Source organism: Nothobranchius furzeri, chromosome 7 (assembly GCF_043380555.1).
Source record: "Nothobranchius furzeri strain GRZ-AD chromosome 7, NfurGRZ-RIMD1, whole genome shotgun sequence".
NCBI lineage: Eukaryota > Metazoa > Chordata > Actinopteri > Cyprinodontiformes > Nothobranchiidae > Nothobranchius > Nothobranchius furzeri.
The window spans coordinates 12,398,738-12,542,916 of NC_091747.1; positions in this window are offsets into that span (position 1 = coordinate 12,398,738).

The window sequence follows — 144,179 nt, forward strand, 5'->3', positions numbered from 1 at the left end:
TGTCCCAAAGGTCACTGGATCGGTGTCAATTTAAAGAACTAGTCCAGTTACACATTTGTGGGCTTATAACTTGGCTTCTGAATGTCCTAGAGAGATCAGGTTTGTTTTAGTGTACTCCAATCAACAGCCCCTACAACCACAAAAAGGAATGGAGTCATTAACACTTATGGTTTGTAAATGGCACCCAGAATTATGTTGCACGAAGCACAATTTCACATCATTCTGGGTCCATTTGTGTGAATACAAGGTCCAATCAGGCTGAAACGTTACAAGAAGGAAGAATCTATTGAGTTGTAAGTGATCTGAATGTTTCATGATCATCGCACATTCCTATATGGGGTCAAACCATGTCCCAAAGGTCACCGGGCCTGGTGTCACGTTAAAGAAGTAGTCCAGTTACACCTTTGTGGGCTTGTAACTTGGCTTCTGAATATCCTAAAGAGGTCAGGTTTGTTTTAGAGTACTCCAATTAACAGCCCCCATTCCCCAAAAAGGAATGGAGTCATTAGCACTTATGGTTTTTAAATGGCACCCAGAATTATGTTGCACAAAGCACATTTTCACATCATTCTGGGTTCATTTGTGTGAAAACAAGGTCCAATCAGGCTGAAACGTCACAGGAAGGTAGAATCTATTGAGTTGTAAGTGATCTGAACGTTTCATGATGATAGCACTTTCTTAAGGGGGTCAAACCATGTCCTAAAGGTCACCGGATCTTGTGTCACTTTAAAGAAGTAGTCCAGTTACACATTTGTGGGCTTATAACTTGGCTTCTGAATATCCTAGAGAGGTCAGGTTTGTTTTAGAGTACTCCAAATAACAGCCCCTATTACCTCAAAAAGGAATGGAGTCATTAGCACTTATGGTTTTTAAATGGCACCCAGAATTATGTTGCACGAAGCACAATTTCACATCATTCTGGGTCAATTTGTGTGAAAACAAGGTCCAATCAGGCTGAAACGTTACAAGAAGGTAGAATCTATTGAGTTGTAAGTGATCTGAACGTTTCATGATGATCGCACATTGCTATAGGGGGTCAAACCATGTCCCAAAGGTCACCGGGCCTGGTGTCACTTTAAAGAAGTAGTCCAGTTACACCTTTGTGGGCTTATAACTTGGCTTCTGAATGTCCTAGAGAGATCAGGTTTGTTTTAGTGTACTCCAATCAACAGCCCCTACAACCACAAAAAGGAATGGAGTCATTAGCACTTATGGTTTGTAAATGGCACCCAGAATTATGTTGCACGAAGCACAATTTCACATCATTCTGGGTCCATTTGTGTGAAAACAAGGTCCAATCAGGCTGAAACGTAACAAGAAGGTAGAATCTATTGAGTTGTAAGTGATCTGAACGTTTCATGATGATCGCACATTCCTAAGGGGGTCAAACCATGTCCCAAATTTCACCGGGCCTGGTGTCACTTTAAGAAGTAGTCCAGTTACACCTTTGTGGGCTTATAACTTGGCTTCTGAATGTCCTAGAGAGATCAGGTTTGTTTTAGTGTACTCCAATCAACAGCCCCTACATTCACAAAAAGGAATGGAGTCATTAGCACTTATGGTTTGTAAATGGCACCCAGAATTATGTTGCACGAAGCACAATTTCACATCATTCTGGGTCCATTTGTGTGAAAACAAGGTCCAATCAGGCTGAAACGTTACAAGAAGGTAGAATCAATTGAGTTTTAAGTGATATGAACGTTTCATGATGATCGCACATTCCTATAGGGGGTCAAACCATGTCCCAAAGGTCACCGGGCCTGGTGTCACTTTAAAGAAGTAGTCCAGTTACACCTTTGTGGGCTTATAACTTGGCTTCTGAATGTCCTAGAGAGATCAGGTTTGTTTTAGTGTACTCCAATCAACAGCCCCTACAACCACAAAAAGGAATGGAGTCATTATGGTTTGTAAATGGCACCCAGATTTATGTTGCATGAAGCACAATTTCACATCATTCTGGGTCCATTTGTGTGAAAACAAGGTCCAATCAGGCTGAAACGTTACAAGAAGGTAGAATCAATTGAGTTTTAAGTGATATGAACGTTTCATGATGATCGCACATTCCTATAGGGGGTCAAACCATGTCCCAAAGGTCACCGGGCCTGGTGTCACTTTAAAGAAGTAGTCCAGTTACACATTTGTGGGCTTATAACTTGGCTTCTGAATGTCCTAGAGAGATCAGGTTTGTTTTAGTGTACTCCAATCAACAGCCCCTACAACCACAAAAAGGAATGGAGTCATTAGCACTTATGGTTTGTAAATGGCACCAAGAATTATGTGGCACGAAGCACAATTTCACATCATTCTGGGTCCATTTGTGTGAAAACAAGGTCCAATCAGGCTGAAACGTTACAAGAAGGTAGAATCTATTGAGTTGTAAGTGATCTGAACGTTTCATGATGATCGCACATTCCTACAGGGGGTCAAACCATGTCCCAAAGGTCACCGGGCCTGGTGTCACTTTAAAGAAGTAGTCCAGTTACACCTTTGTGGGCTTATAACTTGGCTTCTGAATATCCTAAAGAGGTCAGGTTTGTTTTAGAGTACTCCAATTAACAGCCCCCATTACCCCAAAAAGGAATGGAGTCATTAGCACTTATGGTTTTTAAATGGCACCCAGAATTATGTTGCACGAAGCACAATTTCACATCATTCTGGGTCCATTTGGGTGAAAACAAGGTCCAATCAGGCTGAAACGTTACAAGAAGGTAGAATCTATTGAGTTGTAAGTGATCTGAACGTTTCATGATGATCGCACATTCCTAAGTGGGTCAAACCATGTCCCAAAGGTCACCGGATCTGGTGTCACTTTAAAGAAGTAGTCCAGTTACACATTTGTGGGCTTATAACTTGGCTTCTGAATGTCCTAGAGAGATCAGGTTTGTTTTAGTGTACTCCAATCAACAGCCCCTACAACCTCAAAAAAGAATGGAGTCATTAGAACTTAAGGTTTGTAAATGGCACCCAGAATTATGTTGCACGAAGCACAATTTCACATCATTCTGGGTCCATTTGTGTGAAAACAAGGTCCAATCAGGCTGAAACGTTACAAGAAGGTAGAATATATTGAGTTGTAAGTGATATGAACGTTTCATGATGATCGCACATTCCTATAGGGGGTCAAATCATGTCCCAAAGGTCAACGGGCCTGGTGTCAATGTAAAGAAGTAGTCCAGTTACACATTTGTGGGCTTATAACTTGGCTTCTGAATGTCCTAGAGTGATCAGGTTTGTTTCAGAGTACTACAATCAACAGCCCCTACAACCACAAAAAGGAATGGAGTCATTAGCACTTATGGTTTGTAAATGGCACCCAGAATTATGATGCACGAAGCACAATTTCACATCATTCTGGGTCCATTTGTGTGAAAACAAGGTCCAATCAGGCTGAAACGTTACAAGAAGGAAGAATCTATTGAGTTGTAAGTGATCTGAATGTTTCATGATCATCGCACATTCCTATATGGGGTCAAACCATGTCCCAAAGGTCACCGGGCCTGGTGTCACGTTAAAGAAGTAGTCCAGTTACACCTTTGTGGGCTTGTAACTTGGCTTCTGAATATCCTAAAGAGGTCAGGTTTGTTTTAGAGTACTCCAATTAACAGCCCCCATTCCCCAAAAAGGAATGGAGTCATTAGCACTTATGGTTTGTAAATGGCACCCAGAATTATGTGGCACGAAGCACAATTTCACATCATTCTGGGTCCATTTGTGTGAAAACAAGGTCCAATCAGGCTGAAACGTTAAAAGAAGGTAGAATCTATTGAGTTGTAAGTGATCTGAACGTTTCATGATGATCGCACATTCCTACAGGGGGTCAAACCATGTCCCAAAGGTCACCGGGCCTGATGTCACTTTAAAGAAGTAGTCCAGTTACACCTTTGTGGGCTTATAACTTGGCTTCTGAATATCCTAAAGAGGTCAGGTTTGTTTTAGAGTACTCCAATTAACAGCCCCCATTACCCCAAAAAGGAATGGAGTCATTAGCACTTATGGTTTTTAAATGGCACCCAGAATTATGTTGCACGAAGCACAATTTCACATCATTCTGGGTCCATTTGGGTGAAAACAAGGTCCAATCAGGCTGAAACGTTACAAGAAGGTAGAATCTATTGAGTTGTAAGTGATCTGAACGTTTCATGATGATCACACATTCCTAAGTGGGTCAAACCATGTCCCAAAGGTCACCGGATCTGGTGTCACTTTAAAGAAGTAGTCCAGTTACACATTTGTGGGCTTATAACTTGGCTTCTGAATGTCCTAGAGAGATCAGGTTTGTTTTAGTGTACTCCAATCAACAGCCCCTACAACCTCAAAAAAGAATGGAGTCATTAGAACTTAAGGTTTGTAAATGGCACCCAGAATTATGTTGCACGAAGCACAATTTCACATCATTCTGGGTCAATTTGTGTGAAAACAAGGTCCAATCAGGCTGAAACGTTACAAGAAGGTAGAATATATTGAGTTGTAAGTGATATGAACGTTTCATGATGATCGCACATTCCTATAGGGGGTCAAATCATGTCCCAAAGGTCAACGGGCCTGGTGTCAATGTAAAGAAGTAGTCCAGTTACACATTTGTGGGCTTATAACTTGGCTTCTGAATGTCCTAGAGTGATCAGGTTTGTTTCAGAGTACTACAATCAACAGCCCCTACAACCACAAAAAGGAATGGAGTCATTAGCACTTATGGTTTGTAAATGGCACCCAGAATTATGATGCACGAAGCACAATTTCACATCATTCTGGGTCCATTTGTGTGAAAACAAGGTCCATTCAGGCTGAAACGTTACAAGAAGGTAGAGTCTATTGAGTTGTAAGTGATCTGAACTTTTCATTATGATCGCACATTCCTATAGGGGGTCAAACCATGTCCCAAAGGTCACCGGGCCTGGTGTCACTTTAAATAAGTAGTCCAGTTACACCTTTGTGGGCTTATAACTTGGCTTCTGAATGTCCTAGAGAGGTCAGGCTTGTTTTAGTGTACTCCAATAAACAGCCCCTACAGCCACAAAAAGGAATGGAGTCATTAGCACTTATGGTTTGTAAATGGCGCCCAGAATTATGTTGCACGAAGCACAATTTCACATCATTCTGGGTCCATTTGTGTGAAAACAAGGTCCAATCAGGCTGAAACGTTACAAGAAGGTAGAATCTATTGAGTTGTAAGTGATCTGAACGTTTCATGATGATCGCACATTCCTAAGGGGGTCAAACCATTTCCCAAAGGTCACCGGGCCTGGTGTCACTTTAAAGAAGTAGTCCAGTTACACCTTTGTGGGCTTATAACTTGGCTTCTGAATGTCCTACAGGGGTCAGGTTTAATTTAGAGTACTCCAATTAACAGCCCCCATTACCCCAAAAAGGAATGGAGTCATTAGCACTTATGGGTTGTAAATGGCACCCAGAATTATGTGGCACGAAGCAAAATTTCACATCATTCTGGGTTCATTTGTGTGAAAACAAGGTCCAATCAGGCTGAAACGTTACAGGAAGGTAGAATCTATTGAGTTGTAAGTGATCTGAAAGTTTCATGATGATAGCACTTTCCTAAGGAGGTAAAACCATGTCCCAAAGGTCACCGGATCGGTGTCAATTTAAAAAAGTAGTCCAGTTACACATTTGTGGGCTTATAACTTGGCATCTGAATGTCCTAGAGAGATCAGGTTTGTTTTAGTGTGCTCCAATCAACAGCCCCTACAACCACAAAAAGGAATGGAGTCATTAGCACTTATGGTTTTTAAATGGCACCCAGAATTATGTTGCACGAAGCACAATTTCACATCATTCTGGGTTCATTTGTGTGAAAACAAGGTCCAATCAGGCTGAAACGTTACAGGAAGGTAGAATCTATTGAGTTGTAAGTGATCTGAACGTTTCATGATGATAGCACATTCCTAAGGGGGTCAAACCATGTCCCAAAGGTCACCGGGCCTGGTGCCACTTTAAAGAAGTAGTCCAGTTACACCTTTGTGGGCTTATAACTTGGCTTCTGAATGTCCTAGAGAAGTCAGGCTTGTTTTAGTGTACTTCTTCAATAAACAGCCCCTACAACCACAAAAAGGAATGGAGTCATTAGCACTTATGGTTTTTAAATGGCACCCAGAATTATGTTGCACATGGTTTTTAAATGGCACCCAGAATTATGTTGCACAAAGCACAATTTCACATCATTCTGGGTTCATTTGTGTGAAAACAAGGTCCAATCAGGCTGAAACGTTACAAGAAGGTAGAATCTGTTGAGTTGTAAGTGATCTGAACGTTTCATGATGATTGCACTTTCCTAAGGGGGTCAAACCATGTCCCAGAGGTCACCGGATCTGGTGTCAATTTAAAGAAGTAGTCCAGTTACACATTTGTGGGCTTATAACTTGGCTTCTAAATGTCCTAGAGAGATCAGGTTTGTTTTAGTGTACTCCAATCAACAGCCCCTACAACCTCAAAAAAGAATGGAGTCATTAGAACTTAAGGTTTGTAAATGGCACCCAGAATTATGTTGCACGAAGCACAATTTCACATCATTCTGGGTCCATTTGTGTGAAAACAAGGTCCAATCAGGCTGAAACGTTACAAGAAGGTAGAATATATTGAGTTGTAAGTGATATGAACGTTTCATGATGATCGCACATTCCTATAGGGGGTCAAATCATGTCCCAAAGGTCAACGGGCCTGGTGTCAATGTAAAGAAGTAGTCCAGTTACACATTTGTGGGCTTATAACTTGGCTTCTGAATGTCCTAGAGTGATCAGGTTTGTTTCAGAGTACTACAATCAACAGCCCCTACAACCACAAAAAGGAATGGAGTCATTAGCACTTATGGTTTGTAAATGGCACCCAGAATTATGATGCACGAAGCACAATTTCACATCATTCTGGGTCCATTTGTGTGAAAACAAGGTCCAATCAGGCTGAAACGTTACAAGAAGGAAGAATCTATTGAGTTGTAAGTGATCTGAATGTTTCATGATCATCGCACATTCCTATATGGGGTCAAACCATGTCCCAAAGGTCACCGGGCCTGGTGTCACGTTAAAGAAGTAGTCCAGTTACACCTTTGTGGGCTTGTAACTTGGCTTCTGAATATCCTAAAGAGGTCAGGTTTGTTTTAGAGTACTCCAATTAACAGCCCCCATTCCCCAAAAAGGAATGGAGTCATTAGCACTTATGGTTTGTAAATGGCACCCAGAATTATGTGGCACGAAGCACAATTTCACATCATTCTGGGTCCATTTGTGTGAAAACAAGGTCCAATCAGGCTGAAACGTTAAAAGAAGGTAGAATCTATTGAGTTGTAAGTGATCTGAACGTTTCATGATGATCGCACATTCCTACAGGGGGTCAAACCATGTCCCAAAGGTCACCGGGCCTGATGTCACTTTAAAGAAGTAGTCCAGTTACACCTTTGTGGGCTTATAACTTGGCTTCTGAATATCCTAAAGAGGTCAGGTTTGTTTTAGAGTACTCCAATTAACAGCCCCCATTACCCCAAAAAGGAATGGAGTCATTAGCACTTATGGTTTTTAAATGGCACCCAGAATTATGTTGCACGAAGCACAATTTCACATCATTCTGGGTCCATTTGGGTGAAAACAAGGTCCAATCAGGCTGAAACGTTACAAGAAGGTAGAATCTATTGAGTTGTAAGTGATCTGAACGTTTCATGATGATCACACATTCCTAAGTGGGTCAAACCATGTCCCAAAGGTCACCGGATCTGGTGTCACTTTAAAGAAGTAGTCCAGTTACACATTTGTGGGCTTATAACTTGGCTTCTGAATGTCCTAGAGAGATCAGGTTTGTTTTAGTGTACTCCAATCAACAGCCCCTACAACCTCAAAAAAGAATGGAGTCATTAGAACTTAAGGTTTGTAAATGGCACCCAGAATTATGTTGCACGAAGCACAATTTCACATCATTCTGGGTCAATTTGTGTGAAAACAAGGTCCAATCAGGCTGAAACGTTACAAGAAGGTAGAATATATTGAGTTGTAAGTGATATGAACGTTTCATGATGATCGCACATTCCTATAGGGGGTCAAATCATGTCCCAAAGGTCAACGGGCCTGGTGTCAATGTAAAGAAGTAGTCCAGTTACACATTTGTGGGCTTATAACTTGGCTTCTGAATGTCCTAGAGTGATCAGGTTTGTTTCAGAGTACTACAATCAACAGCCCCTACAACCACAAAAAGGAATGGAGTCATTAGCACTTATGGTTTGTAAATGGCACCCAGAATTATGATGCACGAAGCACAATTTCACATCATTCTGGGTCCATTTGTGTGAAAACAAGGTCCATTCAGGCTGAAACGTTACAAGAAGGTAGAGTCTATTGAGTTGTAAGTGATCTGAACTTTTCATTATGATCGCACATTCCTATAGGGGGTCAAACCATGTCCCAAAGGTCACCGGGCCTGGTGTCACTTTAAATAAGTAGTCCAGTTACACCTTTGTGGGCTTATAACTTGGCTTCTGAATGTCCTAGAGAGGTCAGGCTTGTTTTAGTGTACTCCAATAAACAGCCCCTACAGCCACAAAAAGGAATGGAGTCATTAGCACTTATGGTTTGTAAATGGCGCCCAGAATTATGTTGCACGAAGCACAATTTCACATCATTCTGGGTCCATTTGTGTGAAAACAAGGTCCAATCAGGCTGAAACGTTACAAGAAGGTAGAATCTATTGAGTTGTAAGTGATCTGAACGTTTCATGATGATCGCACATTCCTAAGGGGGTCAAACCATTTCCCAAAGGTCACCGGGCCTGGTGTCACTTTAAAGAAGTAGTCCAGTTACACCTTTGTGGGCTTATAACTTGGCTTCTGAATGTCCTAGAGGGGTCAGGTTTAATTTAGAGTACTCCAATTAACAGCCCCCATTACCCCAAAAAGGAATGGAGTCATTAGCACTTATGGGTTGTAAATGGCACCCAGAATTATGTGGCACGAAGCAAAATTTCACATCATTCTGGGTTCATTTGTGTGAAAACAAGGTCCAATCAGGCTGAAACGTTACAGGAAGGTAGAATCTATTGAGTTGTAAGTGATCTGAAAGTTTCATGATGATAGCACTTTCCTAAGGAGGTAAAACCATGTCCCAAAGGTCACCGGATCGGTGTCAATTTAAAAAAGTAGTCCAGTTACACATTTGTGGGCTTATAACTTGGCATCTGAATGTCCTAGAGAGATCAGGTTTGTTTTAGTGTGCTCCAATCAACAGCCCCTACAACCACAAAAAGGAATGGAGTCATTAGCACTTATGGTTTTTAAATGGCACCCAGAATTATGTTGCACGAAGCACAATTTCACATCATTCTGGGTTCATTTGTGTGAAAACAAGGTCCAATCAGGCTGAAACGTTACAGGAAGGTAGAATCTATTGAGTTGTAAGTGATCTGAACGTTTCATGATGATAGCACATTCCTAAGGGGGTCAAACCATGTCCCAAAGGTCACCGGGCCTGGTGCCACTTTAAAGAAGTAGTCCAGTTACACCTTTGTGGGCTTATAACTTGGCTTCTGAATGTCCTAGAGAAGTCAGGCTTGTTTTAGTGTACTTCTTCAATAAACAGCCCCTACAACCACAAAAAGGAATGGAGTCATTAGCACTTATGGTTTTTAAATGGCACCCAGAATTATGTTGCACATGGTTTTTAAATGGCACCCAGAATTATGTTGCACAAAGCACAATTTCACATCATTCTGGGTTCATTTGTGTGAAAACAAGGTCCAATCAGGCTGAAACGTTACAAGAAGGTAGAATCTGTTGAGTTGTAAGTGATCTGAACGTTTCATGATGATTGCACTTTCCTAAGGGGGTCAAACCATGTCCCAGAGGTCACCGGATCTGGTGTCAATTTAAAGAAGTAGTCCAGTTACACATTTGTGGGCTTATAACTTGGCTTCTAAATGTCCTAGAGAGATCAGGTTTGTTTTAGTGTACTCCAATCAACAGCCCCTACAACCACAAAAAGGAATGGAGTCATTAGCACTTATGGCTTTTAAATGGCACCCAGAATTATGTTGCACGAAGCACAATTTCACATCATTCTGGGTCCATTTGTGTGAAAACAAGGTCCAGTCAGGCTGAAACGTTACAAGAAGGTAGAATCTGTTGAGTTGTAAGTGATCTGAAAGTTTCATGATGATCGCACATTCCTATAGGGGGTCAAACCATGTCCCAAAGGTCACCGGGCCTGGTGTCACTTTAAAGAAGTAGTCCAGTTACACCTTTGTGGGCTTATAACTTGGCTTCTGAATATCCTACAGAGGTCAGGTTTGTTTTAGAGTACTCCAATTAACAGCCCCCATTACCCCAAAAAGGAATGGAGTCATTAGCACTTATGGTTTTTAAATGGCACCCAGAATTATGTTGCACAAAGCACAATTTCACATCATTCTGGGTTCATTTGTGTGAAAACAAGGTCCAATCAGGCTGAAACGTTACAAGAAGGTAGAATCAATTGAGTTGTAAGTGATCTGAAAGTTTCATGATGATCGCACATTCCTATAGGGGGTCAAACCATGTCCCAAAGGTCACCGGGCCTGGTGTCACTTTAAAGAAGTAGTCCAGTTACACCTTTGTGGGCTTATAACTTGGCTTCTGAATGTCCTAGAGAGATCAGGTTTGTTTTAGTGTACTCCAATCAACAGCCCCTACAACCACTAAAAGGAATGGAGTCATTATGGTTTGTAAATGGCACCCAGAATTATGTTGCATGAAGCACAATTTCACATCATTCTGGGTCCATTTGTGTGAAAACAAGGTCCAATCAGGCTGAAACGTTACAAGAAGGTAGAATCTATTGAGTTGTAAGTGATCTGAACATTTCATGATGATCGCACATTCCTATAGGGGGTCAAACCATGTCCCAAAGGTCACCGGGCCTGGTGTCACTTTAAAGAAGTAGTCCAGATACACCTTTGTGGGCTTATAACTTGGCTTCTGAATATCCTAGAGAGGTCAGGTTTAATTTAGAGTACTCCAATTAACAGCCCCCATTACCCCAAAAAGGAATGGAGTCATTAGAACTTATGGTTTTTAAATGGCACCCAGAATTATGTTGCACGAAGCACAATTTCACATCATTCTGGGTTCATTTGTGTGAAAACAAGGTCCAATCAGGCTGAAACGTTACAGGAAGGTAGAATCTATTGAGTTGTAAGTGATCTGAACGTTTCATGATGATAGCACTTTCCCATAGGGGGTCAAACCATGTCCCAAAGGTCACTGGATCGGTGTCAATTTAAAGAAGTAGTCCAGTTACACATTTGTGGGCATATAACTTGGCTTCTGAATGTCCTAGAGAGATCAGGTTTGTTTTAGTGTACTCCAATCAACAGCCCCTACAACCACAAAAAGGAATGGAGTCATTAGCACTTATGGTTTGTAAATGGCACCCAGAATTATGTGGCACGAAGCACAATTTCACATCATTCTGGGTCCATTTGTGTGAAAACAAGGTCCAATCAGGCTGAAACATTACAAGAAGGTAGAATCTATTGAGTTGTAAGTGATCTGAACGTTTCATGATGATCTCACATTCCTACAGGTGGTCAAACCATGTCCCAAAGGTCACCGGGCCTGGTGTCACTTTAAAGAAGTAGTCCAGTTACACCTTTGTGGGCTTATAACTTTGCTTCTGAATATCCTAAAGAGGTCAGGTTTGTGTTAGAGTACTCCAATTAACAGCCCCCATTACCCCAAAAAGGAATGGAGTCATTAGCACTTATGATTTTAAATGGCACCCAGAATTATGTTGCACAAAGCACAATTTCACATCATTCTGGGTTCATTTGTGTGAAAACAAGGTCCAATCAGGCTGAAACGTTACAGGAAGGTAGAATCTATTGAGTTGTAAGTGATCTGAACGTTTCCTGATGATAGCAGTTTCCTAAGGGTGTCAATCCATGTCCTAGAGGTCACCGGATCTGGTGTCACTTTAAAGAAGTAGTCCAGTTACACATTTGTGGGCTTATAACTTGGCTTCTGAATATCCTAGAGAGGTCAGGTTTGTTTTAGAGTACTCCAATTAACAGCCCCTATTACCTCAAAAAGGAATGGAGTCATTAGCACTTATGGTTTTTAAATGGCACCCAGAATTATGTTGCACGAAGCACAATTTCACATCATTCTGGGTCCATTTGGGTGAAAACAAGGTCCAATCAGGCTGAAACGTTACAAGAAGGTAGAATCTATTGAGTTGTAAGTGATCTGAACGTTTCATGATGATCGCACATTCCTAAGGGGGTCAAACCATGTACCAAAGGTCACCGGATCTGGTGTCACTTTAAAGAAGTAGTCCAGTTACACATTTGTGGGCTTATAACTTGGCTTCTGAATGTCCTAGAGAGATCAGGTTAGTTTTAGTGTACTCCAATCAACAGCCCCTACAACCACAAAAAAGAATGGAGTCATTAGAACTTATGGTTTGTAAATGGCACCCAGAATTATGTTGCACGAAGCACAATTTCACATCATTCTGGGTCCATTTGTGTGAAAACAAGGTCCAATCAGGCTGAAACGTTACAAGAAGGTAGAATCTATTGAGTTGTAAGTGATATGAACGTTTCATGATGATCGCACATTCCTATAGGGGGTCAAACCATGTCCCAAAGGTCAACGGGCCTGGTGTCAATGTAAATAAGTTGTCCAGTTACACATTTGTGGGCTTATAACTTGGCTTCTGAATGTCCCAGAGTGATCAGGTTTGTTTCAGAGTACTACAATCAACAGCCCCTACAACCACAAAAAGGAATGGAGTCATTAGCACTTATGGTTTGTAAATGGCACCCAGATTTATGATGCACGAAGCACAATTTCACATCATTCTGGGTCCATTTGTGTGAAAACAAGGTCCATTCAGGTTGAAACGTTACAAGAAGGTAGAATCTATTGAGTTGTAAGTGATCTGAACGTTTCATGATGATCGCACATTCCTATAGGGGGTCAAACCATGTCCCAAAGGTCACCGGGCCTGGTGTCACTTTAAATAAGTAGTCCAGTTACACCTTTGTGGGCTTATAACTTGGCTTCTGAATGTCCTAGAGAGGTCAGGCTTGTTTTAGTGTACTCCAATAAACAGCCCCTACAGCCACAAAAAGGAATGGAGTCATTAGCACTTATGGTTTGTAAATGGCGCCCAGAATTATGTTGCACGAAGCACAATTTCACATCATTCTGGGTCCATTTGTGTGAAAACAAGGTCCAATCAGGCTGAAACGTTACAAGAAGGTAGAATCTATTGAGTTGTAAGTGATCTGAACGTTTCATGATGATCGCACATTCCTAAGGAGGTCAAACCATGTCCCAAAGGTCACCGGGCCTGGTGTCACTTTAAAGAAGTAGTCCAGTTACACCTTTGTGGGCTTATAACTCTTCTTCTGAATATCCTAGAGAGGTCAGGTTTAATTTAGAGTACTCCAATTAACAGCCCCCATTACCCCAAAAAGGAATGGAGTCATTAGCACTTATGGGTTGTAAATGGCACCCAGAATTATGTGGCACGAAGCACAATTTCACATCATTCTGGGTCCATTTGTGTGAAAACAAGGTCCAGTCAGGCTGAAACGTTACAAGAAGGTAGAATCTATTGAGTTGTAAGTGATCTGAACGTTTCATGATGATAGCACTTTCCTAAGGAGGTAAAACCATGTCCCAAAGGTCACCGGATCGGTGTCAATTTAAAAAAGTAGTCCAGTTACACATTTGTGGGCTTATAACTTGGCTTCTGAATGTCCTAGAGAGATCAGGTTTGTTTTAGTGTACTCCAATCAACAGCCCCTACAACCACAAAAAGGAATGGAGTCATTAGCACTTATGGTTTTTAAATGGCACCCAGAATTATGTTGCACGAAGCACAATTTCACATCATTCTGGGTTCATTTGTGTGAAAACACGTCTTGCTTGGGCTTCTCACCTGGAGGCGCTCAGTCAGACCCAGTGTTGACATGTCGCAAGACGCTCCTCGGGGCGCGTCTTGCTTGGGCCTCTCTCCTGGGGCGGCGATCAGTCAGACCCAGTGTTGACATGTGTCAAGACGCTCCTCGGGCGTTTCTTGCTTGGGCCTCTCTCATGGAGGCCTTCTGTCAGACCCAGTGTTGACATGTGTCAAGACGCTCCTCGGGGCGCATCTTGCTTTGGCCTCTCTCCTGGAGGCGCTCAGTCAGACCGAGTGCTGACATGTGGCAAGAAGCTCCTCGGGGCGCGTCTTCCTTGGGCTTCTCTCCTGGAGGCCCTCAGTCAGACCCATTGTTGACATGTGGCAAGACGCTCCTCGGGGCGCGTATTGCTTGGGCCTCTCTCCTGGATGCCCTCTGTCAGACCCAGTGTTGACATGTGGCAAGACTCTCCTCGGGGCGCGTCTTGCTTGGGCTTCTCACATGGAGGCCCTCAGTCAGACCCAGTGTTGACATGTGTCAAGACGCTCCTCGGGGCGTGTCTTGCTTGGGCCTCTCTCCTGGAGGCGCTCAGTCAGACCCAGTGTTGACATGTGGCAAGACGCTCCTCGGGGCGCTTCTTGCTTGGGCTTCTCTACTGGAGGCCCTCAGTCAGACCCATTGTTGACATGTGACAAGACGCTCCTCGGGGCACGTCTTGCTTGGGCCTCTCTCCTGGAGCCGCTCAGTCAGACCGAGTAGTGACATGTGACAAGACGCTCCTCGGGGCGCGTGTTGCTTGGACCTCTCTCCTGGAGGCGCTCAGTCAGACCCAGTGTTGACATGTGTCAAGACGCTCCTCGGGCGTTTCTTGCTTGGGCCTCTCTCCTGGAGGCGCTCAGTCAGACCGAGGGCTGACATGTGGCAAGACGCTCCTCGGGGCGCGTCTTGCTTGGGCCTCTCTCCAGAAGGCTCTCAATCAGACCCAGTGTTGACACGTGGCAAGACGCTCCTCGGGGCGCTTCTTGCTTGGGCCTCTCTCCTGGAGGCGCTCAGTCAGACCCAGTGGTGACATGTGGCAAGACGCTCCTCGGGGCGCGTATTGCTTGGGCCTCTCTCCTGGATGCCCTCTGTCAGACCCAGTGTTGACATGTGGCAAGACGCTCCTCGGGGCGAGTCTTGCTTGGGCCTCTCTCCAGAAGGCCCTCAATCAGACCCAGTGTTGACACGTGGCAAGACGCTCCTCGGGGCGCTTCTTGCTTGGGCCTCTCTCCTGGAGGCGCTCAGTCAGACCCAGTGGTGACATGTGGCAAGACGCTCCTCGGGGCACGTCTTGCTTGGGCCTCTCTCGTGGAGGCGCTCAGTCAGACCGAGTAGTGACATGTGACAAGACGCTCCTCGGGGCGCGTCTTGCTTGGGCCTCTCTCCTGGAGGAGCTCAGTCAGACCCAGTGTTGACATGTGGCAAGACGCTCCTCAGGGCGCGTCTTGCTTGGGCCTCTCTCCTGGAGGTTCTCAGTCAGACCCAGTGTTGACATGTGGCAAGATGCTCCTCGGGGCGCGTCTTGCTTGGGCCTCTCTCCTGGAGGAGCTCAGTCAGACCCAGTGTTCACATGTGGCAAGACGCTCCTCGGGGCGCATCTTGCTTGGGCGTCTCTCCTGGAGGCGCTCAGTCAGACCCATTGTTGACATGTGGCAAGACGCTCCTCGGGGCACGTCTTGCTTGGGCCTCTCTCCTGGAGGCGCTCAGTCAGACCGAGTTCTGACATGTGGCAAGACGCTCCTCGAGGCGCGTCTTGCTTGGGCTTCTCTCCTGGAGGCCCTCAGTCAGACCCATTGTTGACATGTGGCAAGACGCTCCTCGGGGCGCGTCTTATTTGGGCCTCTCTCCTGGAGGCGCTCAGTAAGACCGAGTGCTGACATGTGGCAAGACGCTCCTCGGGGCGCTTCTTGCTTGGGCTTCTCTCCTGGAGGCCCTCAGTCAGACCCATTGTTGACATGTGGCAAGATGCTCCTCGGGGTGCATCTTGCTTGGGCCTCTCTCCTTGAGGCCCTCTGTCAGACCCAGTGTTGACATGTGGCAAAACGCTCCTCCGGGCGCGTCTTGCTTGGGCCTCTCTCCTGGAGGCGCTCAGTCAGACCCAGTGTTCACATGTGGCAAGACGCTCCTTGGGGCGCGTCTTGCTTGGGCCTCTCTCCTGGAGGCGCTCAGTCAGACCGAGTGCTGACATGTGGCAAGACGCTACCGACGCGGTCTTTAGCGTTTGCGTATATAAAGAAGGTCGATGACATTTACAGACCCGGCGGCGTGGGCACCACAGTAGAACAACAAGGTGCTCTCAAGCGCACACAGATACTGAACGCATTGTCACTCGTGATGTCTATACTGACATGCCCGATTCTAATTTCTATGTATATTAAATTATGACAAGAGCTACTTTAGGTGGTTACAATTACACTCTGACCACGTGCATTAGTTTCTGCTAGTGCCCTTTAAATACATTTGCCCACTTGCTCTAACTGCCATTAAACCCACACGTACAACATCCAAGAAAAACAATGATCTCGCTGTCTGTACTGGGTGTATTCTCAGTAGTCGCAGTTGCTCAGGCCATGGTGGTACTCTCACATAACGCCTCTGAGATACGTCCCATCACACCACCTCCTAGACTACTCGCGAAAGAGTATTCAACACCCCCCTTGTACGAAGACAACCATTATAACGAGCACAGCACAACGCTTGCCGCACACAAAGACAACTTGCAGGAGACAACGCTACCACCTGTTATGAGAACAACGGATTCGAGTGACAACGATCGCGACTATGACGAGCACATTACAGCACCCTCTGTGCACGAAGACCAGGTGCAGGAGACAATGCTACCACCTGTCATGAGAAACAAGAGTTTGGTTAACAATGATCATCGTCGTGTCCCATTGAAAACGGGCGCACCATCGCACACATCGTACATGTGTGTTAACCCACCTGCGACAGACTTTGTGTGTTGCATCTCATCGAGATGTATTGACGTCTGTGTCAATACAGGAGTCTATAAGCTGGGAGCTGGATGCTAACGACCCGTGCATGCGCCACACAAAAGGTAACTCGACTAACTACAAAACGCATATTGTGATGTAGAAAGTTGGCTCAACTGTTTGAATCAGCTGCAGCTGCGGTTTACTCACGACGTGAATTGCACGCTTGTTAGAAGTACATTCGGAGCACTTAAAAAATACATCGCTCTCATCGAGTTCCGTCTCAGTGTTCACCGGCTGATGTGCAAGAGCGTGACATGGGATCGCCAGGAACTTACTTAAGGACTATCATCTCATTTGGCATTTACTCACGGACCCAAGAAACCAGTTCCGAAAAATGGTCGAGAATTATAACTTGTCTAATAGCAACTGGAAGATATGTTGCGTCATAAGCCTCTGATGGTTCACAAGGTGCACGGTCCACTCGAAATCCTAATGCTGTATTTGTAGTACATACACTAAGTCTTCTCTGTTGATGTCAGACTAGAGTTTTATTAGAGTTTTACTTTGCAACAATGGTCGTCGTCGTCGTCTTCCTCCGCTTATCCGGGTCCGGGTCGCGGGGGCAGCATCCCAACTAGGGAGCTCCAGGCCGTCCTCTCCCCGGCCTTGTCCACCAGCTCCTCCGGCAGGACCCCAAGGCGTTCCCGGACCAGATTGGAGATGTAACTTCTCCAACGTGTCCTGGGTCGACCCGGGGGCCTTCTGCCGGCAGGACATGCCCGAAACACCTCCCCGGGGAGGCGTCCAGGAGGCATCCTGACCAGATGCCCAAACCACCTCAACTGGCTCCTTTCGATCCGGAGGAGCAGCGGTTCTACTCCGAGTCCCTCCCGAATGTCCGAGCTCCTCACCCTATCTCTAAGGCTGAGCCCGGCCACCCTACGGAGGAAACTCATTTCGGCCGCCTGTATCCGCGATCTCGTTCTTTCGGTCATTACCCAAAGCTCATGACCATAGGTGAGGATTGGGACGTAGATCGACCGGTAAATCGAGAGCCTGGCTTTCTGGCTCAGCTCCCTCTTCCCCACGACAGATCGGCTCAGCGTCCGCATCACTGCAGACGCCGAACCAATCCGCCTGTCGATCTCCCGATCCCTCCTACCCTCACTCGTGAACAAGACCCCGAGATACTTAAACTCCTCCACTTGAGGTAGGACCTCTCCCCCGACCCGGAGGTGGCAAGCCACCCTTTTCCGGTCGAGAACCATGGTCTCAGATTTGGAGGTGCTGATCCTCATCCCAGCCGCTTCACATTCGGCCGCGAACCTACCCAGCAAGAGCTGAAGGTCAGAGCTGGATGAAGCTAGGAGGACCACATCATCCGCAAAAAGCAGAGACGAGATTCTCCTGCCACCAAACTCGACACACTCCACACCACGGCTGCGTCTAGAAATTCTGTCCATAAAAGTGATGAACAGAACCGGTGACAAAGGGCAGCCCTGGCGGAGTCCAACCCTCACTGGGAACAGGTCCGACTTACTACCGGCTATGCGGACCAAACTCACGCTCCTCTGGTAAAGGGACTGAATGGCCCTTAACAGAAAGCCACCCACCCCATACTCCTGGAGCGTCCCCCACAGGGTGCCCCTGGGGACACGGTCATAAGCCTTCTCCAAATCCACAAAGCACATGTGGATTGGTTGGGCAAACTCCCATGCCCCCTCCATCACCCTTGCAAGGGTATAGAGCTGGTCCACAGTTCCACGGCCAGGACGAAAACCACATTGCTCCTCCTCTATCTGAGATTCAACTATCGATCGGACCCTCCTCTCCAGTACCTTGGCGTAGACCTTTCCAGGGAGGCTGAGGAGTGTGATCCCCCTATAGTTGGAACACACCCTCAGGTCACCCTTCTTAAAGATGGGGACCACCACCCCGGTCTGCCACTCCCTAGGAACTGCCCCCGATGACCACGCAATGTTGTAGAGACGTGTCAACCATGACAGCCCTACAACATCCATAGCCTTGAGATACCCAGGACGAACCTCATCCGCCCCCGGGGCTCCGCCGCTGTGTAGTTGTTTGACTACCTCAGCAACTTCTGCCCCCGAGATCGGACAGTCCATCCCCAGGCCTCCCAGCTCTGGTTCCTCCTCGGAATGCGCATTGGTGGGATTGAGGAGCTCCTCAAAGTATTCCTTCCACCGTCCGACTATAGCCTCAGTTGACGTCAGCAGCTCCCCATCCCCACTGTAAACAGTGTGAGCGAGTTGCTGCCTTCCTCTCCTGAGGCGCCGGACAGTTTGCCAGAACCTCTTTGGAGCCGATCGATAGTCTTTCTCCATGGCCTCACCAAACTCCTCCCACGCCCGAGATTTTGCCTCGGCAACTGCCACTGCTGCACCCCGCTTGGCTATCCGGTACCTGTCTGCTGCCTCCGGAGACCCACAGACCAGCCACGCCCTGTAGGCCTCCTTCTTCAGCCTGACGGCTCCCCGAACCTCTGGCGTCCACCAGCGGGTACGGGGGTTGCCACCACGACTGGCACCGGCCACCTTACGACCACAGCTAGCAACAGCCGCCTCGACAATCGCAGAGTGGAACAAGGCCCACTCGGACTCAATGTCCCCCACTGCTCTCGGGACGTGGTCAAAGCTCTGCCGGAGGTGGGAGTTGAAGACCGTCTTGACAGGTTCTTCTGCCAGGCGTTCCCAGCAGACCCTCACTATGCGTTTGGGTCTGCCAGGTCTACGCGGCATGTTCCCTTGCCATCTGATCCAACTCACCACCAGGTGGTGATCAGTTGACAGCTCCGCCCCTCTCTTCACTCGGGTGTCCAAAACATACGGCCGCAGGTCAGATGATACGACTACAAAATCTATCATCGACCTGTGACCTAGGCTGCCCTGGTACCAAGTGTACCGGTGGGCATCCTTATGTTCGAACATGGTGTTCGTTATGGCCAAACTGCGGCTTGCACAGAAGTCCAATAACAAAACACCGCTCGAGTTCTGATCAGGTGGGCCGTTCCTCCCAATCACACCCCTCCAGGTCAAGCTGTCATTGCCCACGTGAGCATTGAAGTCCCCCAGCAGGACAATGGAGTCCCCTGATGGAGCACTATCTAGCACTCGTCCCAGGGACTCCAAAAAGGGTGGGTACTCTGAACTGATATTTGGCCCATAAGCACAAACAACAGTCAGGACCCGTTCCCCGACCCGAAGGCGCAAGGAAGCTACCCTCTTGTCCCCCGGGGTAAACCCCAACACACAGGCAGAGAGTCTCGGGGCTAACAAAAAGCCAACCCCAGCCCTCCGCCTCTCACCCGGAGCAACTCCAGCAAAGTAGAGTGTCCAACCCCTCTCCAGGTCTCGGGTTCCAGAGCCAATGCAATGTGTCGAGGTGAGTCCGACTATATCTAGCCGGTACCGCTCAACCTCTGCCACAAGCTCCGGCTCCTTCCCCGCCAGCGAGGTGACGTTCCATGTCCCAAAAACTAGTTTTCTTGTCCGGGGATTGGACCGCCAAGGCTCCCGCCTTGGTCTGCCACCCGATTCACATTGCACCGGACCCTTCATGTTCCTCCTGCGGGTGGTGGGTCCACAGTTGGACGAGCCCCTGTATCCGGTTCGGGCTGGGCCCGGCCGGGCCCCATGGGCGAAAGCCCGGCCACCAGGCGCTCGCTCACGGGCCCCAACCCCAGGCCTGGCTCCAGGGTGGGACCCCGGTAACCCTCCGGGCCGGGTACTCCGACTCTTCGTTTTCACCGCCATGAAAGATCCTTCGAACCGTTCTTTGTCTCACCCTTCACCTAAGACCAATTTGTCATGGGAGACCCTACCAGGGGCACTAAGTGCCCCAGACAACATAGCTCCTAGGATCATTAGGGCACTCAAACTCCTCCACCACGATAAGGTGACGGTTCAAGGAGGACTTTGCAACAATGGGATTCGAGCAATTGATGTGTATATTTTTAATAGTGCACAATGCTACTATTCCTAGGCTGAATGTATGACATGGCTCTTATGTATCATTATGTATCGTTTCCATTAAGTACTAATTTAAATAAAGTCCCTCTGTCCTCAGTGCTAGGTTGTGGGTTTAATACACATTATTATGATCAACCTGTTGAATAGTATAATAACAATATTCCTGTAAAAGTCATTTAGTAATGAACAACCTCAGTTCTGTGAAAGAACATCATGTCTCTGATGTGTACACTGCAGGCCTGACCGGGGTTTGCACGCAAGGGCCTGTGTGTGTGTGTGTGTGTGTGTGTGTGTGTGTGTGTGTGTGCGTGTGTGCGTGCGTGCGTGTGTGTGTGTGTGTGTGTGTGAAACAAATAAAGATAAATATAGCGAGTGCGGCCACGAGCGGTCGTGCAGGGTAGAGGCTGCGCGAAAACGCCTCTAAAACAAGCGCGTGCCCACGCCCGATCCGTGGAAGCACGTAGAACTAGCCAACGTACTAGCAGAAATCAATGATCGCACACGGGTCATTGAGTGTGTACAGGGTTCGTCTGCGTGTGTGGCATTGGGCAATCTAGCGGCAACCGAGTGGCCTGAAGGCGGAACCGGCCAACCCGTCGCCCTCACCATCGTTGCTCTTCGAGATGAACTATTGCTAAAGATGATCGTCCTCATCAACCACGGCGCTACCAGAGTATATCGTAACGAAGACCCTCTCCGCGACCTCACGGCCAGTGTGCGCAGTGTACAGCAAATGACAAACGATGTTGCGAGCGATATATCGGAAAAACTTTGCACTGACGCGAAGGTCGCCACTGCAGGTTGTGTGAGTCTCGCGCAAAGTGCCATATCAAACGTGCGCAAGCTAGTGACAAGCAACTTCACCAGATCCGTAGATTCTGCATACGCTCGGATACCAATGAAAGTATCGAGAGATAACACCGACACGAGTTGCGCGACGGCGCTGGCTGCAGTCGCTACAACACTGGATTTATTAATCAACGTAATTGTGATCTTAATGGCTTATCGAGTGTGAACCAGAAACTACAACCAGTACTACAGAAAACTGGCATGAGGGTCGCGGTCTAACGTTATGTTGGTGTCTCGCATCGACCGTCGACGGCCGTTTGCCAGCGGCTGAAAATGGCACAGTTGACGAAATGGAAACGCCGACCGTCGATAGTGCACTCTCGCAAGTTCCAACCGCACCATCTCAGGAGACAGACCACAGAGTCATATTAGCGGAGGGTAGATAGAAAATGCGCAAACCGCCGCAACCGCCCATATACATACTATACGAGTTCAACATAGAGTGGAGTAAGAAGTTACTACCGATTGTATTTCCAACGTGCAAGCAGCTGGTGTGTGACGCTTTACTTGAGTATTACAGAGGTTGCGATGTCCTGTGTTCCACGAGCGCATGGAAACAAGTGAACGAACTTCTACGGACCGTACTGTTGGGGTATGAGCGAGCTGTAAAATCAATACACGCTAGACACGCGGACTTTGCCGCGTTACTGGACACGCATATCGCCACAACAAAACCGGGTCAAGTGTTCGGGGCGTCACCGCGCTCGACTATACACGTCTTGGCCTACCGCGAGTACATGAGCCCACAGATCCTAAGCGAGGTCGAAGCCGTTGTGTCTACCCAACGCAAATTCAGCACAGCCGTGCGCGCTAAGACAAGTCCCTCTAGACTGCTGGAAACTTTGGAAACGTGGAAGGCTGGCGTGTACGCGCTTTCTACACATCTCAACGGTATGATCGCGATACTCTCAGCCGCACAACAACTAATGGTCATGTGTTCGGAAGGTCTGATCAGGTCTGACATGACCGGTTGTCAATCCACGTCGAGCGTGCACTCACACACGGATATCCTGGCGTACAGTAAAGCGACGGCGACCTCTACGCTCACGTTGATCGCCGATGTTTAGAAGGGCAATTGAGTGTGTTGGCTGACAAAAGCTATGGTGACCGACGGTCGCGTCGACTACAATGTGCCTCACTGCGACTGGAGAGGCGTATGTGATCCTTTGCAAATCGACAACACCACCGCAGTCGAGTGCGAAGTCACGGTCGGCGGCGTGTTGTCCTTACTGTGCCCCATACAATGTGACGGTCCGTGTCACGGACCGGTGTGTTACGACCCGACTAACGAAACGTACCAGGTGATAACATTCCATCCGCCCATTACAGCGGAGCGAGCGTTTCGCCACACTCCCAAACCAAGGTTAATAGTTGTAGCGCACGCCCTTTCAGACCTCGGTGCACGCGAAACACTGGCGTACGCTCACAACATCACGCTCGAGACAGCTCAAGCGTTACGCGAAACAAAGGACGTGTTCAAATCCATAGAGAATATACGGTCTTTAGCGTATGCGTATATAAAGAAGGTCGATGACATTTGCAGACCCGGCGGCGTGGGCACCACAGTAGAACAACAAGGTGCTCTCAAGCGCACACAGTTACTGGCCGCATTATCACTCGCGATGTCTATCCTGACATGCCCGTTTCTGATTTCTATGTATATTAAATTATGACAAGAGCTACGGTGGTTACGATTACACTCTGACCACGTGCCTTAGTTTCTGCTAGTGACCTATAAATACATTTGCCCACTTGCTCCCACTGCCATTAAAGCGGCTGTACCCACACAAACAACACCCAAGAAAAAAAATGATCTTGCTGTCTGTACTGGGTGTACTCTCAGTAGTCGCAGTTGCTCAGGCCATGGTGGTACGCTCACATAACGCCTCTGAGATACGTCCCATCACACCACCTCCTAGACTACTCGCGAAGGAGTATTCAACACCCCCTTTGTACGAAGACAACCATTATAACGAGCACAGCAAAACGCTTGCCGCACGCGAAGACAACATGCAGGAGACAACGCTACCACCTGTCGTGAGAACAACGGATTCGAGTGACAACGATCGCGACTATGACGAGCACATTACAGCACCCTCTGTGCACGAAGACCAGGTGCAGGAGACAACGCTACCACCTGTCGTGAGAAACAAGAGTTTGGTTAACAATGATCATCGTCGTGTCCCATTGTAAACGGGCGCGCCATCGCACACATCGTACATGTGTGTTAACCCACCTGTATGCAACAGACTTTGTGTGTTGCATGACATCGAGATGTATTGACGTCTGTGTCAATACAGGACTCTCTAAGCTGGGAGCTGGACGCTAACGACCCGTGCATGCGCCACACAAAAGGTAACTCGACTAACTACAAAACGCATATTGTGATGTAGAAAGTTGGCTCGACTGTTTGAATCAGCTGCAGCTGCGGTTTACTCACGAAGTGAATCGCACGCTTGTTAGAAGTACATTCGGAGCACTTAAAAAATACATCGCTCTCATCGAGTTCCGTCTCAGCGTTCACCGGCTGATGGGCAAGAGCGTGACATGGGATCGCCAGGAACTTACTTAAGGACTATCATCTCATTTGGCATTTACTCACGGACCCAAGAAACCAGTTCCGAAAAATGGTCGAGAATTATAACTTGTCTAATAGCAACTGGAAGATATGTTGCGTCATAAGCCTCTGATGGTTCACAAGGTGCACGGTCCACTCGAAATCCTAATGCTGTATTTGTAGTACATACACTAAGTCTTCTCTGTTGATGTCTGACTAGAGTTTTATTAGAGTTTTACTTTGCAACAATGGGATTCGAGCAATTGATGTGTATATTTTTAATAGTGCACAATGCTACTATTCCTAGGCTGAATGTATGACATGGCTCTTATGTATCATTATGTATCGTTTCCATTAAGTACTAATTTAAATAAAGTCCCTCTGTCCTCAGTGCTAGGTTGTGGGTTTAATACACATTATTATGATCAACCTGTTGAATAGTATAATAACAATATTCCTGTAAAAGTCATTTAGTAATGAACAACCTCAGTTCTGTGAAAGAACATCATGTCTCTGATGTGTACACTGCAGGCCTGACCGGGGTTTGCATGCAAGGGCCTGTGTGTGTGTGTGTGTGTGTGTGTGTGTGTGTGTGTGTGTGTGTGTGTGTGTGTGTGTGTGTGTGTGTGTGTGTGTGTGTGTGTGTGTGTGTGTGTGTGTGTGTGTGTGTGTGTGTGTTGTGTGTGTGTGTGTGTGTGTGTGTGTGTGTGTGTGTGTGTGTGTGTGTGTGTGTGTGTGTGTGTGTGTGTGTGTGTGAAACAAATAAAGATAAAAATAGCTAGTGCGGCCACGAGCGGTCGTGCAGGGTAGAGGCTGCGCGAAAACGCCTCTAAAACAAGCGCGTGCCCACACCCGATCCGTGGAAGCACGTAGAACTAGCAAACGTACTAGCAGAAATCAACGATCGCACACGGGTCATTGAGTGTGTACAGGGTTCGTCTATGTGTGTGGCATTGGGCAATCTAGCGGCAACCGAGTGGCCTGAAGGTGGAACCGGCCAACCCGTCGCCCTCACCATCGTTGCGCTTCGAGATGAACTATTGCTGAAGATGATCGTCTTCGTCAACCACGGCGCTACCAGAGTTACCACGACATGCGCCTTAAAAGCGTTCTCGTTTGGGTCAGCGCCACCAGAATTGAATTGGCAAGTCAGCGGATATTACACAACTCGTAACGAAGACCCTCTCCGCGACCTCGCGGCCAGTGTGCGCAGTGTACAAAAAATGACAAATGATGTTGCGAGCGATATATCGGAAAAACTTTGCACTGACGCGACGGTCGCCACTGCAGGTTGTGTGAGTCTCACGCAAAGTGCCATATCAAACGTGCGCAAGCTAGTGACAAGCAACTTCACCAGATCCGTAGATTCTGCATACCCTCGGATACGAATGAAAGTATCGAGAGATAACACCGACACGAGTTGCGCGACGGCGCTGGCTGCAGTCGCTACAACACTGGATTTATTAATCAACGTAATTGTGATCGTAATGGCGTTTCGAGTGTGCACCAGAAACTACAACCAGTACTACAGAAAACTGGCATGAGGGTCGCGGTCTAACGTTATGTTGGTGTCTCGCATCGACCGTCGACGGCCGTTTGCCAGCGGCTGAAAATGGCACAGTTGACGAAATGGAAACGCCGACCGTCGATAGCGCACTCTCGCAAGTTCCAACCGCACCATCTCAGGAGACAGACCACAGAGTCATATTAGCGGAGGGTAGATAGAAAATGCGCAAACCGCCGCAACCGCCCATATACATACTATACGAGTTCAACATAGAGTGGAGTAAGAAGTTACTACCGATTGTATTTCCAACGTGCAAGCAGCTGGTGTGTGACGCTTTACTTGAGTATCACAGAGGTTGCGATGTCCTGTGTTCAACGAGCGCATGGAAACAAGTGAACGAACTTCTACCGACGGTACTATTGGGGTATGAGCGAGCTGTAAAATCAATACAAGCTAGGCACGCGGACTTTGCCGTGTTACTGGACACGCATATATCGCAACAACAAAACCGGGTCAAGTGTTCGGGGCGTCACCGCGCTCGACTATACACGTCTTGGCCTACCACGAGTACATGAGCCCACAAGATCCTAAGCGAGGTCGAAGCCGTTGTGTCTACCCAACGCAAATTCAGCACAGCCGTGCGCGCTAAGACAAGTCCCTCTAGACTGCTGGAAACTTTGGAAACGTTGAATGCTGGCGTGTACGCGCTTCCTACACATCTCAACGGTATGATCGCGATACTCTCGGCCGCACAACAACTAATGGTCATGTGTTCGGAAGGTCTGATCAGGTCTGACATGACCGGTTGTCAATCGACGTCGAGCGTCCACTCAAACACGGATATCCTGGCGTACAGTAAAACGACAGCGACCTCTATGCTCAGGTTGATCGCCGATGTAATAGATTCTACCTTCTTGTAACGTTTCAGCATGATTGGACCTTGTTTTCACACAAATGAACCCAGAATGATGTGAAATTGTGCTTCGTGCAACATAATTCTGGGTGCCATTTAAAAACCATAAGTGCTAATGACTCCATTCCTTTTTGTGGTTGTAGGGGCTGTTGATTGGAGTACACTAAAACAAACCTGATCTCTCTAGGACATTCAAAAGCCAAGTTATAAGCCCACAAATGTGTAACTGGACCACTTCTTTAAATTGACACCAGATCTGGTGACCTTTGGGACATGGTTTGGCCCCCTTAGGAAAGTGCTATCATCATGAAACGTTCAGATCACTTACAACTCAATAGATTCTACCTTCCTGTAACGTTTCAGCCTGATTGGACCTTGTTTTCACACAAATGAACCCAGAATGATGTGAAATTGTGCTTCGTGCAACATAATTCTGGGTGCCATTTAAAAACCATAAGTGCTAATGACTCCATTCCTTTTTGGGGTAATGGGGGCTGTTAATTGGAGTACTCTAAAACAAACCTGACCTCTCTAGGATATTCAGAAGCCAAGTTATAAGCCCACAAAGGTGTAACTGGACTACATCTTTAAAGTGACACCAGGCCCGGTGACCTTTGGGACATGGTTTGACCCCCTATAGGAATGTGCGATCATGATGAAACGTTCAGATCACTTACAACTCAATAGATTCTACCTTCTTGTAACATTTCAGCCTGATTGGACCTTGTTTTCACACAAATGAACCCAGAATGATGTGAAATTGTGTTTCGTGCAACATAATTCTGGGTGCCATTTACAAACCATAAGTGCTAATGACTCCATTCATTTTTGTGGTTGTAGGGGCTGTTGATTGGAGTACACTAAAACAAACCTGACCTCTATAGGACATTCAGAAGCCAAGTTATAAGCCCACAAATGTGAAACTGGACTACTTCTTTAAAGTGACACCAGGCCCGGTGACCTTTGGGACATGGTTTGACCCCCTATAGGAATGTGCGATCATCATGAAACGTTCAGATCACTTACAACTCAATAGATTCTACCTTCTTGTAACGTTTCAGCCTGACTGGACCTTGTTTTCACACAAATGGACCCAGAATGATGTGAAATTGTGCTTCGTACAACATAATTCTGGGTGCCATTTAAAAAACATAAGTGCTAATGACTCCATTCCTTTTTGTGGTTGTAGGGGCTGTTGATTGGAGTACACTAAAACAAACCTGATCTCTCTAGGACATTCAGAAGCCAAGTTATAAGCCCACAAATGTGTAACTGGACTACTTCTTTACATTGACACCAGATCCGGTGACCTCTGGGACATGGTTTGACCCCCTTAGGAAAGTGCTATCATCATGAAACGTTCAGATCACTTACAACTCAATAGATTCTACCTTCCTGTAACGTTTCAGCCTGATTGGACCTTGTTTTCACACAAATGAACGCAGAATGATGTGAAATTGTGCTTCGTGCAACATAATTCTGGGTGCCATTTACAAACCATAAGTGCTAATGACTCCATTCCTTTTTGTGGCTGTAGGGGCTGTTGATTGGAGTACACTAAAACAAGCCTGACCTCTCTAGGACATTCAGAAGCCAAGTTATAAGCCCACAAAGGTGTAACTGGACTACTTCTTTAAAGTGACACCAGGCCCGGTGACCTTTGGGACATGGTTTGACCCCCTTAGGAAAGTGCTATCATCATGAAACGTTCAGATCACTTACAACTCAATAGATTCTACCTTCTTGTAACGTTTCAGCCTGATTGGACCTTGTTTTCACTCAAATGGACCCAGAATGATGTGAAATTGTGCTTCGTGCAACATAACTCTGGGTGCCATTTACAAACCATAAGTGCTAATGACTCCATTCCTTTTTGGGGTAATGGGGGCTGTCAAATGGAGTACTCTAAAACAAACCTGACCTCTCTAGGATATTCAGAAGCCAAGTTATAAGCCCCCAAAGGTGTAACTGGACTACATCTTTAAAGTGACACCAGGCCCGGTGACCTTTGGGACATGGTTTGACCCCCTATAGGAATGTGCGATCATCATGAAACGTTCAGATCACTTACAACTCAATAGATTCTACCTTCTTGTAACGTTTCAGCCTGATTGGACCTTGTTTTCACACAAATGAACCCAGAATGATGTGAAATTGTGCTTCGTGCAACATAATTTTGGGTACCATTTGAAAACCATAAGTGCTAATGACTCCATTCCTTTTTGGGGTAATGGGGGCTGTTAAATGGAGTACTCTAAAACAAACCTGACCTCTCTAGGATATTCAGAAGCCAAGTTATAAGCCCACAAAGGTGTAACTGGACTACATCTTTAAAGTGACACCAGGCCCTGTGACCTTTGGGACATGGTTTGACCCCCTATAGGAATGTGCGATCATCATGAAACGTTCAGATCACTTACAACTCAATAGATTCTACCTTCTTGTAACGTTTCAGCCTGATTGGACCTTGTTTTCACACAAATGAACCCAGAATGATGTGAAATTGTGCTTCGTGCAACATAATTCTGGGTGCCATTTACAAACCATAAGTGCTAATGACTCCATTCATTTTTGTGGTTGTAGGGGCTGTTGATTGGAGTACACTAAAACAAACCTGACCTCTCTAAGACATTCAGAAGCCAAGTTATAAGCCCACAAATGTGAAACTGGACTACTTCTTTAAAGTGACACCAGGCCCGGTGACCTTTGGGACATGGTTTGACCCCCTATAGGAATGTGCGATCATCATGAAACGTTCAGATCACTTACAACTCAATAGATTCTACCTTCTTGTAACGTTTCAGCCTGACTGGACCTTGTTTTCACACAAATGGACCCAGAATGATGTGAAATTGTGCTTCGTGCAACATAATTCTGGGTGCCATTTAAAAACCATAAGTGCTAATGACTCCATTCCTTTTTGTGGTTGTAGGGGCTGTTGATTGGAGTACACTAAATTAAACCTGATCTCTCTAGGACATTCAGAAGCCAAGTTATAAGCCCACAAATGTGTAACTGGACTACTTCTTTAAAGTGACACCAGATCCGGTGACCTCTGGGACATGGTTTGACCCCCTTAGGAAAGTGCTATCATCATGAAACGTTAAGATCACTTACAACTCAATAGATTCTACCTTCCTGTAACGTTTCAGCCTGATTGGACCTTGTTTTCACACAAATGGACCCAGAATGATGTGAAATTGTGCTTCGTGCAACATAATTCTGGGTGCCATTTAAAAACCATAAGTGCTAATGACTCCATTCCTTTTTGGGGTAATGGGGGCTGTTAATTGGAGTACTCTAAAACAAACCTGACCTCTCTAGGATATTCAGAAGCCAAGTTATAAGCCCACAAAGGTGTAACTGGACTACTTCTTTAAAGTGACTCCAGGCCCGGTGACCTTTGGGACATGGTTTGACCCCCTATGGGAATGTGCGATCATCATGAAACGTTCAGATCACTTACAACTCAATAGATTCGACCTTCTTGTAACGTTTCAGCCTTAATGGACCTTGTTTTCACACAAATGAACCCAGAATGATGTGAAATTGTGCTTCGTGCAACATAATTCTGGGTGCCATTTACAAACCATAAGTGCTAATGACTCCATTCCTTTTTGTGGCTGTAGGGGCTGTTGATTGGAGTACACTAAAACAAGCCTGACCTCTCTAGGACATTCAGAAGCCAAGTTATAAGCCCACAAAGGTGTAACTGGACTACTTCTTTAAAGTGACACCAGGCCCGGTGACCTTTGGGACATGGTTTGACCCCCTTAGGAAAGTGCTATGATCATGAAACGTACAAATCACTTACAACTCAATAGATTCTACCTTCCTGTAACGTTTCAGCCTGACTGGACCTTGTTTTCACACAAATGAACCCAGAATGATGTGAAATTGTGCTTCGTGCAACATAATTCTGGGTACCATTTGAAAACCATAAGTGCTAATGACTCCATTCCTTTTTGGGGTAATGGGGGCTGTTAAATGGAGTACTCTAAAACAAACCTGACCTCTCTAGGATATTCAGAAGCCAAGTTATAAGCCCACAAAGGTGTAACTGGACTACATCTTTAAAGTGACACCAGGCCCGGTGACCTTTGGGACATGGTTTGACCCCCTATAGGAATGTGCGATCATCATGAAACGTTCAGATCACTTACAACTCAATAGATTCTACCTTCTTGTAACGTTTCAGCCTGATTGGACCTTGTTTTCACACAAATGAACCCAGAATGATGTGAAATTGTGCTTCGTGCAACATAATTCTGGGTACCATTTGAAAACCATAAGTGCTAATGACTCCATTCCTTTTTGGGGTAATGGGGGCTGTTAAATGGAGTACTCTAAAACAAACCTGACCTCTCTAGGATATTCAGAAGCCAAGTTATAAGCCCACAAAGGTGTAACTGGACTACATCTTTAAAGTGACACCAGGCCAGGTGACCTTTGGGACATGGTTTGACCCCCTATAGGAATGTGCGATCATCATGAAACGTTCAGATCACTTACAACTCAATAGATTCTACCTTCTTGTAACGTTTCAGCCTGATTGGACCTTGTTTTCACACAAATGAACCCAGAATGATGTGAAATTGTGCTTCGTGCAACATAATTCTGGGTGCCATTTACAAACCATAAGTGCTAATGACTCCATTCATTTTTGTGGTTGTAGGGGCTGTTGATTGGAGTACACTAAAACAAACCTGACCTCTCTAGGACATTCAGAAGCCAAGTTATAAGCCCACAAATGTGAAACTGGACTACTTCTTTAAAGTGACACCAGGCCCGGTGACCTTTGGGACATGGTTTGACCCCCTATAGGAATGTGCGATCATCATGAAACGTTCAGATCACTTACAACTCAATAGATTCTACCTTCTTGTAACGTTTCAGCCTGACTGGACCTTGTTTTCACACAAATGGACCCAGAATGATGTGAAATTGTGCTTCGTGCAACATAATTCTGGGTGCCATTTAAAAACCATAAGTGCTAATGACTCCATTCCTTTTTGTGGTTGTAGGGGCTGTTGATTGGAGTACACTAAAACAAACCTGATCTCTCTAGGACATTCAGAAGCCAAGTTATAAGCCCACAAATGTGTAACTGGACTACTTCTTTACATTGACACCAGATCCGGTGACCTCTGGGACATGGTTTGACCCCCTTAGGAAAGTGCAATCTTCATGAAACGTTCAGATCACTTACAACTCAATAGATTCTACCTTCCTGTAACATTTCAGCCTGATTGGACCTTGTTTTCACACAAATGGACCCAGAATGACGTGAAATTGTGCTTTGTGCAACATAATTCTGGGTGCCATTTAAAAACCATAAGTGCTAATGACTCCATTCCTTTTTGGGGTAATGGGGGCTGTTAATTGGAGTACTCTAAAACAAACCTGACCTCTCTAGGATATTCAGAAGCCAAGTTATAAGCCCACAAAGGTGTAACTGGACTACTTCTTTAAAGTGACACCAGGCCCGGTGACCTTTGGGACATGGTTTGACCCCCTATAGGAATGTGCGATCATCATGAAACGTTCAGATCACTTACAACTCAATAGATTCGACCTTCTTGTAACGTTTCAGCCTTAATGGACCTTGTTTTCACACAAATGAACCCAGAATGATGTGAAATTGTGCTTCGTGCAACATAATTCTGGGTGCCATTTACAAACCATAAGTGCTAATGACTCCATTCCTTTTTGTGGCTGTAGGGGCTGTTGATTGGAGTACACTAAAACAAGCCTGACCTCTCTAGGACATTCAGAAGCCTAGTTATAAGCCCACAAAGGTGTAACTGGACTACTTCTTTAAAGTGACACCAGGCCCGGTGACCTTTGGGACATGGTTTGACCCCCTTAGGAAAGTGCTATCATCATGAAACGTTCAGATCACTTACAACTCAATAGATTCTACCTTCCTGTAACGTTTCAGCCTGACTGGACCTTGTTTTCACACAAATGAACCCAGAATGATGTGAAATTGTGCTTCGTGCAACATAATTCTGGGTGCCATTTGAAAACCATAAGTGCTAATGACTCCATTCCTTTTTGGGGTAATGGGGGCTGTTAAATGGAGTACTCTAAAACAAACCTGACCTCTCTAGGATATTCAGAAGCCAAGTTATAAGCCCACAAAGGTGTAACTGGACTACTTCTTTAAAGTGACACCAGGCCCGGTGACCTTTGGGACATGGTTTGACCCCCTATAGGAATGTGCGATCATCATGAAACGTTCAGATCACTTACAACTCAATAGATTCTACCTTCCTGTAACGTTTCAGCCTGATTGGACCTTGTTTTCACACAAATGAACCCAGAATGATGTGAAATTGTGCTTCGTGCAAAATAATTCTGGGTGCCATTTACAAAACATAAGTGCTAATGACTCCATTCCTTTTTGTGGTTGTAGGGGCTGTTGATTGGAGTACACTAAAACAAACTTGACCTCTCTAGGACATTCAGAAGCCAAGTTATAAGCCCACAAAGGTGTAACTGGACTACATCTTTAAAGTGACACCAGGCCCGGTGACCTTTGGGACATGGTTTGGCACCCTATAGGAATGTGCGATCATCATGAAACATTCAGATCACTTACAACTCAATAGATTCTACCTTCTTGTAATGTTTCAGCCTGATTGGACCTTGTTTTCACACCAATGAACCCAGAATTATGTGAAATTGTGCTTCGTGCAACATAATTCTGGGTGCCATTTACAAACCATAAGTGCTAATGACTCCATTCATTTTTGTGGTTGTAGGGGCTGTTGATTGGAGTACACTAAAACAAACCTGACCTCTCTAGGACATTTAGAAGCCAAGTTATAAGCCCACAAATGTGAAACTGGACTACTTGTTTAAAGTGACACCAGGCCCGGTGACCTTTGGGACATGGTTTGACCCCCTATAGGAATGTGCGATCATCATGAAACATTCAGATCACTTACAACTCAATAGATTCTACCTTCTTGTAACGTTTCAGCCTGATTGGACCTTGTTTTCACACAAATGGACCCAGAATGATGTAAAATAGTGCTTCGTGCAACATAATTCTGGGTGCCATTTAAAAACCATAAGTGCTAATGACTAAATTCCTTTTTGGGGTAATGGGGGCTGTTAATTGGAGTACTCTAAATTAAACCTGACCTCTCTAGGATATTCAGAAGCCAAGTTATAAGCCCACAAATGTGTAACTGGACTACTTCTTTAAAGTGACACCAGGCCCGGTGACATTTGGGACATGGTTTGACCCCCTTAGGAAAGTGCTATCATCATGAAACGTTCAGATCACTTACAACTCAATAGATTCTACCTTCCTGTAACGTTTCAGCTTGATTGGACCTTGTTTTCACACAAATGGACCCAGAATGATGTGAAATTGTGCTTCGTGCAACATAATTCTGGGTGCCATTTACAAACCATAAGTGCCAATGACTCCATTCCTTTTTGTGGCTGTAGGGGCTGTTGATTGGAGTACACTAAAACAAGCCTGACCTCTCTAGGACATTCAGAAGCCAAGTTATAAGCCCACAAAGGTGTAACTGGACTACTTCTTTAAAGTGACACCAGGCCCGGTGACCTTTGGGACATGGTTTGACCCCCTATAGGAATGTGCGATCATCATGAAACGTTCAGATCACTTACAACTCAATAGATTCTACCTTCTTGTAACGTTTCAGCCTTAATGGACCTTGTTTTCACACAAATGGACCCAGAATGATGTGAAATTATGCTTCGTGCAACATAATTCTGGGTGCCATTTACAAACCATAAGTGCTAATGACTCCATTCCTTTTTGTGGCTGTAGGGGCTGTTGATTGGAGTACACTAAAACAAGCCTGACCTCTCTAGGACATTCAGAAGCCTAGTTGTAAGCCCACAAAGGTGTAACTGGACTACTTCTTTAAAGTGACACCAGGCCCGGTGACCTTTGGGACATGGTTTGACCCCCTTAGGAAAGTGCTATCATCATGAAACGTTCAGATCACTTACAACTCAATAGATTCTACCTTCCTGTAACGTTTCAGCCTGACTGGACCTTGTTTTCACACAAATGAACCCAGAATGATGTGAAATTGTGCTTCGTGCAACATAATTCTGGGTGCCATTTGAAAACCATAAGTGCTAATGACTCCATTCCTTTTTGGGGTAATGGGGGCTGTTAAATGGAGTACTCTAAAACAAACCTGACCTCTCTAGGATATTCAGAAGCCAAGTTATAAGCCCACAAAGGTGTAACTGGACTACTTCTTTAAAGTGACACCAGGCCCGGTGACCTTTGGGAAATGGTTTGACCCCCTATAGGAATGTGCGATCATCATGAAACGTTTAGATCACTTACAACTCAATAGATTCTACCTTCCTGTAACGTTTCAGCCTGATTGGACCTTGTTTTCACACAAATGAACCCAGAATGATGTGAAATTGTGCTTCGTGCAAAATAATTCTGGGTGCCATTTACAAAACATAAGTGCTAATGACTCCATTCCTTTTTGTGGTTGTAGGGGCTGTTGATTGGAGTACACTAAAACAAACTTGACCTCTCTAGGACATTCAGAAGCCAAGTTATAAGCCCACAAAGGTGTAACTGGACTACATCTTTAAAGTGACACCAGGCCCGGTGACCTTTGGGACATGGTTTGGCACCCTATAGGAATGTGCGATCATCATGAAACATTCAGATCACTTACAACTCAATAGATTCTACCTTCTTGTAATGTTTCAGCCTGATTGGACCTTGTTTTCACACAAATGAACCCAGAATGATGTGAAATTGTGCTTCGTGCAACATAATTCTGGGTGCCATTTACAAACCATAAGTGCTAATGACTCCATTCATTTTTGTGGTTGTAGGGGCTGTTGATTGGAGTACACTAAAACAAACCTGACCTCTCTAGGACATTTAGAAGCCAAGTTATAAGCCCACAAATGTGAAACTGGACTACTTGTTTAAAGTGACACCAGGCCCGGTGACCTTTGGGACATGGTTTGACCCCCTATAGGAATGTGCGATCATCATGAAACATTCAGATCACTTACAACTCAATAGATTCTACCTTCTTGTAACGTTTCAGCCTGATTGGACCTTGTTTTCACACAAATGGACCCAGAATGATGTAAAATAGTGCTTCGTGCAACATAATTCTGGGTGCCATTTAAAAACCATAAGTGCTAATGACTAAATTCCTTTTTGGGGTAATGGGGGCTGTTAATTGGAGTACTCTAAATTAAACCTGACCTCTCTAGGATATTCAGAAGCCAAGTTATAAGCCCACAAATGTGTAACTGGACTACTTCTTTAAAGTGACACCAGGCCCGGTGACCTTTGGGACATGGTTTGACCCCCTTAGGAAAGTGCTATCATCATGAAACGTTCAGATCACTTACAACTCAATAGATTCTACCTTCCTGTAACGTTTCAGCTTGATTGGACCTTGTTTTCACACAAATGGACCCAGAATGATGTGAAATTGTGCTTCGTGCAACATAATTCTGGGTGCCATTTACAAACCATAAGTGCCAATGACTCCATTCCTTTTTGTGGCTGTAGGGGCTGTTGATTGGAGTACACTAAAACAAGCCTGACCTCTCTAGGACATTCAGAAGCCAAGTTATAAGCCCACAACGGTGTAACTGGACTACTTCTTTAAAGTGACACCAGGCCCGGTGACCTTTGGGACATGGTTTGACCCCCTATAGGAATGTGCGATCATCATGAAACGTTCAGATCACTTACAACTCAATAGATTCTACCTTCTTGTAACGTTTCAGCCTTAATGGACCTTGTTTTCACACAAATGGACCCAGAATGATGTGAAATTGTGCTTCGTGCAACATAATTCTGGGTGCAATTTACAAACCATAAGTGCTAATGACTCCATTCCTTTTTGTGGTTGTAGGGGCTGTTGATTGAAGTACTCTGAAACAAACCTGATCTCTCTAGGATATTCAGAAGCCAAGTTATAAGCCCACAAATGTGTAACTGGACTACTTCTTTAAATTGACACCAGATCCGGTGAACTTTGGGACATGTTTGACCCCCTTAGGAAAGTGCTATCATCATGAAAGGTTCAGATCACTTACAACTCAATAGATTCTACCTTCCTGTAACGTTTCAGCCTGATTGGACCTTGTTTTCACACAAATGAACCCAGAATGATGTGAAATTGTGCTTCGTGCAACATAATTCTGGGTGCCATTTACCAACCATAAGTGCTAATGACTCCATTCCTTTTTGTGGTTGTAGGGGCTGTTGATTGGAGTACACCAAAACAAACCTGATCTTTCTAGGACATTCAGAAGCCAAGTTATAAGCCCACAAAGGTGTAACTGGACTACTTCTTTAAAGTGACACCAGATCCGGTGACCTTTGGGACATAATTTGACCCCCTTAGGAATGTGAGATCATCATGAAACTTTCAGATCAATTAAACTCAATAGATTGTACCTTCTTGTAACGTTTCAGCCTGATTGGACCTTGTTTTCACACAAATGGACCCAGAATGATGTGAAATTGTGCTTCGTGCAACATAATTCTGGGTGCCATTTACAGACCATAAGTGCTAATGACTCCATTCCTTTTTGTGGTTGTAGGGGCTGTTGATTGGAGTACACTAAAACAAACCTGATCTCTCTAGGACATTCAGAAGCCAAGTTATAAGCCCACAAATGTGTAACTGGACTACTTCTTTAAAGTGACACCAGATCCGGTGACTTTTGGGACATGGTTTGACCCACTTAGGAATGTGCGATCATCATGAAACATTCAGATCAATTACAACTCAATAGATTCTACCTTCTTGAAACGTTTCAGCCTTATTGGACCTTGTTTTCACACAAATGGACCCAGAATGATGTGAAATTGTGCTTCGTGCAACATAATTCTGGGTGCCATTTAAAAACCATAAGTGCTAATGACTCCATTTCTTTTTGAGGTAATAGGGGCTGTTAATTGGAGTACTCCAAAACAAACCTGACCTCTCTAGGATATTCAGAAGCCAAGTTATAAGCCCACAAATGTGTAACTGGACTACTTCTTTAAAATGACACCAGATCCGGTGACCTTTAGGACATGGTTTGACCCCCTTAGGAAAGTGCGATCATCATGAAACGTTCAGATCACTTACAACTCAATAGATTCTACCATCCTGTAACGTTTCAGCCTGATTGGACCTTGTTTTCACACAAATGGACCCAGAATGATGTGAAATTGTGCTTTGTGCAACATAATTCTGGGTGCCATTTAAAAACCATAAGTGCTAATGACTCCATTCCTTTTTGGGGTAATGGGGGCTGTTAATTGGAGTACTCTAAAACAAACCTGACCTCTTTAGGATATTCAGAAGCCAAGTTATAAGCCCACAAATGTGTAACTGGACTACTTCTTTAAATTGACAACAGATCCGGTGACCTCTGGGACATGGTTTGACCCCCTTAGGAAAGTGCTATCATCATGAAACGTTCAGATCACTTACGACTCAATAGATTCTACCTTCCTGTAACGTTTCAGCCTGATTGGACCTTGTTTTCACACAAATGGACCCAGAATGATGTGAAATTGTGCTTCGTGCAACATAATTCTGGGTGCCATTTAAAAACCATAAGTGCTAATGTCTCAATTCCTTTTTGTGGTTGTAGGGGCTGTTGATTGGAGTACACTAAAACAAACCTGATCTCTCTAGGACATTCAGAAGCCAAGTTATAAGCCCACAAATGTGTAACTGGACTACTTTTTTAAATTGACACCGATCCGGTGACCTTTGGGACATGGTTTTACCTCCTTAGGAAAGTGCTATCATCATGAAACGTTCAGATCACTTACAACTCAATAGATTCTACCTTCCTGTAACGTTTCAGCCTGATTGGACCTTGTTTTCACACAAATGAACCCAGAATGATGTGAAATTGTGCTTTGTGCCACATAATTCTGGGTGCCATTTACAAACCATGAGTGCTAATGACTCCATTCCTTTTTGTGGTTGTAGGGGCTGTTGATTGGAGTACACTAAAACAAACCTGATCTCTCTAGGACATTCAGAAGCCAAGTTATAAGCCCACAAAGGTGTAACTGGACTACTTCTTTAAAGTGACACCAGATCCTGTGACTTTTGGGACATGGTTTGACCCACTTAGGAATGTGCGATCATCATGAAACGTTCAGATCACTTACAACTCAATAGATTCTACCTTCTTGAAACGTTTCAGCCTTATTGGACCTTGTTTTCACACAAATGGACCCAGAATGATGTGAAATTGTGCTTCGTGCAACATAATTCTGGGTGCCATTTAAAAACCATAAGTGCTAATGACTCCATTACTTTTTGTGGTTGTAGGGGCTGTTGATTGGAGTACACTAAAACAAACCTGATCTCTCTAGGACATTCAGAAGCCAAGTTATAAGCCCACAAATGTGTAACTGGACTACTTCTTTAAATTGACAACAGATCCGGTGACCTCTGGGACATGGTTTGACCCCCTTAGGAAAGTGCTATCATCATGAAACGTTCAGATCACTTACAACTCAATAGATTCTACCTTCTTGTAACGTTTCAGCCTTAATGGACCTTGTTTTCACACAAATGAACCCAGAATGATGTGAAATTGTGCTTCGTGCAACATAATTCTGGGTGCCATTTACAAACCATACGTGCTAATGACTCCATTCCTTTTTGTGGCTGTAGGGGCTGTTGAATGGAGTACACAAAAACAACCCTGACCTCTCTAGGACATTCAGAAGCCAAGTTATAAGCCCACAAATGTGAAACTGGACTACTTGTTTAAAGTGACACCAGGCCCGTTGACCTTTGGGACATGGTTTGACCCCCTATAGGAATGTGCGATCATCATGAAACATTCAGATCACTTACAACTCAATAGATTCTACCTTCTTGTAACGTTTCAGCCTGATTGGACCTTGTTTTCACACAAATGGACCCAGAATGATGTGAAATTGTGCTTCGTGCAACATAATTCTGGGTGCCATTTAAAAACCATAAGTGCTAATGACTAAATTCCTTTTTGGGGTAATGGGGGCTGTTAATTGGAGTACTCTAAATTAAACCTGACCTCTCTAGGATATTCAGAAGCCAAGTTATGAGCCCACAAATGTGTAACTGGACTACTTCTTTAAAGTGACACCAGGCCCGGTGACCTTTGGGACATGGTTTGACCCCCTTAGGAAAGTGCTATCATCATGAAACGTTCAGATCACTTACAACTCAATAGATTCTACCTTCCTGTAACGTTTCAGCCTGATTGGACCTTGTTTTCACACAAATGGACCCAGAATGATGTGAAATTGTGCTTCGTGCAACATAATTCTGGGTGCCATTTACAAACCATAAGTGCTAATGACTCCATTCCTTTTTGTGGCTGTAGGGGCTGTTGATTGGAGTACACTAAAACAAGCCTGACCTCTCTAGGACATTCAGAAGCCAAGTTAGAAGCCCACAAAGGTGTAACTGGACTACTTCTTTAAAGTGACACCAGGCCCGGTGACCTTTGGGACATGGTTTGACCCACTTAGGAATGTGCGATCATCATGAAACGTTCAGACCACTTACAACTCAATAGATTCTACCTTCTTGAAACGTTTCAGCCTTATTGGACCTTGTTTTCACACAAATGGACCCAGAATGATGTGAAATTGTGCTTCGTGCAACATAATTCTGTGTGCCATTTAAAAACCATAAGTGCTAATGACTCCATTTCTTTTTGAGGTAATGGGGCTGTTAATTGGAGTACTCCAAAACAAACCTGACCTCTCTAGGATATTCAGAAGCCAAGTTATAAGCTCACAAAGGTGTAACTGGACTACTTCTTTAAAGTGACACCAGGCCCGGTGACCTTTGGGACATGGTTTGACCCCCTATAGGAATGTGCGATCATCATGAAACGTTCAGATCACTTACAACTCAACAGATTCTACCTTCTTGTAACGTTTCAGCCTGATTGGACCTTGTTTTCACACAAATGGACCCAGAATGATGTGAAATTGTGCTTCGTGCAACATAATTCTGGGTGCCATTTAAAAACCATAAGTGCTAATGACTCCATTACTTTTTGTGGTTGTAGGGGCTGTTGATTGGAGTACACTAAAACAAACCTGATCTCTCTAGGACATTCAGAAGCCAAGTTATAAGCCCACAAATGTGTAACTGGACTACTTCTTTAAATTGACAACAGATCCGGTGACCTCTGGGACATGGTTTGACCCCCTTAGGAAAGTGCTATCATCATGAAACGTTCAGATCACTTACAACTCAATAGATTCTACCTTGTAACGTTTCAGCCTTAATGGACCTTGTTTTCACACAAATGAACCCAGAATGATGTGAAATTGTGCTTCGTGCAACATAATTCTGGGTGCCATTTACAAACCATAAGTGCTAATGACTCCATTCCTTTTTGTGGCTGTAGGGGCTGTTGAATGGAGTACACTAAAACAAGCCTGACCTCTCTAGGACATTCAGAAGCCAAGTTATAAGCCCACAAAGGTGTAACTGGACTACTTCTTTAAAGTGACACCAGGCCCGGTGACCTTTGGGACATGGTTTGACCCCCTTAGGAAAGTTCTATCATCATGAAACGTTCAGATCACTTACAACTCAATAGATTCTACCTTCTTGTAACGTTTCAGCCTGATTGGACCTTGTTTTCACACAAATGGACCCAGAATGATGTGAAATTGTGCTTCGTGCAACATAATTCTGGGTGCCATTTACAAACCATAAGTGCTAATGACTCCATTCCTTTTTGTGGCTGTAGGGGCTGTTGATTGGAGTACACTAAAACAAGCCTGACATCTCTAGGACATTCAGAAGCCAAGTTATAAGCCCACAAAGGTGTAACTGGACTACTTCTTTAAAGTGACACCAGGCCCTGTGACCTTTGGGACATCGTTTGACCCCCTTAGGAAAGTGCTATCATCATGAAACGTTCAGATCACTTACAACTCAATAGATTCTACCTTCCTGTAACGTTTCAGCCTGACTGGACCTTGTTTTCACACAAATGAACCCAGAATGATGTGAAATTGTGCTTCGTGCAACATAATTCTGGGTGCCATTTACAAACCATAAGTGCTAATGACTCCATTCATTTTTGTGGTTGTAGGGGCTGTTGATTCGAGTACACTAAAACAAACCTGACCTCTCTAGGACATTCAGAAGCCAAGTTATAAGCCCACAAATGTGAAACTGGACTACTTGTTTAAAGTGACACCAGGCCCGGTGACCTTTGGGACATGGTTTGACCCCCTATAGGAATGTGCGATCATCATGAAACATTCAGATCACTTACAACTCAATAGATTCTACCTTCTTGTAACGTTTCAGCCTGATTGGACCTTGTTTTCACACAAATGGACCCAGAATGATGTGAAATTGTGCTTCGTGCAACATAATTCTGGGTGCCATTTAAAAACCATAAGTGCTAATGACTAAATTCCTTTTTGGGGTAATGGGGGCTGTTAATTGGAGTACTCTAAATTAAACCTGACCTCTCTAGGATATTCAGAAGCCAAGTTATGAGCCCACAAATGTGTAACTGGACTACTTCTTTAAAGTGACACCAGGCCCGGTGACCTTTGGGACATGGTTTGACCCCCTTAGGAAAGTGCTATCATCATGAAACGTTCAGATCACTTACAACTCAATAGATTCTACCTTCCTGTAACGTTTCAGCTTGATTGGACCTTGTTTTCACACAAATGGACCCAGAATGATGTGAAATTGTGCTTCGTGCAACATAATTCTGGGTGCCATTTACAAACCATAAGTGCTAATGACTCCATTCCTTTTTGTGGCTGTAGGGGCTGTTGATTGGAGTACACTAAAACAAGCCTGACCTCTCTAGGACATTCAGAAGCCAAGTTAGAAGCCCACAAAGGTGTAACTGGACTACTTCTTTAAAGTGACACCAGGCCCGGTGACCTTTGGGACATGGTTTGACCCCCTATAGGAATGTGCGATCATCATGAAACGTTCAGATCACTTACAACTCAATAGATTCTACCTTCTTGTAACGTTTCAGCCTTAATGGACCTTGTTTTCACACAAATGGACCCAGAATGATGTGAAATTGTGCTTCGTGCAAAATAATTCTGGGTGCCATTTACAAACTATAAGTGCTAATGACTCCATTCCTTTTTGTGGTTGTAGGGGCTGTTGATTGGAGTACACTAAAACAAACCTGATCTCTCTAGGACATTCAGAAGCCAAGTTATAAGCCCACAAAGGTGTAACTGGACTACTTGTTTAAAGTGACACCAGGCCCGGTGACCTTTGGGACATGGTTTGACACCCTATAGGAATGTGCGATCATCATGAAACGTTCATAAAACTTACAACTCAATAGATTCTACCTTCTTGTAACGTTTCAGCCTGATTGGACCTTGTTTTCACACAAATTGACCCAGAATGATATGAAATTGTGCTTCGTGCAACATAATTCTGGGTGACATTTACAAACCATAAGTGCTAATGACTCCATTCCTTTTTGTGGCTGTAGGGGCTGTTGATTGGAGTACACTAAAACAAGCCTGACCTCTCTAGGACATTCAGAAGCCAAGTTATAAGCCCACCAAGGTGTTACTGGACTACTTCTTTAAAGTGACACCAGGCCCGGTGACCTTTGGGACATGGTTTGACCCCCTTAGGAAAGTGCTATCATCATGAAACGTTCAGATCACTTACACCTCAATAGATTCTACCTTCCTGTAACGTTTCAGCCTGATTGGACCTTGTTTTCACACAAATGAACCCAGAATGATGTGAAATTGTGCTTCGTGCAACATAATTCTGGGTGCCATTTAAAAACCATAAGTGCTAATGACTAAATTCCTTTTTGGGGTAATGGGGGCTGTTAATTGGAGTACTCTAAATTAAACCTGACCTCTCTAGGATATTCAGAAGCCAAGTTATGAGCCCACAAATGTGTAACTGGACTACTTCTTTAAAGTGACACCAGGCCCGGTGACCTTTGGGACATGGTTTGACCCCCTTAGGAAAGTGCTATCATCATGAAACGTTCAGATCACTTACAACTCAATAGATTCTACCTTCCTGTAACGTTTCAGCCTGATTGGACCTTGTTTTCACACAAATGGACCCAGAATGATGTGAAATTGTGCTTCGTGCAACATAATTCTGGGTGCCATTTACAAACCATAAGTGCTAATGACTCCATTCCTTTTTGTGGCTGTAGGGGCTGTTGATTGGAGTACACTAAAACAAGCCTGACCTCTCTAGGACATTCAGAAGCCAAGTTAGAAGCCCACAAAGGTGTAACTGGACTACTTCTTTAAAGTGACACCAGGCCCGGTGACCTTTGGGACATGGTTTGACCCACTTAGGAATGTGCGATCATCATGAAACGTTCAGATCACTTACAACTCAATAGATTCTACCTTCTTGAAACGTTTCAGCCTTATTGGACCTTGTTTTCACACAAATGGACCCAGAATGATGTGAAATTGTGCTTCGTGCAACATAATTCTGTGTGCCATTTAAAAACCATAAGTGCTAATGACTCCATTTCTTTTTGAGGTAATGGGGCTGTTAATTGGAGTACTCCAAAACAAACCTGACCTCTCTAGGATATTCAGAAGCCAAGTTATAAGCCCACAAAGGTGTAACTGGACTACTTCTTTAAAGTGACACCAGGCCCGGTGACCTTTGGGACATGGTTTGACCCCCTATAGGAATGTGCGATCATCATGAAACGTTCAGATCACTTACAACTCAACAGATTCTACCTTCTTGTAACGTTTCAGCCTGATTGGACCTTGTTTTCACACAAATGGACCCAGAATGATGTGAAATTGTGCTTCGTGCAACATAATTCTGGGTGCCATTTAAAAACCATAAGTGCTAATGACTCCATTACTTTTTGTGGTTGTAGGGGCTGTTGATTGGAGTACACTAAAACAAACCTGATCTCTCTAGGACATTCAGAAGCCAAGTTATAAGCCCACAAATGTGTAACTGGACTACTTCTTTAAATTGACAACAGATCCGGTGACCTCTGGGACATGGTTTGACCCCCTTAGGAAAGTGCTATCATCATGAAACGTTCAGATCACTTACAACTCAATAGATTCTACCTTCTTGTAACGTTTCAGCCTTAATGGACCTTGTTTTCACACAAATGAACCCAGAATGATGTGAAATTGTGCTTCGTGCAACATAATTCTGGGTGCCATTTACAAACCATAAGTGCTAATGACTCCATTCCTTTTTGTGGCTGTAGGGGCTGTTGAATGGAGTACACTAAAACAAGCCTGACCTCTCTAGGACATTCAGAAGCCAAGTTATAAGCCCACAAAGGTGTAACTGGACTACTTCTTTAAAGTGACACCAGGCCCGGTGACCTTTGGGACATGGTTTGACCCCCTTAGGAAAGTTCTATCATCATGAAACGTTCAGATCACTTACAACTCAATAGATTCTACCTTCTTGTAACGTTTCAGCCTGATTGGACCTTGTTTTCACACAAATGGACCCAGAATGATGTGAAATTGTGCTTCGTGCAACATAATTCTGGGTGCCATTTACAAACCATAAGTGCTAATGACTCCATTCCTTTTTGTGGCTGTAGGGGCTGTTGATTGGAGTACACTAAAACAAGCCTGACCTCTCTAGGACATTCAGAAGCCAAGTTATAAGCCCACAAAGGTGTAACTGGACTACTTCTTTAAAGTGACACCAGGCCCTGTGACCTTTGGGACATCGTTTGACCCCCTTAGGAAAGTGCTATCATCATGAAACGTTCAGATCACTTACAACTCAATAGATTCTACCTTCCTGTAACGTTTCAGCCTGACTGGACCTTGTTTTCACACAAATGAACCCAGAATGATGTGAAATTGTGCTTCGTGCAACATAATTCTGGGTGCCATTTACAAACCATAAGTGCTAATGACTCCATTCATTTTTGTGGTTGTAGGGGCTGTTGATTCGAGTACACTAAAACAAACCTGACCTCTCTAGGACATTCAGAAGCCAAGTTATAAGCCCACAAATGTGAAACTGGACTACTTGTTTAAAGTGACACCAGGCCCGGTGACCTTTGGGACATGGTTTGACCCCCTATAGGAATGTGCGATCATCATGAAACATTCAGATCACTTACAACTCAATAGATTCTACCTTCTTGTAACGTTTCAGCCTGATTGGACCTTGTTTTCACACAAATGGACCCAGAATGATGTGAAATTGTGCTTCGTGCAACATAATTCTGGGTGCCATTTAAAAACCATAAGTGCTAATGACTAAATTCCTTTTTGGGGTAATGGGGGCTGTTAATTGGAGTACTCTAAATTAAACCTGACCTCTCTAGGATATTCAGAAGCCAAGTTATGAGCCCACAAATGTGTAACTGGACTACTTCTTTAAAGTGACACCAGGCCCGGTGACCTTTGGGACATGGTTTGACCCCCTTAGGAAAGTGCTATCATCATGAAACGTTCAGATCACTTACAACTCAATAGATTCTACCTTCCTGTAACGTTTCAGCTTGATTGGACCTTGTTTTCACACAAATGGACCCAGAATGATGTGAAATTGTGCTTCGTGCAACATAATTCTGGGTGCCATTTACAAACCATAAGTGCTAATGACTCCATTCCTTTTTGTGGCTGTAGGGGCTGTTGATTGGAGTACACTAAAACAAGCCTGACCTCTCTAGGACATTCAGAAGCCAAGTTAGAAGCCCACAAAGGTGTAACTGGACTACTTCTTTAAAGTGACACCAGGCCCGGTGACCTTTGGGACATGGTTTGACCCCCTATAGGAATGTGCGATCATCATGAAACGTTCAGATCACTTACAACTCAATAGATTCTACCTTCTTGTAACGTTTCAGCCTTAATGGACCTTGTTTTCACACAAATGGACCCAGAATGATGTGAAATTGTGCTTCGTGCAAAATAATTCTGGGTGCCATTTACAAACTATAAGTGCTAATGACTCCATTCCTTTTTGTGGTTGTAGGGGCTGTTGATTGGAGTACACTAAAACAAACCTGATCTCTCTAGGACATTCAGAAGCCAAGTTATAAGCCCACAAAGGTGTAACTGGACTACTTGTTTAAAGTGACACCAGGCCCGGTGACCTTTGGGACATGGTTTGACACCCTATAGGAATGTGCGATCATCATGAAACGTTCATAAAACTTACAACTCAATAGATTCTACCTTCTTGTAACGTTTCAGCCTGATTGGACCTTGTTTTCACACAAATTGACCCAGAATGATATGAAATTGTGCTTCGTGCAACATAATTCTGGGTGACATTTACAAACCATAAGTGCTAATGACTCCATTCCTTTTTGTGGCTGTAGGGGCTGTTGATTGGAGTACACTAAAACAAGCCTGACCTCTCTAGGACATTCAGAAGCCAAGTTATAAGCCCACCAAGGTGTTACTGGACTACTTCTTTAAAGTGACACCAGGCCCGGTGACCTTTGGGACATGGTTTGACCCCCTTAGGAAAGTGCTATCATCATGAAACGTTCAGATCACTTACACCTCAATAGATTCTACCTTCCTGTAACGTTTCAGCCTGATTGGACCTTGTTTTCACACAAATGAACCCAGAATGATGTGAAATTGTGCTTCGTGCAACATAATTCTGGGTGCCATTTAAAAACCATAAGTGCTAATGACTAAATTCCTTTTTGGGGTAATGGGGGCTGTTAATTGGAGTACTCTAAATTAAACCTGACCTCTCTAGGATATTCAGAAGCCAAGTTATGAGCCCACAAAGGTGTAACTGGACTACTTCTTTAAAGTGACACCAGGCCCGGTGACCTTTGGGACATGGTTTGACCCCCTATAGGAATGTGCGATCATCATGAAACGTTCAGATCACTTACAACTCAACAGATTCTACCTTCTTGTAACGTTTCAGCCTGATTGGACCTTGTTTTCACACAAATGGACCCAGAATGATGTGAAATTGTGCTTCGTGCAACATAATTCTGGGTGCCATTTAAAAACCATAAGTGCTAATGACTCCATTACTTTTTGTGGTTGTAGGGGCTGTTGATTGGAGTACACTAAAACAAACCTGATCTCTCTAGGACATTCAGAAGCCAAGTTATAAGCCCACAAATGTGTAACTGGACTACTTCTTTAAATTGACAACAGATCCGGTGACCTCTGGGACATGGTTTGACCCCCTTAGGAAAGTGCTATCATCATGAAACGTTCAGATCACTTACAACTCAATAGATTCTACCTTCTTGTAACGTTTCAGCCTTAATGGACCTTGTTTTCACACAAATGAACCCAGAATGATGTGAAATTGTGCTTCGTGCAACATAATTCTGGGTGCCATTTACAAACCATAAGTGCTAATGACTCCATTCCTTTTTGTGGCTGTAGGGGCTGTTGAATGGAGTACACTAAAACAAGCCTGACCTCTCTAGGACATTCAGAAGCCAAGTTATAAGCCCACAAAGGTGTAACTGGACTACTTCTTTAAAGTGACACCAGGCCCGGTGACCTTTGGGACATGGTTTGACCCCCTTAGGAAAGTTCTATCATCATGAAACGTTCAGATCACTTACAACTCAATAGATTCTACCTTCTTGTAACGTTTCAGCCTGATTGGACCTTGTTTTCACACAAATGGACCCAGAATGATGTGAAATTGTGCTTCGTGCAACATAATTCTGGGTGCCATTTACAAACCATAAGTGCTAATGACTCCATTCCTTTTTGTGGCTGTAGGGGCTGTTGATTGGAGTACACTAAAACAAGCCTGACCTCTCTAGGACATTCAGAAGCCAAGTTATAAGCCCACAAAGGTGTAACTGGACTACTTCTTTAAAGTGACACCAGGCCCTGTGACCTTTGGGACATCGTTTGACCCCCTTAGGAAAGTGCTATCATCATGAAACGTTCAGATCACTTACAACTCAATAGATTCTACCTTCCTGTAACGTTTCAGCCTGACTGGACCTTGTTTTCACACAAATGAACCCAGAATGATGTGAAATTGTGCTTCGTGCAACATAATTCTGGGTGCCATTTACAAACCATAAGTGCTAATGACTCCATTCATTTTTGTGGTTGTAGGGGCTGTTGATTCGAGTACACTAAAACAAACCTGACCTCTCTAGGACATTCAGAAGCCAAGTTATAAGCCCACAAATGTGAAACTGGACTACTTGTTTAAAGTGACACCAGGCCCGGTGACCTTTGGGACATGGTTTGACCCCCTATAGGAATGTGCGATCATCATGAAACATTCAGATCACTTACAACTCAATAGATTCTACCTTCTTGTAACGTTTCAGCCTGATTGGACCTTGTTTTCACACAAATGGACCCAGAATGATGTGAAATTGTGCTTCGTGCAACATAATTCTGGGTGCCATTTAAAAACCATAAGTGCTAATGACTAAATTCCTTTTTGGGGTAATGGGGGCTGTTAATTGGAGTACTCTAAATTAAACCTGACCTCTCTAGGATATTCAGAAGCCAAGTTATGAGCCCACAAATGTGTAACTGGACTACTTCTTTAAAGTGACACCAGGCCCGGTGACCTTTGGGACATGGTTTGACCCCCTTAGGAAAGTGCTATCATCCTGAAACGTTCAGATCACTTACAACTCAATAGATTCTACCTTCCTGTAACGTTTCAGCTTGATTGGACCTTGTTTTCACACAAATGGACCCAGAATGATGTGAAATTGTGCTTCGTGCAACATAATTCTGGGTGCCATTTACAAACCATAAGTGCTAATGACTCCATTCCTTTTTGTGGCTGTAGGGGCTGTTGATTGGAGTACACTAAAACAAGCCTGACCTCTCTAGGACATTCAGAAGCCAAGTTAGAAGCCCACAAAGGTGTAACTGGACTACTTCTTTAAAGTGACACCAGGCCCGGTGACCTTTGGGACATGGTTTGATCCCCTATAGGAATGTGCGATCATCATGAAACGTTCAGATCACTTACAACTCAATAGATTCTACCTTCTTGTAACGTTTCAGCCTTAATGGACCTTGTTTTCACACAAATGGACCCAGAATGATGTGAAATTGTGCTTCGTGCAAAATAATTCTGGGTGCCATTTACAAACTATAAGTGCTAATGACTCCATTCCTTTTTGTGGTTGTAGGGGCTGTTGATTGGAGTACACTAAAACAAACCTGATCTCTCTAGGACATTCAGAAGCCAAGTTATAAGCCCACAAAGGTGTAACTGGACTACTTGTTTAAAGTGACACCAGGCCCGGTGACCTTTGGGACATGGTTTGACACCCTATAGGAATGTGCGATCATCATGAAACGTTCATAAAACTTACAACTCAATAGATTCTACCTTCTTGTAACGTTTCAGCCTGATTGGACCTTGTTTTCACACAAATTGACCCAGAATGATGTGAAATTGTGCTTCGTGCAACATAATTCTGGGTGACATTTACAAACCATAAGTGCTAATGACTCCATTCCTTTTTGTGGCTGTAGGGGCTGTTGATTGGAGTACACTAAAACAAGCCTGACCTCTCTAGGACATTCAGAAGCCAAGTTATAAGCCCACCAAGGTGTTACTGGACTACTTCTTTAAAGTGACACCAGGCCCGGTGACCTTTGGGACATGGTTTGACCCCCTTAGGAAAGTGCTATCATCATGAAACGTTCAGATCACTTACACCTCAATAGATTCTACCTTCCTGTAACGTTTCAGCCTGATTGGACCTTGTTTTCACACAAATGAACCCAGAATGATGTGAAATTGTGCTTCGTGCAACATAATTCTGGGTGCCATTTAAAAACCATAAGTGCTAATGACTCCATTCCTTTTTGTGGTTGTAGGGGCTGTTTATTGAAGTACACTAAAACAAGCCTGGCCTGTCTAGGACATTCAGAAGCCAAGTTATAAGCCCACAAAGGTGTAACTGGACTACTTCTTTAAAGTGGCACCAGGCCCGGTGACCTTTGGGACATGGTTTGACCCCCTTAGGAATGTGCTATCGTCATGAAACGTTCAGATCACTTACAACTCAATAGATTCTACCTTCCTGTAACGTTTCAGCCTGATTGGACCTTGTTTTCACACATATGAACCCAGAATGATGTGAAATTGTGCTTCGTGCAACATAATTCTGGGTGCCATTTAAAAACCATAAGTGCTAATGACTCCATTCCTTTTTGTGGTTTTAGGGGCTGTTGATTGGAGTACACTAAAACAAACCTGATCTCTCTAGGACATTCAGAAGCCAAGTTATAAGCCCACAAATGTGTAACTGGACTACTTTTTGAAATTGACAACGATCCGGTGACCTTTGGGACATGGTTTTAACTCCTTAGGAAAGTGCTATCATCATGAAACGTTCAGATCACTTACAACTCAAAAGATTCTAACTTCCTGTAACGTTTCAGCCTGATTGGACCTTGTTTTCACACAAATGAACCCAGAATGATGTGAAATTGTGCTTCGTGCCACATAATTCTGGGTGCCATTTACAAACCATAAGTGCTAATGACTCCATTCCTTTTTGTGGTTGTAGGGGCTGTTGATTGGAGTACACTAAAACAAACCTGATCTCTCTAGGACATTCAGAAGCCAAGTTATAAGCCCACAAATGTGTAACTGGACTACTTCTTTAAATTGACACTGATCCGGTGACCTTTGGGACATGGTTTTACCCCCTTAGGAAAGTGCTATCATCATGAAACGTTCAGATCACTTAAAACTCAATAGATTCTACCTTCCTGTAATGTTTCAGCCTGATTGGACCTTGTTTTCACACAAATGGACCCAGAATGATGTGAAATTGTGCTTCGTGCAACATAATTCTGGGTGCCATTTAAAAAACATAAGTGCTAATGACTCCATACCATTTTGGGGTAATGGGGGCTGTTAATTGGAGTACTCTAAATTAAACATGACCTCTCTAGGATATTCAGAAGCCATGTTATAAGCCCACAAAGGTGTAACTGGACTACTTATTTAAAGTGACACCAGGCCCGGTGACCTTTGGGACATGGTTTGACCCCCATAGGAATGTGAGATCATCATGAAACATTCAGATCACTTACAACTCAATAGATTCTACGTTCTTGTAACGTTTCAGCCTGATTGGACCTTGTTTTCACACAAATGGACCCAGAATGATGTGAAATTGTGCTTCGTGCAACATAATTCTGGGTGCCATTTCCAAACCATAAGTGCTAATGACTTTATTCCTTTTTGTGGTTGTAGGGGCTGTTGATTGGAGTACACTAAAACAAACCTGACCTCTCTAGGATATTCAGAAGCCAAGTTATAAGCCCACAAATGTGAAACTGGACTTATTCTTTAAAGTGAGACCAGGCCCGGATACCTTTGGGACATGGTTTGACCCCCTATAGGAATGTGCGATCATCATGAAACGTTCAGATCACTTACAACTCAATAGATTCTACCTTCTTGTAACGTTTCAGCATGATTGGACCTTGTTTTCACACAAATGGACCCAGAATGAGGTGAAATTGTGCTTCGTGCAACATAATTCTGGGTGCCATTTAAAAACCATAAGTTCTAATGACTAAATTCCTTTTTGGGGTAATGGGGGCTGTTAATTGGAGTACTCTAAATTAAACCTGACCTCTCTAGGATATTCAGAAGCCAAGTTATAAGCCCACAAATGTGTAACTGGACTACTTATTTAAAGTGACACCAGACCCGGTGACCTTTGGGACATGGTTTGACCCCCTTAGGAAAGTGCTCTCATCATGAAACGTTCAGATCACTTACAACTCAATAGATTCTACCTTCCTGTAACGTTTCAGCCTGATTGGAACTTGTTTTCACACAAATGGACCCAGAATGATGTGAAATTGTGCTTCGTGCAACATAATTCTGGGTGCCATTTAAAAACCATAAGTGCCAATGACTCCATTCCTTTTTGTGGCTGTAGGGGCTGTTGATTGGAGTACACTAAAACAAGCCTGACCTCTCTAGGACATTCAGAAGCCAAGTTATAAGCCCACAAAGGTGTAACTGGACTACTTCTTTAAAGTGACACCAGGACCGGTGACCTCTGGGACATGGTTTGACCCCCTATAGGAATGTGCGATCATCATGAAACGTTCAGATCACTTACAACTCAATAGATTCTACCTTCCTGTAACGTTTCAGCCTGATTGGACCTTGTTTTCACACAAATGAACCCAGAATGATGTGAAATTGTGCTTCGTGCAACATAATTCTGGGTGCCATTTAAAAACCATAAGTGCTAATGACTCCATTCCTTTTTGGGGTAATGGGGGCTGTTAATTGGAGTACTCTCAAACAAACCTGACCTCTCTAGGACATTCAGAAGCCAAGTTATAAGCCCACAAAGGTGTAACTGGACTACATCTTTAAAGTGACACCAGGCCCTGTGACCTCTGGGACATGGTTTGACCCCCTATAGGAATGTGCGATCATCATGAAACGTTCAGATCACTTACAACTCAATAGATTCTAACTTCTTGTAACGTTTCAGCCTGATTGGACCTTGTTTTCACACAAATGAACCCAGAATGATGTGAAATTGTGCTTCGTGCAACATAATTCTGGGTGCCATTTACAAACCATAAGTGCTAATGACTCCATTCATTTTTGTGGTTGTAGGGGCTGTTGATTGGAGTACACTAAAACAAACCTGACCTCTCTAGGACATTCAGAAGCCAAGTTATAAGCCCACAAATGTGAAACTGGACTACTTGTTTAAAGTGACACCAGGCCCGGTGACCTTTGGGACATGGTTTGACCCCCTATAGGAATGTGCGATCATCATGAAACATTCAGATCACTTACAACTCAATAGATTCTACCTTCTTGTAACGTTTCAGCCTGATTGGACCTTGTTTTCACACAAATGGACCCAGAATGATGTGAAATTGTGCTTCGTGCAAAAATATTCTGGGTGCCATTTAAAAACCATAAGTGCTAATGACTCCATTCCTTTTTGGGGTAATGGGGGCTGTTAACTGGAATACTCTCAAACAAACCTGACCTCTCTAGGATATTCAGAAGCCAAGTTCTAAGCCCTCAAAGGTGTAACTGGACTACATCTTTAAAGTGACACCAGGCCCTGTGACCTTTGGGACATGGTTTGACCCCCTATAGGAATGTGCTATCATCATGAAACGTTCAGATCACTTACAACTCAATAGATTCTACCTTCTTGTAACGTTTCAGCCTGATTGGACCTTGTTTTCACACAAATGGACCCAGAATGAGGTGAAATTGTGCTTCGTGCAACATAATTCTGGGTGCCATTTAAAAACCATAAGTGCTAATGACTAAATTCCTTTTTGGGGTAATGGGGGCTGTTAATTGGAGTACTCTAAATTAAACCTGACCTCTCTAGGATATTCAGAAGCCAAGTTATAAGCCCACAAATGTGTAACTGGACTACTTATTTAAAGTGACACCAGGCCCGTTGACCTTTGGGACATGGTTTGACCCCCTTAGGAAAGTGCTCTCATCATGAAACGTTCAGATCACTTACAACTCAATAGATTCTACCTTCCTGTAACGTTTCAGCCTGATTGGAACTTGTTTTCACACAAATGGACCCAGAATGATGTGAAATTGTGCTTCGTGCAACATAATTCTGGGTGCCATTTAAAAACCATAAGTGCCAATGACTCCATTCCTTTTTGTGGCTGTAGGGGCTGTTGATTGGAGTACACTAAAACAAGCCTGACCTCTCTAGGACATTCAGAAGCCAAGTTATAAGCCCACAAAGGTGTAACTGGACTACTTCTTTAAAGTGACACCAGGACCGGTGACCTCTGGGACATGGTTTGACCCCCTATAGGAATGTGCGATCATCATGAAACGTTCAGATCACTTACAACTCAATAGATTCTACCTTCTTGTAACGTTTCAGCCTGATTGGACCTTGTTTTCACACAAATGGACCCAGAATGATGTGAAATTGCTCTTCGTGCAAAAAAATTCTGGGTGCCATTTAAAAACCATAAGTGCTAATGACTCCATTCCTTTTTGGGGTAATGGGGGCTGTTAATTGGAGTACTCTCAAACAAACCTGACCTCTCTAGGATATTCAGAAGCCAAGTTCTAAGCCCTCAAAGGTGTAACTGGACTACATCTTTAAAGTGACACCAGGCCCTGTGACCTTTGGGACATGGTTTGACCCCCTATAGGAATGTGCGATCATCATGAAACGTTCAGATCACTTACAACTCAATAGATTCTACCTTCTTGTAACGTTTCAGCCTGATTGGACCTTGTTTTCACACAAATGCACCCAGAATGATGTGAAATTGTGCTTCGTGCAACATAATTCTGGGTGCCATTTACAAACCATAAGTGCTAATGACTCCATTCCTTTTTGTGGTTGTAGGGGCTGTTGATTGGAGTACACTAAAACAAACCTGACCTCTCTAGGACATTCAGAAGCCAAGTTATAAGCCCACAAATGTGAAACTGGACTACTTGTTTAAAGTGACACCAGGCCCGGTGACCTTTGGGACATGGTTTAACCCCCTATAGGAATGTGCGATCATCATGAAACATTCAGATCACTTACAACTCAATAGATTCTACCTTCTTGTAACGTTTCAGCCTGATTGGACCTTGTTTTCACACAAATGGACCCAGAATGAGGTGAAATTGTGCTTCGTGCAACATAATTCTGGGTGCCATTTAAAAACCATAAGTGCTAATGACTAAATTCCTTTTTGGGGTAATGGGGGCTGTTAATTGGAGTACTCTAAATTAAACCTGACCTCTCTAGGATATTCAAAAGCCAAGTGATAAGCCCACAAATGTGTAACTGGACTACTTCTTTAAAGTGACACCAGGCCCGGTGACCTTTGGGACATGGTTTGACCCCCTTAGGAAAGTGCTCTCATCATGAAACGTTCAGATCACTTACAACTCAATAGATTCTACCTTCCTGTAACGTTTCAGCCTGATTGGACCTTGTTTTCACACAAATGGACCCAGAATGATGTGAAATTGTGCTTCGTGCAACATAATTCTGGGTGCCATTTAAAAACCATAAGTGCCAATGACTCCATTCCTTTTTGTGGCTGTAGGGGCTGTTGATTGGAGTACACTAAAACAAGCCTGACCTCTCTTGGACATTCAGAAGCCAAGTTATAAGCCCACAAAGGTGTAACTGGACTACTTCTTTAAAGTGACACCAGGCCCGGTGACCTTTGGGACATGGTTTGACCCCCTATAGGAATGTGCGATCATCATGAAACGTTCAGATCACTTACAACTCAATAGATTCTACCTTCCTGTAACGTTTCAGCCTGACTGGACCTTGTTTTCACACAAATGAACCCAGAATGATGTGAAATTGTGCTTCGTGCAACAAAATTCTGGGTGCCATTTAAAAACCATAAGTGCTAATGACTCCATTCCTTTTTGGGGTAATGGGGGCTGTTAATTGGAGTACTCTCAAACAAACCTGACCTCTCTAGGATATTCAGAAGCCAAGTTATAAGCCCAAAAAGGTGTAACTGGACTACATCTTTAAAGTGACACCAGGCCCTGTGACCTTTGGGGCATGGTTTGACCCCCTATAGGAATGTGCGATCATCATGAAACGTTCAGATCACTTACAACTCAATAGATTCTACCTTCTTGTAACGTTTCAGCCTGATTGGACCTTGTTTTCACACAAATGAACCCAGAATGATGTGAAATTGTGCTTCGTGCAACATAATTCTGGGTGCCATTTACAAACCATAACTGCTAATGACTCCAGTCATTTTTGTGGTTGTAGGGGCTGTTGATTGGAGTACACTAAAACAAGCCTGACCTCTCTAGGACATTCAGAAGCCAAGTTATAAGCCCACAAATGTGAAACTGGACTACTTGTTTAAAGTGACACCAGGCCCGGTGACCTTTGGGACATGGTTTGACCCCCTATAGGAATGTGCGATCATCATGAAACATTCAGATCACTTACAACTCAATAGATTCTACCTTCTTGTAACATTTCAGCCTGATTGGACCTTGTTTTCACACAAATGGACCCAGAATGAGGTGAAATTGTGCTTCGTGCAACATAATTCGGGGTGCCATTTAAAAACCATAAGTGCTAATGACTAAATTCCTTTTTGGGGTAATGGGGGCTGTTAATTGGAGTACTCTAAATTAAACCTGACCTCTCTAGGATATTCAGAAGCCAAGTTATGAGCCCACAAATGTGTAACTGGACTACTTCTTTAAAGTGACACCAGGCCCGGTGACCTTTGGGACATGGTTTGACCCCCTTAGGAAAGTGCTATCATCATGAAACGTTCAGATCACTTACAACTCAATAGATTCTACCTTCCTGTAACGTTTCAGCCTGATTGGACCTTGTTTTCACACAAATCAACCCAGAATGATGTGAAATTGTGCTTCGTGCAACATAATTCTGGGTGCCATTTACAAACCATAAGTGCCAATGACTCCATTCCTTTTTGTGGCTGTAGGGGCTGTTGATTGGAGTACACTAAAACAAGCCTGACCTCTCTAGGACATTCAGAAGCCAAGTTATAAGCCCACAAAGGTGTAACTGGACTACTTCTTTAAAGTGACACCAGGCCCGGTGACCTTTGGGACATGGTTTGACCCCCTATAGGAATGTGCGATCATCATGAAACGTTCATATCACTTACAACTCAATAGATTCTACCTTCTTGTAACGTTTCAGCCTGATTGGACCTTGTTTTCACACAAATCGACCAAGAATGATGTGAAATTGTGCTTCGTGCAACATAATTCTGGGTGCCATTTACAAACCATAAGTGCTAATGACTCCATTCTTTTTGTGGTTGTAGGGGCTGTTGATTGGAGTACACTAAAACAAACCTGATCTCTCTAGAACATTCAGAAGCCAAGTTATAAGCCCACAAATGTGTAACTGGACTACTTCTTTAAAGTGACACCAGATCCGGTGACTTTTGGGACATGGTTTGACCCACTTAGGAATGTGCGATCATCATGAAACGTTCAGATCACTTACAACTCAATAGATTCTACCTTCTTGAAACGTTTCAGCCTGATTGGACCTTGTTTTCACACAAATGGACCCAGAATGATGTGAAATTGTGCTTCGTGCAACATAATTCTGGGTGCCATTTAAAAACCATAAGTGCTAATGACTCCATTTCTTTTTGAGGTAATGGGGCTGTTAATTGGAGTACTCTAAAACAAACCTGACCTCTCTAGGATATTCAGAAGCCAAGTTATAAGCCCACAATTGTGTAACTGGACTACTTCTTTAAAGTGACACCAGATCCGGTGACCTTTAGGACATGGTTTGACCCCCTTAGGAAAGTGCGATCATCATGAAACGTTCAGATCACTTACAACTCAATAGATTCTACCATCCTGTAACGTTTCAGCCTGATTGGACCTTCTTTTCACACAAATGAACCCAGAATGATGTGAAATTGTGCTTTGTGCAACATAATTCTGGGTGCCATTTAATAACCATAAGTGCTAATGACTCCATTCCTTTTTGGGGTAATGGGGGCTGTTAATTGGAGTACTCTAAAACAAACCTGACCTCTTTAGGATATTCAGAAGCCAAGTTATAAGCCCACAAAGGTTTAACTGGACTACTTCTTTAAAGTGACACCAGGCCCCGTGACCTTTGGGACATGGTTTGACCCCCTTAGGAAAGTGCGATCATCATGAAACGTTCAGATCACTTACAACTCAATAGATTCTACCATCCTGTAACGTTTCAGCCTGATTGGACCTTCTTTTCACACAAATGAACCCAGAATGATGTGTAATTGTGCTTCGTGCAACATAATTCTGGGTGCCATTTACAAACCATAAGTGCTAATGACTCCATTCCTTTTTGTGGTTGTAGGGGCTGTTGATTGGAGTACACTAAAACAAACCTGATCTCTCTAGGACATTCAGAAGCCAAGTTTTAAGCCCACAAATGTGTAACTGGACTACTTCTTTAAATTGACAACAGATCCGGTGACCTCTGGGACATGGTTTGAACCCCTTTGGAAAGTGCTATCATCATGAAACGTTCAGATCACTTACAACTCAATAGATTCTACCTTCCTGTAACGTTTCAGCCTGATTGGACCTTGTTTTCACACAAATGGACCCAGAATGATGTGAAATTGTGCTTCGTGCAACATAATTCTGGGTGCCATTTAAAAACCATAAGTGCTAATGACTCCATTCCTTTTTGTGGTTGTAGGGGCTGTTGATTGGAGTACACTAAAACAAACCTGATCTCTCTAGGACATTCTGAAGCCAAGTTATAAGCCCACAAATGTGTAACTGGACTACTTTTTTAAATTGACACCGATCCGGTGACCTTTGGGACATGGTTTTACCTCCTTAGGAAAGTGCTATCATCATGAAACGTTCAGATCACTTACAACTCAATAGATTCTACCTTCCTGTAACGTTTCAGCCTGATTGGACCTTGTTTTCACACAAATGAACCCAGAATGATGTGAAATTGTGCTTCGTGCCACATAATTCTGGGTGCCATTTACAAACCATGAGTGCCAATGACTCCATTCCTTTTTGTGGTTGTAGGGGCTGTTGATTGGAGTACACTAAAACAAACCTGGTCTCTCTAGGACATTCAGAAGCCAAGTTATAAGCCCACAAATGTGTAACTGGACTACTTCTTTAAATTGACACCGATCCGGTGACCTTTGGGACATGGTTTTACCCCCTTAGGAAAGTGCTATCATCATGAAACGTTCAGATCACTTACAACTCAATAGATTCTACCTTCCTGTAAAGTTTCAGCCTGATTGGACCTTGTTTTCACACAAATGGACCCAGAATGATGTGAAATTGTGCTTCGTGCAACATAATTCTGGGTGCCATTTAAAAACCATAAGTGCTAATGACTCCATTCCTTTTTGTGGTTGTAGGGGCTGTTGATTGGAGTACACTAAAACAAACCTGATCTCTCTAGGACATTCTGAAGCCAAGTTATAAGCCCACAAATGTGTAACTGGACTACTTTTTTAAATTGACACCGATCCGGTGACCTTTGGGACATGGTTTTACCTCCTTAGGAAAGTGCTATCATCATGAAACGTTCAGATCACTTACAACTCAATAGATTCTACCTTCCTGTAACGTTTCAGCCTGATTGGACCTTGTTTTCACACAAATGAACCCAGAATGATGTGAAATTGTGCTTCGTGCCACATAATTCTGGGTGCCATTTAAAAACCATGAGTGCCAATGACTCCATTCCTTTTTGTGGTTGTAGGGGCTGTTGATTGGAGTACACTAAAACAAACCTGATCTCTCTAGGACATTCTGAAGCCAAGTTATAAGCCCACAAATGTGTAACTGGACTACTTTTTTAAATTGACACCGATCCGGTGACCTTTGGGACATGGTTTTACCTCCTTAGGAAAGTGCTATCATCATGAAACGTTCAGATCACTTACAACTCAATAGATTCTACCTTCCTGTAACGTTTCAGCCTGATTGGACCTTGTTTTCACACAAATGAACCCAGAATGATGTGAAATTGTGCTTCGTGCCACATAATTCTGGGTGCCATTTACAAACCATGAGTGCCAATGACTCCATTCCTTTTTGTGGTTGTAGGGGCTGTTGATTGGAGTACACTAAAACAAACCTGATCTCTCTAGGACATTCAGAAGCCAAGTTATAAGCCCACAAATGTGTAACTGGACTACTTCTTTAAATTGACACCGATCCGGTGACCTTTGGGACATGGTTTTACCCCCTTAGGAAAGTGCTATCATCATGAAACGTTCAGATCACTTACAACTCAATAGATTCTACCTTCCTGTAACGTTTCAGCCTGATTGGACCTTGTTTTCACACAAATGAACCCAGAATGATGTGAAATTGTGCTTCGTGCCACATAATTCTGGGTGCCATTTACAAACCATGAGTGCCAATGACTCCATTCCTTTTTGTGGTTGTAGGGGCTGTTGATTGGAGTACACTAAAACAAACCTGATCTCTCTAGGACATTCAGAAGCCAAGTTATAAGCCCACAAATGTGTAACTGGACTACTTCTTTAAATTGACACCGATCCGGTGACCTTTGGGACATGGTTTTACCCCCTTAGGAAAGTGCTATCATCATGAAACGTTCAGATCACTTACAACTCAATAGATTCTACCTTCCTGTAACGTTTCAGCCTGATTGGACCTTGTTTTCACACAAATGAACCCAGAATGATGTGAAATTGTGCTTCGTGCAACATAATTCTGGGTGCCATTTAAAAACCATAAGTGCTAATGACTCCATTCCTTTTTGGGGTAATGGGGGATGTTGATTGGAGTACACTAAAACAAGCCTGACCTCTCTAGGACATTCAGAAGCCAAGTTATAAGCCCACAAAGGTGTTACTGGACTACTTCTTTAAAGTGACACCAGGCCCGGTGACCTTTGGGACATGGTTTTACCCCCTTAGGAAAGTGCTAACGTCATGAAACGTTCAGATCACTTACAACTCAATAGATTCTACCTTCCAGTAACGTTTCAGCCTGATTGGACCTTGTTTTACCACAAATGAACCCAGAATGATGTGAAATTGTGCTTCGTACAACATAATTCTGGGTGCCATTTAAAAACCATAAGTGCTAATGACTCCATTCCTTTTTGTGGTTTTAGGGGCTGTTGATTGGAGTACACTAAAAAAAACCTGATCTCTCTGTGACATTCAGAAGCCAAGTTATAAGCCCACAAATGTGTAACTGGATTACTTTTTGAAATTGACACCGATCCGGTGACCTTTGGGACATGGTTTTACCTCCTTAGGAAAGTGCTATCATCATGAAACGTTCAGATCACTTACAACTCAAAAGATTCTAACTTCCTGTAACGTTTCAGCCTGATTGGACCTTGTTTTCACACAAATGAACCCAGAATGATGTGAAATTGTGCTTCGTGCCACATAATTCTGGGTGCCATTTACAAACCATAAGTGCTAATGACTCCATTCCTTTTTGTGGTTGTAGGGGCTGTTGATTGGAGTACACTAAAACAAACCTGATCTCTCTAGGACATTCAGAAGCCAAGTTATAAGCCCACAAATGTGTAACTGGACTACTTCTTTAAATTGACACTGATCCGATGACCTTTGGGACATGGTTTTACCCCCTTAGGAAAGTGCTATCATCATGAAACGTTCAGATCACTTAAAACTCAATAGATTCTACCTTCCTGTAATGTTTCAGCCTGATTGGACCTTGTTTTCACACAAATGAACCCAGAATGATGTGAAATTGTGCTTCGTGCAACATAATTCTGGGTGCCATTTAAAAACCATAAGTGCTAATGACTCCATTCCATTTTGGGGTAATGGGGGCTGTTAATTGGAGTACTCTAAATTAAACATGACCTCTCTAGGATATCCAGAAGCCATGTTATAAGCCCACAAAGGTGTAACTGGACTACTTATTTAAAGTGACACCAGGCCCGGTGACCTTTGGGACATGGTTTGACCCCCTTAGGAATGTGCAATCATCATGAAACGTTCAGATCCCTTACAACTCAATAGATTCTACCTTCTTGTAACGTTTCAGCCTGATTGGACCTTGTTTTCACACAAATGGACCCAGAATGATGTGAAATTGTGCTTCGTGCAACATAATTCTGGGTGCCATTTACAAACCATAAGTGCTAATGGCTTTATTCCTTTTTGTGGTTGTAGGGGCTGTTGATTGGAGTACACTAAAACAAACCTGACCTCTCTAGGATATTCAGAAGCCAAGTTATAAGCCCACAAAGGTGTAACTGGACTTATTCTTTAAAGTGAGACCAGGCCCGGTGACCTTTGGGACATGGTTTGACCCCCTATAGGAATGTGCGATCATCATGAAACGTTCAGATCACTTACAACTCAATAGATTCTACCTTCTTGTAACGTTTCAGCATGATTGGACATTGTTTTCACACAAATGAACCCAGAATGATGTGAAATTGTGCTTCGTGCAACATAATTCTGGGTGACATTTAAAAACCATAAGTGCTAATGACTCCATTCCTTTTTGGGGTAATGGTGGCTGTTAATTGGAGTACTCTCAAACAAACCTGACCTCTCTAGGATATTCAGAAGCCAAGTTATAAGCCCGCAAAGGTGTAACTGGACTACATCTTTAAAGTGACACCAGGTCCTGTGACCGTTGGGACATGGTTTGACCCCCTATAGGAATGTGCGATCATCATGAAACGTTCAGATCACTTACAACTCAATAGATTCTACCTTCTTGTAACGTTTCAGCCTGATTGGACCTTGTTTTCACACAAATGAACCCAGAATGATGTGAAATTGTGCTTCGTGCAACATAATTCTGGGTGCCATTTACAAACCATAAGTGCTAATGACTCCATTCATTTTTGTGGTTGTAGGGGCTGTTGATTGGAGTACACTAAAACAAACCTGACCTCTCTAGGACATTCAGAAGCCAAGTTATAAGCCCACAAATGTGAAACTGGACTACTTGTTTAAAGTGACACCAGGCCCGGTGACCTTTGGGACATGGTTTGACCCCCTATAGGAATGTGCGATCATCATGAAACATTCAGATCACTTACAACTCAATAGATTCTACCTTCTTGTAACGTTTCAGCCTGATTGGACCTTGTTTTCACACAAATGGACCCAGAATGATGTGAAATTGTGCTTCGTGCAACATAATTCTGGGTGCCATTTAAAAACCATAAGTGCTAATGACTAAATTCCTTTTTGGGGTAATGGGGGCTGTTAATTGGAGTACTCTAAATTAAACCTGACCTCTCTAGGATATTCAGAAGCCAAGTTATAAGCCCACAAATGTGTAACTGGACTACTTCTTTAAAGTGACACCAGGCCCGGTGACCTTTGGGACATGGTTTGACCCCCTTAGGAAAGTGCTCTCATCATGAAACGTTCAGATCACTTACAACTCAATAGATTCTACATTCTTGTAACGTTTCAGCCTGATTGGACCTTGTTTTCACACAAATGGACCCAGAATGATGTGAAATTGTGCTTCGTGCAACATAATTCTGGGTGCCATTTACAAACCATAAGTGCTAATGGCTTTATTCCTTTTTGTGGTTGTAGGGGCTGTTGATTGGAGTACACTAAAACAAACCTGACCTCTCTAGGATATTCAGAAGCCAAGTTATAAGCCCACAAAGGTGTAACTGGACTTATTCTTTAAAGTGAGACCAGGCCCGGTGACCTTTGGGACATGGTTTGACCCCCTATAGGAATGTGCGATCATCATGAAACGTTCAGATCACTTACAACTCAATAGATTCTACCTTCTTGTAACGTTTCAGCATGATTAGACATTGTTTTCACACAAATGAACCCAGAATGATGTGAAATTGTGCCTACGTGCAACATAATTCTGGGTGCCATTTACAAACCATAAGTGCTAATGACTCCATTCTTTTTTGTGGTTGTAGGGGCTGTTGATTGGAGTACACTAAAACAAACCTGATCTCTCTAGGACATTCAGAAGCCAAGTTATAAGCCCACAAATGTGTAACTGGACTACTTCTTTAAAGTGACACCAGATCCGGTGACTTTTGGGACATGGTTTGACCCACTTACGAATGTGTGATCATCATGAAACGTTCAGATCACTTACAACTCAATAGATTCTACCTTCTTGAAACGTTTCAGCCTGATTGGACCTTGTTTTCACACAAATGAACCCAGAATGATGTGAAATTGTGCTTCGTGCAACATAATTCTGGGTGCCATTTAAAAACCATAAGTGCTAATGACTCCATTTCTTTTTGAGGTAATAGGGGCTGTTAATTGGAGTACTCTAAAACAAACCTGACCTCTTTAGGATATTCAGAAGCCAAGTTATAAGCCCACAAAGGTTTAACTGGACTACTTCTTTAAAGTGACACCAGGCCCGGTGACCTTTGGGACATGGTTTGACCCCCTATAGGAATGTGCGATCATCATGAAACGTTCAGATCACTTACAACTCAACAGATTCTACCTTCTTGTAACGTTTCAGCCTGACTGGACCTTGTTTTCACACAAATGGACCCAGAATGATGTGAAATTGTGCTTCGTGCAACATAATTCTGGGTGCCATTTAAAAACCATAAGTGCTAATGACTCCATTCCTTTTTGTGGTTGTAGGGGCTGTTGATTGGAGTACACTAAAACAAACCTGATCTCTCTAGGACATTCAGAAGCCAAGTTATAAGCCCACAAATGTGTAACTGGACTACTTCTTTAAATTGACAACAGATCCGGTGACCTCTGGGACATGGTTTGACCCCCTTAGGAAAGTGCTATCATCATGAAACGTTCAGATCACTTACAACTCAATAGATTCTACCTTCCTGTAACGTTTCAGCCTGATTGGACCTTGTTTTCACACAAATGGACCCAGAATGATGTGAAATTGTGCTTCGTGCAACATAATTCTGGGTGCCATTTAAAAACCATAAGTACTAATGACTCCATTCCTTTTTGTGGTTGTAGGGGCTGTTGATTGGAGTACACTAAAATAAACCTGATCTCTCTAGGACATTCAGAAGCCAAGTTATAAGCCCACAAATGTGTAACTGGACTACTTTTTTAAATTGACACCGATCCGGAGACCTTTGGGACATGGTTTTACCTCCTTAGGAAAGTGCTATCATCATGAAACGTTCAGATCACTTACAACTCAATAGATTCTACCTTCCTGTAACGTTTCAGCCTGATTGGACCTTGTTTTCACACAAATGAACCCAGAATGATGTGAAATTGTGCTTCGTGCCACATAATTCTGGGTGCCATTTACAAACCATGAGTGCTAATGACTCCATTCCTTTTTGTGGTTGTAGGGGCTGTTGATTGGAGTACACTAAAACAAACCTGATCTCTCTAGGACATTCAGAAGCCAAGTTATAAGCCCACAAATGTGTAACTGGACTACTTCTTTAAATTGACACCGATCCGGTGACCTTTGGGACATGGTTTTACCCCCTTAGGAAAGTGCTATCATCATGAAACGTTCAGATCACTTACAACTCAATAGATTCTACCTTCCTGTAACGTTTCAGCCTGATTGGACCTTGTTTTCACACAAATGAACCCAGAATGATGTGAAATTGTGCTTCGTGCAACATAATTCTGGGTGCCATTTAAAAACCCATAAGTGCTAATGACTCCATTCCTTTTTGGGGTAATGGGGGCTGTTAATTGGAGTACTCTAAATTAAAACTGACCTCTCTAGGATATTCAGAAGCCAAGTTATAAGCCCACAAAGGTGTAACTGGACTACTTGTTTAAAGTGACACCAGGCCCGGTGACCTTTGGGACATGGTTTGACCCCTTTAGGAATGTGCGATCATCATGAAACGTTCAGATCACTTACAACTCAATAGATTCTACCTTCTTCTAACGTTTCAGCCTGATTGGACCTTGTTTTCACACAAATGGACCCAGAATGATGTGAAATTGTGCTTCGTGCAACATAATTCTGGGTGCCATTTACAAACCATAAGTGCTTTTGACTCCATTCCTTTTTGTGGCTGTAGGGGCTGTTGATTGGAGTACACTAAAACAAGCCTGACCTCTCTAGGACATTCAGAAGCCAAGTTATAAGCCCACAAATGTGTAACTGGACTACTTCTTTAAATTGACACCGATCCGGTGACCTTTGGGACATGGTTTGACCCCCTTAGGAAAGTGCTATCATCATGAAACGTTCAGATCACTTACAACTCAATAGATTCTACCTTCCTGTAACGTTTCAGCCTGATTGGACCTTGTTTTCACACAAATGGACCCAGAATGATGTGAAATTGTGCTTTGTGCAACATAATTCTGGGTGCCATTTACAAACCATAAGTGCCAATGACTCCATTCCTTTTTGTGGCTGTAGGGGCTGTTGATTGGAGTACAATAAAACAAGCCTGACCTCTCTAGGACATTCAGAAGCCAAGTTATAAGCCCACAAAGGTGTAACTGGACTACTTCTTTAAAGTGACACCAGGCCCGGATACCTTTGGGACATGGTTTGACCCCCTATAGGAATGTGCGATCATCATGAAACGTTCAGATCACTTACAACTCAATAGATTCTACCTTCTTGTAACGTTTCAGCCTTAATGGACCTTGTTTTCACACAAATGGACCCAGAATGATGTGAAATTGTGCTTCGTGCAACATAATTCTGGGTGCCATTTACAAACCATAAGTGCTAATGACTCCATTCCTTTTTGTGGTTTTAGGGGCTGTTGATTGGAGTACACCAAAACAAACCTGATCTCTCTAGGACATTCAGAAGCCAAGTTATAAGCCCACAAAGGTGTAACTGGACTACTTCTTTAAAGTGACACCAGATCCGGTGACCTTTGGGACATAATTTGACCCCCTTAGGAATGTGCGATCATCATGAAACTTTCAGATCACTTACAACTCAATAGATTCTACCTTCTTGTAACGTTTCAGCCTGATTGGACCTTGTTTTCACACAAATGGACCCAGAATGATGTGAAATTGTGCTTCGTGCAACATAATTCTGGGTGCCATTTACAAACCATAAGTGCTAATGACTCCATTCCTTTTTGTGGTTGTAGGGGCTGTTGATTGGAGTACACTAAAACAAACTTGATCTCTCTAGGACATTCAGAAGCCAAGTTATAGGCCCACAAAGGTGTAACTGGACTACTTCTTTAAAGTGACACCAGGCCCGGTGACCTTTGGGACATGGTTTGACCCCCTATAGGAATGTGCGATCATCATGAAACGTTCATATCACTTACAACTCAATAGATTCTACCTTCTTGTAACGTTTCAGCCTGATTGGACCTTGTTTTCACACAAATCGACCCAGAATGATGTAAAATTGTGCTTCGTGCAACATAATTCTGGGTGCCATTTACAAACCATAAGTGCTAATGACTCCATTCTTTTTTGTGGTTGTAGGGGCTGTTGATTGGAGTACACTAAAACAAACCTGATCTCTCTAGGACATTCAGAAGCCAAGTTATAAGCCCACAAATGTGTAACTGGACTACTTCTTTAAAGTGACACCAGATCCGGTGACTTTTGGGACATGGTTTGACCCACTTAGGAATGTGAGATCATCATGAAACGTTCAGATCACTTACAACTCAATAGATTCTACCTTCTTGAAACGTTTCAGCCTGATTGGACCTTGTTTTCACACAAATGGACCCAGAATGATGTGAAATTGTGCTTTGTGCAACATAATTCTGGGTGCCATTTAAAAACCATAAGTGCTAATGACTCCATTTCTTTTTGAGGTAATAGGGGCTGTTAATTGGAGTACTCTTAAACAAACCTGACCTCTCTAGGATATTCAGAAGCCAAGTTATAAGCTCACAAATATGTAACTGGACTACTTCTTTAAAGTGACACCAGATCCGGTGACCTTTAGGACATGGTTTGAACCCCTTAGGAAAGTGCGATCATCATGAAACGTTCAGATCACTTACAACTCAATAGATTCTACCATCCTGTAACGTTTCAGCCTGATTGGACCTTGTTTTCACACAAATGAACCCAGAATGATGTGAAATTGTGCTTTGTGCAACATAATTCTGGGTGCCATTTAAAAACCATAAGTGCTAATGACTCCATTCCTTTTTGGGGTAATGGGGGCTGTTGATTGGAGTACTCTAAAACAAACCTGACCTCTTTAGGATATTCAGAAGCCAAGTTATAAGCCCACAAAGGTTTAACTGGACTACTTCTTTAAAGTGACACCAGGCCCGGTGACCTTTGGGACATGGTTTGACCCCCTATAGGAATGTGCGATCATCATGAAACGTTCAGATCACTTACAACTCAACAGATTCTACCTTCTTGTAACGTTTCAGCCTGACTGGACCTTGTTTTCACACAAATGGACCCAGAATGATGTGAAATTGTGCTTCGTGCAACATAGATCTGGGTGCCATTTAAAAACCATAAGTGCTAATGACTCCATTCCTTTTTGTGGTTGTAGGCGCTGTTGATTGGAGTACACTAAAACAAACCTGATCTCTCTAGGACATTGAGAAGCCAAGTTATAAGCCCACAAATGTGTAACTGGACTACTTCTTTAAATTGACAACAGATCCGGTGACCTCTGGGACATGGTTTGAACCCCTTAGGAAAGTGCTATCATCATGAAACGTTCAGATCACTTACAACTAAATAGATCCTACCTTCCTGTAACGTTTCAGCCTGATTGGACCTTGTTTTCACACAAATAGACCCAGAATGATGTGAAATTGTGCTTCGTGCAACATAATTCTGGGTGCCATTAAAAAACGATAAGTGCTAATGACTCCATTCCTTTTTGTGGCTGTAGGGGCTGTTGATTGGAGTACACTAAAACAAACCTGATCTCTCTAGGACATTCAGAAGCCAAGTTATAAGCCCACGAATGTGTAACTGGACTACTTCTTTAAATTGACACCGATCCGGTGATCTTTGGGACATGGTTTGACCCCCTTAGGAAAGTGCTATCATCATGAAACGTTCAGATCACTTACAACTCAATAGATTCTACCTTCCTGTAACGTTTCAGCCTGATTGGACCTTGTTTTCACACAAATGAACCCAGAATGATGTGAAATTGTGCTTCGTGCAACATAATTCTGGGTGCCATTTAAAAACCATAAGTGCTAATGACTCCATTCTTTTTTGTGGTTGTAGGGGCTGTTGATTGGAGTACACTAAAACAAACCTGACCTCTTTAGGATATTCAGAAGCCAAGTTATAAGCCCACAAAGGTGTAACTGGACTACTTCTTTAAAGTGACACCAGGCCCGGTGACCTTTGGGACATGGTTTGACCCCCTTCGGAATGTGCGATCATCATGAAACGTTCAGATCACTTACAACTCAATAGATTCTACCTTCTTGTAACGTTTCAACCTGATTGGACCTTGTTTTCACACAAATGGACCCAGAATGATGTGAAATTGTGCTTCGTGCAACATAATTCTGGGTGCCATTTACAAACCATAAGTGCTTTTGACTCCATTCCTTTTTGTGGCTGTAGGGGCTGTTGATTGGAGTACACTAAAACAAGCCTGACCTCTCTAGGACATTCAGAAGCCAAGTTATAAGCCCACAAAGGTGTAACTGGACTACTTCTTTAAAGTGACACCAGGCCCGGTGACCTTTGGGACATGGTTTGACCCCCTATAGGAATGTGCGATCATCATGAAACGTTCAGATCACTTACAACTCAATAGATTCTACCTTCTTGTAACGTTTCAGCCTGAATGGACCTTGTTTTCACACAAATGGACCCAGAATGATGTGAAATTGTGCTTCGTGCAACATAATTCTGGGTGCCATTTAAAAACCATAAGTGTTAATGACTAAATTCCTTTTTGGGGTAATGGGGGCTGTTAATTGGAGTACTCTAAATTAAACCTGACCTCTCTAGGATATTCAGAAGCCAAGTTATAAGCCCACAAATGTGTAACTGGACTACTTCTTTAAAGTGACACCAGGCCCGGTGACCTTTGGGACATGGTTTGACCCCCTTAGGAAAGTGCTATCATCATGAAACGTTCAGATCACTTGCAACTCAATAGATTGTACCTTCCTGTAACGTTTCAGCCCGATTGGACCTTGTTTTCACACAAATGGACCCAGAATGATGTGAAATTGTGCTTCGTGCAACATAATTCTGGGTGCCATTTACAAACCATAAGTGCCAATGACTCCATTCCTTTTTGTGGCTGTAGGGGCTGTTGATTGGAGTACACCAAAACAAGCCTGACCTCTCTAGGACATTCAGAAGCCAAGTTATAAGCCCACAAAGGTGTAACTGGACTACTTCTTTAAAGTGACACCAGGCCCGGATACCTTTGGGACATGGTTTGACCCCCTATAGGAATGTGCGATCATCATGAAACGTTCAGATCACTTACAACTCAATAGATTCTACCTTCTTGTAACGTTTCAGCCTTAATGGACCTTGTTTTCACACAAATGGACCTAGAATGATGTGAAATTGTGCTTCGTGCAACATAATTCTGGGTGCCATTTACAAACCATAAGTGCTAATGACTCCATTCCTTTTTGTGGTTGTAGGGGCTGTTGATTGGAGTACACCAAAACAAACCTGATCTCTCTAGGACATTCAGAAGCCAAGTTATAAGCCCACAATGGTGTAACTGGACTACTTCTTTAAAGTGACACCAGATCCGGTGACCTTTGGGACATAATTTGATCCCCTTAGGAATGTGCGATAATCATGAAACTTTCAGATCACTTACAACTCAATAGATTCTACCTTCTTGAAACGTTTCAGCCTGATTGGACCTTGTTTTCACACAAATGGACCCAGAATGATGTGAAATTGTGCTTTGTGCAACATAATTCTGGGTGCCATTTAAAAACCGTGAGTGCTAATGACTCCACTTCTTTTTGAGGTAATAGGGGCTGTTAATTGGAGTACTTTAAAACAAACCTGACCTCTCTAGGATATTCAGAAGCCAAGTTATAAGCCCACAAATATGTAACTGGACTACTTCTTTAAAGTGACACCAGATCCGGTGACCTTTAGGACATGGTTTGAACCCCTTAGGAAAGTGCGATCATCATGAAACGTTCAGATCACTTACAACTCAATAGATTCTACCATCCTGTAACGTTTCAGCCTGATTGGACCTTGTTTTCACACAAATGAACCCAGAATGATGTGAAATTGTGCTTTGTGCAACATAATTCTGGGTGCCATTTAAAAACCATAAGTGCTAATGACTCCATTCCTTTTTGGGGTGATGGGGGCTGTTGATTGGAGTACTCTAAAACAAACCTGACCTCTTTAGGATATTCAGAAGCCAAGTTATAAGCCCACAAAGGTTTAACTGGACTACTTCTTTAAAGTGACACCAGGCCCGGTGACCTTTGGGACATGGTTTGACCCCCTATAGGAATGTGCGATCATCATGAAACGTTCAGATCACTTACAACTCAACAGATTCTACCTTCTTGTAACGTTTCAGCCTGACTGGACCTTGTTTTCACACAAATGGACCCAGAATGATGTGAAATTGTGCTTCGTGCAACATAGATCTGGGTGCCATTTAAAATCCATAAGTGCTACCGACTCCATTCCTTTTTGTGGTTGTAGGGGCTGTTGATTGGAGTACACTAAAACAAACCTGATCTCTCTAGGACATTGAGAAGCCAAGTTATAAGCCCACAAATGTGTAACTGGACTACTTCTTTAAATTGACAACAGATCCGGTGACCTCTGGGACATGGTTTGACCCCCTTAGGAAAGTGCTATCATCATGAAACGTTCAGATCACTTACAACTAAATAGATCCTACCTTCCTGTAACGTTTCAGCCCTATTGGACCTTGTTTTCACACAAATGGACCCAGAATGATGTGAAATTGTGCTTCGTGCAACATAATTCTGGGTGCCATTTAAAAACCATAAGTGTTAATGACTCCATTCCTTTTTGGGGTAATGGGGGCTGTTAATTGGAGTACTCTAAATTAAAACTGACCTCTCTAGGATATTCAGAAGCCAAGTTATAAGCCCACAAAGGTGTAACTGGACTACTTCTTTAAAGTGACACCAGGCCCGGTGACCTTTGGGACATGGTTTGACCCCCTTCGGAATGTGCGATCATCATGAAACGTTCAGATCACTTACAACTCAATAGATTCTACCTTCTTGTAACGTTTCAACCTGATTGGACCTTGTTTTCACACAAATGGACCCAGAATGATGTGAAATTGTGCTTCGTGCAACATAATTCTGGGTGCCATTTACAAACCATAAGTGCTTTTGACTCCATTCCTTTTTGTGGCTGTAGGGGCTGTTGATTGGAGTACACTAAAACAAGCCTGACCTCTCTAGGACATTCAGAAGCCAAGTTATAAGCCCACAAAGGTGTAACTGGACTACTTCTTTAAAGTGACACCAGGCCCGGTGACCTTTGGGACATGGTTTGACCCCCTATAGGAATGTGCGATCATCATGAAACGTTCAGATCACTTACAACTCAATAGATTCTACCTTCTTGTAACGTTTCAGCCTGAATGGACCTTGTTTTCACACAAATGGACCCAGAATGATGTGAAATTGTGCTTCGTGCAACATAATTCTGGGTGCCATTTAAAAACCATAAGTGTTAATGACTAAATTCCTTTTTGGGGTAATGGGGGCTGTTAATTGGAGTACTCTAAATTAAACCTGACCTCTCTAGGATATTCAGAAGCCAAGTTATAAGCCCACAAATGTGTAACTGGACTACTTCTTTAAAGTGACACCAGGCCCGGTGACCTTTGGGACATGGTTTGACCCCCTTAGGAAAGTGCTATCATCATGAAACGTTCAGATCACTTGCAACTCAATAGATTGTACCTTCCTGTAACGTTTCAGCCCGATTGGACCTTGTTTTCACACAAATGGACCCAGAATGATGTGAAATTGTGCTTCGTGCAACATAATTCTGGGTGCCATTTACAAACCATAAGTGCTAATGACTCCATTCCTTTTTGTGGTTGTAGGGGCTGTTGATTGGAGTACACCAAAACAAACCTGATCTCTCTAGGACATTCAGAAGCCAAGTTATAAGCCCACAATGGTGTAACTGGACTACTTCTTTAAAGTGACACCAGATCCGGTGACCTTTGGGACATAATTTGATCCCCTTAGGAATGTGCGATCATCATGAAACTTTCAGATCACTTACAACTCAATAGATTCTACCTTCTTGAAACGTTTCAGCCTGATTGGACCTTGTTTTCACACAAATGGACCCAGAATGATGTGAAATTGTGCTTTGTGCAACATAATTCTGGGTGCCATTTAAAAACCGTGAGTGCTAATGACTCCACTTCTTTTTGAGGTAATAGGGGCTGTTAATTGGAGTACTTTAAAACAAACCTGACCTCTCTAGGATATTCAGAAGCCAAGTTATAAGCCCACAAATATGTAACTGGACTACTTCTTTAAAGTGACACCAGATCCGGTGACCTTTAGGACATGGTTTGAACCCCTTAGGAAAGTGCGATCATCATGAAACGTTCAGATCACTTACAACTCAATAGATTCTACCATCCTGTAACGTTTCAGCCTGATTGGACCTTGTTTTCACACAAATGAACCCAGAATGATGTGAAATTGTGCTTTGTGCAACATAATTCTGGGTGCCATTTAAAAACCATAAGTGCTAATGACTCCATTCCTTTTTGGGGTGATGGGGGCTGTTGATTGGAGTACTCTAAAACAAACCTGACCTCTTTAGGATATTCAGAAGCCAAGTTATAAGCCCACAAAGGTTTAACTGGACTACTTCTTTAAAGTGACACCAGGCCCGGTGACCTTTGGGACATGGTTTGACCCCCTATAGGAATGTGCGATCATCATGAAACGTTCAGATCACTTACAACTCAACAGATTCTACCTTCTTGTAACGTTTCAGCCTGACTGGACCTTGTTTTCACACAAATGGACCCAGAATGATGTGAAATTGTGCTTCGTGCAACATAGATCTGGGTGCCATTTAAAATCCATAAGTGCTACCGACTCCATTCCTTTTTGTGGTTGTAGGGGCTGTTGATTGGAGTACACTAAAACAAACCTGATCTCTCTAGGACATTGAGAAGCCAAGTTATAAGCCCACAAATGTGTAACTGGACTACTTCTTTAAATTGACAACAGATCCGGTGACCTCTGGGACATGGTTTGACCCCCTTAGGAAAGTGCTATCATCATGAAACGTTCAGATCACTTACAACTAAATAGATCCTACCTTCCTGTAACGTTTCAGCCCTATTGGACCTTGTTTTCACACAAATGGACCCAGAATGATGTGAAATTGTGCTTCGTGCAACATAATTCTGGGTGCCATTTAAAAACCATAAGTGTTAATGACTCCATTCCTTTTTGGGGTAATGGGGGCTGTTAATTGGAGTACTCTAAATTAAAACTGACCTCTCTAGGATATTCAGAAGCCAAGTTATAAGCCCACAAAGGTGTAACTGGACTACTTCTTTAAAGTGACACCAGGCCCGGTGACCTTTGGGACATGGTTTGACCCCCTTAGGAATGTGCGATCATCATGAAACGTTCAGATCACTTACAACTCAATAGATTCTACCTTCTTCTAACGTTTCAGCCTGATTGGACCTTGTTTTCACACAAATGGACCCAGAATGATGTGAAATTGTTCTTCGTGCAACATAATTCTGGGTGCCATTTACAAACCATAAGTGCTTTTGACTCCATTCCTTTTTGTGGTTGTAGGGGCTGTTGATTGGAGTACACTAAAACAAACCTGATCTCTCTAGGACATTCAGAAGCCAAGTTATAAGCCCACAAATGTGTAACTGGACTACTTTTTTAAATTGACACCGATCCGGTGACCTTTGGGACATGGTTTTACCTCCTTAGGAAAGTGCTATCATCATGAAACGTTCAGATCACTTACAACTCAATAGATTCTACCTTCCTGTAACGTTTCAGCCTGATTGGACCTTGTTTTCACACAAATGAACCCAGAATGATGTGAAATTGTGCTTCGTGCCACATAATTCTGGGTGCCATTTAAAAACCATAAGTGCTAATGACTCCATTCCTTTTTGGGGTAATGGGGGCTGTTGATTGGAGTACTCTAAAACAAACCTGACCTCTTTAGGATATTCAGAAGCCAAGTTATAAGCCCACAAAGGTTTAACTGGACTACTTCTTTAAAGTGACACCAGGCCCGGTGACCTTTGGGACATGGTTTGACCCCCTATAGGAATGTGCGATCATCATGAAACGTTCAGATCACTTACAACTCAACAGATTCTACCTTCTTGTAACGTTTCAGCCTGACTGGACCTTTTTTTCACACAAATGGACCCAGAATGATGTGAAATTGTGCTTCGTGCAACATAGATCTGGGTGCCATTTAAAAACCATAAGTGCTAATGACTCCATTCCTTTTTGTGGTTGTAGGGGCTGTTGATTGGAGTACACTAAAACAAACCTGATCTCTCTAGGACATTGAGAAGCCACGTTATAAGCCCACAAATGTGTAACTGGACTACTTCTTTAAATTGACAACAGATCCGGTGACCTCTGGGACATGGTTTGACCCCCTTAGGAAAGTGCTATCATCATGAAACGTTCAGATCACTTACAACTAAATAGATCCTACCTTCCTGTAACGTTTCAGCCCTATTGGACCTTGTTTTCACACAAATGGACCCAGAATGATGTGAAATTGTGCTTCGTGCAACATAATTCTGGGTGCCATTTAAAAACCATAAGTGCTAATGACTCCATTCCTTTTTGTGGTTGTAGGGGCTGTTGATTGGAGTACACTAAAACAAACCTGATCTCTCTAGGACATTCAGAAGCCAAGTTATAAGCCCACAAATGTGTAACTGGACTACTTTTTTAAATTGACACCGATCCGGTGACCTTTGGGACATGGTTTTACCTCCTTAGGAAAGTGCTATCATCATGAAACGTTCAGATCAATTACAACTCAATAGATTCTACCTTCCTGTAACGTTTCAGCCTGATTGGACCTTGTTTTCACACAAATGAACCCAGAATGATGTGAAATTGTGCTTCGTGCCACATAATTCTGGGTGCCATTTACAAACCATGAGTGCTAATGACTCCATTCCTTTTTGTGGTTGTAGGGGCTGTTGATTGGAGTACACTAAAACAAACCTGATCTCTCTAGGACATTCAGAAGCCAAGTTATAAGCCCACAAATATGTAACTGGACTACTTCTTTAAAGTGACACCAGATCCGGTGACCTTTAGGACATGGTTTGAACCCCTTAGGAAAGTGCGATCATCATGAAACGTTCAGATCACTTACAACTCAATAGATTCTACCATCCTGTAACGTTTCAGCCTGATTGGACCTTGTTTTCACACAAATGAACCCAGAATGATGTGAAATTGTGCTTTGTGCAACATAATTCTGGGTGCCATTTAAAAACCATAAGTGCTAATGACTCCATTCCTTTTTGGGGTGATGGGGGCTGTTGATTGGAGTACTCTAAAACAAACCTGACCTCTTTAGGATATTCAGAAGCCAAGTTATAAGCCCACAAAGGTTTAACTGGACTACTTCTTTAAAGTGACACCAGGCCCGGTGACCTTTGGGACATGGTTTGACCCCCTATAGGAATGTGCGATCATCATGAAACGTTCAGATCACTTACAACTCAACAGATTCTACCTTCTTGTAACGTTTCAGCCTGACTGGACCTTGTTTTCACACAAATGGACCCAGAATGATGTGAAATTGTGCTTCGTGCAACATAGATCTGGGTGCCATTTAAAATCCATAAGTGCTACCGACTCCATTCCTTTTTGTGGTTGTAGGGGCTGTTGATTGGAGTACACTAAAACAAACCTGATCTCTCTAGGACATTGAGAAGCCAAGTTATAAGCCCACAAATGTGTAACTGGACTACTTCTTTAAATTGACAACAGATCCGGTGACCTCTGGGACATGGTTTGACCCCCTTAGGAAAGTGCTATCATCATGAAACGTTCAGATCACTTACAACTAAATAGATCCTACCTTCCTGTAACGTTTCAGCCCTATTGGACCTTGTTTTCACACAAATGGACCCAGAATGATGTGAAATTGTGCTTCGTGCAACATAATTCTGGGTGCCATTTAAAAACCATAAGTGTTAATGACTCCATTCCTTTTTGGGGTAATGGGGGCTGTTAATTGGAGTACTCTAAATTAAAACTGACCTCTCTAGGATATTCAGAAGCCAAGTTATAAGCCCACAAAGGTGTAACTGGACTACTTCTTTAAAGTGACACCAGGCCCGGTGACCTTTGGGACATGGTTTGACCCCCTTCGGAATGTGCGATCATCATGAAACGTTCAGATCACTTACAACTCAATAGATTCTACCTTCTTGTAACGTTTCAACCTGATTGGACCTTGTTTTCACACAAATGGACCCAGAATGATGTGAAATTGTGCTTCGTGCAACATAATTCTGGGTGCCATTTACAAACCATAAGTGCTTTTGACTCCATTCCTTTTTGTGGCTGTAGGGGCTGTTGATTGGAGTACACTAAAACAAGCCTGACCTCTCTAGGACATTCAGAAGCCAAGTTATAAGCCCACAAAGGTGTAACTGGACTACTTCTTTAAAGTGACACCAGGCCCGGTGACCTTTGGGACATGGTTTGACCCCCTATAGGAATGTGCGATCATCATGAAACGTTCAGATCACTTACAACTCAATAGATTCTACCTTCTTGTAACGTTTCAGCCTGAATGGACCTTGTTTTCACACAAATGGACCCAGAATGATGTGAAATTGTGCTTCGTGCAACATAATTCTGGGTGCCATTTAAAAACCATAAGTGTTAATGACTAAATTCCTTTTTGGGGTAATGGGGGCTGTTAATTGGAGTACTCTAAATTAAACCTGACCTCTCTAGGATATTCAGAAGCCAAGTTATAAGCCCACAAATGTGTAACTGGACTACTTCTTTAAAGTGACACCAGGCCCGGTGACCTTTGGGACATGGTTTGACCCCCTTAGGAAAGTGCTATCATCATGAAACGTTCAGATCACTTGCAACTCAATAGATTGTACCTTCCTGTAACGTTTCAGCCCGATTGGACCTTGTTTTCACACAAATGGACCCAGAATGATGTGAAATTGTGCTTCGTGCAACATAATTCTGGGTGCCATTTACAAACCATAAGTGCTAATGACTCCATTCCTTTTTGTGGTTGTAGGGGCTGTTGATTGGAGTACACCAAAACAAACCTGATCTCTCTAGGACATTCAGAAGCCAAGTTATAAGCCCACAATGGTGTAACTGGACTACTTCTTTAAAGTGACACCAGATCCGGTGACCTTTGGGACATAATTTGATCCCCTTAGGAATGTGCGATCATCATGAAACTTTCAGATCACTTACAACTCAATAGATTCTACCTTCTTGAAACGTTTCAGCCTGATTGGACCTTGTTTTCACACAAATGGACCCAGAATGATGTGAAATTGTGCTTTGTGCAACATAATTCTGGGTGCCATTTAAAAACCGTGAGTGCTAATGACTCCACTTCTTTTTGAGGTAATAGGGGCTGTTAATTGGAGTACTTTAAAACAAACCTGACCTCTCTAGGATATTCAGAAGCCAAGTTATAAGCCCACAAATATGTAACTGGACTACTTCTTTAAAGTGACACCAGATCCGGTGACCTTTAGGACATGGTTTGAACCCCTTAGGAAAGTGCGATCATCATGAAACGTTCAGATCACTTACAACTCAATAGATTCTACCATCCTGTAACGTTTCAGCCTGATTGGACCTTGTTTTCACACAAATGAACCCAGAATGATGTGAAATTGTGCTTTGTGCAACATAATTCTGGGTGCCATTTAAAAACCATAAGTGCTAATGACTCCATTCCTTTTTGGGGTGATGGGGGCTGTTGATTGGAGTACTCTAAAACAAACCTGACCTCTTTAGGATATTCAGAAGCCAAGTTATAAGCCCACAAAGGTTTAACTGGACTACTTCTTTAAAGTGACACCAGGCCCGGTGACCTTTGGGACATGGTTTGACCCCCTATAGGAATGTGCGATCATCATGAAACGTTCAGATCACTTACAACTCAACAGATTCTACCTTCTTGTAACGTTTCAGCCTGACTGGACCTTGTTTTCACACAAATGGACCCAGAATGATGTGAAATTGTGCTTCGTGCAACATAGATCTGGGTGCCATTTAAAATCCATAAGTGCTACCGACTCCATTCCTTTTTGTGGTTGTAGGGGCTGTTGATTGGAGTACACTAAAACAAACCTGATCTCTCTAGGACATTGAGAAGCCAAGTTATAAGCCCACAAATGTGTAACTGGACTACTTCTTTAAATTGACAACAGATCCGGTGACCTCTGGGACATGGTTTGACCCCCTTAGGAAAGTGCTATCATCATGAAACGTTCAGATCACTTACAACTAAATAGATCCTACCTTCCTGTAACGTTTCAGCCCTATTGGACCTTGTTTTCACACAAATGGACCCAGAATGATGTGAAATTGTGCTTCGTGCAACATAATTCTGGGTGCCATTTAAAAACCATAAGTGTTAATGACTCCATTCCTTTTTGGGGTAATGGGGGCTGTTAATTGGAGTACTCTAAATTAAAACTGACCTCTCTAGGATATTCAGAAGCCAAGTTATAAGCCCACAAAGGTGTAACTGGACTACTTCTTTAAAGTGACACCAGGCCCGGTGACCTTTGGGACATGGTTTGACCCCCTTAGGAATGTGCGATCATCATGAAACGTTCAGATCACTTACAACTCAATAGATTCTACCTTCTTCTAACGTTTCAGCCTGATTGGACCTTGTTTTCACACAAATGGACCCAGAATGATGTGAAATTGTTCTTCGTGCAACATAATTCTGGGTGCCATTTACAAACCATAAGTGCTTTTGACTCCATTCCTTTTTGTGGTTGTAGGGGCTGTTGATTGGAGTACACTAAAACAAACCTGATCTCTCTAGGACATTCAGAAGCCAAGTTATAAGCCCACAAATGTGTAACTGGACTACTTTTTTAAATTGACACCGATCCGGTGACCTTTGGGACATGGTTTTACCTCCTTAGGAAAGTGCTATCATCATGAAACGTTCAGATCACTTACAACTCAATAGATTCTACCTTCCTGTAACGTTTCAGCCTGATTGGACCTTGTTTTCACACAAATGAACCCAGAATGATGTGAAATTGTGCTTCGTGCCACATAATTCTGGGTGCCATTTAAAAACCATAAGTGCTAATGACTCCATTCCTTTTTGGGGTAATGGGGGCTGTTGATTGGAGTACTCTAAAACAAACCTGACCTCTTTAGGATATTCAGAAGCCAAGTTATAAGCCCACAAAGGTTTAACTGGACTACTTCTTTAAAGTGACACCAGGCCCGGTGACCTTTGGGACATGGTTTGACCCCCTATAGGAATGTGCGATCATCATGAAACGTTCAGATCACTTACAACTCAACAGATTCTACCTTCTTGTAACGTTTCAGCCTGACTGGACCTTTTTTTCACACAAATGGACCCAGAATGATGTGAAATTGTGCTTCGTGCAACATAGATCTGGGTGCCATTTAAAAACCATAAGTGCTAATGACTCCATTCCTTTTTGTGGTTGTAGGGGCTGTTGATTGGAGTACACTAAAACAAACCTGATCTCTCTAGGACATTGAGAAGCCACGTTATAAGCCCACAAATGTGTAACTGGACTACTTCTTTAAATTGACAACAGATCCGGTGACCTCTGGGACATGGTTTGACCCCCTTAGGAAAGTGCTATCATCATGAAACGTTCAGATCACTTACAACTAAATAGATCCTACCTTCCTGTAACGTTTCAGCCCTATTGGACCTTGTTTTCACACAAATGGACCCAGAATGATGTGAAATTGTGCTTCGTGCAACATAATTCTGGGTGCCATTTAAAAACCATAAGTGCTAATGACTCCATTCCTTTTTGTGGTTGTAGGGGCTGTTGATTGGAGTACACTAAAACAAACCTGATCTCTCTAGGACATTCAGAAGCCAAGTTATAAGCCCACAAATGTGTAACTGGACTACTTTTTTAAATTGACACCGATCCGGTGACCTTTGGGACATGGTTTTACCTCCTTAGGAAAGTGCTATCATCATGAAACGTTCAGATCAATTACAACTCAATAGATTCTACCTTCCTGTAACGTTTCAGCCTGATTGGACCTTGTTTTCACACAAATGAACCCAGAATGATGTGAAATTGTGCTTCGTGCCACATAATTCTGGGTGCCATTTACAAACCATGAGTGCTAATGACTCCATTCCTTTTTGTGGTTGTAGGGGCTGTTGATTGGAGTACACTAAAACAAACCTGATCTCTCTAGGACATTCAGAAGCCAAGTTATAAGCCCACGAATGTGTAACTGGACTACTTCTTTAAATTGACACCGATCCGGTGACCTTTGTGACATGGTTTTACCCCCTTAGGAAAGTGCTATCATCATGAAACGTTCAGATCACTTACAACTCAATAGATTCTACCTTCCTGTAACGTTTCAGCCTGATTGGACCTTGTTTTCACACAAATGAACCCAGAATGATGTGAAATTGTGCTTCGTGCAACATAATTCTGGGTGCCATTTAAAAACCATAAGTGCTAATGACTCCATTCCTTTTTGGGGTAATGGGGGCTGTTATTTGGAGTACTCTAAATTAAAACTGACCTCTCTAGGATATTCAGAAGCCAAGTTATAAGCCTACAAAGGTGTAACTGGACTACTTCTTTAAAGTGACACCAGGCCCGGTGACCTTTGGGACATGGTTTGACCCCCTTAGGAATGTGCGATCATTATGAAACGTTCAGATCACTTACAACTCAATAGATTCTACCTTCTTGTAACGTTTCAACCTGATTGGACCTTGTTTTCACACAAATGGACCCAGAATGATGTGAAATTGTGCTTCGTGCAACATAATTCTGGGTGCCATTTACAAACCATAAGTGCTTTTGACTCCATTCCTTTTTGTGGCTGTAGGGGCTGTTGATTGGAGTACACTAAAACAAGCCTGACCTCTCTAGGACATTCAGAAGCCAAGTTATAAGCCCACAAAGGTGTAACTGGACTACTTCTTTAAAGTGACACCAGGCCCGGTGACCTTTGGGACATGGTTTGACCCCCTATAGGAATGTGCGATCATCATGAAACGTTCAGATCACTTACAACTCAATAGATTCTACCTTCTTGTAACGTTTCAGCCTGAATGGACCTTGTTTTCACACAAATGGACCCAGAATGATGTGAAATTGTGCTTCGTGCAACATAATTCTGGGTGCCATTTACAAACCATAAGTGCTAATGACTCCATTCCTTTTTGTGGTTGTAGGGGCTGTTGATTGGAGTACTCTGAAACAAACCTGATCACTCTAGGACATTCAGAAGCCACGTTATAAGCCCACAAATGTGTAACTGGACTACTTCTTTAAATTGACACCGATCCGGTGACCTTTGGGACATGGTTTGACCCCCTTAGGAAAGTGCTATCATCATGAAACGTTCAGATCACTTACAACTCAATAGATTCTACCTTCTTGTAATGTTTCAGCCTGATTGGACCTTGTTTTCACACAAATGGACCCAGAATGATGTGAAATTGTGCTTCGTGCAACATAATTCTGGGTGCCATTTAAAAACCATAAGTGTTAATGACTAAATTCCTTTTTGGGGTAATGGGGGCTGTTAATTGGAGTACTCTAAATTAAACCTGACCTCTCTAGGATATTCAGAAGCCAAGTTATAAGCCCACAAATGTGTAACTGGACTACTTCTTTAAAGTGACACCAGGCCCGGTGACCTTTGGGACATGGTATGACCCCCTTAGGAAAGTGCTATCATCATGAAACGTTCAGATCACTTACAACTCAATAGATTCTACCTTCCTGTAACGTTTCAGCCTGATTGGACCTTGTTTTCACACAAATGGACCCAGAATGATGTGAAATTGTGCTTCGTGCAACATAATTCTGGGATCCATTTACAAACCATAAGTGCCAATGACTCCATTCCTTTTTGTGGCTGTAGGGGCTGTTGATTGGAGTACACTAAAACAAGCCTGACCTCTCTAGGACATTCAGAAGCCAAGTTATAAGCCCACAAAGGTGTAACTGGACTACTTCTTTAAAGTGACACCAGGCCCGGATACCTTTGGGACATGGTTTGACCCCCTATAGGAATGTGCGATCATCATGAAACGTTCAGATCACTTACAACTCAATAGATTCTACCTTCTTGTAACGTTTCAGCCTTAATGGACCTTGTTTTCACACAAATGGACCCAGAATGATGTGAAATTGTGCTTCGTGCAACATAATTCTGGGTGCCATTTACAAACCATAAGTGCTAATGACTCCATTCCTTTTTGTGGTTGTAGGGGCTGTTGATTGGAGTACACCAAAACAAACCTGATCTCTCTAGGACATTCAGAAGCCAAGTTATAAGCCCACAAAGGTGTAACTGGACTACTTCTTTAAAGTGACACCAGATCCGGTGACCTTTGGGACATAACTTGACCCCCTTAGGAATGTGCGATCATCATCAAACTTTCAGATCACTTACAACTCAATAGATTCTACCTTCTTGTAACGTTTCAGCCTTAATGGACCTTGTTTTCACACAAATGGACCCAGAATGATGTGAAATTGTGCTTCGTGCAACATAATTCTGGGTGCCATTTACAAACCATAAGTGCTAATGACTCCATTCCTTTTTGTGGTTGTAGGGGCTGTTGATTGGAGTACACTAAAACAAACCTGATCTCTCTAGGACATTCAGAAGCCAAGTTATAAGCCCACAAAGGTGTAACTGGACTACTTCTATAAAGTGACACCAGGCCCGGTGACCTTTGGGACATGGTTTGACCCCCTATAGGAATGTGCGATCATCATGAAACGTTCATATCACTTACAACTCAATAGATTCTACCTTCTTGTAACGTTTCAGCCTGATTGGACCTTGTTTTCACACAAATCGACCCAGAATGATGTGAAATTGTGCTTCGTGCAACATAATTCTGGGTGCCATTTACAAACCATAAGTGCTAATGACTCCATTCTTTTTTGTGGTTGTAGGGGCTGTTGATTGGAGTACACTAAAACAAACCTGATCTCTCTAGGACATTCAGAAGCCAAGTTATAAGCCCACAAATGTGTAACTGGACTACTTCTTTAAAGTGACACCAGGCCCGGTGACCTTTGGGACATGGTTTGACCCCCTTAGGAAAGTGCTATCATCATGAAACGTTCAGATCACTTACAACTCAATAGATTCTACCTTCCTGTAACGTTTCAGCCTGATTGGACCTTGTTTTCACACAAATGGACCCAGAATGATGTGAAATTGTGCTTCGTGCAACATAATTCTGGGTGCCATTTAAAAACCATAAGTGTTAATGACTAAATTCTTTTTTGGGGTAATGGGGGCTGTTAATTGGAGTACTCTAAATTAAACCTGACCTCTCTAGGATATTCAGAAGCCAAGTTATAAGCCCACAAATGTGTAACTGGACTACTTCTTTAAAGTGACACCAGGCCCGGTGACCTTTGGGACATGGTTTGACCCCCTTAGGAAAGTGCTATCATCATGAAACGTTCAGATCACTTACAACTCAATAGATTCTACCTTCCTGTAACGTTTCAGCCTGATTGGACCTTTTTTTCACACAAATGGACCCAGAATGATGTGAAATTGTGCTTCGTGCAACATAATTCTGGGTGCCATTTACAAACCATAAGTGCCAATGACTCCATTCCTTTTTGTGGCTGTAGGGGCTGTTGATTGGAGTACACTAAAACAAGCCTGACCTCTCTAGGACATTCAGAAGCCAAGTTATAAGCCCACAAAGGTGTAACTGGACTACTTCTTTAAAGTGACACCAGGCCCGGATACCTTTGGGACATGGTTTGACCCCCTATAGGAATGTGCGATCATCATGAAACGTTCAGATCACTTACAACTCAATAGATTCTACCTTCTTGTAACGTTTCAGCCTTAATGGACCTTGTTTTCACACAAATGGACCCAGAATGATGTGAAATTGTGCTTCGTGCAACATAATTCTGGGTGCCATTTACAAACCATAAGTGCTAATGACTCCATTCCTTTTTGTGGTTGTAGGGGCTGTTGATTGGAGTACACCAAAACAAACCTGATCTCTCTAGGACATTCAGAAGCCAAGTTATAAGCCCACAAAGGTGTAACTGGACTACTTCTTTAAAGTGACACCAGATCCGGTGACCTTTGGGACATAACTTGACCCCCTTAGGAATGTGCGATCATCATGAAACGTTCAGATCACTTACAACTCAATAGATTCTACCTTCTTGTAACGTTTCAGCCTGATTAGACCTTGTTTTCACACAAATGGACCCAGAATGATGTGAAATTGTGCTTCGTGCAACATAATTCTGGGTGCCATTTACAAACCATAAGTGCTAATGACTCCATTCCTTTTTGTGGTTGTAGGGGCTGTTGATTGGAGTACACTAAAACAAACCTGATCTCTCTAGGACATTCAGAAGCCAATTTATAAGCCCACAAAGGTGTAACTGGACTACTTCTTTAAAGTGACACCAGGCCCGGTGACCTTTGGGACATGGTTTGACCCCCTATAGGAATGTGCGATCATCATGAAACGTTCATATCACTTACAACTCAATAGATTCTACCTTCTTGTAACGTTTCAGCCTGATTGGACCTTGTTTTCACACAAATCGACCCAGAATGATGTGAAATTGTGCTTCGTGCAACATAATTCTGGGTGCCATTTACAAACCATAAGTGCTAATGACTCCATTCTTTTTTGTGCTTGTAGGGGCTGTTGATTGGAGTACACTAAAAGAAACCTGATCTCTCTAGGACATTCAGAAGCCAAGTTATAAGCCCACAAATGTGTAACTGGACTACTTCTTTAAAGTGACACCAGATCCGGTGACTTTTGGGACATGGTTTGACCCACTTAGGAATGTGAGATCATCATGAAACGTTCAGATCACTTACAACTCAAAAGATTATACCTTCTTGTAACGTTTCAGCCTTAATGGACCTTGTTTTCACACAAATGGACCCAGAATGATGTGAAATTGTGCTTCGTGCAACATAATTCTGGGTGCCATTTAAAAACCATAAGTGCTAATGACTCCATTCCTTTTTGTGGTTGTAGGGGCTGTTGATTGGAGTACACCAAAACAAACCTGATCTCTCTAGGACATTCAGAAGCCAAGTTATAAGCCCACAAAGGTGTAACTGGACTACTTCTTTAAAGTGACACCAGATCCGGTGACCTTTGGGACATGGTTTGACCCCCTATAGGAATGTGCGATCATCATGAAACGTTCTTATCACTTACAACTCAATAGATTCTACCTTCTTGTAACGTTTCAGCCTGATTGGACCTTGTTTTCACACAAATCGACCCAGAATGATGTGAAATTGTGCTTCGTGCAACATAATTCTGGGTGCCATTTACAAACCATAAGTGCTAATGACTCCATTCTTTTTTGTGGTTGTAGGGGCTGTTGATTGGAGTACACTAAAACAAACCTGATCTCTCTAGGACATTCAGAAGCCAAGTTATAAGCCCACAAAGGTGTAACTGGACTACTTCTTTAAAGTGACACCAGGCCCGGATACCTTTGGGACATGGTTTGACCCCCTTAGGAAAGTGCTATCATCATGAAACGTTCAGATCACTTACAACTCAATAGATTCTACCTTCCTGTAACGTTTCAGCCTGATTGGACCTTGTTTTCACACAAATGGACCCAGAATGATGTGAAATTGTGCTTCGTGCAACATAATTCTGGGTGCCATTTACAAACCATAAGTGCCAATGACTCCATTCCTTTTTGTGGCTGTAGGGGCTGTTGATTGGAGTACACTAAAACAAGCCTGACCTCTCGAGTACATTCAGAAGCCAAGTTATAAGCCCACAAAGGTGTAACTGGACTACTTCTTTAAAGTGACACCAGGCCCGGATACCTTTGGGACATGGTTTGACCCCCTATAGGAATGTGCGATCATCATGAAACGTTCAGATCACTTACAACTCAATAGATTCTACCTTCTTGTAACGTTTCAGCCTGATTGGACCTTGTTTTCACACAAATCGACCCAGAATGATGTGAAATTGTGCTTCGTGCAACATAATTCTGGGTGCCATTTACAAACCATAAGTGCTAATGACTCCATTCTTTTTTGTGGTTGTAGGGGCTGTTGATTGGAGTACACTAAAACAAACCTGATCTCTCTAGGACATTCAGAAGCCAAGTTATAAGCCCACAAATGTGTAACTGGACTACTTCTTTAAAGTGACACCAGATCCGGTGACTTTTGGGACATGGTTTGACCCACTTAGGAATGTGAGATCATCATGAAACGTTCAGATCACTTACAACTCAATAGATTATACCTTCTTGTAACGTTTCAGCCTTAATGGACCTTGTTTTCACACAAATGGACCCAGAATGATGTGAAATTGTGCTTCGTGCAACATAATTCTGGGTGCAATTTAAAAACCATAAGTGCTAATGACTCCATTCCTTTTTGTGGTTGTAGGGGCTGTTGATTGGAGTACACCAAAACAAACCTGATCTCTCTAGGACATTCAGAAGCCAAGTTATAAGCCCACAAAGGTGTAACTGGACTACTTCTTTAAAGTGACACCAGATCCGGTGACCTTTGGGACATAACTTGACCCCCTTAGGAATGTGCGATCATCATCAAACTTTCAGATCACTTACAACTCAATAGATTCTACCTTCTTGTAACGTTTCAGCCTTAATGGACCTTGTTTTCACACAAATGGACCCAGAATGATGTGAAATTGTGCTTCGTGCAACATAATTCTGGGTGCCATTTACAAACCATAAGTGCTAATGACTCCATTCCTTTTTGTGGTTGTAGGGGCTGTTGATTGGAGTACACTAAAACAAACCTGATCTCTCTAGGACATTCAGAAGCCAAGTTATAAGCCCACAAAGGTGTAACTGGACTACTTCTTTAAAGTGACACCAGGCCCGGTGACCTTTGGGACATGGTTTGACCCCCTATAGGAATGTGCGATCATCATGAAACGTTCATATCACTTACAACTCAATAGATTCTACCTTCTTGTAACGTTTCAGCCTGATTGGACCTTGTTTTCACACAAATCGACCCAGAATGATGTGAAATTGTGCTTCGTGCAACATAATTCTGGGTGCCATTTACAAACCATAAGTGCTAATGACTCCATTCTTTTTTGTGGTTGTAGGGGCTGTTGATTGGAGTACACTAAAACAAACCTGATCTCTCTAGGACATTCAGAAGCCAAGTTATAAGCCCACAAATGTGTAACTGGACTACTTCTTTAAAGTGACACCAGGCCCGGTGACCTTTGGGACATGGTTTGACCCCCTTAGGAAAGTGCTATCATCATGAAACGTTCAGATCACTTACAACTCAATAGATTCTACCTTCCTGTAACGTTTCAGCCTGATTGGACCTTGTTTTCACACAAATGGACCCAGAATGATGTGAAATTGTGCTTCGTGCAACATAATTCTGGGTGCCATTTACAAACCATAAGTGCCAATGACTCCATTCCTTTTTGTGGCTGTAGGGGCTGTTGATTGGAGTACACTAAAACAAGCCTGACCTCTCTAGGACATTCAGAAGCCAAGTTATAAGCCCACAAAGGTGTAACTGGACTACTTCTTTAAAGTGACACCAGGCCCGGATACCTTTGGGACATGGTTTGACCCCCTTAGGAAAGTGCTATCATCATGAAACGTTCAGATCACTTACAACTCAATAGATTCTACCTTCCTGTAACGTTTCAGCCTGATTGGACCTTGTTTTCACACAAATGGACCCAGAATGATGTGAAATTGTGCTTCGTGCAACATAATTCTGGGTGCCATTTAAAAACCATAAGTGTTAATGACTAAATTCTTTTTTGGGGTAATGGGGGCTGTTAATTGGAGTACTCTAAATTAAACCTGACCTCTCTAGGATATTCAGAAGCCAAGTTATAAGCCCACAAATGTGTAACTGGACTACTTCTTTAAAGTGACACCAGGCCCGGTGACCTTTGGGACATGGTTTGACCCCCTTAGGAAAGTGCTATCATCATGAAACGTTCAGATCACTTACAACTCAATAGATTCTACCTTCCTGTAACGTTTCAGCCTGATTGGACCTTGTTTTCACACAAATGGACCCAGAATGATGTGAAATTGTGCTTCGTGCAACATAATTCTGGGTGCCATTTACAAACCATAAGTGCCAATGACTCCATTCCTTTTTGTGGTTGTAGGGGCTGTTGATTGGAGTACACTAAAACAAGCCTGACCTCTCTAGGACATTCAGAAGCCAAGTTATAAGCCCACAAAGGTGTAACTGGACTACTTCTTTAAAGTGACACCAGGCCCGGATACCTTTGGGACATGGTTTGACCCCCTATAGGAATGTGCGATCATCATGAAACGTTCAGATCACTTACAACTCAATAGATTCTACCTTCTTGTAACGTTTCAGCCTTAATGGACCTTGTTTTCACACAAATGGACCCAGAATGATGTGAAATTGTGCTTCGTGCAACAAAATTCTGGGTGCCATTTACAAACCATAAGTGCTAATGACTCCATTCCTTTTTGTGGTTGTAGGGGCTGTTGATTGGAGTACACCAAAACAAACCTGATCTCTCTAGGACATTCAGAAGCCAAGTTATAAGCCCACAAAGGTGTAACTGGACTACTTCTTTAAAGTGACACCAGATCCGGTGACCTTTGGGACATAACTTGACCCCCTTAGGAATGTGCGATCATCATGAAACTTTCAGATCACTTACAACTCAATAGATTCTACCTTCTTGTAACGTTTCAGCCTGATTAGACCTTGTTTTCACACAAATGGACCCAGAATGATGTGAAATTGTGCTTCGTGCAACATAATTCTGGGTGCCATTTACAAACCATAAGTGCTAATGACTCCATTCCTTTTTGTGGTTGTAGGGGCTGTTGATTGGAGTACACTAAAACAAACCTGATCTCTCTAGGACATTCAGAAGCCAAGTTATAAGCCCACAAATGTGTAACTGGACTACTTCTTTAAAGTGACACCAGATCCGGTGACTTTTGGGACATGGTTTGACCCACTTAGGAATGTGAGATCATCATGAAACGTTCAGATCACTTACAACTCAATAGATTCTACCTTCTTGTAACGTTTCAGCCTGATTGGACCTTGTTTTCACACAAATCGACCCAGAATGATGTGAAATTGTGCTTCGTGCAACATAATTCTGGGTGCCATTTACAAACCATAAGTGCTAATGACTCCATTCTTTTTTGTGGTTGTAGGGGCTGTTGATTGGAGTACACTAAAACAAACCTGATCTCTCTAGGACATTCAGAAGCCAAGTTATAAGCCCACAAATGTGTAACTGGACTACTTCTTTAAAGTGACACCAGATCCGGTGACTTTTGGGACATGGTTTGACCCACTTAGGAATGTGAGATCATCATGAAACGTTCAGATCACTTACAACTCAATAGATTCTACCTTCTTGAAACGTTTCAGCCTGATTGGACCTTGTTTTCACACAAATGGACCCAGAATGATGTGAAATTGTGCTTTGTGCAACATAATTCTGGGTGCCATTTAAAAACCATAAGTGCTAATGACTCCATTTCTTTTTGAGGTAATAGGGGCTGTTAATTGGAGTACTCTAAAACAAACCTGACCTCTCTAGGATATTCAGAAGCCAAGTTATAAGCCCACAAATATGTAACTGGACTACTTCTTTAAAGTGACACCAGATCCGGTGACCTTTAGGACATGGTTTGAACCCCTTAGGAAAGTGCGATCATCATGAAACGTTCAGATCACTTACAACTCAATAGATTCTACCTTCTTGTAACGTTTCAGCCTGACTGGACCTTGTTTTCACACAAATGGACCCAGAATGATGTGAAATTGTGCTTCGTGCAACATAATTCTGGGTGCCATTTAAAAACCATAAGTGCTAATGACTCCATTCCTTTTTGTGGTTGTAGGGGCTGTTGATTGGAGTACACTAAAACAAACCTGATCTCTCTAGGACATTCAGAAGCCAAGTTATAAGCCCACAAATGTGTAACTGGACTACTTCTTTAAATTGACAACAGATCCGGTGACCTCTGGGACATGGTTTGACCCCCTTAGGAAAGTGCTATCATCATGAAACGTTCAGATCACTTACAACTCAATAGATTCTACCTTCCTGTAACGTTTCAGCCTGACTGGACCTTGTTTTCGCACAAATGGACCCAGAATGATGTGAAATTGTGCTTCGTGCAACATAATTCTGGGTGCCATTTAAAAACCATAAGTGCTAATGACTCCATTCCTTTTTGTGTTTGTAGGGGCTGTTGATTGGAGTACACTAAAACAAACCTGATCTCTCTAGGACATTCAGAAGCCAAGTTATAAGCCCACAAAGGTGTAACTGGACTACTTCTTTAAATTGACAACAGATCCGGTGACCTCTGGGACATGGTTTGACCCCCTTAGGAAAGTGCTATCATCATGAAACGTTCAGATCACTTACAACTCAATAGATTCTACCTTCCTGTAACGTTTCAGCCTGATTGGACCTTGTTTTCACACAAATGGACCCAGAATGATGTGAAATTGTGCTTCGTGCAACATAATTCTGGGTGCCATTTAAAAACCATAAGTGCTAATGACTCCATTCCTTTTTGTGGTTGTAGGGGCTGTTGATTGGAGTACACTAAAACAAGCCTGATCTCTCTAGGACATTCAGAAGCCAAGTTATAAGCCCACAAAGGTGTAACTGGACTACTTCTTTAAAGTGACACCAGGCCCGGTGACCATTGGGACATGGTTTGACCCCCTATAGGAATGTGCGATCATCATGAAACGTTCAGATCACTTACAACTCAATAGATTCTACCTTCTTGTAACGTTTCAGCCTGATTGGACCTTGTTTTCACACAAATGGACCCAGAATGATGTGAAATTGTGCTTCGTGCAACATAATTCTGGGTGCCATTTAAAAACCATAAGTGCTAATGACTCCATTCCTTTTTGTGGTTGTAGGGGCTGTTGATTGGAGTACACTAAAACAAACCTGATCTCTCTAGGACATTCAGAAGCCAAGTTATAAGCCCACAAATGTGTAACTGGACTACTTCTTTAAATTGACAACAGATCCGGTGACCTCTGGGACATGGTTTGACCCCCTTAGGAAAGTGCTATCATCATGAAACGTTCAGATCACTTACAACTCAATAGATTCTACCTTCCTGTAACGTTTCAGCCTGACTGGACCTTGTTTTCGCACAAATGGACCCAGAATGATGTGAAATTGTGCTTCGTGCAACATAATTCTGGGTGCCATTTAAAAACCATGAGTGCTAATGACTCCATTCCTTTTTGTGTTTGTAGGGGCTGTTGATTGGAGTACACTAAAACAAACCTGATCTCTCTAGGACATTCAGAAGCCAAGTTATAAGCCCACAAAGGTGTAACTGGACTACTTCTTTAAATTGACAACAGATCCGGTGACCTCTGGGACATGGTTTGACCCCCTTAGGAAAGTGCTATCATCATGAAACGTTCAGATCACTTACAACTCAATAGATTCTACCTTCCTGTAACGTTTCAGCCTGATTGGACCTTGTTTTCACACAAATGGACCCAGAATGATGTGAAATTGTGCTTCGTGCAACATAATTCTGGGTGCCATTTAAAAACCATAAGTGCTAATGACTCCATTCCTTTTTGTGGTTGTAGGGGCTGTTGATTGGAGTACACTAAAACAAGCCTGATCTCTCTAGGACATTCAGAAGCCAAGTTATAAGCCCACAAAGGTGTAACTGGACTACTTCTTTAAAGTGACACCAGGCCCGGTGACCATTGGGACATGGTTTGACCCCCTATAGGAATGTGCGATCATCATGAAACGTTCAGATCACTTACAACTCAATAGATTCTACCTTCTTGTAACGTTTCAGCCTGATTGGACCTTGTTTTCACACAAATGGACCCAGAATGATGTGAAATTGTGCTTCGTGCAACATAATTCTGGGTGCCATTTACAAACCATAAGTGCTAATGACTCCATTCCTTTTTGTGGTTGTAGGGGCTGTTGATTGGAATACACTAAAACAAACCTGATCTCTCTAGGACATTCAGAAGCCAAGTTATAAGCCCACAAAGGTGTAACTGGACTACTTCTTTAAAGTGACACCAGGCCCGGTGACCTTTGGGACATGGTTTGACCCCCTATAGGAATGTGCGATCATCATGAAACGTTCAGATCACTTACAACTCAATAGATTCTACCTTCTTGTAACGTTTCAGCCTGAATGGACCTTGTTTTCAAACAAATGGACCCAGAATGATGTGAAATTGTGCTTCGTGCAACATAATTCTGGGTGCCATTTACAAACCATAAGTGCTAATGACTCCATTCCTTTTTGTGGTTGTATGGGCTGTTGATTGGAGTACACTAAAACAAACCTGATCTCTCTAGGACATTCAGAAGCCAAGTTATAAGCCCACAAATGTGTAACTGGACTACTTCTTTAAAGTGACACCAGATCCGGTGACCTTTGGGACATGGTTTGACCCACTTAGGAATGTGCGATCATCATGAAACTTTCAGATCACTTACAACTCAATAGATTCTAACTTCTTGTAACGTTTCAGCCTGATTGGACCTTGTTTTCACACAAATGGACCCAGAATGATGTGAAATTGTGCTTCGTTTAACATAATTCTGGGTGCTATTTACAAACCATAAGTGCTAATGACTCCATTCCTTTTTGTAGTTGTAGGGGCTGTTGATTGGAGTACACTAAAACAAACCTGATCACTCTAGGACATTCAGAAGCCAAGTTATAAGGCCACAAAGGTGTAACTGGACTACTTCTTTAAAGTGACACCAGGCCCGGTGACCTTTGGGACATGGTTTGACCCCCTATAGGAATGTGAGATCATCATGAAACGTTCATATCACTTACAACTCAATAGATTCTACCTTCTTGTAACGTTTCAGCCTGATTGGACATTGTTTTCACACAAATGGACCCAGAATGATGTGAAATTGTGCTTCGTGCAACATAATTCTGGGTGCCATTTAAAAACCATAAGTGCTAATGACTCCATTCCTTTTTGAGGTAATAGGGGCTGTTAATTGGAGTACTCTAAAACAAACCTGACCTCTTTAGGATATTCAGAAGCCAAGTTATAAGCCCACAAAGGTGTAACTGGACTACTTCTTTAAAGTGACACCAGGCCCGGTGACCTTTGGGACATGGTTTGACCCCCTATAGGAATGTGCGATCATCATGAAACGTTCAGATCACTTACAACTCAACAGATTCTACCTTCTTGCAACGTTTCAGCCTGACTGGACCTTGTTTTCACACAAATGGACCCAGAATGATGTGAAATTGTGCTTCGTGCAACATAATTCTGGGTGCCATTTAAAAACCATAAGTGCTAATGACTCCATTCCTTTTTGTGGTTGTAGGGGCTGTTGATTGGAGTACACTAAAACAAACCTGATCTCTCTAGGACATTCAGAAGCCAAGTTATAAGCCCACAAATATGTAACTGGACTACTTCTTTAAAGTGACACCAGATCCGGTGACCTTTAGGACATGGTTTGAACCCCTTAGAAAAGTGGGATCATCATGAAACGTTCAGATCACTTACAACTCAATAGATTCTACCTTCTTGTAACGTTTCAGCCTGACTGGACCTTGTTTTCACACAAATGGACCCAGAATGATGTGAAATTGTGCTTCGTGCAACATAATTCTGGGTGCCATTTAAAAACCATAAGTGCTAATGACTCCATTCCTTTTTGTGGTTGTAGGGGCTGTTGATTGGAGTACACTAAAACAAACCTGATCTCTCTAGGACATTCAGAAGCCAAGTTATAAGCCCACAAATGTGTAACTGGACTACTTCTTTAAATTGACAACAGATCCGGTGACCTCTGGGACATGGTTTGACCCCCTTAGGAAAGTGCTATCATCATGAAACGTTCAGATCACTTACAACTCAATAGATTCCACCTTCCTGTAACGTTTCAGCCTGACTGGACCTTGTTTTCGCACAAATGGACCCAGAATGATGTGAAATTGTGCTTCGTGCAACATAATTCTGGGTGCCATTTAAAAACCATAAGTGCTAATGACTCCATTCCTTTTTGTGTTTGTAGGGGCTGTTGATTGGAGTACACTAAAACAAACCTGATCTCTCTAGGACATTCAGAAGCCAAGTTATAAGCCCACAAAGGTGTAACTGGACTACTTCTTTAAATTGACAACAGATCCGGTGACCTCTGGGACATGGTTTGACCCCCTTAGGAAAGTGCTATCATCATGAAACGTTCAGATCACTTACAACTCAATAGATTCTACCTTCCTGTAACGTTTCAGCCTGATTGGACCTTGTTTTCACACAAATGGACCCAGAATGATGTGAAATTGTGCTTCGTGCAACATAATTCTGGGTGCCATTTAAAAACCATAAGTGCTAATGACTCCATTCCTTTTTGTGGTTGTAGGGGCTGTTGATTGGAGTACACTAAAACAAGCCTGATCTCTCTAGGACATTCAGAAGCCAAGTTATAAGCCCACAAAGGTGTAACTGGACTACTTCTTTAAAGTGACACCAGGCCCGGTGACCTTTGGGACATGGTTTGACCCCCTATAGGAATGTGCGATCATCATGAAACGTTCAGATCACTTACAACTCAATAGATTCTACCTTCTTGTAACGTTTCAGCCTGATTGGACCTTGTTTTCACACAAATGGACCCAGAATGATGTGAAATTGTGCTTCGTGCAACATAATTCTGGGTGCCATTTACAAACCATAAGTGCTAATGACTCCATTCCTTTTTGTGGTTGTAGGGGCTGTTGATTGGAATACACTAAAACAAACCTGATCTCTCTAGGACATTCAGAAGCCAAGTTATAAGCCCACAAAGGTGTAACTGGACTACTTCTTTAAAGTGACACCAGGCCCGGTGACCTTTGGGACATGGTTTGACCCCCTATAGGAATGTGCGATCATCATGAAACGTTCAGATCACCTACAACTCAATAGATTCTACCTTCTTGTAACGTTTCAGCCTGAATGGACCTTGTTTTCAAACAAATGGACCCAGAAGTATGTGAAATTGTGCTTCGTGCAACATAATTCTGGGTGCCATTTACAAACCATAAGTGCTAATGACTCCATTCCTTTTTGTGGTTGTATGGGCTGTTGATTGGAGTACACTAAAACAAACCTGATCTCTCTAGGACATTCAGAAGCCAAGTTATAAGCCCACAAATGTGTAACTGGACTACTTCTTTAAAGTGACACCAGATCCGGTGACCTTTGGGACATGGTTTGACCCACTTAGGAATGTGCGATCATCATGAAACTTTCAGATCACTTACAACTCAATAGATTCTACCTTCTTGTAACGTTTCAGCCTGATTGGACCTTGTTTTCACACAAATGGACCCAGAATGATGTGAAATTGTGCTTCGTTTAACATAATTCTGGGTGCTATTTACAAACCATAAGTGCTAATGACTCCATTCCTTTTTGTAGTTGTAGGGGCTGTTGATTGGAGTACACTAAAACAAACCTGATCACTCTAGGACATTCAGAAGCCAAGTTATAAGCCCACAAAGGTGTAACTGGACTACTTCTTTAAAGTGACACCAGGCCCGGTGACCTTTGGGACATGGTTTGACCCCCTATAGGAATGTGCGATCATCATGAAACGTTCAGATCACTTACAACTCAATAGATTCTACCTTCTTGTAACGTTTCAGCCTGATTGGACCTTGTTTTCACACAAATGGACCCAGAATGATGTGAAATTGTGCTTCGTGCAACATAATTCTGGGTGCCATTTACAAACCATAAGTGCTAATCACTCCATTCCTTTTTGTGGTTGTAGGGGCTGTTGATTGGAATACACTAAAACAAACCTGATCTCTCTAGGACATTCAGAAGCCAAGTTATAAGCCCACAAAGGTGTAACTGGACTACTTCTTTAAAGTGACACCAGGCCCGGTGACCTTTGGGACATGGTTTGACCCCCTATAGGAATGTGCGATCATCATGAAACGTTCAGATCACTTACAACTCAATAGATTCTACCTTCTTGTAACGTTTCAGCCTGAATGGACCTTGTTTTCAAACAAATGGACCCAGAATGATGTGAAATTGTGCTTCGTGCAACATAATTCTGGGTGCCATTTACAAACCATAAGTGCTAATGACTCCATTCCTTTTTGTGGTTGTATGGGCTGTTGATTGGAGTACACTAAAACAAACCTGATCTCTCTAGGACATTCAGAAGCCAAGTTATAAGCCCACAAATGTGTAACTGGACTACTTCTTTAAAGTGACACCAGATCCGGTGACCTTTGGGACATGGTTTGACCCACTTAGGAATGTGCGATCATCATGAAACTTTCAGATCACTTACAACTCAATAGATTCTACCTTCTTGTAACGTTTCAGCCTGATTGGACCTTGTTTTCACACAAATGGACCCAGAATGATGTGAAATTGTGCTTCGTTTAACATAATTCTGGGTGCTATTTACAAACCATAAGTGCTAATGACTCCATTCCTTTTTGTAGTTGTAGGGGCTGTTGATTGGAGTACACTAAAACAAACCTGATCACTCTAGGACATTCAGAAGCCAAGTTATAAGGCCACAAAGGTGTAACTGGACTACTTCTTTAAAGTGACACCAGGCCCGGTGACCTTTGGGACATGGTTTGACCCCCTATAGGAATGTGCGATCATCATGAAACGTTCATATCACTTACAACTCAATAGATTCTACCTTCTTGTAACGTTTCAGCCTGATTGGACCTTGTTTTCACACAAATGGACCCAGAATGATGTGAAATTGTGCTTCGTGCAACATAATTCTGGTTGCCATTTACAAACCATAAGTGCTAATGACTGAATTCTTTTTTGTGGTTGTAGGGGCTGTTGATTGGAGTGCACTAAAACAAACCTGATCTCTCTAGGACATTCAGAAGCCAAGTTATAAGCCCACAAATGTGTAACTGGACTACTTCTTTAAATTGACACCAGATCCGGTGACCTCTGGGACATGGTTTGACCCCCTTAGGAAAGTGCTATCATCATGAAACGTTCAGATCACTTACAACTCAATAGATTCTACCTTCCTGTAACGTTTCAGCCTGACTGGACCTTGTTTTCGCACAAATGGACCCAGAATGATGTGAAATTGTGCTTCGTGCAACATAATTCTGGGTGCCATTTAAAAACCATAAGTGCTAATGACTCCATTCCTTTTTGTGTTTGTAGGGGCTGTTGATTGGAGTACACTAAAACAAACCTGATCTCTCTAGGACATTCAGAAGCCAAGTTATAAGCCCACAAAGGTGTAACTGGACTACTTCTTTAAATTGACAACAGATCCGGTGACCTCTGGGACATGGTTTGACCCCCTTAGGAAAGTGCTATCATCATGAAACGTTCAGATCACTTACAACTCAATAGATTCTACCTTCCTGTAACGTTTCAGCCTGATTGGACCTTGTTTTCACACAAATGGACCCAGAATGATGTGAAATTGTGCTTCGTGCAACATAATTCTGGGTGCCATTTAAAAACCATAAGTGCTAATGACTCCATTCCTTTTTGTGGTTGTAGGGGCTGTTGATTGGAGTACACTAAAACAAGCCTGATCTCTCTAGGACATTCAGAAGCCAAGTTATAAGCCCACAAAGGTGTAACTGGACTACTTCTTTAAAGTGACACCAGGCCCGGTGACCTTTGGGACATGGTTTGACCCCCTATAGGAATGTGCGATCATCATGAAACGTTCAGATCACTTACAACTCAATAGATTCTACCTTCTTGTAACGTTTCAGCCTGATTGGACCTTGTTTTCACACAAATGGACCCAGAATGATGTGAAATTGTGCTTCGTGCAACATAATTCTGGGTGCCATTTACAAACCATAAGTGCTAATGACTCCATTCCTTTTTGTGGTTGTAGGGGCTGTTGATTGGAATACACTAAAACAAACCTGATCTCTCTAGGACATTCAGAAGCCAAGTTATAAGCCCACAAAGGTGTTACTGGACTACTTCTTTAAAGTGACACCAAGCCCGGTGACCTTTGGGACATGGTTTGACCCCCTATAGGAATGTGCGATCATCATGAAACGTTCAGATCACTTACAACTCAATAGATTCTACCTTCTTGTAACGTTTCAGCCTGAATGGACCTTGTTTTCAAACAAATGGACCCAGAATGATGTGAAATTGTGCTTCGTGCAACATAATTCTGGGTGCCATTTACAAACCATAAGTGCTAATGACTCCATTCCTTTTTGTGGTTGTATGGGCTGTTGATTGGAGTACACTAAAACAAACCTGATCACTCTAGGACATTCAGAAGCCAAGTTATAAGGCCACAAAGGTGTAACTGGACTACTTCTTTAAAGTGACACCAGGCCCGGTGACCTTTGGGACATGGTTTGACCCCCTATAGGAATGTGCGATCATCATGAAACGTTCATATCACTTACAACTCAATAGATTCTACCTTCTTGTAACGTTTCAGCCTGATTGGACCTTGTTTTCACACAAATGGACCCAGAATGATGTGAAATTGTGCTTCGTGCAACATAATTCTGGGTGCCATTTACAAACCATAAGTGCTAATGACTGAATTCTTTTTTGTGGTTTTAGGGGCTGTTGATTGGAGTGCACTAAAACAAACCTGATCTCTCTAGGACATTCAGAAGCCAAGTTATAAGCCCACAAATGTGTAACTGGACTACTTCTTTAAAGTGACACCAGATCCGGTGACTTTTGGGACATGGTTTGACCCACTTAGGAATGTGCGATCATCATGAAACGTTCAGATCACTTACAACTCAATAGATTCTACCTTCTTGTAACGTTTCAGCCTGATTGGACATTGTTTTCACACAAATGGACCCAGAATGATGTGAAATTGTGCTTCGTGCAACATAATTCTGGGTGCCATTTAAAAACCATAAGTGCTAATGACTCCATTCCTTTTTGAGGTAATAGGGGCTGTTAATTGGAGTACTCTAAAACAAACCTGACCTCTTTAGGATATTCAGAAGCCAAGTTATAAGCCCACAAAGGTGTAACTGGACTACTTCTTTAAAGTGACACCAGGCCCGGTGACCTTTGGGACATGGTTTGACCCCCTATAGGATTGTGCGATCATCATGAAACTTTCAGATCACTTACAACTCAACAGATTCTACCTTCTTGTAACGTTTCAGCCTGACTGGACCTTGTTTTCACACAAATGGACCCAGAATGATGTGAAATTGTGCTTCGTGCAACATAATTCTGGGTGCCATTTAAAAACCATAAGTGCTAATGACTCCATTCCTTTTTGTGGTTGTAGGGGCTGTTGATTGGAGTACACTAAAACAAACCTGATCTCTCTAGGACATTCAGAAGCCAAGTTATAAGCCCACAAATGTGTAACTGGACTACTTCTTTAAATTGACACCAGATCCGGTGACCTCTGGGACATGGTTTGACCCCCTTAGGAAAGTGCTATCATCATGAAACGTTCAGATCACTTACAACTCAATAGATTCTACCTTCCTGTAACGTTTCAGTCTGATTGGACCTTGTTTTCACACAAATGAACCCAGAATGATGTGAAATTGTGCTTCGTGCAACATAATTCTGGGTGCCATTTAAAAACCATAAGTGCTAATGACTCCATTCCTTTTTGTGGTTGTAGGGGCTGTTTATTGAAGTACACTAAAACAAGCCTGACCTCTCTAGGACATTCAGAAGCCAAGTTATAAGCCCACAAATGTGTAACTGGACTACTTCTTTAAAGTGACACCAGATCCGGTGACCTTTGGGACATGGTTTGACCCACTTAGGAATGTGCGATCATCATGAAACTTTCAGATCACTTACAACTCAATAGATTCTACCTTTTTGTAACGTTTCAGCCTGATTGGACCTTGTTTTCACACAAATGGACCCAGAATGATGTGAAATTGTGCTTCGTTTAACATAATTCTGGGTGCCATTTACAAACCATAAGTGCTAATGACACCATTCCTTTTTGTAGTTGTAGGGGCTGTTGATTGGAGTACACTAAAACAAACCTGATCTCTCTAGACATTCAGAAGCCAAGTTATAAGGCCACAAAGGTGTAACTGGACTACTTCTTTAAAGTGACACCAGGCCCGGTGACCTTTGGGACATGGTTTGACCCCCTATAGGAATGTGCGATCATTATGAAACGTTCATATCACTTACAACTCAATAGATTCTACCTTCTTGTAACGTTTCAGCCTGATTGGACCTTGTTTTCACACAAATGGACCCAGAATGATGTGAAATTGTGCTTCGTGCAACATAATTCTGGGTGCCATTTACAAACCATAAGTGCTAATGACTGAATTCTTTTTTGTGGTTGTAGGGGCTGTTGATTGGAGTGCACTAAAACAAACCTGATCTCTCTAGGACATTCAGAAGCCAAGTTATAAGCCCACAAATGTGTAACTGGACTACTTCTTTAAAGTGACACCAGATCCGGTGACTTTTGGGACATGGTTTGACCCACTTAGTAATGTGCGATCATCATGAAACGTTCAGATCACTTACAACTCAATAGATTCTACCTTCTTGTAACGTTTGAGCCTGATTGGACATTGTTTTCACACAAATGGACCCAGAATGATGTGAAATTGTGCTTTGTGCAACATAATTCTGGGTGCCATTTAAAAACCATAAGTGCTAATGACTCCATTCCTTTTTGAGGTAATAGGGGCTGTTAATTGGAGTACTCTAAAACAAACCTGACCTCTTTAGGATATTCAGAAGCCAAGTTATAAGCCCACAAAGGTGTAACTGGACTACTTCTTTAAAGTGACACCAGGCCCGGTGACCTTTGGGACATGGTTTGACCCCCTATACGAATGTGCTGTTGGGGTTATTAGGAGCGAACAATTCGTAAGCTTTAACTTACTTTTGGATTCTTCAATAAATTCTGTAAATATGGAACTATTTACTGATTTATTAATTAATTAAGATATTCTTAGATATCTTCGGGGCACCACCCTTTAATTAGAAAGGGAAATGAATCCAAAACTCTTATCAGTCTTTCTTGAAGTTCGTAGAATCCTCGGAGCAGAGACTTCTCTTCGACACAACAAAGCTACTGGACACAAAAATCTGAATTTTATAACATTTAATTAACAATTTGTCAAATGAATAAACAGTGGAATAGATGAATAATAACCGTGTGATATGATTGAAGATGGATGTGTTTGCATGTGATGGAGGATGTATGAATGGGGTCCTTTGTTCTCACAAAGGAGTAGTGTGTGTGTGTGTGTGTGTGTGTGTGTGTGTGTGTGTGTGTGTGTGTGTGTGTGTGTGTGTGTGTGTGTGTGTGTGCGTGTGTATGGATTCAAAATGGAGTCTTGAATACAAGATGGCTGACCCCTTTGTCTGGCTAAAGTGTGGGTGGCAACTTGCACTTTAACTTCCAAAGCACTTAGAATAAGTAGTAACTTAACCTTAAATCACTCAAAACATTTCAAAAGATCATGAAACAACACAAAAGATTAATCACAAATTAATATCTTTTAGTTTCAGCCTGGCCATGACAGAAACCATTTTAAGATACCAAACAATGATCAATAAGCAGTTTATTCTTTCAAAATGACCCGACGGACGTGTTTGGGACGAAAGAGGAAAACACGAAGCTACTTTTTAAGCAATAGCGCGGTTTTATTGCTTATTCTGGACTATAGAGTTAACGGAAGAAGAAGGAGAGAGAGAAAGAGATGAGTTGCTGATCACCAGAAGAGCGAGGCGTCCCTCCCTCTTTGATTTGACGGTTCTCCGTGTTTCTCCGCAGCTTTCGGCGTCGTCCGTCGGTTTGATGCTTTCTCCGTTGTTTGGCGTTCACGAGTGTTTCTCCACGGGCTGGACAGAGACAGCAAAGTTTCTTTCTGTGCTGAGTTATAACTTACAGCGTGCTTGATGGAGTTGTTGCTTTCCTCCGCAGTTCTGTGTCCTCAAACATCAGCTGGAGGGGAGCAGAAACGAGCAGATCTGATGGGCTTGCAGTTTAGTTTCCAGCAGTTCCGTGGGCTCAACTTGGGCACTTAGAGCTTCCGCGTGCTCAAGGGAGTCGGAGCGTTGACAAGCGTGTCCTTACCGCCAGGTATCCTGGGCAAAAGAACGAGGATTCTTTGTCTCTGCTGAAGATTTATGGTCTTAGTTCGCGGGAAAAGCTCCACGGCTTCCCGCACATGCGCAGAACGTGTTTCTGGTACTAGGCGGTGACATCATCCCAATGCTTCCGTGTGCAAAGCATCATGGGAAATGAAGTTTCTTGGCGCTGATGTGATTATTTGCTTTTCAGAGCAATTTAAGCACAGTCATTTTGGAGAAAATCACTGCATAGTAATTTCCTCATGAGGTCAGACCCTCAACATTCCCCCTTTTGGTTTCGGGGATCGCGCCCAAAGCTCGATCGTCGGAAGCACATATGGGTTTGTTCCTCATGAACGTAGGTCGACTTGATTGTCGGAAGCACAGGTGGGTTTGTCCCTTAGGACGTTGGTCTCCTTGGACGCCTTTGTCTTTGGTCTTTGTCTTGGATCCTGGCGCCTTTGGTCTTTGATCCTGGTCAGGCACAAAGAGGATAGGAAACGGGATAGTCCCCAACGCGCATAACGAGAAGAAGCCACTCACGCAGGTGGTACGCAATGATGATGTCGTCCATGCGAGAGGTAGTAGTGTAGAAGGAGGAAGGTCGGTGGGCGGTTAACTCCACGAGGGGACACAAAGGCATCTCACCGCCGGCCATACAGTTCAGTTTATGGATCACGCGGTGATGTACGAGGTCCATAGTTCGCAAACGCGCATTGACCTATGTGGTCCCAAGATTCCCCCCTTTTTTGGTCCAAAGGGTGGATCAGGACAGTCTTTGGGCTAAAACAAGGACCATAAAACTAAGAGGTACTACAATGTTCTGGTGCGTCAGACAGAGTCATTGACAGACTGAGCTGGGCCGGCACATAACCACTAGTCAATATGTGACCAAGTAAGAAACAAAAATACAGAAAACCCAAAAAAAAAACATATAACATCCAAGAAAATTCATAGCAACCTTGAGGTCTCATAAAATACATTCTTAGGTCATACATTCAGTGTGTAGCTTATAAAGAATGTGACATAATGCAACACTCAGATAAAAATGTGAGGTAGACTAAAGTGAGAACTACTCTTAGGGTTACAGAATAACAAAGAAAATGTTGCTCACCCCCTTTAGACAGGTGTGGTACATTCACGCTTGGAGTCTCCCCGAACGCGGTCACGAGGCACACCGTAGGTGAGCAAGTGCATCTTATCTTGGAGTTTATTAACACGCCTGTAGGCAGAATAAGCTATCACGGCCGTGATGAGCCATTCCATCCCCAGGGCGACCAATGTGCAGATTAAATCATATAATCTGTGTCAATGTAGCGTCTTGGGCGTCAAAGTAAGTTCACGCGGGTTTTGTGTGAACTTAACAAATTTGGTTCCTTCAATCAGTAATTGTTGGTCAATTTCTAAATCGAAGGCAAAGTTATAACCCTGGAAAGCGTCCATGATCTCAATCTCTGAGTCATGCTGTTCGAGGTTGAGGTGATGGAGTGTCAGGTTTCTAGTTCAAAGTGGAAATGCCTACCGTCCTTTCAAATACCAATGCTCAGCATCGACCTAAACCTATAGATGTGAGGTGTCACAATTATGGGAACGTTTAACAGGAAACCGAGTTCTAATTTTTTTCAACGTGAATGGGATTTGCACTGCCTAGGCTGTACGCTAGGTGGATTTGTGAAAGGTGCACAGTAGAGGGGTAGCAGCTGTCAAGCTAACTTTGAGCAGGTCCAGTGGTACCAAGTACGGGGAAATACGACTTTCAACCAAGCTGTCCAGCGTGGAACTTACTTCTCTGAGCAGGTCCTGCATCAAATCTCTCACCACTCATGTGTACACAATATCCTGATGTATGGTGTCAGACAAAGTCTTGATTGCACGTAGAGATTCATTAATCAGAGCAGAATGTAGGTTGACCGTTACAAGAGTACCCTGTAAGGTTTTAGTAAGAGCTTCCTGTTTGCGGTCTAGGAGGAGGAGGTTCCCCTGGATCTCTGGCATCTCATCCTGGAGTTCGGCAATGTGTCGTTGGACAGTCTTAAGACTAATTGTGTTAGCCGCCGAAAGTCCAACTGAAAAGAGGGAACCCACCGCGGACACCGCAGCGATGAGTCCACCTAGAAACCTTTTTGGGCGGTTATTTTCTCCGAGGTCATCTTCAGTGACTATAAATTTTTGAAGTTGTGCCAACATGTAAGCGGTGGTGCGCTTGGCATGTTGAACAGTACCAATAATGGACTTGTGAGGAGGAGGGGCCGGTATCACGTGTTTGTGATAGACGTCCCACGGGTCCAAAGGGACAACGATACGTTGCGTATGAATGCGGCAGTGTGTGATCAACAATCCGGGGTTGTCTTGGAGGACCATCCCGGTTGGTGGTCCCGGTTTAATGATGGCTGATGGAGTGGCTGCCGTTGATCCAAAGAGGATGCAGAAGATCCAGAGGAACTCCATCCTGTAATGGAGAGACTCGTGGTTAGTGAAAAGAACGGCGGGGGGGGGGGGGGGGGGGGGGGGGGGGTGTCTTGTTCTTTGTCGGTTAGTACATGTTAGTGGGTTAAACGTGCACTTCCCCCCCCCTTTTCCATTTCCATGCATAGAACTATGTCGAGACTACGTCTACCTCCTGCGGGGAGTCTGGTCTCTGTACCCGCGGGGATGGTTTGACGTAGGGTTTGATTTGGTTTGCATGCACCCATTTGTAGACAGGCTCCTGTCTCGCTTTGGTGATGTGTAACCTGTATGCAACTGGAGAGAGTTTTGCCACGATCTCAAATGGTCCTGACCAGCAGGGCAGGAACTTCTTAGCTTTGCGTGCCGGTTGGGCGAACCGAAAGTAGAATACTTTGTCACCCACCTCGTATTCGCGGCTGGTTGTCTTTTGGTCGTAGTAGGCTTTAGCGCCTTCTACGTTGGTCTCCAGTTTCTTCTGAGCGTGCGCGAACGTAGCTCTGAGGTGTGTTTTCAAGTCTGCCACATACTGATGGGCGGTATAGGCAGTGGCAACACTGACATCCTCTGGGTGATACAGGAGGTGCAGTGGTAGAGTCATCAGTCTGCCGGTCATCATCTCAAAGGGCGTAACCCCAGTGGATCGCTGTGGAGTGGACCGTATGGCCATCAGGACCAGAGGGAGCTTGACGTCCCAGTCCTTCCCAGTGGAGCAGACGTACTTTTTGAGCATAGAGACGACCGTGCGGTTCATCCGTTCGACCTGTCCGGATGACTGTGGGTGATAGGGAAGGTGGAATCTCACTTCCACTCCCAGAAGTTCAAACAGGGACGTCATTATACTGGATGTGAAATGAGTTCCTTGGTCAGAGTCAATGCAGAGTGGAAGTCCCCATCGACTGAAAACGTGGTTAATCAGCAGTACAGCGGTTGTGACGGCTGTATCGTTTGGCGCTGGAAGGCATTCCACCCACTTTGTGAAACTGCAAGTTACAGTTAGCATATATTTGTTTCCTCTTGCCGATTTGGGAACCGGTCCAACCCAGTCGATCTGCAGGTGGGACCAAGGGAAGGTTATTCCCCTGCGTTGCAGTGGTGCTCTAGCAAGCGGCTGGGAGGGTTGAAACTGGGCACAGACGAGGCAGCCTTGGACATAGCTGTGTACGTCCTTGGACATCGACGGCCAATATGCTACTTCTGTCAGTGACGCGAGGGTAGCTTTTGCTCCACGGTGACCTCCAACCGGAGTGTCGTGGGCGTAGGCAAGCATCACTCCTCTGTGGTCGAGTGGAACAACCCAGCGCGGCGGGCTGTGATCGTCACGCATGTTAACTAACAAATCGTTTTGTAGTTTCAGGTGCGCGAGTTGACGATGCAGGTTTACCAAATCTTGGCTTGCACCAATAGGTGGTGATGGTTGTTTAGACATCGGGCCCTTTTGGAGAAGCTCGCGGATGAGCTTCAGGTCAGGATCTTGTTCCTGCATGGTGACTAGGTCCACGTCCTGTGGTTTTCTGCCTAGAAACACGGGTACCTCAACGTTCTGAGGTTCATCTGCCTGTTTAGCATGGCGACGAGTAATCGCGCAGACCTCGTGAACGGCCTTGGGTGGAAGCCACTCGTCTTTGAATTCCCAACAGGTTCCCTGGTCAGCACCGAGCTTAGCAAGGCGGTCAGCTTCGTCATTACCATCTTTCTCCGGACCTATGGTCCTGGAGTGACCTTTGACCTTTTTCCAGTAGACCATTATGCCTTTCTCAGTGGTGAGCAGATCACACGCTAGGAATAACTCCGAGTGTTTCACATCTCTGTTCCTGGCGTTTTTCATGTGGTTCTCCTTCCACATGGGGAAGTGAGAAATGAAGCTGTGTCTAGCGTAGTTTGAATCAGAGCAAAGGACGATTTGAGTGATGTCCAAGGCTGCTGCCTGCTGGAGGGTTATCAACACTGCAGCGATTTCGGCGTACTGACTAGACTTTTGGCCCAACCGGTAGTGATTTGGGTGCTTGGTGTCACAGTCCACCCAAACGACTCCAACCCCAGCACGGAGCTGGCCTTCGTGAAGGTAGGAGCATCCATCAGTGTAAACTTTCGGAAGCCCTTGGCAAACATTCTCATCAAAGTAGCGATGATTGGATGCGGTTGGGTAGACTGCGGCAGGTGTGTCCAGGGGGCCCATGACGGAGTCAGAGTCACAGTGCTGGCAGCCTGCTAGCCCTTGTCCTAGCACTAGCTTGGTGTTCTGACCATACTTGACCTCAATGTTGTATCCTTGGAGCACCATCATCCACGTCGCAATGCGGCTGTTTGACACTCTTCCTTCGCGCAGACGCTGGCTGTTTAGGAAGGTGACAGGCTGATGACACGTTTCAATGATCACTTTCTGTCCACCGATGTAACTACAAAAGTGTTTGACAGCCCAGACTGTAGAGAGGAGAGCTCTCTCGCAGTCTGAGAACTGGAGTTCCACCTTGCTCAGAGGCTTGCTGGCGTATGCCACAACTCTCATGTCCTGATCGTGTTTCTGCTTCAAAGCAGCGCTCAGGCAGTGAGAGGAGAAAGTAGCCTCTATGTAGAACTCTTTATCCTTGTCTGGGTAAGCCAGACAGGGTGCGGACGCCAACTTCTGTTTTAGGAACTGGAAGGAGTGTTCTTGGGGTCTGTCCCACACGAAAGGTGTGTCGTTCCGAAGTAGCTCGGTGAGGGGCCTCGCTATTTCAGCGTACTCCTCAATGAACTGCCTGGAGTAGTTGCAGACTCCGAGGAAGCTCCTGAGTTCAGTCAGATTAGCTGGGGCTTTGATGTCCTGAATGGCTCTAATGCGTCCCGCTTGGGGCTCGACTCCATTAGGGCCAACCAGCAGTCCAACATACTCCACTTTGGTTCGACACCACTGTCCCTTGAGAATCGCCAATTTAGCTCCGGCATCAGCGAGCTGTTGCAGCACGTGACGGAGTTCGGCCAGGTGCTCCTCGAAGGTTCGACTCCTCATCAAGATGTCATCGACATATATGAGGTTCCCTCTGGAAGCAGCATCTGACATGGCTTTGTGGAGGAAGATGTTGAACTCTGCAGGTGAGTTAGAGTAGCCAAAGGGGCAGCGGTTCCAAGTATATTGGCGATTTCCAAAGGAGAAAGCTAGTTTATACTGGTCCGCCGGCTCAACCTTCATGGTCCAGAAGCCGTTGGCTACGTCAACCGTAGAGAAGAAACGAGCATCTCTGACTCTGGCTAGCTCTTGATCTAAATGGATCATAGGCCATCTGGAGAGAGGTACTTGTTTGTTCAGTGCACGATAGTCTATGGTGAGACGCCATTTCCCAGTCGGTTTCAGAACCGGCCAGATGGGAGAGTTGTAAGTGGAGTTACACTCTCTGATGATGTTTTTCTCCTTCAGCTGATCGAGGATCTCCTGGATCGACTCATAAGCAGCGAGGGGAATCTTGTACTGACGTACAAAAGTAGGAGGGGCATTCGGGTTCGTTGGAATGCGAACCGTGTGCAGGTTTGTGAGTCCACAGTCCAGGGAGTCCCTGGATAAGACGGACTGAAACTCATAGAACAGGCTTCTAAGCTCTGCTCTCTGCTCTTCTGACTCCAGCGCATCCGCTTTGTCAAGCTGCTGGCTGACTTCGGCCTCGAAGCCGTCATAAGGTTCAGAGGAGGAGGGTCTCTGGTGTTCCGGGCTTTCAGCCGGTGACTCAGAGGGTTGAGTATTTATTGCAAAAACCGTTAGACACTGACCACCGTCAGTATCTAAGGTTGCACTGCAAATGGGTTCCTCAGGAAGGGCTTCATGCCGCTTGATGGTAATCATTTGTGAAGGGAAAGTACTGAATGTGTCTACACCAACCTGTCTGTCGTTCAAGAACAACGGAAGTTGTCCGATCACGGGGACTGACAGTTCGAAGTCATGGAATGAGCTATCTATCAGCATGCCCAAGGGCTTTCCTGCCGGCATGTGGATAGGACTCCGGGTCGGATTTTCGACCAACAAGTAGGCAGAACGATTGTTCAGCTCCAAGAGTGGCGTGCCACAGACGGCTAAGTTGAGCTCCAAGAAGTGCGGTGATGGCTGGAAGAAGGCCTGTGTGCCTGGCAGCTTCTGATGCTTCATCAGAGTCAGACGAACAGGCACTCCCTTGACCAGTGGGGGCAGAACCGTGCTGGCCTCAACCACTGCACGGCAGGCCTGTGGAATGGTCTGACCGGACAGCAAGTGTTCACGGCCTTCTGAGCGAGGCTCAGAGGAAGGTGTGGCTCGGGCCCAAAGGACTTGATTGCAAGTGTCCAGCTGGGCACCGAGTCGAACCAGCAGATCTGCTCCAATGAGTGCAGGTGGATCAAGCTGTGGTATGATGCTGAATGTATGTGTGACCTGTCTTGCTCCAAGTTGGATAGTCAGAGAGCAGACCTCTGGCGCTTTCAGGAGCCTCTGCGGCCAAGTAGGTGACAAGAGCCGATGGCTACGTGTCACGCTGACCAGAAGGGGGTCCTTCTGACGCAGGTGTTCAAACGTCTGCTGGCTGATGGCTGACTTTTCAGACCAAAGAGCAAGGCGAGCATCTGAGATGTGGGTGCAGTTGATGGTAAGACCACCAACTATGTGTGGTGCATATGGCTGCAGGCTGACGTTCTTCAGCGAGCAGAGAAAAGATGAATGTGCGCGGAGCGGAGTTCCAGGAGCGGTTTCGTGCCTTTGCAGGCGGTCATCGTCTGTGGGAGCTGTAGGGAGGGGCATGACCTTGGAACAAGGGTTTTGCTGCTCACTTATGCTGACTTCAAGAATGGAGGATGGTCGGCTGCTATCCGGGTTCCAGGGCTTAGGTGTGTCCACCTGGGCCCACAGTTGACCCTTCTGGCAGTCGATGAGGGGAGCTAGACGTTCAAGCAGGTCCTGACCAATGAGAAGTGGTTCAGTGTCTAGCTGGCAGACATAAAACGGGTGAACCAGAGTCATGTCTTGGAAGGTGATGTCCAGCCACGCCCGGTGAGTGATACACTCCCGGGTCTGGGTGTAGCTGGTGATTTTCAGGTCACAGGGTTCTACCTGGACTGGTTTCCCGAGCGACCGCATGGTGTCAGACAAGCGATGGAACAGTGTGGAGCATATCAGGGTGATTTCTGAGCCAGTATCCAGCAGAGCATCAACCTGTATGCATCCACCTACGTTGGTGCTACAGTACAAACGGCGAGCATGATCATGGTTTGTTAAGTCACCAAGGAACTTCAGAAATTTAGTATCAGGTTTCTCTGGGGGGTAGATTTCAGGAGACTCCTGTGATCTACCAGTAGTGTTCCCCCAGCTGATCAGGTAGGTCCTGGCCACGCTGGGAGGTTGAGCCACGCCTAGTCATGCGGACATTGGCTCTGGGTCTGGCTTCTTAGAAGAAGACTTTGGTGCAGGGGTCTCTCCTGCAGATCTCAGCTGTTCCTTCTGTTTAGCTAGGAACTGCTGAAACATCTCCTGGAGGTCGGCTTTGGTCAAGTACTCACCTGCGGACTTGTGTTCGGGACCTACCTGTGGGCGGCGCTCCTTAAACCTTCCACTGTTCCGACCTGCTTGCCGTTGGTTTTGGTTGGGCCACTTCCTGTCTGATTGTCCAGACCTAGGCAGCCAATCAGCACCCCCCTTCCCCTGTTGAGGAGATTGGGACTGCTCTCGCGGTTTAACAGGTCTAGGTTTAGCAGATTTTGGCTTAGTGGGTGGAGCTTCTGTGCCTTCGAGCTCCAAACGCGGCTCGGCGTCGGGAGCTAGGTGCATAACGCGGTGATGTGCTTCAGGCTTTTGGGGCTTTCCGCCGGCTTCCCAAGCCTGTTGAGCATATCTCCTAATCTCCTGAGTTGTCAGTTTTTTCATCCGACAATACATTGAGACTTCGGATCGAACACACTCGTGCAGGTTGTGAATGAACAGGGATCTGAAGGCAGGGTCTTCCTCGAGCCCAGGGCCGTTTCGACCTTGGAAATAAGCACTTTTGAGTCGGCGATAATACTCTCTGGGGGGTTCGTTCCTCCCGTGTTTGATGGAGAAGGCCCCCATTGTAGCTGACGCAGAGTCTGCATACGTGGCGTATTCATCTCTCAACGCTCGGCAGAGCGAGGAGTACCGATCACGAATGTCAGGTGGTAGAGTTTCCATGAAACCGTGCACCGTTCTAGATGTGGTTTTCCAAATTAGCTTGAGCTTTTCCCTTGAAGAGGGTGCTGGAAGATCAAGCAGACAACGTTCTATCTCCCTGAGATAATCGTCGACATTGGATTCATTGGTGTTAGGATCAAAGCGTTCTATGTCTTTAGCTAGCGATTCAATTTGACGTACACGGAGCCCTGACTCACGGTACGGCGCGTCATCCTCTGACTCTGACCCACGGTCTGTCTCAGAGGGCGCTGGATATCGCTGGTGTGCTCTGGGCTCCCAATGTTGACTCCTGGGGCCCAAATCGGGGTCCGGCATGTTGTGGTGGGCTGCTGGCACGTCACGTGGGTGTCTTGGGAGGTCCTCCTCCCGGGGCACGTCTGCGTAGTGCAGCCTGCATCTTTCAACTGGGGCTTCTGCGTAATACACTTTGTCCGGATACGGACTGGCGTATGATGCTTTGTCCTGCAGCTGGTTACCGGCATGCCGAATACCGGAGTAGCTAGGATGGGTGGATGGTTGAGGTGCAGCTTGGGGTGCATAACCCCAGCCGGCACCTTGCACCCTTCGTGGACTGGGGGAGCGGTCTAAATAGAGGTGCCGCTCAGCTGGTCGACTTCTCACAGATTGAGAAGGCCGTGAAGATGAGGGTGGTGGTCCAACCTGGGGTTCGAGGGCGAATTGCCCTCGGCCCCTAGGTGGTCCTGAATGCCCTATAGTGTGTGTAGGGAACGGGGCCGAAGGTTGGAACAGATGAGCTTCATCTCTCCCCTGCGGCGTGCGTCCGTCCAGAGAGTCCTGGTGTTTCCCCCCTTCCCACTGTCTGTTGTCATCAGCAGAAGGGGGCGGGGTCTTCTCCCCATCTTCCCCAGAATCGGTGCTGGTGTCGTCTTCCTCCTCGTCATCCTTCTGCCTTCCATTTTGCTGCCTTTCAGCTAGCATGCTCTGGAGGTTCATGATCTTCTGACCACGTTGGAGTCCTCTCTGATAGAGGATCAGGGCTAACTTAGCTAAGTGAACCTGGATTGGTTTTGTACCATCCGGGTTTTCTATTTGATCAATTACAGCTTCTAGCTCGACGCTACGCTGTTCTTCAGTGAAATCCCTAGAAGGGTAGTCGGGTTCTCGAGCAACCGCGACCAGTTTGGACAATATTTGTCCAGAAAGTAGGCCAGGTTCATAGTCGTGGGCCGCAGCGCCACCTGGTTGCTGGGAGTTGGTCAGTTCACTACTCTGTCCCTCCATTTTTAACAACCGAACCAAAAATAGCCTAGTAGAGCTTCTGCAGATAGCTCAAGCTGCACCTTTTGGGCAGCAACTGCTAGCTTTGTAGCAGAAAAACACTAAATTAACCTTTGTGCGCACAGGTTTTAGCGTTTTAAGATTGCACGGAATGCCGTGACTAACACCTAAAATACTATTCCTTTCAGTATTTTAGCAAAAGCTGGTGCGTTGCCGTAGCAACGTCTTACAACACTTGCAGTGTTAAATATGCTAGTTATTCCTTCAGAATATTATCAAACAAGGTGTTATCAGTCTTTGAGTGAAGGTTTCAGTTAGTTACAATAGCCACTGTGAGTTAAAGTCGCTAAATTAGCAGTTAATTTTAGCCTAAAAGGGTTAGTCAGAATTACTTACACGCTGCACCTTTAATGAGGAACTGAATTTTAACCTAAAAGGTTAGCCAGAATTAATTACATGTTGCACCTTTAAGGAAAAGCTGAATTTTAACCTAAAAGGTTAGCCAGAATTAATTACACGTTGCACCTTTAAGGAAAAACTGAATTTTTAACCTAAAAGGTCAACCAGAATTAATTTACACGTTGCACCTTTAAAGAAGCACTGAGTTACTGGTGAGAGTTCGATGCAGCTTCCTGCTCAGCGAAATCAGCACCACTCTGTTGCTGGTTCAAGGCTGAACAACGGATTATTTTTAATTCAATCTCTTTGGATTTATTTGTTTGTTTGTGCCGGATAGAAATCTCTGTGTATCCAAGCCTCACACGGCCGCACCAATAAAATGTTGGTGTTATTAGGAGCGAACAATTCGTAAGCTTTAACTTACTTTTGGATTCTTCAATAAATTCTGTAAATATGGAACTATTTACTGATTTATTAATTAATTAAGATATTCTTAGATATCTTCGGGGCACCACCCTTTAATTAGAAAGGGAAATGAATCCAAAACTCTTATCAGTCTTTCTTGAAGTTCGTAGAATCCTCGGAGCAGAGACTTCTCTTCGACACAACAAAGCTACTGGACACAAAAATCTGAATTTTATAACATTTAATTAACAATTTGTCAAATGAATAAACAGTGGAATAGATGAATAATAACCGTGTGATATGATTGAAGATGGATGTGTTTGCATGTGATGGAGGATGTATGAATGGGGTCCTTTGTTCTCACAAAGGAGTAGTGTGTGTGTGTGTGTGTGTGTGTGTGTGTGTGTGTGTGTGCGTGTGTATGGATTCAAAATGGAGTCTTGAATACAAGATGGCTGACCCCTTTGTCTGGCTAAAGTGTGGGTGGCAACTTGCACTTTAACTTCCAAAGCACTTAGAATCAGTAGTAACTTAACCTTAAATCACTCAAAACATTTCAAAAGATCATGAAACAACACAAAAGATTAATCACAAATTAATATCTTTTAGTTTCAGCCTGGCCATGACAGAAACCATTTTAAGATACCAAACAATGATCAATAAGCAGTTTATTCTTTCAAAATGACCCGACGGACGTGTTTGGGACGAAAGAGGAGAAAACGAAGCTACTTTTTAAGCAATAGCGCGGTTTTATTGCTTATTCTGGACTATAGAGTTAACGGAAGAAGAAGGAGAGAGAGAAAGAGATGAGTTGCTGATCACCAGAAGAGCGAGGCGTCCCTCCCTCTTTGATTTGACGGTTCTCCGTGTTTCTCCGCAGCTTTCGGCGTCGTCCGTCGGTTTGATGCTTTCTCCGTTGTTTGGCGTTCACGAGTGTTTCTCCACGGGCTGGACAGAGACAGAAAAGTTTCTTTCTGTGCTGAGTTATAACTTACAGCGTGCTTGATGGAGTTGTTGCTTTCCTCCGCAGTTCTGTGTCCTCAAACATCAGCTGGAGGGGAGCAGAAACGAGCAGATCTGATGGGCTTGCAGTTTAGTTTCCAGCAGTTCCGTGGGCTCAACTTGGGCACTTAGAGCTTCCGCGTGCTCAAGGGAGTCGGAGCGTTGACAAGCGTGTCCTTACCGCCAGGTATCCTGGGCAAAAGAACGAGGATTCTTTGTCTCTGCTGAAGATTTATGGTCTTAGTTCGCGGGAAAAGCTCCACGGCTTCCCGCACATGCGCAGAACGTGTTTCTGGTACTAGGCGGTGACATCATCCCAATGCTTCCGTGTGCAAAGCATCATGGGAAATGAAGTTTCTTGGCGCTGATGTGATTATTTGCTTTTCAGAGCAATTTAAGCACAGTCATTTTGGACAAAATCACTGCATAGTAATTTCCTCATGAGGTCAGACCCTCAACAGTGCGATCATCATGAAACGTTCAGATCACTTACAAATCAATAGATTCTACCTTCTTGTAACGTTTCAGCCTGACTGGACCTTGTTTTCACACAAATGGACCCAGAATGATGTGAAATTGTGCTTCGTACAACATAATTCTGGGTGCCATTTAAAAACCATAAGTGCTAATGACTCCATTCCTTTTTGGGGTAATGGGGGCTGTTAATTGGAGTACTCTAAAACAAACCTGACCTCTGTAGGATATTCAGAAGCCAAGTTATAAGCCCACAAAGGTGTAACTGGACTACTTCTTTAAAGTGACACCAGGCCCGGTGACCTTTGGGACATGGTTTGACCCCCTATAGCAGACCTGGGCATTTTACGGCCCGCGGGCCACATACGGCCCTTTGGTTGACTTTGACCGGCCCGCGTAAGGTTAATTGGAAATTACAAAATAAATGTATTTTCTCATTTTACCTCATGCATGGGCTAAGGCTGCATTGCTTTTATTTTGAAGTTGTTTTTTACGTGCACAATGACGCAATACGTATAGCAACAGGTGCCTGCGGTTGACATGGTGATTGTAGCCCGAGAAATGTCCGCTCATGCAAAAAAAAAAAAAAAAAAGAAAAGAAAGAAAGATGCCGAATGCAGGATTTTCAACAAAAATTGGACTGCTAAGTATTTTTTTTACTGAAGCCGGAGGTAAAGCCGTGTGTTTGGTTTGCGGGGGGGAGATTGCCGTGTTTAAGGACTACAATTTGAGTCGGCATTACGACAAGAAACACTCGGAAAAATACAAGAACTTGTCTGATGCTGAGAGGGCACGGACATCCGAAGCTTTGCTAGCAAAGTTGCAAAAGCAGCAAGGCTGTTTTACTAAGCTTCACACATCCAGGGATGCAGCAACCAGGACCAGCTTTGTGATATCCCACAAAATAGCTAAAAACAACAAGCCGTTTTCAGAGGGAGAGTTTGTCAAAGAGTGCATGGTGGACTCTGCCGCACTAATATGCCCTGAAAAAAAGGCGCATTTGAGCAAATCCCGCTGTCCAGGCGAACCGTGACCGGGAGGATCGAGGACATTGCGGGGAACCTGGAGCTTCAGCTGCAACGTGAAGTGGCAAGTTTAGACTTTTTCTCATCAGACGAGAGCTGTGATGTCCGGGACACAGCCCAGCTGCTCGTATTTGTCCGGGGGATAACGGAGCTCACAGAGGAGCGGGCAGCAATGCAGCCGATGAAAGGGACAACGACAGGGAGTGATCTTTTTACAGAGGTAAATGCGTGCACGGACACTCTGGGATTGAAATGGGAGAGACTGTCAGGTGTCACAACAGACGGTTGTCCAAATCTTACAGGGAAAAATGTCGAACTTTAGAAATGCATGCAAGATAAAGTGACAGAAATCGATGCAGATTAAAAATAGGTGTTTTTGCCTTGAATTATACACCAACATGTGTTGTGAAAGTCAGTGCTAAAAATCAACCATGTTACTGATGTTGTTACTAAAATAATAAACTTCATCAGGGCGCGGGCAATAAATCACAGACAGTTTGTAGCTCTTTTGGAGGACTCCACACAGCTGTCAGATGGCTCAGCCTGGGGAAAGTGCTGAAGAGGGTTTGGGACTTGAAAGCAGAGATTCAGGATCTCTGCTGGATTTCTACTCTTCTCTTAAGGAGGACTTTCCAAACCTGAAGAGACATGCTCAGAAGATGTTGGTTTTCTTCGGCTCTACCTACATTTGTGAACAAACATTTTCAATGATGAAGTTTACAAAATCCAGGTAAAGATCCTCTCTCACTGATGATCATTTGTCAGCTGTGCTTCGCATCTCCACCTCAGACATTCAACCTGACTGATGCACTCGTTAAAGCCCAGCAGAGACTAGATTTCTCTCACTGAATAAGAAAAAAATCGCTTAAAAACACAAAATAAGGTGTTTGGACCACAAATGTAGGCAACTAGCAGTGAACTGGGACACTTTTTTTTAAACCTCTTTCTCAAGATCACAGTTCAGTGATTTTATTTTACAGACAATACTGTGTGTCTGTAGAATGCTAATAACCTCTTTCCAACAATATTTGAAACTCAAAATGTGTTTTGGAGTGAATGTGACTAAAACTGTTAACTAATATAAGTCACAAATGTTTAACAAAAACCAAATGCGCACTTTGTTTACCATTGCCTTGGGAAATTTGAATAAATCACATTTTTGTAAGCCAACCTCACTTTTTCCTTTTTGCTCATTTATAACATATAGCCTACTCTTACCAGCTTGAAAAAACAATGGTATTTACTGCTTTTTATAAAGAAATACCATTAATATTATGCATAATTGACTTCAGCCTTTTGGCCTGGCCCTCCACAATATTTTCTATTTCTCATGTGGCCCCATGGAAAAAATAATTGCCCACCCCTGCCCTATAGGAATGAGCGATCATCATGAAACTTTCAGATCACTTACAACTCAACAGATTCTACCTTCTTGTAACGTTTCAGCCTGACTGGACCTTGTTTTCACACAAATGGACCCAGAATGATGTGAAATTGTGCTTTGTGCAACATAATTCTGGGTGCCATTTAAAAACCATAAGTGCTAATGACTCCATTCCTTTTTGTGGTTGTAGGGGCTGTTTATTGAAGTACACTAAAACAAGCCTGACCTCTCTAGGACATTCAGAAGCCAAGTTATAAGCCCACAAATGTGTAACTGGACTACTTTTTTAAATTGACACCGATCCGGTGACCTTTGGGACATGGTTTTACCTCCTTAGGAAAGTGCTATCATCATGAAACATTCAGATCACTTACAACTCAATAGATTCTACCTTCTTGTAACATTTCAGCCTGATTGGACCTTGTTTTCACACAAATGGACCCAGAATGATGTGAAATTGTGCTTCGTGCAACATAATTCTGGGTGCCATTTACAAACCATAAGTTCTAATGACTCCATTCTTTTTTGTGGTTGTAGGGGCTGTTGATTGGAGTACACTAAAACAAACCTGATCTCTCTAGGACATTCAGAAGCCAAGTTATAAGCCCTCAAATGTGTAACTGGACTACTTCTTTAAAGTGACACCAGATCCGGTGACCTTTGGTACATGGTTTGACCAACTTAGGAATGTGCGATCATCATGAAACGTTCAGATCACTTACAACTCAATAGATTCTACCTTCTTGTAACGTTTCAGCCTGATTGGACCTTGTTTTCACCCAAATGGACCCAGAATGATGTGAAATTGTGCTTCGTGCAACATAATTCTGGGTGCCATTTAAAAACCATAAGTGCTAATGACTCCATTCCTTTTTGAGGTAATAGGGGCTGTTAATTGGAGTACTATAAAACAAACCTGACCTCTCTAGGATATTCAGAAGCCAAGTTATAAGCCCACAAATGTGTAACTGGACTACTTCTTTAAAGTGACACCAGATCCGGTGACCTTTAGGACATGGATTGACACCCTTAGGAAACTGCTATCATCATGAAATGTTCAGATCACTTACAACTCAATAGATTCTACCTTCCTGTAACGTTTCAGCCTGATTGGACCTTGTTTTCACACAAATGAACCCAGAATGATGTGAAATTGTGCTTTGTGCAACATAATTCTGGGTGCCATTTAAAAACCATAAGTGCTAATGACTCCATTCCTTTTTGGGGTCATGGGGGCTGTTAATTGGAGTACTCTAAAACAAACCTGACCTCTTTAGGATATTCAGAAGCCAAGTTATAAGCCCACAAAGGTGTAACTGGACTACTTCTTTAAAGTGACACCAGGCCCGGTGACCTTTGGGACATGGTTTGACCCCCTGTAGGAATGTGCGATCATCATGAAATGTTCAGATCACTTACAACTCAATAGATTCTACCTTCTTGTAACGTTTCAGCCTGATTGGACCTTGTTTTCACACGAATGGACCCAGAATGATGTGAAATTGTGCTTCGTGCCACATAATTCTGGGTGCCATTTACAAACCATAAGTGCTAATGACTCTATTCCTTTTTGTGGTTGTAGGGGCTGTTGATTGGAGTACACTAAAATAAACCTGATCTCTCTAGGACATTCAGAAGCCAAGTTATAAGCCCACAAATGTGTAACTGGACTACTTCTTTAAATTTACACCGATCCAGTGACCTTTGGGACATGGTTTGACCCCCTATAGGAAAGTGCTATCATCATGAAACGTTCAGATCACTTACAACTCAATAGATTCTACCTTCCTGTAACGTTTCAGCCTGATTGGACCTTGTTTTCACATAAATGAACCCAGAATGATGTGAAATTGTGCTTCGTGCAACATAATTCTGGGTGCCATTTAAAAACCATAAGTTCTAATGACTCCATTCCTTTTTGGGGTAATGGGGGCTGTTAATTGGAGTACTCTAAATTAAACCTGACCTCTCTAGGATATTCAGAAGCCAAGTTATAAGCCCACAAAGGTGTAACTGGACTACTTCTTTAAAGTGACACCAGGCCCGGTGACCTTTGGGACATGGTTTGACCCCCTTAGGAATGTGCGATCATCATGAAACGTTCAGATCACTTACAACTCAATAGATTCTACCTTCTTGTAACGTTTCAGCCTGATTGGACCTTGTTTTCACACAAATGGACCCAGAATGATGTGAAATTGTGCTTCATGCAACATAATTCTGGGTGCCATTTACAAACCATAATGACTCCATTCCTTTTTGTGGTTGTAGGGGCTGTTGATTGGAGTACACTAAAACAAACCTGATCTCTCTAGGACATTCAGAAGCCAAGTTATAAGCCCACAAAGGTGTAACAGGACTACTTCTTTAAAGTGACACCAGGCCCGGTGACCTTTGGGACATGGTTTGACCCCCTATAGGAATGTGCGATCATCATGAAACGTTCATAACACTTAAAACTCAATTGATTCTACCTTCTTGTAACGTTTCAGCCTGATTGGACCTTGTTTTCACACAAATGAACCCAGAATGATGTGAAATTGTGCTTTGTGCAACATAATTCTGGGTGCCATTTAAAAACCATAAGTGCTAATGACTCCATTCCTTTTTGGGGTAATGGGGGCTGTTAATTGGAGTACTCTCAAACAAACCTGACCTCTCTAGGATATTCAGAAGCCAAGTTCTAAGCCCTCAAAGGTGTAACTGGACTACATCTTTAAAGTGACACCAGGCCCTGTGACCTCTGGGACATGGTTTGACCCCCTATAGGAATGTGCGATCATCATGAAACGTTCAGATCACTTACAACTCAATAGATTCTACCTTCTTCTAACGTTTCAGCCTGATTGGACCTTGTTTTCACACAAATGGACCCAGAATGATGTGAAATTGTGCTTCGTGCAACATAATTCTGGGTGCCATTTAAAAACCATAAGTGCTAATGACTCCATTCCTTTTTGTGGTTGTAGGGGCTGTTTATTCAAGTACACTAAAACAAGCCTGACCTCTCTAGGACATTCAGAAGCCAAGTTATAAGCCCACAAAGGTGTAACTGGACTACTTCTCTAAAGTGGCACCAGGCCCGGTGACCTTTGGGACATGGTTTGACCCCCTTAGGAATATCCTATCATCATGAAACGTTCAGATCACTTACAACTCAATAGATTCTACCTTCCTGTAACGTTTCAGCCTGATTGGACCTTGTTTTCACACAAATGAACCCAGAATGATGTGAAATTGTGCTTCGTGCAACATAATTCTGGGTGCCATTTAAAAACCATGAGTGCTAATGACTCCATTCCTTTTTGTGGTTGTAGGGGCTGTTGATTGGAGTACACTAAAACAAACCTGATCTCTCTAGGACATTCAGAAGCCAAGTTATAAGCCCACAAATGTGTAACTGGACTACTTCTTTAAAGTGACACCATATCTGGTGACCTTTGGGACATGGTTTGACCCACTTAGGAATGTGCGATCATCCTGAAACGTTCAGATCACTTACAACTCAATAGATTCTACCTTCTTGTAACGTTTCAGCCTGATTGGACCTTGTTTTCACACAAATGGACCCAGAATGATGTGAAATTGTGCTTCGTGCAACATAATTCTGGGTGCCATTTACAAACCATAAGTGCTAATGACTCCATTCCTTTTTGTGGTTGTAGGGGCTGTTGATTGGAATACACTAAAACAAACCTGATCTCTCTAGGACATTCAGAAGCCAAGTTATAAGCCCACAAAGGTGTAACTGGACTACTTCTTTAAAGTGACACCAGGCCCGGTGACCTTTGGGACATGGTTTGACCCCCTATAGGAATGTGCGATCATCATGAAACGTTCAGATCACTTACAACTCAATAGATTCTACCTTCTTGTAACGTTTCAGCCTGAATGGACCTTGTTTTCAAACAAATGGACCCAGAATGATGTGAAATTGTGCTTCGTGCAACATAATTCTGGGTGCCATTTACAAACCATAAGTGCTAATGACTCCATTCCTTTTTGTGGTTGTATGGGCTGTTGATTGGAGTACACTAAAACAAACCTGATCTCTCTAGGACATTCAGAAGCCAAGTTATAAGCCCACAAATGTGTAACTGGACTACTTCTTTAAAGTGACACCAGATCCGGTGACCTTTGGGACATGGTTTGACCCACTTAGGAATGTGCGATCATCATGAAACTTTCAGATCACTTACAACTCAATAGATTCTACCTTCTTGTAACGTTTCAGCCTTATTGGACCTTGTTTTCACACAAATGGACCCAGAATGATGTGAAATTGTGCTTCGTTTAACATAATTCTGGGTGCCATTTACAAACCATAAGTGCTAATGACTCCATTCCTTTTTGTAGTTGTAGGGGCTGTTGATTGGAGTACACTAAAACAAACCTGATCACTCTAGGACATTCAGAAGCCAAGTTATAAGGCCACAAAGGTGTAACTGGACTACTTCTTTAAAGTGACACCAGGCCCGGTGACCTTTGGGACATGGTTTGACCCCCTATAGGAATGTGCGATCATCATGAAACGTTCATATCACTTACAACTCAATAGATTCTACCTTCTTGTAACGTTTCAGCCTGATTGGACCTTGTTTTCACACAAATCGACCCAGAATGATGTGAAATTGTGCTTCGTGCAACATAATTCTGGGTGCCATTTACAAACCATAAGTGCTAATGACTGAATTCTTTTTTGTGGTTGTAGGGGCTGTTGATTGGAGTGCACTAAAACAAACCTGATCTCTCTAGGACATTCAGAAGCCAAGTTATAAGCCCACAAATGTGTAACTGGACTACTTCTTTAAAGTGACACCAGATCCGGTGACTTTTGGGACATGGTTTGACCCACTTAGGAATGTGCGATCATCATGAAACGTTCAGATCACTTACAACTCAATAGATTCTACCTTCTTGTAACGTTTCAGCCTGATTGGACATTGTTTTCACACAAATGGACCCAGAATGATGTGAAATTGTGCTTCGTGCAACATAATTCTGGGTGCCATTTAAAAACCATAAGTGCTAATGACTCCATTCCTTTTTGAGGTAATAGGGGCTGTTAATTGGAGTACTCTAAAACAAACCTGACCTCTTTAGGATATTCAGAAGCCAAGTTATAAGCCCACAAAGGTGTAACTGGACTACTTCTTTAAAGTGACACCAGGCCCGGTGACCTTTGGGACATGGTTTGACCCCCTATAGGATTGTGCGATCATCATGAAACTTTCAGATCACTTACAACTCAACAGATTCTACCTTCTTGTAACGTTTCAGCCTGACTGGACCTTGTTTTCACACAAATGGACCCAGAATGATGTGAAATTGTGCTTCGTGCAACATAATTCTGGGTGCCATTTAAAAACCATAAGTGCTAATGACTCCATTCCTTTTTGTGGTTGTAGGGGCTGTTGATTGGAGTACACTAAAACAAACCTGATCTCTCTAGGACATTCAGAAGCCAAGTTATAAGCCCACAAATGTGTAACTGGACTACTTCTTTAAATTGACACCAGATCCGGTGACCTCTGGGACATGGTTTGACCCCCTTAGGAAAGTGCTATCATCATGAAACGTTCAGATCACTTACAACTCAATAGATTCTACCTTCCTGTAACGTTTCAGTCTGATTGGACCTTGTTTTCACACAAATGAACCCAGAATGATGTGAAATTGTGCTTTGTGCAACATAATTCTGGGTGCCATTTAAAAACCATAAGTGCTAATGACTCCATTCCTTTTTGTGGTTGTAGGGGCTGTTTATTGAAGTACACTAAAACAAGCCTGACCTCTCTAGGACATTCAGAAGCCAAGTTACAAGCCCACAAATGTGTAACTGGACTACTTCTTTAAAGTGACACCAGATCCGGTGACCTTTGGGACATGGTTTGACCCACTTAGGAATGTGCGATCATCATGAAACTTTCAGATCACTTACAACTCAATAGATTCTACCTTTTTGTAATGTTTCAGCCTGATTGGACCTTGTTTTCACACAAATGGACCCAGAATGATGTGAAATTGTGCTTCGTTTAACATAATTCTGGGTGCCATTTACAAACCATAAGTGCTAATGACTCCATTCCTTTTTTAGTTGTAGGGGCTGTTGATTGGAGTACACTAAAACAAACCTGATCTCTCTAGACATTCAGAAGCCAAGTTATAAGGCCACAAAGGTGTAACTGGACTACTTCTGTAAAGTGACACCAGGCCCGGTGACCTTTGGGACATGGTTTGACCCCCTATAGGAATGTGCGATCATCATGAAATGGTCATATCACTTACAACTCAATAGATTCTACCTTCTTGTAACGTTTCAGCCTGATTGGACATTGTTTTCACACAAATGGACCCAGAATGATGTGAAATTGTGCTTCGTGCAACATAATTCTGGGTGCCATTTAAAAACCATAAGTGCTAATGACTCCATTCCTTTTTGAGGTAATAGGGGCTGTTAATTGGAGTACTCTAAAACAAACCTGACCTCTTTAGGATATTCAGAAGCCAAGTTATAAGCCCACAAAGGTGTAACTGGACTACTTCTTTAAAGTGACACCAGGCCCGGTGACCTTTGGGACATGGTTTGACCCCCTATAGGATTGTGCGATCATCATGAAACTTTCAGATCACTTACAACTCAACAGATTCTACCTTCTTGTAACGTTTCAGCCTGACTGGACCTTGTTTTCACACAAATGGACCCAGAATGATGTGAAATTGTGCTTCGTGCAACATAATTCTGGGTGCCATTTAAAAACCATAAGTGCTAATGACTCCATTCCTTTTTGTGGTTGTAGGGGCTGTTGATTGGAGTACACTAAAACAAACCTGATCTCTCTAGGACATTCAGAAGCCAAGTTATAAGCCCACAAATGTGTAACTGGACTACTTCTTTAAATTGACACCAGATCCGGTGACCTCTGGGACATGGTTTGACCCCCTTAGGAAAGTGCTATCATCATGAAACGTTCAGATCACTTACAACTCAATAGATTCTACCTTCCTGTAACGTTTCAGTCTGATTGGACCTTGTTTTCACACAAATGAACCCAGAATGATGTGAAATTGTGCTTCGTGCAACATAATTCTGGGTGCCATTTAAAAACCATAAGTGCTAATGACTCCATTCCTTTTTGTGGTTGTAGGGGCTGTTTATTGAAGTACACTAAAACAAGCCTAACCTCTCTAGGACATTCAGAAGCCAAGTTATAAGCCCACAAATGTGTAACTGGACTACTTCTTTAAAGTGACACCAGATCCGGTGACCTTTGGGACATGGTTTGACCCACTTAGGAATGTGCGATCATCATGAAACTTTCAGATCACTTACAACTCAATAGATTCTACCTTTTTGTAACGTTTCAGCCTGATTGGACCTTGTTTTCACACAAATGGACCCAGAATTATGTGAAATTGTGCTTCGTTTAACATAATTCTGGGTGCCATTTACAAACCATAAGTGCTAATGACTCCATTCCTTTTTGTAGTTGTAGGGACTGTTGATTGGAGTACACTAAAACAAACCTGATCTCTCTAGACATTCAGAAGCCAAGTTATAAGGCCACAAAGGTGTAACTGGACTACTTCTTTAAAGTGACACCAGGCCCGGTGACCTTTGGGACATGGTTTGACCCCCTATAGGAATGTGCGATCATCATGAAATGTTCATATCACTTACAACTCAATAGATTCTACCTTCTTGTAACGTTTCAGCCTGATTGGACCTTGTTTTCACACAAATGGACCCAGAATGATGTGAAATTGTGCTTCGTGCAACATAATTCTGGGTGCCATTTACAAACCATAAGTGCTAATGACTGAATTCTTTTTTGTGGTTGTAGGGGCTGTTGATTGGAGTGCACTAAAACAAACCTGATCTCTCTAGGACATTCAGAAGCCAAGTTATAAGCCCACAAATGTGTAACTGGACTACTTCTTTAAAGTGACACCAGATCCGGTGACTTTTGGGACATGGTTTGACCCACTTAGGAATGTGCGATCATCATGAAACGTTCAGATCACTTACAACTCAATAGATTCTACCTTCTTGTAACGTTTCAGCCTGATTGGACATTGTTTTCACACAAATGGACCCAGAATGATGTGAAATTGTGCTTCGTGCAATATAATTCTGGGTGCCATTTAAAAACCATAAGTGCTAATGACTCCATTCCTTTTTGAGGTAATAGGGGCTGTTAATTGGAGTACTCTAAAACAAACCTGACCTCTTTAGGATATTCAGAAGCCAAGTTATATGCCCACAAAGGTGTAACTGGACTACTTCTTTAAAGTGACACCAGGCCCGGTGACCTTTGGGACATGGTTTGACCCCCTATAGGAATGTGCGATCATCATGAAACGTTCAGATCACTTACAACTCAATAGATTCTACCTTCTTGTAACGTTTCAGCCTGACTGGACCTTGTTTTCACACAAATGGACCCAGAATGATGTGAAATTGTGCTTCGTACAACATAATTCTGGGTGCCATTTAAAAACCATAAGTGCTAATGACTCCATTCCTTTTTGGGGTAATGGGGGCTGTTAATTGGAGTACTCTAAAACAAACCTGACGTCTGTAGGATATTCAGAAGCCAAGTTATAAGCCCACAAAGGTGTAACTGGACTACTTCTTTAAAGTGACACCAGGCCCGGTGACCTTTGGGACATGGTTTGACCCCCTATAGGAATGAGCGATCATCACGAAACTTTCAAATCACTTACAACTCAACAGATTCTACCTTCTTGTAACGTTTCAGCCTGACTGGACCTTGTTTTCACACAAATGGACCCAGAATGATGTGAAATTGTGCTTTGTGCAACATAATTCTGGGTGCCATTTAAAAACCATAAGTGCTAATGACTCCATTCCTTTTTGTGGTTGTAGGGGCTGTTTATTGAAGTACACTAAAACAAGCCTGACCTCTCTAGGACATTCAGAAGCCAAGTTATAAGCCCACAAAGGTGTAACTGGACTACTTCTTTAAAGTGGCACCAGGCCCGGTGACCTTTGGGACATGGTTTGACCCCCTTTGGAATGTGCTATCATCATGAAACGTTCAGATCACTTACAACTCAATAGATTCTACCTTCCTGTAACGTTTCAGCCTGATTGGACCTTGTTTTCACACAAATGAACCCAGAATGATGTGAAATTGTGCTTCGTGCAACATAATTCTGGGTGCCATTTAAAAACCATAAGTGCTAATGACTCCATTCCTTTTTGTGGTTGTAGGGGCTGTTGATTGGAGTACACTAAAACAAACCTGATCTCTCTAGGACATTCAGAAGCCAAGTTATAAGCCCACAAATGTGTAACTGGACTACTTTTTTAAATTGACACCGATCCGGTGACCTTTGGGACATGGTTTTACCTCCTTAGGAAAGTGCTATCATCATGAAACGTTCAGATCACTTACAACTCAATAGATTCTACCTTCTTGTAACGTTTCAGCCTGATTGGACCTTGTTTTCACCCAAATGGACCCAGAATGATGTGAAATTGTGCTTCGTGCAACATAATTCTGGGTGCCATTTAAAAACCATAAGTGCTAATGACTCCATTCCTTTTTGAGGTAATATGGGCTGTTAATTGGAGTACTATAAAACAAACCTGACCTCTCTAGGATATTCAGAAGCCAAGTTATAAGCCCAGAAATGTGTAACTGGACTACTTCTTTAAAGTGACACCAGATCCGGTGACCTTTAGGACATGGATTGACACCCTTAGGAAACTGCTATCATCATGAAACGTTCAGATCACTTACAACTCAATAGATTCTACCTTCCTGTAACGTTTCAGCCTGATTGGACCTTGTTTTCACACAAATGAACCCAGAATGATGTGAAATTGTGCTTTGTGCAACATAATTCTGGGTGCCATTTAAAAACAATAAGTGCTAATGACTCCATTCCTTTTTGGGGTAATGGGGGCTGTTAATTGGAGTACTCTAAAACAAACCTGACCTCTTTAGGATATTCAGAAGCCAAGTTATAAGCCCACAAAGGTGTAACTGGACTACTTCTTTAAAGTGACACCAGGCCCGGTGACCTTTGGGACATGGTTTGACCCCCTGTAGGAATGTGCGATCATCATGAAACGTTCAGATCACTTACAACTCAAAAGATTCTACCTTCTTTTAACGTTTCAGCCTGATTGGACCTTGTTTTCACACGAATGGACCCAGAATGATGTGAAATTGTGCTTCGTGCCACATAATTCTGGGTGCCATTTACAAACCATAAGTGCTAATGACTCTATTCCTTTTTGTGGTTGTAGGGGCTGTTGATTTGAGTACACTAAAACAAACCTGATCTCTCTAGGACATTCAGAAGCCAAGTTATAAGCCCACAATGTGTAACTGGACTACTTCTTTAAATTTACACCGATCCAGTGACCTTTGGGACATGGTTTGACCCCCTATAGGAAAGTGCTATCATCATGAAACGTTCAGATCACTTTCAACTCAATAGATTCTACCTTCCTGTAACGTTTCAGCCTGATTGGACCTTGTTTTCACACAAATGAACCCAGAATGATGTGAAATTGTGCTTCGTGCAACATAATTCTGGGTGCCATTTAAAAACCATAAGTTCTAATGACTCCATTCCTTTTTGGGGTAATGGGGGCTGTTAATTGGAGTACTCTAAATTAAACCTGACCTCTCTAGGATATTCAGAAGCCAAGTTATAAGCCCACAAAGGTGTAACTGGACTACTTCTTTAAAGTGACACCAGGCCCGGTGACCTTTGGGACATGGTTTGACCCACTTAGGAATGTGCGATCATCATGAAACGTTCAGATCACTTACAACTCAATAGATTCTTCCTTCTTGTAACGTTTCAGCCTGATTGGACCTTGTTTTCACACAAATGGACCCAGAATGATGTGAAATTGTGCTTCATGCAACATAATTCTGGGTGCCATTTACAAACCATAATGACTCCATTCCTTTTTGTGGTTGTAGGGGCTGTTGATTGGAGTACACTAAAACAAACCTGATCCCTCTAGGACATTCAGAAGCCAAGTTATAAGCCCACAAAGGTGTAACTGGACTACTTCTTTAAAGTGACACCAGGCCCGGTGACCTTTGGGACATGGTTTGACCCCCTATAGGAATGTGCGATCATCATGAAACGTTCATAACACTTAAAACTCAATTGATTCTACCTTCTTGTAACGTTTCAGCCTGATTGGACCTTGTTTTCACACAAATGAACCCAGAATGATGTGAAATTGTGCTTTGTGCAACATAATTCTGGGTGCCATTTAAAAACCATAAGTGCTAATGACTCCATTCCTTTTTGGGGTAATGGGGGCTGTTAATTGGAGTACTCTAAAACAAACCTGACCTCTGTAATATATTCAGAAGCCAAGTTATAAGCCCACAAAGGTGTAACTGGACTAGTTCTTTAAAGTGACACCAGGCCCGGTGACCTTTGGGACATGGTTTGACCCCCTATAGGAATGTGCGATCATCATGAAACTTTCAGATCACTTACAACTCAACAGATTCTACCTTCTTGTAACGTTTCAGCCTGACTGGACCTTGTTTTCACACAAATGGACCCAGACTGATGTGAAATTGTGCTTCGTGCAACATAATTCTGGGTGCCATTTAAAAGCCATAAGTGCTAATGACTCCATTCCTTTTTGTGGTTGTAGGGGCTGTTGATTGGAGTACACTAAAACAAACCTGATCTCTCTAGGACATTCAGAAGCCAAGTTATAAGCCAACAAAGGTGTAACTGGACTACTTCTTTAAAGTGGCACCAGGCCCGGTGACCTTTGGGACATGGTTTGACCCCCTTAGGAATATCCTATCATCATGAAACGTTCAGATCACTTACAACTCAATAGATTCTACCTTCCTGTAACGTTTCAGCCTGATTGGACCTTGTTTTCACACAAATGAACCCAGAATGATGTGAAATTGTGCTTCGTGCAACATAATTCTGGGTGCCATTTAAAAACCATGAGTGCTAATGACTCCATTCCTTTTTGTGGTTGTAGGGGCTGTTGATTGGAGTACACTAAAATAAACCTGATCTCTCTAGGACATTCAGAAGCCAAGTTATAAGCCCACAAATGTGTAACTGGACTACTTCTTTAAAGTGACACCAGATCCGGTGACCTTTGGGACATGGTTTGACTCACTTAGGAATGTGCAATCATCATGAAACGTTCAGATCACTTACAACTCAATAGATTCTACCTTCCTGTAACGTTTCAGCCTGATTGGACCTTGTTTTCACACAAATGAAACCAGAATGATGTGAAATTGTGCTTCGTGCAACATAATTCTGGGTGCCATTTAAAAACCATGAGTGCTAATGACTCCATTCCTTTTTGTGGTTGTAGGGGCTGTTGATTGGAGTACACTAAAACAAACCTGATCTCTCTAGGACATTCAGAAGCCAAGTTATAAGCCCACAAATGTGTAACTGGACTACTTTTTTAAATTGACACCGATCCGGTGACCTTTGGGACATGGTTTTACCTCCTTAGGAAAGTGCTATCATCATGAAACGTTCAGATCACTTACAACTCAATAGATTCTACCTTCCTGTAACGTTTCAGCCTGATTGGACCTTGTTTTCACACAAATGAACCCAGAATGATGTGAAATTTTGCTTCGTGCCACATAATTCTGGGTGCCATTTACAACCCATAAGTGCTAATGACTCCATTCCTTTTTGGGGTAATGGGGGCTGTTAATTGGAGTACTCTAAATTAAACCTGACCTCTCTAGGATATTCAGAAGCCAAGTTATAAGCCCACAAAGGTGTAACTGGACTACTTATTTAAAGTGACACCAGGCCCGGTGACCTTTGGGACATGGTTTGACCCCCTATAGGAATGTGCGTTCATCATGAAACGTTCAGATCACTTACAACTCAATAGATTCTACCTTCTTGTAACGTTTCAGCCTGAATGGACCTTGTTTTCACACAAATGGACCCAGAATGATGTGAAATTGTGCTTCGTGCATCATAATTCTGGGTGCCATTTACAAACCATAAGTCCTAATGACTCCATTCCTTTTTGTGGTTGTAGGGGCTGTTGATTGTAGTACTCTGAAACAAACCTGATCACTCTAGGACATTCAGAAGCCAAGTTATAAGCCCACAAATGTGTAACTGGACTACTTCTTTAAAGTGACACCAGGCCCGGTGACCTTTGGGACATGGTTTGACCCCCTATAGGAATGTGCGATCATCATGAAACATTCAGATCACTTACAACTCAATAGATTCTACCTTCTTGTAACGTTTCAGCTTGATTGGACCTTGTTTTCACACAAATGGACCCAGAATGATGTGAAATTGTGCTTCGTGCAACATAATTCTGGGTGCCATTTACAAACCATAAGTGCTAATGACTCCATTCCTTTTTGTGGTTGTAGGGGCTGTTGATTGGAGTACATAAAACAAACCTGATCTGTCTAGGACATTCAGAAGCCAAGTTATAAGCCCACAAATGTGTAACTGGACTACTTCTTTAAAGTGACACCAGATCTGGTGACCTTTGGGACATGGTTTGACCCACTTAGGAATGTGCGATCATCATGAAACGTTCAGATCACTTACAACTCAATAGATTCTACCTTCCTGTAACGTTTCAGCCTGATTGGACCTTGTTTTCACACAAATGAACCCAGAATGATGTGAAATTGTGCTTTGTGCAACATAATTCTGGGTGCCATTTAAAAACCATAAGTGCTAATGACTCCATTCCTTATTGTGGTTGTAGGGGCTGTTTATTCAAGTACACTAAAACAAGCCTGACCTCTCTAGGACATTCAGAAGCCAAGTTATAAGCCCACAAAGGTGTAACTGGACTACTTCTTTAAAGTGGCACCAGGCCCGGTGACCTTTGGGACATGGTTTGACCCCCTTAGGAATATCCTATCATCATGAAACGTTCAGATCACTTACAACTCAATAGATTCTACCTTCCTGTAACGTTTCAGCCTGATTGGACCTTGTTTTCACACAAATGAACCCAGAATGATGTGAAATTTTGCTTCGTGCCACATAATTCTGGGTGCCATTTACAACCCATAAGTGCTAATGACTCAATTCCTTTTTGGGGTAATGGGGGCTGTTAATTGGAGTACTCTAAATTAAACCTGACCTCTCTAGGATATTCAGAAGCCAAGTTATAAGCCCACAAAGGTGTAACTGGACTACATCTTTAAAGTGACACCAGGCCCGGTGACCTTTGGGACATGGTTTGACCCCCTTAGGAATGTGCGATCATCATGAAACGTTCAGATCCCTTACAACTCAATAGATTCTACCTTCTTGTAACGTTTCAGCCTGATTGGACCTTGTTTTCACACAAATGGATCCAGAATGATGTGAAATTGTGCTTCGTGCAACATAATTCTGGGCGCCATTTACAAACCATAAGTGCTAATGACTCCATTCCTTTTTGTGGCTGTAGGGGCTGTTTATTGGAGTACACTAAAACAAGCCTGACCTCTCTAGGACATTCAGAAGCCAAGTTATAAGCCCACAAAGGTGTAACTGGACTACTTATTTAAAGTGACACCAGGCCCGGTGACCTTTGGGACATGGTTTTACCTCCTTAGGAAAGTGCTATCATCATGAAACGTTCAGATCACTTACAACTCAATAGATTCTACCTTCTTGTAACGTTTCAGCCTGAATGGACCTTGTTTTCACACAAATGGACCCAGAATGATGTGAAATTGTGCTTCGTGCAACATAATTCTGGGTGCCATTTACAAACCATAAGTTCTAATGACTCCAGTCTTTTTGTGGTTGTAGGGGCTGTTGAATGGAGTACACTTAAACAAACCTGATCTCTCTAGGACATTCAGAAGCCAAGTTATAAGCCCACAAATGTGTAACTGGACTACTTCTTTAAAGTGACACCAGATCCGGTGACCTTTGGTACATAGTTTGACCCACTTAGGAATGTGCGATCATCATGAAACGTTCAGATCACTTACAACTCAATAGATTCTACCTTCTTGTAACGTTTCAGCCTGATTGGACCTTGTTTTCACCCAAATGGACCCAGAATGATGTGAAATTGTGCTTCGTGCAACATAATTCTGGGTGCCATTTAAAAACCATAGGTGCTAATGACTCCATTCCTTTTTGAGGTAATAGGGGCTGTTAATTGGAGTACTATAAAACAAACCTGACCTCTCTAGGATATTCAGAAGCCAAGTTATAAGCCCAGAAATGTGTAACTGGACTACTTCTTTAAAGTGACACCAGATCCGGTGACCTTTAGGACATGGATTGACACCCTTAGGAAACCGCTATCATCATGAAACGTTCAGATCACTTACAACTCAATAGATTCTACCTTCCTGTAACGTTTCAGCCTGATTGGACCTTGTTTTCACACAAATGAACCCAGAATGATGTGAAATTGTGCTTTGTGCAACATAATTCTGGGTGCCATTTAAAAACCATAAGTGCTAATGACTCCATTCCTTTTTGGGGTAATGGGGGCTGTTAATTGGAGTACTCTAAAACAAACCTGACCTCTTTAGGATATTCAGAAGCCAAGTTATAAGCCCACAAAGGTGTAACTGGACTACTTCTTTAAAGTGACACCAGGCCCGGTGACCTTTGGGACATGGTTTGACCCCCTGTAGGAATGTGCGATCATCATGAAACGTTCAGATCACTTACAACTCAATAGATTCTACCTTCTTGTAACGTTTCAGCCTGATTGGACCTTGTTTTCACACGAATGGACCCAGAATGATGTGAAATTGTGCTTCGTGCCACATAATTCTGGGTGCCATTTACAAACCATAAGTGCTAATGACTCTATTCCTTTTTGTGGTTGTAGGGGCTGTTGATTTGAGTACACTAAAACAAACCTGATCTCTCTAGGACATTCAGAAGCCAAGTTATAAGCCCACAAATGTGTAACTGGACTACTTCTTTAAATTTACACCGATCCAGTGACCTTTGGGACATGGTTTGACCCCCTATAGGAAAGTGCTATCATCATGAAACGTTCAGATCACTTACAACTCAATAGATTCTACCTTCCTGTAACGTTTCAGCCTGATTGGACCTTGTTTTCACACAAATGAACCCAGAATGATGTGAAATTGTGCTTCGTGCAACATAATTCTGGGTGCCATTTAAAAACCATAAGTTCTAATGACTCCATTCCTTTTTGGGGTAATGGGGGCTGTTAATTGGAGTACTCTAAATTAAACCTGACCTCTCTAGGATATTCAGAAGCCAAGTTATAAGCCCACAAAGGTGTAACTGGACTACTTCTTTAAAGTGACACCAGGCCCGGTGACCTTTGGGACATGGTTTGACCCACTTAGGAATGTGCGATCATCATGAAACGTTCAGATCACTTACAACTCAATAGATTCTTCCTTCTTGTAACGTTTCAGCCTGATTGGACCTTGTTTTCACACAAATGGACCCAGAATGATGTGAAATTGTGCTTCATGCAACATAATTCTGGGTGCCATTTACAAATCATAATGACTCCATTCCTTTTTGTGGTTGTAGGGGCTGTTGATTGGAGTACACTAAAACAAACCTGATCCCTCTAGGACATTCAGAAGCCAAGTTATAAGCCCACAAAGGTGTAACTGGACTACTTCTTTAAAGTGACACCAGGCCCGGTGACCTTTGGGACATGGTTTGACCCCCTTAGGAAAGTGCTATCATCATGAAACGTTCAGATCACTTACAACTCAATAGATTCTACCTTCCTGTAACGTTTCAGCCTGATTGGACCTTGTTTTCACACAAATGAACCCAGAATGATGTGAAATTGTGCTTTGTGCAACATAATTCTGGGTGCCATTTAAAAACCATAAGTGCTAATGACTCCATTCCTTTTTGGGGTAATGGGGGCTGTTAATTGGAGTACTCTAAAACAAACCTGACCTCTTTAGGATATTCAGAAGCCAGGTTATAAGCCCACAAATGTGTAACTGGACTACTTCTTTAAATTGACAACAGATCCGGTGACCTCTGGGACATGGTTTGACCCCCTTAGGAAAGTGCTATCATCATGAAATGTTCAGATCACTTACAACTCAATAGATTCTACCGTCCTGTAACGTTTCAGCCTGACTGGACCTTGTTTTCACACAAATGGACCCAGAATGATGTGAAATTGTGCTTCGTGCAACATAATTCTGGGTGCCATTTAAAAACCATAATTGCTAATGACTCCATTCCTTTTTGTGGTTGTAGGGGCTGTTGATTGGAGTACACTAAAACAAACCTGATCTCTCTAGGACATTCAGAAGCCAAGTTATAAGCCCACAAATGTGTAACTGGACTACTTCTTTAAATTGACAACAGATCCGGTGACCTCTGGGACATGGTTTGACCCCCTTAGGAAAGTGCTATCATCATGAAACGTTCAGATCACTTACAACTCAATAGATTCTACCTTCCTGTAACGTTTCAGCCTGATTGGACCTTGTTTTCACACAAATGAACCCAGAATGATGTGAAATTGTGCTTCGTGCAACATAATTCTGGGTGCCATTTACAAACCATAAGTGCTAATGACTCCATTCCTTTTTGTGGTTGTAGGGGATGTTGATTGGAGTACACTAAAACAAACCTGATCTCTCTAGGAAATTCAGAAGCCAAGTTATAAGCCCACAAAGGTGTAACTGGACTACTTCTTTAAAGTGACACCAGGCCCGGTGACCTTTGGGACATGGTTTGACCCCCTATAGGAATGTGCGATCATCATGAAACATTCAGATCACTTACAACTCAATAGATTCTACCTTCTTGTAACGTTTCAGCTTGATTGGACCTTGTTTTCACACAAATGGACCCAGAATGATGTGAAATTGTGCTTCGTGCAACATAATTCTGGGTGCCATTTACAAACCATAAGTGCTAATGACTCCATTCCTTTTTGTGGTTGTAGGGGCTGTTGATTGGAGTACATAAAACAAACCTGATCTCTCTAGGACATTCAGAAGCCAAGTTATAAGCCCACAAATGTGTAACTGGACTACTTCTTTAAAGTGACACCAGATCTGGTGACCTTTGGGACATGGTTTGACCCACTTAGGAATGTGCGATCATCATGAAACGTTCAGATCACTTACAACTCAATAGATTCTACCTTCTTGTAACGTTTCAGCCTGATTGGACCTTGTTTTCACACAAATGGACCCAGAATGATGTGAAATTGTGCTTCGTACAACATAATTCTGGGTGCCATTTACAAACCATAAGTGCTAATGACTCCATTCCTTTTTCTGGTTGTAGGGGCTGTTGATTGGAATACACTAAAACAAACCTGTTCTCTCTAGGACATTCAGAAGCCAAGTTATAAGCCCACAAAGGTGTAACTGGACTACTTCTTTAAAGTGACACCAGGCCCGGTGACCTTTGGGACATGGTTTGACCCCCTATAGGAATGTGCGATCATCATGAAATGTTCAGATCACTTACAAATCAATAGATTCTACCTTCTTGTAACGTTTCAGCCTGAATGGACCTTGTTTTCAAACAAATGGACCCAGAATGATGTGAAATTGTGCTTCGTGCAACATAATTCTGGGTGCCATTTACAAACCATAAGTGCTAATGACTCCATTCCTTTTTGTGGTTGTATGGGCTGTTGATTGGAGTACACTAAAACAAACCTGATCTCTCTAGGACATTCAGAAGCCAAGTTATAAGCCCACAAATGTGTAACTGGACTACTTCTTTAAAGTGACACCAGATCCGGTGACCTTTGGGACATGGTTTGACCCACTTAGGAATGTGCGATCATCATGAAACTTTCAGATCACTTACAACTCAATAGATTCTACCTTCTTGTAACGTTTCAGCCTGATTGGACCTTGTTTTCACACAAATGGACCCAGAATGATGTGAAATTGTGCTTCGTGCAACATAATTCTGGGTGCCATTTACAAACCATAAGTGCTAATGACTGAATTCTTTTTTGTGGTTGTAGGGGCTGTTGATTGGAGTGCACTAAAACAAACCTGATCTCTCTAGGACATTCAGAAGCCAAGTTATAAGCCCACAAATGTGTAACTGGACTACTTCTTTAAAGTGACACCAGATCCAGTGACTTTTGGGACATGGTTTGACCCACTTAGGAATGTGCGATCATCATGAAACGTTCAGATCACTTACAACTCAATAGATTCTACCTTCTTGTAACGTTTCAGCCTGATTGGACATTGTTTTCACACAAATGGACCCAGAATGATGTGAAATTGTGCTTCGTGCAACATAATTCTGGGTGCCATTTAAAAACCATAAGTGCTAATGACTCCATTCCTTTTTGAGGTAATAGGGGCTGTTAATTGGAGTACTCTAAAACAAACCTGACCTCTTTAGGATATTCAGAAGCCAAGTTATAAGCCCACAAAGGTGTAACTGGACTACTTCTTTAAAGTGACACCAGGCCCGGTGACCTTTGGGACATGGTTTGACCCCCTATAGGAATGTGCGATCATCATGAAACTTTCAGATCACTTACAACTCAACAGATTCTACCTTCTTGTAACGTTTCAGCCTGACTGGACCTTGTTTTCACACAAATGGACCCAGAATGATGTGAAATTGTGCTTCGTGCAACATAATTCTGGGTGCCATTTAAAAACCATAAGTGCTAATGACTCCATTCCTTTTTGTGGTTGTAGGGGCTGTTGATTGGAGTACACTAAAACAAACCTGATCTCTCTAGGAAATTCACAAGCCAAGTTATAAGCCCACAAATGTGTAAACTGGAATACTTCTTTAAATTGACACCAGATCCGGTGACCTCTGGGACATGGTTTGACCCCCTTAGGAATGTGCGATCATCATGAAACGTTCAGATCACTTACAACTCAATAGATTCTACCTTCTTGTAACGTTTCAGCCTGATTGGACCTTGTTTTCACACAAATGGACCCAGAATGATGTGAAATTGTGCTTCGTGCAACATAATTCTGGGTGCCATTTAAAAACCATAAGTGCTAATGACTCCATTCCTTTTTGAGGTAATATGGGCTGTTAATTTGAGTACTCTAAAACAAACCTGACCTCTCTAGGATATTCAGAAGCCAAGTTATAAGCCCACAAATGTGTAACTGGACTACTTCTTTAAAGTGACACCAGATCCGGTGACCTTTAGGACATGGTTTGACCCCCTTAGGAAAGTGCTATCATCATGAAACGTTCAGATCACTTACAACTCAATAGATTCTACCTTCCTGTAACGTTTCAGCCTGATTGGACCTTGTTTTCACACAAATGCACCCAGAATGATGTGAAATTGTGCTTTGTGCAACATAATTCTGGGTGCCATTTAAAAACCATAAGTGCTAATGACTCCATTCCTTTTTGGGGTAATGGGGGCTGTTAATTGGAGTACTCTAAAACAAACCTGACCTCTGTAGGATATTCAGAAGCCAAGTTATAAGCCCACAAAGGTGTAACTGGACTACTTCTTTAAAGTGACACCAGGCCCGGTGACCTTTGGGACATGGTTTGACCCCCTATAGGAATGTGATATCATCATGAAACTTTCAGATCACTTACAACTCAACAGATTCTACCTTCTTGTAACGTTTCAGCCTGACTGGACCTTGTTTTCACACAAATGGACCCAGAATGATGTGAAATTGTGCTTCGTGCAACATAATTCTGGGTGCCATTTAAAAGCCATAAGTGCTAATGACTCCATTCCTTTTTGAGGTTGTAGGGGCTGTTGATTGGAGTACACTAAAACAAACCTGATCTCTCTAGGACATTCAGAAGCCAAGTTATAAGCCCACAAATGTGTAACTGGACTGCTTCTTTAAATTGACACCAGATCCGGTGACCTCTGGGACATGGTTTGACCCCCTTAGGAAAGTGATATCATCATGAAACGTTCAGATCACTTACAACTCAATAGATTCTACCTTCCTGTAACGTTTCAGCCTGATTGGACCTTGTTTTCACACAAATGAACCCAGAATGATGTGAAATTGTGCTTTGTGCAACATAATTCTGGGTGCCATTTAAAAACCATAAGTGCTAATGACTCCATTCCTTTTTGTGGTTGTAGGGGCTGTTTATTGAAGTACACTAAAACAAGCCTGACCTCTCTAGGACATTCAGAAGCCAAGTTATAAGCCCACAAAGGTGTAACTGGACTACTTCTTTAAAGTGGCACCAGGCCCGGTGACCTTTGGGACATGGTTTGACCCCCTTTGGAATGTGCTATCATCATGAAACGTTCAGATCACTTACAACTCAATAGATTCTACCTTCCTGTAACGTTTCAGCCTGATTGGACCTTGTTTTCACACAAATGAACCCAGAATGATGTGAAATTGTGCTTCGTGCAACATAATTCTGGGTGCCATTTAAAAACCATAAGTGCTAATGACTCCATTCCTTTTTGTGGTTGTAGGGGCTGTTGATTGGAGTACACTAAAACAAACCTGATCTCTCTCGGACATTCAGAAGCCAAGTTATAAGCCCACAAATGTGTAACTGGACTACTTTTTTAAATTGACACCGATCCGGTGACCTTTGGGACATGGTTTTACCTCCTTAGGAAAGTGCTATCATCATGAAACGTTCACATCACTTACAACTCAATAGATTCTACCTTCTTGTAACGTTTCAGCCTGATTGGACCTTGTTTTCACACAAATGGACCCAGAATGATGTGAAATTGTGCTTCGTGCAACATAATTCTGGGTGCCATTTACAAACCATAAGTGCTAATGACTGAATTCTTTTTTGTGGTTGTAGGGGCTGTTGATTGGAGTGCACTAAAACAAACCTGATCTCTCTAGGACATTCAGAAGCCAAGTTATAAGCCCACAAAGGTGTAACTGGACTACTTCTTTAAAGTGACACCAGGCCCGGTGACCTTTGGGACATGGTTTGACCCCCTATAGGAATGTGCGATCATCATGAAACTTTCAGATCACTTACAACTCAACAGATTCTGCCTTCTTGTAACGTTTCAGCCTGACTGGACCTTGTTTTCACACAAATGGACCCAGAATGATGTGAAATTGTGCTTCGTGCAACATAATTCTGGGTGCCATTTAAAAACCATAAGTGCTAATGACTCCATTCCTTTTTGTGGTTGTAGGGGCTGTTGATTGGAGTACACTAAAACAAACCTGATCTCTCTAGGAAATTCACAAGCCAAGTTATAAGCCCACAAATGTGTAAACTGGAATACCTCTTTAAATTGACACCAGATCCGGTGACCTCTGGGACATGGTTTGACCCCCTTAGGAATGTGCGATCATCATGAAACGTTCAGATCACTTACAACTCAATAGATTCTACCTTCTTGTAACGTTTCAGCCTGATTGGACCTTGTTTTCACACAAATGGACCCAGAATGATGTGAAATTGTGCTTCGTGCAACATAATTCTGGGTGCCATTTAAAAACCATAAGTGCTAATGACTCCATTCCTTTTTGAGGTAATATGGGCTGTTAATTGGAGTACTCTAAAACAAACCTGACCTCTCTAGGATATTCAGAAGCCAAGTTATAAGCCCACAAATATGTAACTGGACTACTTCTTTAAAGTGACACCAGATCCGGTGACCTTTAGGACATGGTTTGACCCCCTTAGGAAAGTGCTATCATCATGAAACGTTCAGATCACTTACAACTCAATAGATTCTACCTTCCTGTAACGTTTCAGCCTGATTGGACCTTGTTTTCACACAAATGAACCCAGAATGATGTGAAATTGTGCTTTGTGCAACATAATTCTGGGTGCCATTTAAAAACCATAAGTGCTAATGACTCCATTCCTTTTTGGGGTAATGGGGGCTGTTAATTGGAGTACTCTAAAACAAACCTGACCTCTGTAGGATATTCAGAAGCCAAGTTATAAGCCCACAAAGGTGTAACTGGACTACTTCTTTAAAGTGACACCAGGCCCGGTGACCTTTGGGACATGGTTTGACCCCCTATAGGAATGTGATATCATCATGAAACTTTCAGATCACTTACAACTCAACAGATTCTACCTTCTTGTAACGTTTCAGCCTGACTGGACCTTGTTTTCACACAAATGGACCCAGAATGATGTGAAATTGTGCTTCGTGCAACATAATTCTGGGTGCCATTTAAAAGCCATAAGTGCTAATGACTCCATTCCTTTTTGAGGTTGTAGGGGCTGTTGATTGGAGTACACTAAAACAAACCTGATCTCTCTAGGACATTCAGAAGCCAAGTTATAAGCCCACAAATGTGTAACTGGACTGCTTCTTTAAATTGACACCAGATCCGGTGACCTCTGGGACATGGTTTGACCCCCTTAGGAAAGTGCTATCATCATGAAACGTTCAGATCACTTACAACTCAATAGATTCTACCTTCCTGTAACGTTTCAGCCTGATTGGACCTTGTTTTCACACAAATGAACCCAGAATGATGTGAAATTGTGCTTTGTGCAACATAATTCTGGGTGCCATTTAAAAACCATAAGTGCTAATGACTCCATTCCTTTTTGTGGTTGTAGGGGCTGTTTATTGAAGTACACTAAAACAAGCCTGACCTCTCTAGGACATTCAGAAGCCAAGTTATAAGCCCACAAAGGTGTAACTGGACTACTTCTTTAAAGTGGCACCAGGCCCGGTGACCTTTGGGACATGGTTTGACCCCCTTTGGAATGTGCTATCATCATGAAACGTTCAGATCACTTACAACTCAATAGATTCTACCTTCCTGTAACGTTTCAGCCTGATTGGACCTTGTTTTCACACAAATGAACCCAGAATGATGTGAAATTGTGCTTCGTGCAACATAATTCTGGGTGCCATTTAAAAACCATAAGTGCTAATGACTCCATTCCTTTTTGTGGTTGTAGGGGCTGTTGATTGGAGTACACTAAAACAAACCTGATCTCTCTCGGACATTCAGAAGCCAAGTTATAAGCCCACAAATGTGTGACTGGACTACTTTTTTAAATTGACACCGATCCGGTGACCTTTGGGACATGGTTTTACCTCCTTAGGAAAGTGCTATCATCATGAAACGTTCACATCACTTACAACTCAATAGATTCTACCTTCTTGTAACGTTTCAGCCTACTTGGACCTTGTTTTCATACAAATGGACCCAGAATGATGTGAAATTGTGCTTCGTGCAACATAATTCTGGGTGCCATTTACAAACCATAAGTTCTAATGACTCCATTCTTTTTTGTGGTTGTAGGGGCTGTTGATTGGAGTACACTAAAACAAACCTGATCTCTCTAGGACATTTAGAAGCTAAGTTATAAGCCCACAAATGTGTAACTGGACTACTTCTTTAAAGTGACACCAGATCCGGTGACCTTTGGTTCATGGTTTGACCCACTTAGGAATGTGCGATCATCATGAAACGTTCAGATCACTTACAACTCGATAGATTCTACCTTCTTGTAACGTTTCAGCCTGATTGGACCTTGTTTTCACCCAAATGGACCCAGAAGGATGTGAAATTGTGCTTCGTGCAACATAATTCTGGGTGCCATTTAAAAACCATAAGTGCTAATGACTCCATTCTTTTTTGAGGTAATAGGGGCTGTTAATTGGAGTACTATAAAACAAACCTGACCTCTCTAGGATATTCAGAAGCCAAGTTATAAGCCCACAAATATGTAACTGGACTACTTCTTTAAAGTGACACCAGATCCGGTGACCTTTGGGACATGGTTTGACCCCCTATAGGAATGTGATATCATCATGAAACTTTCAGATCACTTACAACTCAACAGATTCTACCTTCTTGTAACGTTTCAGCCTGACTGGACCTTGTTTTCACACAAATGGACCCAGAATGATGTGAAATTGTGCTTCGTGCAACATAATTCTGGGTGCCATTTAAAAGCCATAAGTGCTAATGACTCCATTCCTTTTTGCGGTTGTAGGGGCTGTTGATTGGAGTACACTAAAACAAACCTGATCTCTCTAGGACATTCAGAAGCCAAGTTATAAGCCCACAAATGTGTAACTGGACTGCTTCTTTAAATTGACACCAGATCCGGTGACCTCTGGGACATGGTTTGACCCCCTTAGGAAAGTGCTATCATCATGAAACGTTCAGATCACTTACAACTCAATAGATTCTACCTTCCTGTAACGTTTCAGCCTGATTGGACCTTGTTTTCACACAAATGAACCCAGAATGATGTGAAATTGTGCTTTGTGCAACATAATTCTGGGTGCCATTTAAAAACCATAAGTGCTAATGACTCCATTCCTTTTTGTGGTTGTAGGGGCTGTTTATTGAAGTACACTAAAACAAGCCTGACCTCTCTAGGACATTCAGAAGCCAAGTTATAAGCCCACAAAGGTGTAACTGGACTACTTCTTTAAAGTGGCACCAGGCCCGGTGACCTTTGGGACATGGTTTGACCCCCTTTGGAATGTGCTATCATCATGAAACGTTCAGATCACTTACAACTCAATAGATTCTACCTTCCTGTAACGTTTCAGCCTGATTGGACCTTGTTTTCACACAAATGAACCCAGAATGATGTGAAATTGTGCTTCGTGCAACATAATTCTGGGTGCCATTTAAAAACCATAAGTGCTAATGACTCCATTCCTTTTTGTGGTTGTAGGGGCTGTTGATTGGAGTACACTAAAACAAACCTGATCTCTCTCGGACATTCAGAAGCCAAGTTATAAGCCCACAAATGTGTAACTGGACTACTTTTTTAAATTGACACCGATCCGGTGACCTTTGGGACATGGTTTTACCTCCTTAGGAAAGTGCTATCATCATGAAACGTTCACATCACTTACAACTCAATAGATTCTACCTTCTTGTAACGTTTCAGCCTGATTGGACCTTGTTTTCATACAAATGGACCCAGAATGATGTGAAATTGTGCTTCGTGCAACATAATTCTGGGTGCCATTTACAAACCATAAGTTCTAATGACTCCATTCTTTTTTGTGGTTGTAGGGGCTGTTGATTGGAGTACACTAAAACAAACCTGATCTCTCTAGGACATTTAGAAGCTAAGTTATAAGCCCACAAATGTGTAACTGGACTACTTCTTTAAAGTGACACCAGATCCGGTGACCTTTGGTACATGGTTTGACCCACTTAGGAATGTGCGATCATCATGAAACAGTCAGATCACTTACAACTCGATAGATTCTACCTTCTTGTAACGTTTCAGCCTGATTGGACCTTGTTTTCACCCAAATGGACCCAGAAGGATGTGAAATTGTGCTTCGTGCAACATAATTCTGGGTGCCAT